This window comes from Mustelus asterias, unplaced genomic scaffold (genome assembly GCF_964213995.1).
Source record: "Mustelus asterias unplaced genomic scaffold, sMusAst1.hap1.1 HAP1_SCAFFOLD_35, whole genome shotgun sequence".
NCBI lineage: Eukaryota > Metazoa > Chordata > Chondrichthyes > Carcharhiniformes > Triakidae > Mustelus > Mustelus asterias.
Genome location: NW_027590117.1, coordinates 3,282,310 through 3,413,422, shown reverse-complemented (window position 1 = coordinate 3,413,422; position 131,113 = coordinate 3,282,310). Strand labels below are relative to the sequence as shown.

General features: G+C 44.9%; 2 protein-coding genes and 4 non-coding genes across 6 annotated transcripts; 2 read left to right on the top strand and 4 right to left on the bottom strand.

The window, feature by feature from the left end:
- Positions 1–1,972: 1,972 nt before the first annotated feature.
- On the bottom strand, positions 1,973–2,054 carry trnas-uga (transfer RNA serine (anticodon UGA)). Its single transcript has one exon. It is a non-coding gene; the product is annotated as a tRNA-Ser (tRNA).
- A 12,944-nt stretch (positions 2,055–14,998) lies between these two features.
- Positions 14,999–105,063, bottom strand: LOC144482211 (NACHT, LRR and PYD domains-containing protein 3-like). The gene is made up of 7 exons (XM_078201412.1): positions 104,931–105,063; positions 104,099–104,226; positions 90,402–91,396; positions 86,920–87,006; positions 18,800–19,082; positions 17,218–17,409; positions 14,999–15,151 (listed from the first exon to the last, which is right to left on the bottom strand). Exons 1-7 carry the CDS (start codon positions 105,061–105,063, stop codon positions 14,999–15,001), a joined length of 1,971 nt encoding a protein of 656 aa, XP_078057538.1.
- A 1,463-nt stretch (positions 105,064–106,526) lies between these two features.
- LOC144482275 (histone H1-like) lies at positions 106,527–107,192 on the top strand. The gene has a single exon (XM_078201454.1). The coding sequence runs from the start codon at positions 106,527–106,529 to the stop codon at positions 107,190–107,192; it is 666 nt and encodes a 221-aa protein (XP_078057580.1).
- A 4,442-nt stretch (positions 107,193–111,634) lies between these two features.
- trnac-gca (transfer RNA cysteine (anticodon GCA)) lies at positions 111,635–111,716 on the bottom strand. The gene has a single exon. It is a non-coding gene; the product is annotated as a tRNA-Cys (tRNA).
- Positions 111,717–112,047: 331 nt separating this feature from the next.
- trnaw-cca (transfer RNA tryptophan (anticodon CCA)) lies at positions 112,048–112,119 on the top strand. Its single transcript has one exon. It is a non-coding gene; the product is annotated as a tRNA-Trp (tRNA).
- A 12,500-nt stretch (positions 112,120–124,619) lies between these two features.
- Positions 124,620–124,691, bottom strand: trnad-guc (transfer RNA aspartic acid (anticodon GUC)). The gene has a single exon. It is a non-coding gene; the product is annotated as a tRNA-Asp (tRNA).
- Positions 124,692–131,113: the final 6,422 nt, after the last annotated feature.

The window sequence follows — 131,113 nt, the reverse complement described above, 5'->3', positions numbered from 1 at the left end:
TTACGCAATCCCCCAATGTCCATAAAATCAAACCCCTTCAGAATCATGTATGTTTTAATGTTTTGCCTCTCATGCTTGTGAATCACAGAGAATACAGACCCAGTTTACGAAGGGTCACATCATATGAAACCCTTTCACCCCCGTGGACCAATTTACTGACCCTTCATTAGTGATTGAAGCATAATGAGAAAACCCTTTCCCGCAGTGAGTAGTTCAGCTCTGGGATGCATTGTCTGACAATGTGGTGATGCAGCTTCAAGTGAGGCATTCAGAAAGGAATTGGATTGTTAAAGTTACACCAGCAGAGTGGCACTGGTTAGCGCTGCTGCTTCACAGCGCCAGAGACCCATGCTCAATTCCTCCATGGCTAACTGTCTGTGTGGAGTTTGCACATTCTCCCTGTATCTGCATGGGTTTCCCCAGGTGCTCCAGTTTCCTCCCATAGACTAAAGATGTGCAGAATAAATGGATTAGACATGATATATTGCCCCTTAGTGGCCCAAGATGTGTAGAGTAAGAGGGTTAGCCATGGGCGAAAGATGTTCTTCCAGAGAGTCAGTGCAGATGCAATGGGCAAATGGCCTCCTTTTACACTGTGGATTATGCGGGATCCAATGGATACTCAGTGCTTCCATTTGTGAAGCCAAAGATCTCATCCACTTTGCAAGCGACTGTCCTAAACTGCCTCACTTTCAAATATCTTCCTGAATCTACTCCCTCTGAGCCTGCACACAGTTTTGAACTGGACCATTCAGTTTATTTTGCCTCTCCCCATCTCTTCTGTCAAAAGGCAGCACTGTTCCTGAGTGTGGGATTAATAACGTGTCTCTTCCACATACTGCAGCTTCTGTTTCTCCAAGAGAATCTTTCTGGCTAAAGCTGGAATTTACAAGGATTTCTGTCACTGAGACATTGTCTGGCCATCTGTTTCTCACCACCCTAACTCACTCTGTCTCTGTCTCTCCCTCCACCCACTCTCATCCACTCTATAAGAAGGCGGGATATTGTTGTTTAATGACTGAGTGCACACAATCTGTATCTTCATCTGATCAAATAGAATTCAGCTTGTGAACAATATCATCATTTCAACCAGTTCTGGGTTAAATCAGGCACAGCTCTGATTGGCTGCAGCCCCCTGAATCTGGGGAGTAGATACTGTGAGCATTGCTGGCCTCAGAGGCTTTTACAGTTACTGAGCTGGGAAACTCCAACTAATCCCTGAGAATCCACAGCACAGAGCGAGAGGAGAGGAAAGCCTGTCCTGGGAGCTGTCAATCTGAGACAGTTTGATCCTGTCAATGTGCAGATGTGAACCTGCTCCTTCCATTCCCAAACTGTTATAACGAGGAATACAGAACGCCCAGTAATGACCAGCTTGTTGCAATGTCTTTGAATGAACATGATGTGATATCACCGAAGCAGCATTTTGAAATATTCATTCAATGTATTCTGATGAAATGTATTTTTATGCTCTGTGTGCATTCTTATGCCATTGCATAAGAATCTTCCTCTGACATGAGACCGTATTTTGCCTTTGTGCCTTGATGCTGCTTTTAAAAGAAAATGTTCATGTTATGAATTTTCTCATCGAACCATAGGAAGAATTATAGAAAAATAACAGCTCAGAAGGAAGCCATTGAACCTATCCTGCCATGCCAGTCCAAGGACACAGCAAGAAATCTCACAACACCAGGTGAAAGTCCAACAGGTTTATTTGGTAACAAAGCTTGCTGCTCCTTCATCAGGTGAGTGGGAGTTCTATTCACAACAGGGCATAGAAAGACACAAATTCAATTTACAAAATAATAAGGACACCCAGGTGTCCTTTCCAAGCCCATCTTCCTGCACCCAGCCCGGAGCCCTGCAGCTGAATGCACGATGGAGATCCAAATACGAAATGCCAAAACTTTGCAAACCTCCTTTGAGCCAGTGGCTGCTCTGAAGCAGTCGAGTTAACATTTCAAATCGCACCCGCTGCGAGCAGGGTTCGAACCTGCGCGGGGAAACCCCATTGGATTTCAAGTCCAACGCCTTAAACACTCGGCCATCGCAGCTGCTTATTTGCTATTGTGATGTAACCGCCTTAGCAACATTCACAGACCTTTATCAGGCACCGGAATGACGCAGAGCACAGCGTGTGAGTTGAAATTTGTTCGTCTCCTTTTAATTTGTATCTTTGTCTCTGATCCAGAACTCATTCACTAGTTCAGAGACTTGTTATTCTTTTTCAATAACCTTTCATTAAAATCAAATTGAACCCGAATTCTGCATCCGAAAAATAAAGTCCACTTCATTTCAGTCAAATGGTGCGTGTAAACCACAAGAGGGCGCCGATAATGTCCAATATACATTACCAATGCGATGGCCGGGAATCGAACCCGGGTCAAGGCAGCTATGCTCACCACGATACCACCATCGCTCACTCTGCGGAAGCAGTTGTTATTTTCGTTAGTTATAATTACAAAACTACCTTAGTTGCTGATTTCAGCAGACACCAGGTGTGTCCTTGGCCCATTTTTTTAACCTAAACTTCGCTTGTCTCGTTTCTCTGGACAGTTTGAGCCACCTTTTTGCTGTTGTTTCTGACTGATAACTCTGATTAAATTTGCAGTTCATTTGAACAAAGTTTCCACTGAACGGAAATTGAAGCTGGATTTTATGTTAGAAACACATGGATGATGAGAATATTTGGTGATTTTTTTTTTAGGAGTGACCCCCTTCTGTTCTGACCAGAGATAGCCAATTAAATAAGTCAAAACTCTGGGTCAGGAACTGACCCTTGGTCAAATGCTCGCACAGTCACCACAACACCACCTGGCTCTGTCACCCCCTCTGTATTTATAGAACGAATACACAAGCAAAGTGGCAGAGAAATCACAGCTTAGAGAATTATATAACCGACATTCCCGTTCTGGGAGTTTTACACTTTCCGATAGATCGGGGTGAGCAGGGTCGCCCAATCAGAAAGCAGGTCCTTGAGACATGGAATTTGATTAATATCATGTTTTGCAATCATGTTAATCGGTCAGAACCATGTTGATGTTATTTCACTCCAATCTCTGAAGGTTTGATTGAATCGTGACCTTGTTGCACAACTTGCGTTCAGCCAGGAGATGGCAGCAGGGAACAATAATTTGGATTTGCTGTGTGTGTCAATAAATCTCGTCATGGAGGTTCACAGCATCGAAAAAGGCCCTTCGGCACAACACGTCCATGCCGCCCAATTTTTGCCATTAAGTTCGTCCCTATTGCCCGTGTTTGGTCCATATCCCTCTATATCCAGCTCACCCATGTAATTGTCTAAATTCTTTTTAAAAGACAAAATGGTACCCGCCTCTACTACCTCTGGCAACTCGTTCCACACACCACTCTGTGTGAAATAAATTACCCTTCTGGACCCTTTTGTATCCCTCCCCTCTCATCGTAAACCTATGTTCTCTAGTTTTAGACTCCCTTATTGTGGGGAAAAGCTGTTGGCTATCTACCTTATCTATTTCCTCATTATGATATAGGCCTCTTTATATCACCTCTAGGTCTCCTGTGCTCCAGGGGAAAAGAAAGTTCCAGTCTATCCAACCCCTCCTTATAACTCAAACCATCAAATCCTGGTAGCATCCTAATAAATCTTTTCTGCACTCTTTCTAGTTTAATATCCTTCTTTCTATAATAGGGTGACCAGAACTGTACACAGTATTCCAAACGTGCCCTTACGAATGTCTTGTACAATTTCAACAAGATGTCCCAACTCCCATGTTCAATGTTCTGACCACTGAAACCAAGCATGTCGAATGTCTTCTTCACCACGCTGTCAACATGTGACTCCACTTTCAAGGAGCTATGAACCTGTACCCCGAGATCTCTTTGTTTTATAACTCACCCCAACGTCTTACCATGAACTGAATAGGTCTTGTCGTGGTTTAATCCACCAAAATACATCACCTTACATTTATCTAAATCAAATTCCATCTGCCATTCATTGGCCCATTGACTCAATTGATCAAGATCCCACTGAATCCGAGGTAACCTTCTTCATTGTCCACTCTGCCACCAATCTTGGTGTAATTTGCCAACGTACTAACCATGCCTTCTAAATTCTCATCCAAATCATTAATATAAATGACGGGGTAGGATGAGTGACTTTGCAGATGGCATAAAGATTGGCTGGGTGGTGAAAGGGAGGCTGAGTTTCTTAGTCTGCAAGAAGATATAGACAGGATAGTCAAACGGGCGGATAAGTGGCAGATGGAATTTAACCCCGAAAGATGTGAGGTAACACACTTTGGAAGGAACAATTTGGCAAGGAAGTATTCAATGAAGGGCATGGCACTTGGAAGTTCTGTGGAATATAGGGACATTGGCGTGTTTGTCCATAATCTCTGAAGGTAGAAGGGTATGTTTGTAGGATGGTGAAAAAAAGAACATATGGGGCACTTGTCTTTAACAATCGGGGCATCGACTGCAATAAAATGTCATGTTGGAGTTGCATAGAACTTTGGTGGGGCCACAGCTAGAGTACTGTGTGCAGTTTTGGTCGCCACAAGGTAGGAAGGATGTGATTGCACTGGAGGGGGTGCAGAGGAAATTCACCATGATGCTGTCTGGGATGGAACATGTAAGTTCTGAAGGGAGATTGGGTCGGCTTGGATTGTTTTCTTGAGAGCAGAGAATACTGATGGGGGACCTGATCGAGGTGTACAAAATTATGAGGGCATCGACAGAGTGGATAGGAAGCAGCTGTTCCCCTTGGTTGAAGGGTCAGTAAAAAGAGGACATAGGTTCAATGTGAGGGACAGGATGTTTAGGGTGGATGTGCGGAAAAACATTTTTACCCAAGGGTAGTGACGGTCGGGAATGCGCTGCCTTGGAAGGTGATGGAGGCAAGTTGCCTCACATCCTTTAAAAGTATGTGTTCAGCAATTGGCATATCATACCATTCAGGCCTATGGGTCAAGTGGTGGTGGATGCGATTTGATTGGAGATCAGATGCTTCTTCGATGTCAGAGCAGACTCGATGGGCTGAAGAGCCTCTTCTGTACTGCATGATTCTATTATTCTATAAACAAATTCACTATGAACCGTATCAATGTCAGCCATATTCCTTGCCAGTTCTCAGATAGGCAATGATTGGTTCGAAGTTTGTTTCATTTTCCAGGATCCAGCTCAATTAAATAAATGTATTTCTTATGTTCTGTGTGTCATTAATAAAAATCTTCCTCTGACGTGAGACCTTGTTTTGTCCTTGTGCCCCTGTTGATGCCTTTGTCATTCTGCTCATGCTTTGATTTTCCTCATGTCACCTTCGAAAGATGTGGAGATGCCGGCGTTGGACTGGGGTAAACACAGTAAGAAGTTTAACAACACCAGGTTAAAGTCCAACAGGTTTATTTGGTAGCAAAGCCACACAAGCTTTCGGAGCTCTTAGCCCCTTCTTCAGGTGAGTGGGAATTCTGTTCACAAACAGAGCTTATAAAGACACAGACTCAAGTTACATGAATAATGGTTGGAATGCGAATACTTACAACTAATCAAGTCTTTAAGATTAGGTTTAAGAGGTTTAAGAGGTTTAAGCACAGGTGAAAGACGTGTGAATTGTCTCAAGGCAGGACAGTTAGTATGATTTTGCAAGCCCTGGCGAATCGTGGGGGTTACAGATAGTGTGACAGGAACCCAAGATCCCGGTTGAGGCCATCATCATGTGGGCAGAAGTTGGCTATCACTTTCCATTCGACGATTCTGCGTTGTCGTGTGTCTTGAAGGCTGCCTTGGAGAATGCTTTACCCGAAGATCGGAAGCTGAGTGTCCTTGATTGCTGAAATGTTCCCCGACAGGAAGGGAACAGTCATGCCTGGTGATTGTCCAGCGGTGTCCATTCATCCATTGTCATAGTGTCTGCATGGTCTCGCCGATGTCCCATGCCTCGGGACATCCTTTTCTGCAGCATATCAGATAGATAGCGTTGGCAGAGTCACACGAGTCTGTACTGTGTACCTGGTGGATGGTGTTCTCACGTGAGATGATGGTCTCCGTGTTGATGATCCGGCACGTCTTGCAGAGGTTGCTGTGTCAGGGATGTGTGGTGTCATGGTCGCTGTTCTCCTGAAGGCTGGGTAGTTTGCGGCAAACAATGGTCTGCTTGAGGTTGTGCGGTTGTTTGACGGCAAGTAGTGGGGGTGTGTAGATGGTCTTGGCGAGAAGTTCGTCTTCATAGATTATATGTTGAAGGCTCCGAAGAAGATGACGTAGCTTCTCCGCTCTGGTGAACTACTGGATGACGAAGGGTACTCTGTCTGCCGTGTCCCATGTTTGCCTTCTGAGGAGGTTGGTGCGGTTTTCACTGTGGCACGTTGGAACTGTCGTTCGATGAGTCGAGAGCCATATCTTGTTCTTACGAGGGTGTATTTCAGAGTCTGTAGTCGTCTGTTGCGTTCATCTTCATCTGAGCAGATCCTATGTGTACGGAGGGCTTCTCCATCGGGGATGGGTTCTTTACCGTGTTTAGACTGATAGCTGGAGTCAGTTGCAGTTTGTTATTGGTGCTAGTTTCTGCAGGAGTTGTTGCTGTTGGAGCTGCTTGCCTCTGTTTCCAACTGGAACTGTTTGCTGCTGTTTGTTGTTGGAGGTGTTTGCTACTGGAGCTGGTTGTTGTTGTTTGCTGCTGGAGCTGGTTGCTGCCGGTTGCTTTTGGAGCTGGTTGTTTTTGTTTGCTGTTGGAGTTGGTTGCTTTTGGAACTGGTTTCTGCTCGAGTTGGTTGCTGCTGTTTGTTTCTCGAGTTGATTGCTGATACAGCTCATTGCTGCAGGAGATTGGTGCTAGTGGAGCTGTTTGCTGCAAGAGCTGTTCGCAACTGGACTGGTTGCTGTTTGCTTTTGGAGCTGGTTGCTTCAGGAGCTGTTTACTGATGGAGCTGGTTGCTGCTGTTTTCATAGAATCATCATAGAAACCCTACAGTGCAGAAGGAGGCCATTCGGCCCATCGAGTCTGCACCGACCACAATCCCACCCAGGCCCTACCCCCACATATTTACCCACTAATCCCTCTAACCTGCGCATTTTAGGATTCTAAGGGGCAATTTTTAACCTGGCCAATCAACCTAACACGCACATCTTTGGACTGTGGGAGGAAACCGGAGCACCCGGAGGAAACCCACGCAGACACGAGGAGACACAGACAGTGACCCGAGCCGGGAATTGAACCCGGGACCCTGGAGCTGTGAAGCAGCAGTGCTAACCACTGTGCTACCGTGCCGCCCCTGATGGAGCTCGCTGCAACTGACTCTTGTGCTGCAGTTTTGGTTGTGGCATTTGACTTATGTTTGGAGCTCGGAAGATAAGAGTTGCATGTTGAAAAGAGTGTGACCTGGTAAAAAGAGGCCTGAGGCATTTGGGCTCGAATGTATGTGCCAGAGGACTTCTGCACGGGAAGAGAGAAATGCGGACCACGTGGGGCATCGTAGGTAGGCTCATACGCCTCAGAGCCTATGAGCTACACGCATTTCATCATGATTATGGAGGAATGTGTAGGACCCTCTGCCTTTGTTGCGGCCTCTAAAATTTTTGCCACAGAAGTTTACTTCCTGAAGACCTAATGGATGGTGCAAGTCGCTATTGAAAAGGGGCTCACGGTGGGCGGGAACAATTTGAAGATGGTCCCTTTAGAGACCACCGCCCACAGATTACTGTGATAAATGCGCTGCCGTTTGTTCCCAATGGGCTCCAAATCACCCACCTCCATCTTCTAGAGGGAGAAGCAAAGGATGGAGCTTGGGTTCGTTGCCCCAGCTTCTCCAGTTGAAAAATGGTGACTGCATTTACCAACTGCAAGTCAGGCTGGGAGGTGAAGCTGCTGGGAGGCTTTGAACAATGAACAAAGAACAATACAGTATAGGATCAGGCCCTTCGGCCCTCCAAGCCTGCACCGATCTGTGTTCCTAACTAGACCATCCGTTTGTATCCCTCTATTCCCAGTCTGTTCATGTGGCTATCTAGATAAGTATTAAATGATACTAGCATGTCTGCGTCAACCACCTTGCTTGGCAGTGCATTCCAGGCCCCCACCGCCCTCAGTGTAAAATACGTGCTCCACATATCTGTATTGAACCTTGCCCCCTTACATTGAACTTGTGACCCCTTGTGTTTGTCATTTCTGACCTGGGAAAAAGGTTCCAACTGTTCACTCGATCTATGCCCTTCATAATTTTATAGACTTCAATTAGGTCGCCCCTCAACCTCCTTTGCTCTTAACCTAGAAAAATATAGATGCACAGAGGATAGGAGCAGGCGGAGGCCATTTGGCCCTTCGAGCCTGCTCCGCCAATTCATTACTATCACGGGTGATTGTCCAACTCAATAGCCGAATCCTGCTTTTTCGCCATAACCTTTTATCCCATTCATCCCAAGTGCATTATCTAGCCGCCTCTTGAATAAATTCAATGTTTTGTCATCAACTACTTCCTGTTGTTAAGAAGGCATATGGTGTCTTGGCGTTTATTGGTAGGGGGATTGAATTTAGGAGTCGTAGCGTTATGTTGCAACTGTACACAACTCTGGTGCGGCCGCACTTGGAGTACTGTGTGCAGTTCTGGTCCCCACATTACAGGAAGGATGTGGAGGCTTTGGAGAGGGTGCAGAGGAGGTTTACCAGGATGTTGCCTGGTATGGAGGGGAGATCCTATGAGGAGAGGCTGAGGGATTTGGGATTGTTTTCGCTGGAAAGGCGGCGGCTAAGAGGGGATCTTATTGAAACATATAAGATGATTAGAGGTTTAGATAGGGTGGATAGTGATAGCCTTTTTCCTCTGATGGAGAAATCCAGCACGAGGGGGCATGGCTTTAAATTGAGGGGGGGTAGTTATAGAACCGATGTCAGGGGTAGGTTCTTTACCCAGAGGGTGGTGAGGGATTGGAATGCCCTGCCAGCATCAGTAGTAAATGCGCCTAGTTTGGGGGCGTTTAAGAGATCCGTAGATAGGTTCATGGACGAAAAGAAATTGGTTTAGGTTGGAGGGTCACAGTTTTTTTTTTAACTGGTCGGTGCAACATCGTGGGCCGAAGGGCCTGTTCTGCGCTGTAATGTTCTATGTTCTATGTAATGAATTCCACAGGTTCACCAGTCTTTGGGTGAAGAAATGTCTCCTCACCTCAGTCCTAAATGGTTTACCCTGAATCCTCAGACTGTGAACCCTGGTTCTGGACTCCCCCACCATCGGGGACATCCTCCCAGCAGCTACCTGTCCAGTCCTGTTCGAAGTTTAGAAATCTCGATGAGATCCCCCCCTCATAAGTCTGAACTCCAGCGAAAACAATCCTAACCAAGTCAATCTCTCCTCAAACATCAGTCCCGCCATCCCGGGAAGCAGGCTGGTAAACTTCTGTTGTACTACCCGGAGAGCAAAAACGTCCTTCCTCAGAAAAGGAGACGAAAAGTGCACACAATACTGCAGGTGTGGCCTCGCCAAGGCCCTGTATAATTGCAAGAACATTTGCCTACTCCTGTACTCAAAACCTCGCAATTAAGGCCAATAAACAATGTGCCTTCTTTACTGCCTGCTGCACCTGCATGCTTACCTTCAGCGACTGGTGCACAAGGACAACCAGGTCCCGCTGCACACTTCCCTTTCCCAATTTGTAGCCATTCAGTTAGTAATCTGCCTTCTTTTGTTTTGCTTCCAAAGTGTAAAACCTCACATTTATTCAAATTATACTGCACTTGCCATTGATTTGCCCACTCCCCACACCTGTCCAGATCATTCTGAAGGATCTCTGTATCCTCGTCACAGTTCACCTTCCCACCCAACTTGGTATCATCTGTAAACTTTGAGATGTTACATTTTGTTCCCTCATCCAAATCATTAAAATATATTGCGAACTGATGAGGTCGCAGCACTAATTGTTGCCTGCCGATTTGAAAAGTACCAATTAATTCCGAGTCTTTGTTTCCTGATTGTCTACCACTTTTCTATCCATCTCAATGTACTTCCCCCAATTCCATGCACTTTAATTTTGCATTACAATCTCTTAAGCAGAAATTTGTCAAACACTTTCTGAAAGTCCAAATGTGCTACATGGACTGGCTCCCACTTGTCAACTCTACGAGATACACATCTTCAAAGAATTCCAACAGATTTGCCAGACATGATTTCCCCTTCATGAATCCATGCTGACTCTGTTTGAACCTGCCACTGCTTTCTGAATGATCTGCTATCAAGTCTTTGATAATGGATTCGAGAAATTCCCCACTTGCGATGTAAAGCTTACTGGTTTGTAATTCCCTGTTTTCTCTCTCCCTCCCTTTTTGAATATTGGAGTGGCATTAGCTACCCTCTAATCTGCAGGGCCTTTTCTCCTGTCTATAGAATCCTTGTAGATGACCACCAATGCATCCATTATTTCTACTTCCACTTCCTTTAGTACACTGGGATGTAGATTATCAGGCCCTAGGATTTATCACCTTCAGTCCCATCAATTTTCCCAGCACCATTTTACTACTAACATTGATCATCTTCAGTTCTGAACTCTCACAAAATCTTGCATTCTCTAACATTTCTGGCATCTGATTTAAGCCCTTTTTGTGAAAACAAAACCAAAGTATGTCTTCAGTTGCTCAGCTACCTCTTTGTCCCCTGTTATATATTCCCCAGTTTCTGTCTGTTGGGGACCTTTCTCTTCACGTATCCAAAGAAAAACTTAATGTCAGTCTTTATGTTCCCTGCAAGATTACTTTCGGACCATATCTTCACTTCTTAATTGGAATCATAGCCAATCTCTCCAGGAGTGAAGAATACCAAGCTCGTCCCACAAGCTGGGCGAGGAACTATTCCTCCAACACCCGGCCACCGCCCCCCCCCCCCCCACTTCCCCCAGCCAGCTCCTGATGCTCTCCTCACCATCTGACCTTGGTAACTTGCATCTCGGTACCGTATTCCTCATTATCCCGGTGTTCTCTCCCTTCCCTCTCGTTCTCGATTCACTAAACATCGGAAAAGGTCTGAGTGCATTCACCCTGTCGACGCCTCTCATAATCTTATAGACCTGAATAAGATCACCCCTCAGTCTATTATGTTTCAAAGAAAAAAGTCGGAACCTGTCCAATCTCTCCCTATAACACAGTCCTTTCTGTCTCTCCTTGTTCCTTTGCTCTCAGCTACTTCCACAACTTAGGGATTTGGTTTCCTTTTCACACGACATCCCCAATGCTGATATATATCGAAATAACAAATATTTCAGGTAGTTGTAGCACTGCCCAGAGAGTAATGCCAGCACCTTCGCCCGTGGTGGAGTCCTGCAGGACAACCTATGCGGGATTAGGGGCTTCCCGAGCCGCTGCTGCTCCCATTACCCCGTCGCATTTACATTGACAATGAAAAACCTCCGAGTGAGGTGCTACACGCACCCCACCATGATTATACAGACATGTGTCACCCCTTCGGCCATTGCTGCGGTTCCTGAAATGTTTGTGCCAGCAATTTACTTCCTGAAGACTGAGCAAGTGGTCCAACTCGCCATTGAAAAGGGTCTCACGGTGGCTGGGAACATAATGGGGATGGACCCTTGAGGGGATTAATGTGGTACAATGCCCCACACTTTGTTCCAAATGGGTTGCTACTCAACCACTTCCACCTTCTGGGGGAGATCCGTTCCGGGATGGTGTCAGTCCCGTTCTGTCTGGGGAGGCCAGCATTCGCAATATGTATTCCAACAGGCGGCAGTTATTTATACCCCTGGCAAAGGAGGAATGCCCAGCAGGAAATTTTCAAATTACCCCATGATGGAATCAGCTCCCAAATCTTTTGGTCACAGGATGACATGTGGTGCCATACCTGTCAGGAGCTGGGCGTCCCTGACAGTGGTCTTAGTTAAAAGGGTCGAGAAAACCGCCCAGTGGTGGATGCAGCATGGAGGGGGGGTGGGATAAGGCAACGGGGGCACCTGACAGCACTCCTGCAATCGCAGCCCCCTGAACAGGATGTGCCGGGGCCTGGTGAGAGACCCAGGGCTCATTCCTCCTGGTGCAATTATGTAACGGGGGGTTTGTATTTTATAACTCCGGTGGGGCTTCAACAGCACTGCAATCTTTGAATACTTGCGGAGGGCCTCCACCCCCCCCCCCCCCACCCCGCCCCCCGCATCCCCTCTTCAGCCGAGCAATGAGCAACCCTGTTTTTGGACCTGACATTTCTCCGATTTTGCTGGGTGTCTCGGTGATCTGGGGAACAGTGGGGGTCTGAGCTGCTGCGACACTCCAGCTCAGAGTCACTGAAGGTACCCGCAGAGGAGCCCTAAGACCATAAGACCATAAGACATAGGAGCGGAAGTAAGGCCATTCGGCCCATCGAGTCCACTCCACCATTCAATCATGGTTGATTTCAACTCCATTTACCCGCTCTCTCCCCATAGCCCTTAATTCCTCGAGAAATCAAGAATTTATCAATTTCTGTCTTGAAGACGCTCAACGTCTCGGCCTCCACAGCCCTCTGTGGCAATGAATTCCACAGACCCACCACTCTCTGGCTGAAGAAATTTCTCCTCATCTCTGTTCTAAAGTGACTCCCTTTTATTCTAAGGCTGTGCCCCCGCGTCCTAGTCTCCCCTGTTAATGGAAACAACTTCCCTACGTCCATCCTATCTAAGCCGTTCATTATCTTGTAAGTTTCTATCAGATCTCCCCTCAACCTCCTAAACTCCAATGAATATAATCCCACGATCCTCAGACCTTTATCCTGGTAGTCGGTTCGATTCTGGTCTAGTTGGCGGGTCCTTGCCTCCTCTCACACTGACTGTGGCAGGGGACTCAGAGCCATAAGGCGCCTGTCCGGAGGAGAATGGCTACTCGATTGTGGATAAAAGAGGTGAGTTAGAGGCCATTACCAGTGAGGCAGTGGACTCCATCATATCTCACACCCAGTCTCCCGTTATTCCCTCTGGCGAACGCCAGGAATTCTTACTGCAACATCACTGTTTCCGGGACATATTCGGGTCTGGTGCTGCTGGGCTGATCCGTGTGCGCCCTCATTGAGGAGCGCAAGATTCGGAATAAAATGAGCAGCACTGTATACAAGGTTTCCTCGCCTCGCTCCAGAGGGCTGCACCATTCGGCATATCATTCATCGGGTTGGGATCTGGTACATCATTCTCATTCCCAGAGGTTTGCTCGGTCGAACGCCTTCCTCTCTCTTGACCAGGAGAAGGCATTCGACAGGATGGATCATGTGTATCTACTCTGGACTCTGTGGGCATTCAGGTTTGGGACACACTTTTTCACCCTCGTCCGCTTACTGTACGCTACCGAACAGTGTCCCGTTAAGGTTAAAGTGTCCCGATGGTGCCCCTTCTCTTTGGGACAGGAGTATTGCAGAGCTGCCAATTGGTGTGGCCAACTGTATTCAGTTTGCGTGGAGTCATTCCTGCACCTCTTGCGGAGGAGGTTGTCGGGTTAGACTCGGCACAGACGAGGTATTGGAGTGGTCCTGTTGGCTTACACTGATGACAGACTCCTCATGATCTTTGACCCGGGGAAGCAATTCCTGTGGTCAGAAGTGTTCCTATGTCCGCAATGGGGTGCATGTGGAAGGAGATCAGTGTGTGGGTAACAGAACAGCTGGTATGCTGCTTTCTGGACGCAAGCGCATTTGAGACCTCCAAGCTAAGCAGCCGGCTTTTGGGCAGGCATAGTCCAGATCCCCTCTTCCCACTGGGAAAAACAGAGCGAGGTTCTTTTCCTGCACAGCGTATCATAAGTTGGGACTCGTGAATGCGCCGAAGAAATGGATCTGAAATGCTCCATTTCGGGACTTAGAATTAATTTTGTAAGATCACACCCTCCGTGAAGCCTCTGCTAAGGATGTTCTGTACATAACAGGGAGTTCAACGAAAGTTAAACTTTAACAACAGCCTACATTTCGGCAGTGTCTTTCAATCCTGACAAATGATAACCTCATCAAAAACCCACAAACATGATAAAACAGGTACCACTACCATGTTCAGGGAAGGCTAAAACAGTGTGGTCAGACTCTCGATCATTTTTACCTTTCCACCCCTCCCTGACCCTCACCATCCCATGCAGCCTTATGGTATATTGCCACATTACAATTCTGGATTGAATGGGGTTAACTGAAGCTGTTTGTTCTGTGGCTGTGAATAATGTCAGTCTACATGGAGCTGGGCGGTGTCACTGGAGGTTTTCCCTCTCCTATTTATAAGGGATTATTTCCCATGTGTTATCGCATAGAGTCAGCAGGAGCGTCAACCCCAGATCTAATAAGGATTAGCGGCTGCAGGGCGATGGGGAGGAGAGATCAGAACCTGAGAACAATGGACTGGAATGTTCCAACAGTGGATCAGAATCTGGGAACAGTGGACTGGAATGTTCCAACAATTGATCAGAATCTGAGAACAATAGACTGTAATGCTCCAACAATGGATCAGAATCTGGGAACAATGCATCGGAATATTCCACCCCCACCACCGCTACCACCTTTGGATTTCAGTATAAGTGGCACTTTTGCCGACGGTCTTTCCTTCCTGTCACATGATGGATTTGATATGCTATTATTGTCAAAGCAGATTCATTATGTACTCTTGTTTATTCAAGGATTTTACTATCCCATCCTGGCTATGATAGGAGTCCCCGGTAAGTCTCCCGGTGCAGTAATTAGTTCTATACACCCTATTTAACTCTATTCCGGATCTTGTGATTTACTCTGCACTGCTACTTTGTTATTATTGCTGTTGTGACTCTATATCTATTAATGAACCGATCACAACATGGAAAACTTTTCCAGTGCTTTTAATAGTTGTGATTATTTGAATTTCTCCCGTTGTTGTATCTGGTATATCTCTGTATTAGAGATTGTATTTGTCAGCCATGTTTCATTGTATTACTGTATTTGTTATTTCCTGCATTAGGGATATGGACATTGAGTTTCGTTCCACCCCTAATCTGTGTTCATTATCCACTAACACCATTCCTGTACCTGAGGCTAGTCCAAACTCACAGCAACCTCTATTCGTGCTTTGACTCTGAGCTGATTACTGACCGAGTATCCATTCCATCATTAACCCTATCTGCAGTCTTCTCTGGAGTACAATCCTCTCGCTTCAACCAGCTGTTGTTGCGAAATCCCGACACAAATATTCCAATTCTTTGCTGATAAGCCTCTCAGATAAAAACCTGCTGAAAAAGAAATCATCCGAAGCTGTGGTGCCCACTCCACAACACTCACCATATCCGATTTACCCATCATATTTGTGCTCGCTGACCTCTGTCACCAGCTGATCAGAAAAATCCTTAATTTTCTCACTTACCTGATCAAATCCCTCCATGATGTTCTCTCTGATTGTCCCACTCTATATCCGTTTTCCAAAATGTCTCTGCTTGTTCACATTTATACAGAGCCTGAAAACAGCCACCCCACACAATTTCCCCATCTCCTGTCCTGCAACATATCTCTCCCTGACAGCAATGTTCACTCTTACAACCCTCTGTTACCCGTGCTATGGAAATCTAGATACATACCCGATACAACCACAGAGCTGGACAGTTGCAGTGTGTCCTGTACATCTCCCCATGCTGAGCAGATATCCAACTTGGGACTGGAATGCGAGGCAGGCTCTGATAGTGTCATCAAAACGTTGTTTCAACCTAACATTACCTGAATGTTGATATTCCCTTCCTTTGGATACAACGTCTCATCCAGTGATTCAATGTCCCTTTTCTCGACAACGTTTGCTTTAAGAACATGTCCGATTCTTTAAAGTGAATGTAATTCGCTCTGTACCTTTTGCCTGTGTTTTATGCTCTATGCAATGATTGCTGACAGTGTGACAGAATTCTGAAAACAGGAAATGCTGCAGATTCTGCTCCTCGTGTCTTCAATGTGGAGCTCCGTGTTGCACAGCGGGTTTCAGCAGCTCTGGCACATGTCTGCGAAACTTGGACTGTGTCTGTCCACTGAAAGCATGTGTTAATTTCAGTCATCTCACAGTGTGTTTACCAACAGCAGGAGCTCATTCAGTGTTATTTAAAACGTTGCAGGCACCACACTTGCAGCTGAGGGGCTATTGACTGACCCCTGTGATTGGAATGTTAGGGGTGGTTTTGTGAATGGGTTTCTGGAGGTTGTGTTGCATACATTCAGGTGGGACAGGGAATTATGTGTCCCACCTCTGGGTGATGTATAGAGACTGTAGTTACAGTGTGTCTGGCTCTGTGACCTGACCACCAAATGGAGGAGAGGCTGCAGAGAGGGGATGCTCTATAATGAGTTAGATGGCCTCTATCCTACCCATCCCAGGATTCCCAAAACTGTGGAATTATCGCTAGCATTTCTTTAACTCGATCATGAGTTTTGGGCATCACTGGCTCGGCAAGCATTTGTCGTCCATCCCTACTTACTCTGCTGGAGTACCTCCAGAGCATTTAAGTGACAACCACATCTATTACGTTGGGATTCGAACCTCAGTCCCACGAACATTGCCCTTGGTAACTGGGTAACTAATCCAGTGACAAGCTCACTGCACTGCATGTCCATTATAATTTTCTGTATTTTATTTATATCTTGTATCCGTAATTTAGTAATCCAGATAAAGAGGATATTTCTCAGAAGTAACAGCTTTGAATCTTAGCACAGCAGCTGGTGTGACTTGCATTCCATCAGAAACATGATTTGCAATTAAAGTCTAATAGTAAGAATCAAAGGAACTAGATGCAGGTGTAGACCATTCAGCTCCTGGAGCCTCCTCCCCGATTCAAAACGACCTTGGCTGATCGCGTCTCGGTCTCAAATCCACTTCCCTGTCCAATAGCCATAACCGTTCAAACCTTGTTTAAAATATTCTGCCCGTTTTCCTAAAACGGTGTCCCCTCAGCCAAGGGGAACAGCTGCTTCCTATTTCCCTATCCATACACCTCAAATTTTAATAAACGTTAATTCTATCCTCCCCCCGCCTCTTATGCTCTAGATAAAACAATCCAAGCCTATCCAGTCTCTCCTGAAATCTCAAATGGTTCATCCCTGAGAGCATCTTCGTAATTCTCATCTGCAACCCCTCTATTGCAATCACATCCATCATATAGTGAGGAGAACCGAACTGCACACCATACTCCAGCCGTGGCCTAACTAACGCTCTGTATTACTCCAATACAACCTTCTTGCGCTTATACTCTATACAACGACTGATAAAAGCAAATGTTCCATGTACTTATTTAATCAGCCTATTCACATGCTCTGCAGTCTTAAGGTGTCTGTGCATGAGCACCCCAAAATCCGTCTGTTCATCTGAATATCCCGTCCTGTCATTCATTAAATAATCCGTTGTGCCCTTACTTCTTCCAAAGCGCATCATCTCACAGTTTTCAGGGTTAAAGACCATCCTCCACTGCTCTGCCCATTTGACCAACCCATCTATATCTTCCTAATTTGTAACATAGGAACAGATGACTTGGAGCAGCAATAGGCAAATTCAACTCTTCTCGCCTGCTCCGCCATTCAATTAGATCATGGCTGATCTCTCCCTTCACTCAAATCCACCTCACCATGTGTTATCCAGATCCCTTTAACATTTTAGACGAAAAATATACCTTTCTCCTTCTTGAAACCATTTAATGATTCATTCTCCACAGCACTATGGGGTAGCGAGTTGCACAATTCACCCCCTTCTGCGAGGAGCAGCTCCTCCTCATGTCAGTTTTAATTCTGCCTCCTCTCATACTAGACCTATAACTACATTCTCTAGATTTCGCCACAAGGGGGGAACATTTGGTCTACAATTACATTATGAATCCATTTAGCTTTTTCTGTATCGCGATGAGAGCCACTCACATCCATCGAAACACCAGTAGATAGAAGCCCAAGCGGTCAAACATCTCCTCATATGTTAAACGTTTTATCCTCGGAAGCAATCCTGTGACCTTGCTCTGAACTGCCTCCAATGTCACCACCTCCTCCCTCAACTAATGACACCGAAACTTGACACAATACACCAGATGTGGTCCCAGCAACACACTGACAATTGCATTTGTCTACTTTAACACTCCAGTCGGTTGCAAAAAAATGTCAGCATTCCATTCGTCTTTTTTATAACATGCTGTACCTGCACACACATTCTCTGAGATTCATGAAAAAAGACAGCTAGACGCATTTTGAATCTGCTTTCCATTGAGATAATAATTTGCCTTGTATCATTCTTGACAAAAGGGACAACCTCACATCGATCCACAATAAACTCCATCACCCAAATTGTAATCCACTCTCCTCGCCTACCTGTAACCATCTGTAAAATGTTTTTATCCTCTTCACTGCCTGCTTTCCGACCTATTTTCGTATCATATTGATTTTTTGCTATGTTACATACTGTCACTTCTTGCAGATCAATGATATACATTGTAAACAATTGAGGTTTTGAGGACTGACCAATGTGGCACTCCACGAAGTACATTTCGCCTGCCAGAGAAGGACATATTTATCCCGATTCTCTGCTTTATATCAAACAGCCAATCCGCAATCCAATCCACTACTCGATCTCCGAACTCACCTTCTGGATCAGTCTTTTGGAGACAGCGTGTCAAACGCCTTTTGGGAGTCCAGATACACCATGTCCAAAGTTTCCTCACGAACCACCTTGCTAATTATGTCCTCAAAGAACTCAAACAAGTTTGTCAAGCATGACTTAACCTTCATAAAACCATGCGGACAATGGTGGATTGAGCATTGTCTTTCCAATGCTGAGTTAACTCCTCCTTAGTAATTGATTCCAGCAACTTCCCCACCACAGAAGTGGAGCTATCCAGCCCTTCGTTTCCTACATTTTGCCTCTCGCCCTTTTTGAATCGGGGCATCACACTAACTTGTTTCCAATCCACCGGTATCTGACTAGAATCCAAGGAAGTTTGAAACATCAAAACCAGTTTATCCACTATCTCTGCTGCCACTTCCATTAATACCATAGACTGCAGGCCATCAGGACCTCGACTGTTAGCTGGCTTTAAACCCATTACTTTATTAAATACCTTGTCCCCAGTGATGGTTATTTTACCAAGTTCCTCTGCAATATTACAGTTTTTGGGATTTTTTTTATTATTCTCCATCCTGAAGACAAAACATTAGGTTAATACTTATGCCATCTCTGTGTTCCCCATTATTACCTCACCAGTATCGTCATCTGAAGGGATAATATTTTCTTTCGCTATTCTTTTCCTCGTTGCATACTGAGACAAACCTTATTTGAACAGTGTTTATGTTTTCTGCTCGTCGTCTTTCGTCGTTCATTATAGCTCTTTTGCTTTTGTTTTTTGAAGCCCTTTGCTGAATCATAAAGTTCCCTCAATCCTCCATCTTGCCACTAGCTTTTGGAGTTTGGTATTCACGAGTTTTTGCATTTATGTCCTCTATGTTTAGCCATGAATCGTCTTTCATCCCTTTATAATTCCTCTTCTTCTCCGGAATATCCTTTAATTGGGAGATATTCAATATCTCCCTGAACATCCCACATTGTTCGTCAACTCCCCATGCACCCACTTTTTTGTGCCCAGCCTGCTTGGGCCAACTCTTTCCTCAGGCCTGTATAATCACCAAAACTCTCCTATGGCACTTTTACTACTCTCGCTAAATCTGAATCAGAAATCCTATCACGTGGTGATCACTCCTGGCAAGAGGATCTTTAACGACAAGACTATTTATCAACCCTTCTACAACACATAATAGTAAACTAAGATAACGTGCTCCTTCATATGTTCCATCGCATATTGCTCTCAGAAACAATCCCTCATACCATCTATGAAATCTCCCTCGAGACGACATTGGCCAATTTCATTAATCAGTTAATATGCGTTTAAAATCGCCCATGATTACCTTTGTGCTGTGTTCCCAAGACCTCATTATTTCTTGATTTAAACTATGCTCCGCTTTGGAGGTATTGCTCGGGTGCCTGCAAGTCAGTCCTACTGGTTTTTTTCTTATTTGATTTTATTTCCACCCACATTGATTCAATGTGTTGGATTTTAGTCATGATGTGGAGATGCGGGCGTTGGACTGGGGTGAACACAGTACGAGTTTTAACAACACCAGGTTAAAGTACAACAGGTTTATTTGGTAGCAAACACCATTAGTGTTTAAAATCAAGTTACAGAATACTGATTAGAATGCGAATCCCTACAGCCAGCCAGAGATTCGCATTCTAATCAGTATTCTGTAACTTGAATTTTGTGTCTCTGTGCCCTGTTTGAGAGCACATTTCCACTCCATCTGACGAAAGAGCAGTGCTCCGAAAGCAAATGGTGTTTGCTACCAAATAAACCTGTTGGACTTTAACCTGGTGTTGTTAAAACTCTTATTGGGCTTTAGTGCCAGTGTCATTTTCTAATACAGTCTTGATGCCATCTTTAAACATTGAAGCATGTATACCTCCTGCTCCATCGATGTATGCAACTGTGGGAGAAGTCTTGATTGTGTCTATATTGTTTCTGTCAACGTGTGTGTGTCTATGTTGTCGCTATCGATGTGCGTGAGAGATTGTGTGTGTGTCTATATTGTCTCTGTCAATATTTATGTGAGAGAGAATGTGCATTTCTGTATTGTTACTATCGATGTGTGTGAGAAAGATTGTGTGCTTCTATATTGTCCTATCAATGTGCGTGAGAAAAACTGCGTGTCTATTTTGTTTCTATCGACGTGTGCGTGTGTGAGCGAGAGAGATCGTGTGTGCCCATATTTTCTGTGTCGGTGTACGGGAGTGTAAGTGAGAGTTCTGTATCAGTGTTTCTGAGTGTGCATAGTTCTGGGGGAGTACCAGAATTCTTGAGTGCTGATGTTATTGAGTGTGTTTGTGTTTGAGTATGTTTGCTTCTATAAGCCAATCCAGCAGAGGCAGGAGAGTAACTGCACTGAGGGGCATTCAGGGAGAAATTCGCGTCGTCACCTCGAATGCATAGTGGGTAGAGAAAGAACTGCTGCCGAGGATTTCTTAGGCCCGAGATGTTACGAGCTTTTTCCCTATGTACCTCCCTCCTCCAACCACAAAAATGGCTCTGTTCAGAGGACAAAAAAGGTAAAAGATAGGAGTGGTCTTGCACTTCTGCAGTAGTAGAGGACACAAGCGAAAGAGTTCATTGGTAAGTAGAAATATGGGGTAAGTGTTTAATCATTTTATCGCTTACTGCCTCAGTGGTAATTTCTGTAGTTTGTTGTTTGTAAATGATATATTGGGTAGTAACGAGGAGCAGGAAAGAAGGGCTCGAGAGAATAAAATATAGTCTGAAGCAAAAGTATTTCAAATGTTTAATTTAAAGGGGTAAGACTTAACAGGAGAGCTCCAACCCATAGTCTGCTGGTCCCTCTCCGTATGTGAGGCCGGCAACATTTGCAGTTACTGGGGCCAGCACATGTGCAGGAAGCTGCACCTCCTGGAAGCCTCAGTGTCGAATGGCGGCTGGGGACAATCTGTCGCATCCGCGAAGCGGAGAGTATCATGTTTAGCAAGTATAGAGAGGTGGTTACACCGCAGGGTAAGAGTCAACAGGCACAAGTCAATGGGGGCCAGCAGGCACAGCAAGAGAACGAGGCAGCAGTGCAGGAATCTGCTGTGGCTATTCCCCTGTAAAACAGATATACCGTTTTGGATACTGTTGAGGGGAATGTCCTTTCATGGGAAAACAGCAACACGCAAATCCATTGCACCACAGTTGACTCAGCTGCAGAGGGGAGGAGTACAAAGTGTGGTAATGCAATAGTTATAGGGAATGCAATTGTAAGAGGAGCAGTTAGGCGTTTCTGTGGCCACAAACGAGACTCCAGGATGGAATTTCACCTGCTCGGTTCAAGTATGTCTCGGTTTGGCTGCAGGAAAATTTGAAGGGAGATAGCGAACAGCCAGTGGCCGTAGTGCACGTTGGTACAAACGACACAAGTGAAACAAGAAAGGATGACGTCCTAAATCAGGATATAGGGATCCAGGAAACAAACTTAATAGTAAGACCTCAAAGTTGGTGATCTCAGGATTACTACCAGTGACAAGTGCTAGTCAGAGTAGATACAACAGGTTACATGGGATGAAGACAGGGTTGAAAATATGATCTGAGGGGAGGGTTTCAGATTCCTAGGACATTGGGACTGGTTCTGGGGAAGGTTAGACCTCTTCAAACAGGACGGGTAACGCATGAGCAGGATCGGGATTGATATCGTTGGGCATGGTGGAGGGGTGGGGAGGAGGGGGGGGGGGCGGTACTTGCCAGTGCGGCGGGGGAGGGTTTAAATAAATATGACAGGATGATGGGAAACTTTGCAAGGATTCAGAGCCACGTCAATTAATAACCAGAGGAAAGGTAATGAGGATAATAAGGAAAGTGATAGGCAGAGAAATAAAGAGCCAGAATGAGATGAACACTATCAAAACAGTTGGAACGGGAAGCAAGTGTCCAAACTGCTCATCTTTGCGCCTCCATGCTCGGGACTTTCAAGGAATGGATAGATTACTTGCACAAATAGATGTAAATGGGTACGATATAGTTGCCAATACGAAAACATGGCTTCAAGTTGACTAAGGATGGGAACTAAACATTGAGGCCTATTCAGTGTTTACGAAGGCCGGACAGAAAGGAAAAGGTGGTGGAGTTGCATTGTTGATCAAATATTATATTGATACGATATTGAGGAAAAATATTAGCGTAGCGGATGTGGAATCTGTATGGGTCCAGTTCAGAAAAAAAAACAAAGTGCAAAGAACATTAGTGGGGACGGTATACAGACCACCAAACTCTCGTGGGAATGTTGGGAAAATCATTAGACAGGAAATGAGAGATGCATCTGTTAAAGGGACATCTGTGATTATGATCGACTTGAATGTGCATATAGATTGGGAGAGTTAAATTAGTCACGGTACAATTTAGGAGGAATTTCTGGACTGCATACGGGATGGTTAACTGGAACAATACTTTGAGGAACCAACAAGGGAGCAGGCCATCTTGGACTGGGTGTTGTGCAATGAGAAAGGATTAGCTGGTAATCTAGTTGTGAGAGAACCCTTGGGGACGACTGACCATAATATGGTTAAATTATTTGTCATGGTGGACAGTGATGAAGTTGATTCTGAGACCAGGAAACCAGAGTCCTGAGTCTCAATGAATGTAATTGATGGCATGAAGCATGAAATGACCATAATTGGCGGGAAACGTCACTGAAAGGAACGAAAGTGGACAGCCATTGGCATGCCCCTAAAGAACGAATAAATTAACTCCAGCTGTTGTTTATTCCTCTTTGGTGTGTGAGTGGGACGACATCTGTGGCCAAAGCCATGTCTGACAACGGAAATTAGAGATAGCATCGGATTCAAAGTAGAAGCATATAAATTGGCAAGAAACGCAAGATGCACGAGGACTGGGAGCAGTTAAAATTTCAGCAAAGATGGACCAAGAGTTTTGATTAAGAGGAAAAAATAGAGTATGAATGTATGCTAACTGGGAACATTAAAAGTGACTGCAAAATTTTCTATAGATATGCAAGAAGAAAATGATTGACAAAAACGCATGCAGGCCTCTTATAATCAGAAACGGGAGAATTCAAAATGGGAATACATTAAAGACAGGAATTAAATTCGTACTTTGCTTTAGTCTTCACAAAGGAAGATGTGAAAAATGTGCCAGGAGATCTGAGAGAAAAAAAAGTTTCAGTGAGGAGCTGAAGGAAATCATCAGTAGTAGAGAAACGTGTTTTGGGGAAATTGGTGGGATTAAAGGTGGATAAACATCCACGTCCTGATAATCTTCATCCAAGGGATCTTAAGGAAGTGGAAATAGTTGATTGATTCATGGTTATTTTCCACAATTCTTTAGGGGCTATGCTGTTACTACAGACTGGACGGGAGATAATGTAAGCCCCCTATTCAAAAAAGGAAGTAGGGCGAAAACGGAATCATAGACCAGTGAGTTTAACATTGGTACTGGTGAATTAGCAGAGTCCATAAACAATGATTTCATAACTCAGTATTTGGAAGGCAGTCGTATAATCAGACAAAGTCAGAATGGAAATTGATGCTCGACGAATTGTTCGGAATTCTTTGCAGATGTAACTAGTGGAGTTGACCTTGAAGAACCATGGGATGAGTATTATTTAAACTTTCAGAAGGCTTTCGACAAGGTCTCACAAAATAGACTACTATATAAAGTTAAAGCACATGGGATTGCAGGTAATGGCTTGAGATGGTTAGAGAGCTGGTTAGCAGGTAGGAAGGAAAAAGTTGGAAAAATTAGTCTTTTTCTGATCAGCAGCCAGTGACTAGTGGGGCTACACAGGGATTGGTGCCCGGACTCCAGTTGTTCACATTATATATAATTGATTCGGAAGAAGGAACTGCATGTAGTACCTCCAAATTGGCGGATGATACAAATTTGTGTGCGAGGTTGAGCTGTGAGAAGGATGCAGAGATGCTTCAGCGTGATTTGGACATGCTGAGTGTGTGGCTATATGTATGACAGATGCAAACTATAATGCAGATAAATGTGAGATCATACAATTTTGTACCAATAATAGGAGGACGGATTATTTCTTGAAACTTCTTATAAATTTAAATAAGCTGATACCTTGCGAGACTTTGGTGCCCTCGTGCACCAGTCGCTGAGATTAAGCACGCAAGTACAGCAGGAAGTAAGGAAGGCAAATGGTGCATTGATCTTAATAGCAACAGGTTTTGATGATCGGAATAAAGATGTTTTACAGGAATTATATAGGGTGTTGATGAGGCCGCGCCTGGAGTATATTGTGCAGTTTTGGTGTCATTTTCCGAGGAAGGATGCCCTTGCCATAGAGGGGGCATAGCTCATTCGTGGGATTGTCGGTCTGCCATTTGAGGAGCTGCTAAGTCTGTTATGACTATAATCATTGGAGTTTAAAAGAGTGAGGGGGGTTTCATAGAAACTTATAAAATTCTCACAGGGTTAGACAAGGTAGATTCAGAAAGAATAATCACAATGGTGGGGGTTTCCAGAACTAGGAGTCATAGATTGAGGATAAGGGGTAACCATCTCACAACAGAGATGAGGAAAGATTTGTTCACCCAGAGGGTGGTCAAAGTCTGGAATTCACTACCAGAATGTAACTGAGGCTAAACGTTTTCTGGGAACTAATAAATTAAATCTAGCTCCAGAGGCTAAAGGATTCAAGGCATATGGGGTTGGTGGGGGGGGGGGGGGGGGCGGGGAGGAGGTGGGGGCTGGGAGCGCTCAAGATACTGAATTCGATGACCAACCATGACCAAAATGAATGTTTGTGTAGGCTCACTGCGCCAAATGTCTTCCTCCTGCTTCTGGTTTCTATGTTTCTAAATGTTAAGAACATAAGAAATAGGAGCAGGAGTAGGCCATCTAGCCCCTCGAGCCTGCCCCGCCATTCAATAAGATCATGGCTGATCTGACGTGGATCAGTACCACTTAACCGCCTGATCCCCATAACCCTTAATTCCCTTACCGATCAGGAATCCATCCATCCGCGCTTTAAAGATATTCAGCGAGGTAGCCTCCACCACCTCAGTGGGCAGAGAATTCCAGAGATTCACCACCCTATGGGAGAAGAAGTTCCTCCTCAACTCTGTCTTAAACCGACCCCCCTTTATTTTGAGGCTGTGTCCTCTAGTTTTAACTTCCTTACTAAGTGGAAAGAATCTCTCCGCCTCCACCCTATCCAGCCCCCGCATTTTCTTATAAGTCTCCATAAGATCCCCCCTCATCCTTCTAAACTCCAACGAGTACAAACCCAATCTCCTCAGCCTCTCCTCATAATCCAAACCCCTCATCTCCGGTATCAACATATCATGTTATGTTTGTGTATGCAAGTGTCTGTCTTTTCGTGTATTAGTGTCTGAGGATATTTTTGATGCATGTGTGTATTTAAACGTTTGCGCTTTTTTATGGGTCTGTGTGTGTCCTTCTGTGCGTTAATATCAGTGTGTGTAACTGAATGTGTTTCAATCTGGGAGAGTGCGCTATTTATGTGCTTTTGCCAGTTCGTGTTTATTTGTGCGTGTGAGTGTGTGTTCCTGTGTCTCTGGGAGAGTTTATGTGTGTGTATATGTCTTGTACCTCCAGAAGAGTTTGCGCCTGTGTCTGTGTTTGTGCTCCTGTGTCTCCAGAAGAATTTCCTGTTCAGGTTCGTGTTCCTTTGTCTCCAGAACATTTTGTGGGTTTGTGTTCCTGTGTCTCGAGGACAATTTGCACGTGTGGGTTTATGTTCATTTGTCCAATGGTGAGTTTGCGTGTATTTTTGTGTTCCTGTGTTTCTGGGAGTGTGTGTGTATGTGTGTGTGTGTATGTGTATTGTATGTATGTGGATGTGTATCAGTGTGTCTTTGTAAACATCACCTCACTGAAATTCGTGACTTCTTCCCCAGCCTGCTGTATGATTTTATTATTTGTTTCTCTTCCTTTCAGTGAACGTAATCACAATTGTGACGCTGAAGAGCAGGAAATGTGGTCTGTCCAAATGTATCATTCAATACCTCGTGGCCATGTCAGTGGGGGATCTACTGGTCATTATTCTCGACCTGATATTGAGACACATTCCCATTGTTTTTGGGGAACAGTTTTTATTCCTGAGGTTCATATCTGTGTGCAATATCCATGCTGTCCTGCTTTTTGCAGCCACTGATTGTTCTGTGTGGTTCACCGTCACTTTCACCTTTGATCGATTTGTGGCCATTTGCTGTCCCAAATTGAAAAGTAATTATTGCAGTGAGAGAACGGCAGCTGTGGTTCTGGGAACAGTGACCGTGCTGAGCTGCTTAAAGAACATTTTCTGGTATTTTTTGTTAACCGGTAAATATTGGCTGGTGAACATCCCCTGGTTTTGTGAAATGACAATCAATGCTGAGATATCTCTGGCCTGGGTAGCAATCGTGTTTGTCCACAACATTCTAAACCCATGTGTCCCGTTTGTCCTGATTCTGCTGCTCAATGTTTTCACCATGAGACATATTTTAGTGAGCAGCAGAGCCCGCAGGAGACTCCGAGCTCAAAGCAGTGGGGAGAATCCCAAAGACCCTGAGATGGAGAGTCGAAGGAAATCCATAATTTTATTGTTTGTTATCTCAGCCAATTTCATCCTGTTATGGTCAATGTTCATGGTTTATTCTACATCTAACCGACTTTCGTGGTTGGGGTATCATACTTTAAATTTGCCTGATTTATTTATGGAACTTGGCTTCATGATGCAGCTCCTGAGTTGCTGCACTAACACGGCAATTTACGCTGTGACACAGACTCAGTTCAGACAGCAGATGAACAATGTGCTGCAATTTCCCTTTACTACAATTCTTCAATTTATTAAACGCTGATAGGAAAACCCACCCAAACGGCCTCTTTCCCTTCCTTATGGACATTCAAACAGTAAAGCACCCGCCACCATCATACTGATTGGACAGATGAAAAACCGCTGTCAACTCTGCTCTGCAACTGGTCGCTCCACCTATCAATCATTGTGGTCTTGTCTCTCACTGGACAGAAATGCGCCACACGCCATTTCTCCTCTTCTGTTGGTCAGCCAAAGTGTCCGTCGTTACAATCCCTTACGGGCCTCCCAGTGTCTCTGTCCTCTCGGTGGCTAGTTATCCTGTTCATCATCTTCATCCTTGACACAGATTGGATGCTAATCCTCCAATCATGAATAGCAAATCAGGGTGGGGCAGGTCCTAGGATGTGAGGTCACAGGGGTTGCACATACAAGTGCAGCAGAGCAGCACCAGCCACCAGGTGAGCGAGGCCAACTGACTGACCGACTGAGCAAGTCCAACTTACCAAACGACTGAGAGCGGCTGACTGAGCTAGTGAAGCCCACTGACTGACTGAATGAGCGAGCCCAACTGACGAACTGACTGACAGAGGTCAACTGACCAATGGACCGAGGAAGGCCGACTGACAAATGGACCAAGCGAATGAGGTTGACTGATCAATTGACTGAGCGACAGAGTGACCGACTGAGTGAGGCCAATTGACCGACGGATTGAGCAACTTAGGCTGACTGAGCGACTGAGCGATTGAGGCGACTAACCAACTGAGCAAGCAAAGCAGACTGACCAACTGAGTAAGCGAAACTGACCAACCGACCGAGGGAGCAAAGCAGACGGACCAACTGAGCAACTAGCAAAGGCAGACGGACTGACTGCACGAGGCCGACTGACCAACAGACAGACTGAGCGAGGCTGATAGTACAACCAACCGAGCGAATGTGGCTGACTCTAATAGTGACTGAGCAAGGCCGACTGACTGAACATTGAGTGAGCCCAAGTCTTCAAATGACGGACCGAGCTAGTCTGACTGAATGGCAGACCGAGCGACGGAGGTCAACAGACCAACTGAGTGAGCGAAGTCTATTGACTGTGCGAGCGAGTGAGGCTGACTGACTAATCGAGTGAATGAGGCAGACTGACAGATTGGGAGAGTGAGGTCAACTGACTAACAGACGAGGCTGAGTGACAGAGCAAGTGATCTAGGCTGATAGAACAAACAATCGAGCAATTGACGCAGACTTTATGACTGATGGAGCAAGGCCTGATGACTGGGAAATAGAGGTCAAAAGTCCAAGTGAGTGAATGAGCCCGAATCTCTGAATAACTGAGTGAGCGAGGCTGACAAAATGACAGACCAATTGACTGGGACAACAGACCGATTGAGCAAATGAGGCTGTCCGATCGAGCAAGGCAGACTAACCGAGAAAGGCCGACTGACCAAGCAAGTGAGGCTATCTGAGTGACTGACTGAGCGGGGCTGACTCACCAACCGAGTGAGGCCGACTGACAAATGGACCAAAAGAGTGAGGCTGATTGGCCGAGGGGTCGAGTAAGGCAGACTAACCGAGCAAGGCTGACTGACCAATGGACCGACTGAGTGCAGCAGACAGACCGGCGGATAGAGCGAGTGAGGCTGACTGACCGACCGAGCGAGCAAAGTAGCCTGACCGACTGACCGAGGCCGACAGGCTGACAGACCGATTGAGCGAGTCTGATAGTACAACCAACAGAGAGAATGCAGTTGACTCGATGACTGACCGAGCAAGTAAGGCTGAACGAACAAGCGAGTGAGTGAGCCCGAGCCGCTAACTGTCCTTCCGAGTGAGGTTAACTGACCGAGCGCGTCTGACTGAATGACAGACCGAGCGATTGAGGAAAACAGACCTATTGAGTGACCAAGCCGACTGACCGTGCGAGCAAGCAAGGCTGACTGACTGATCGAGTGAGCGAGGCCGATTGATTGATCGAGTGAGTGAGGCCGATTGATTGATCGAGTGAGCGAGGCTGACAAACCAACTAACTGACCGACTCACCGACCAACTGAGTGAAGCTGACTCACTGAATGACCAAGCAAGCCAGGCCAACTTACTGACTGAATGAGCGATACTGACGGACCGAGCAAGCAATGGGGTATCAGTGAGTGAGCAAGGCCAACTGACTTTGTAAGCGAGCCCGACTGACCAACGAAACGAGGTTGACTGGCCGTGTGAGTAAGGCTGAATGACCACCGGAGCGAGCGAGGCTGACTGACAGAACCAGTAAGTCAGAATGACTGCGCGAGGCTGATTGACCAGGTGAGTGAGGCCAACTACGCGAGATCGACTCACCGACTCAGTGGATAAGGCAAACTAATGATGAGGGACTCCAACTGACTGAGCGAGCAGGCGAGGCTGACTGAATGCCTGAGCGAGTAATGCAGACTGAATGAGGAGTGAGGCTGACTGACCAACTGACCGAATGAAGCCAACTGACCAAGAGAGTGAGTGAGGCTGAATGACTTACTAACCGAGTGAGGCTGAATGCTGGACTGAGTGAGCGAGACTGACAGATGGGCCGAGTGAGCAAGGCCAACTGACGGAGCGAGCAAGCGAGGCCCACTGTCCGACCGATTGAGTAAGGCAGAGAGGTCGAGTGAGAAATGCAGACTGACTAAGCGCGCAAGACTGACTGGCTGAGCGAGCAAGGCTGACTGACCGAGCCAGCGAGGCTGACTGACTGATTGAGCGAGCAATGCCGACTTACCAACTGTGTGAGTCAGTCAGAATTTCCGAGCGAGTGAGGTCGATTCCTCTCTGCAGCTGTCACAGAATCACAGAATATCACAGTGCAGAAGTGGCCCTTCGGCAAATCGAATCTGCACCGATGCATGAAATGTCCTGACCTACCCACCTGATCCCACCGACGAGCCTTGAATGTTCTGGCGTTCTAATTACTCATCCAGGTACTTTTTAAAGGATGTGAGGCATCCCGCCTCCACCCCCTCCCAGGCAGTGCATTCCAGACCGTCACCACACTCTGAGTAAAACAGTTTTTCCTCAAATTCCCCCCGAAACCTCCCACAATTGAAAGTAAAATGCAATGTGTATTATTATCTTGCACGATATCAAAATAAATACGAACATGGACCCCAGGCAATAACATTATGCCCAATAAAGCAATTAGATGCTCGGACATACTCTTTTCTCTTATTAACCATGCACACAGCAACAATAAACTGAAAGTTTATACAACCGTGTGTGCTTAGAAAGTTCTTCATGTCCTGTTAGCTATCACTTCATTTTGCTTAGAATTTCGTATCTCGATAGGAATACAGATCTCTTCACCACGGTAGCACAGTGGTTAGCACTGCTGCTTCACAGCACCAGGGACCTGGATTCGATTCCCGGCTTGGGTGACTGTTTGTGTAGAGTTTGCACGTTTTTCCCATGTCTGCGTGCACTTCCTCCGGGTGCTCCAGTTTCCTCCCACATTCTGAAAAACGTGCTCGTTCGGTGCATTGATCCGAACACGCGCCGGACTCTGGCGACGAGGGGAATTTCACAGCAAATTCATTACAGTATTAATGTAAGCCTTACTTGTGACTAATAAATTAAATTTCCTTTACTTTATTGGCTATCAAGCTGATTTTAAATTCACTGCAACGAAAGAAGAAAATAACGCAGTGTTACCAGATCCAATGTAAAATGAAAAATAATCTAATACAACCTGCATCTGTTACAATATCCAATGTTACAAATAATTGTGAATTGATTTTAGAATTTGCTGTCACAGAGATACATCAATTAACTGAACCTTATGTCCAGTCCGGAAGACAGCATCATCCTCAGCCACCTGCATTCTGAAGGACTATACCAATGGAGTTTTGATTATGGACTCGCGGCTCCGAGGAAATCTATAACCATTGTATGCTTTGTTCTTTTGGTCTTTCTCTGAACCACTTTCTTTCACTTATCCACCTTCTGTTGCATAAATGCAAGAAATGGCGGCAGTTGTCATAACTCTTGCCTTGTTTACTGTGTATGGAAAATAAACAAACCCTCTTATGTTTCCTGATCTCTTGTTTACTGGAGGGGTTTTCCAAAGAGAATTAGATCACAGCAAACTGATCAGTTGTGGGAAAAAAACATGACCACATATGAAGGGAGAATTCAGAAATCAAAAGCCCGTTTATTTAACGGGCGGGTGTTGGGAGGGGAAATCCGTGCTCTTTAAATTAAACCCGCTCCATGTCCCTCAGACCTGTCATACAATGCACCCATTATCAATTGTAATGTGCAATCTGATTAGCATTTGAATTGGTTCTCACACCCAAAACATACTATTGCATATTTTCGGAGATTGCAGCCGTTACATGCAAGGCTATCCAAACCCCAAAACGAAACTTGAATTAGCTGCCACAAGTTTTCAATCTGCATAAAATGATGAATGATCTAAAATCGCAATAAATAAATTTCAGACCATTTGTAATGATGTTATATATCAAAGGTCTCAGCTTATTAAAAAAAGTAAAATATATAAGAAGTAAAAGAATGAACATCTTTAGACAGTTAACATAACTTTATAAACCTTTCCTGCCGCGTTTTTGATTAAGTAAACTCCTATCATGAGAGGTTAACTAAACCCAACCTGATAGCCTGTTGGTGGGGTACCCGAGGTGACCAGTACTCTCAGGGTATCTCAGACAATATAAGACTCACAAAGCCAGTATTTTTGAACTAAAGGCGCAAATCTATTTAACCAGCAGCTGCTTGCAGATCGTCAGAGGGTTGAGTCAACTCTCAGATGGAGCAGTCGGATCACTCCGAATAGATCTGACCTTTACAAGCCAAAACAGATCAATTCAAGGTATTCTGATCAATCATTCTGACCTTATACCAGCTTAAAATAAATCATCTTTAGTATATACATGTCAGGAATAATCCCTGGCATGACCTCAGCCAATTCAATTTTGCCACCTAGCATAATGAAGTCTCATTCGTCCATTAAATCTGAATGCTAACTCCCATCTTGGCTAAAGTCACTTCCCCATTGGAAGATTATCCTAGACGCTCATTAAAGGGGTTGTAAGAGGGATTTTTGAGGTTTCCCCTCGGGTGCTCTGTACTTGTTGAACCACATTCAACCAATGCATCGACTGCGAAAGACAGTATGAGATTAAAGAGCAAAAATGAATCTATTTGCTAATGCATGCATGAGGCGGGAGACACAGTCAATGAGGGTTGACTGTCCTCTCTGAACTAATATTAAAAGGTAAAATTATTATGTTACTCTGACCATTTCAATATCCCACCCTGTCTCGTCAATCAAAACTGGAGGGCCCAATCACAATATTCAACATTAGTCCCTGAGCCAAAAACGTTCCACCTGTCAACAGGAATAGGAGATTCCTTCACCTTTATCTCGGAAACCTAACCCAGGTCATCAGAAGTAACTAACATATTGGGATTTTCGCTGGATGTTTCGCTGGAACCAGAACCTCCTTTATCAGCTTGAGAGACTTCTCTAGCCTCGCGACCCACGAGCGAATTTACTCCCTTAAATAGCAGGCCTATTAACCTTGGCTTTCGCATATCCAAAACCAGATAACAGAAGCTGCCTTTCTGTGCTCCATTGTATTAAAATAATTCGGCCTGTCTATCACTGCATTTACCATCATGCTGCAATCAGAACGAAGCTGGCCATGGCGCACAATACATATATATTGAAAATGCAATTTAAGCTTCGAATACTTGGTTAATTTGTGGTTGTACAGTTTATAATACCTTTGCAGTTTGCAATACCTTTTGCATATTTTGTCCCAGGCACATTGTGAATATGTGTATAAGACACTTTATAATTACCTTGACCTAGTCTACTTACGTTAGTATAACTGAAATGAAGGGTCACACACTAAGTATTCTATACTACCAACGCCCCCTCCCCCCCACCCCCGCCGCCAAACCACATCAGTCCCTGTTTTTGGCCCTTGGCTATAGCCCAAGATAAGGCCACTCAAATAAAAGTGTCCCAATCCTTGTTCCTGTGTCCTGAAGTATGACTGGTCCCTTCTTATCTTGCTTGCTCAACTTAACTGTCATCATTGGTACCATCCTTTCTCTGGACATCGACAACCTTGCACAAGCACGCTTAATTACATTGACAAGCACCATCAATTCCAAGATCACCATGACGAATATTGCAATCCCTTGTAGGATTGATGTTTCCAAGTATCCCGGCCAGCGTGAGAGCCTAAGGTTAATGGTTCAGGGTATTTGAGTATCTCCACTTCTTTCCTGATATGATTAACCGGATTAAATATGTTTTCTGAACTATCTGGTACGTACGTGCAACATTCTGATTCAATCACTGCACAAGTCCTGCCCCTTGCCGCCAAGACATGATCTAATGCCAATCTGTGTTGAAGCAACACAGTTGGCATGGCTACCATCTCGTCATTAACCTTAGCAATGGCAGTTGCTGCATCACTGGCGACTTGTTCCAAAATGGAGTGGAGAACCAGAATTTCACAGATCGCTTTAGCTACTCCATATTGGGAAAACAATATGCCAAAGAACCGTTGTGTTTCTGTAATAACTCATCGATGTCTTGACAGGGGAGGGAATTTAGGAATGTGATATATGCATGCGAATGCATGTCCAAGGTAACACAATTCCTTCCATCCGACAGGGAGGATATGCCCTATCTCCACAAATCCAATATTTTCCACTGAGAGTTGGATAAGTATTGCCTCCTCGAAAGCAATAAGAAATATTGCAAGACTGATCATTACTAGGTGGATTCAGGCATAGCCAGGTGGTTCGATACATCATGTGGTCACATTCACTTATGCCTACGTTTTCCCCTTGGCCTTCCATGTTTCAAACACAATATATCCCTGTTGGTTTTGGTGTTGGCTGTTTTAAAACTAAACTAGGAGCTGGTTTCCCTATGACCTAACTTCCCTGCACAAGGCTCACTGCTATGAAATTCTTCACTTACCCCTGTACTGATGAATCCTGATATTGGATGTCCACGATGCTGGGAATTCTGGGCTGTTTGATCCTCCTTTACGAATTCAGACCATCTTAGGGGCATTGGCTGCAGTGGTATTCCCCCTCCTGCATGTATGGTGATGTGCGAACATACACAACACTTCGCTTGACTGGTCAATCTAGCATATGTGTGTGCCATATATTAGTAAGTATTAACACGCACCTCCCGAGGGGAACGCTGAAGGTCCTCAGTTGCTGGTCCCACCTGAGTCCAAGTCTGTACTTTCAAACCTAACAACATATAATCAAAAGCATTCATTATAACAATCTCTACAACTTCTGTCTTACAATCAAACACAATTGTTGATCAATTTCAGGTAATACTACAGCTTGTTTACAAAACTTGCACAATTACTGCGCCACAAATTGCATGCACTCACGACTTGACTTGCTTCCGTATTGGGGGATGTCCGGTCGAACTTGATTGGAACTGTGCTTTGATTGCAGCTGCGGCAGGTCAGAGACCTTCTATGCACATAATCTGTAATAGAATTCAGATGGCCTCGCGACCTTAAATTTAACAATCAGAATAAATTTAATCTAATCAGATTTTCGCCACGTCTACTATTATATTAAACCATTCAGTCGCTGGGTCAGGTTTGGTATTTTGGGGTTTACCAACGGCCTTAACTGAGTCCAGTGTCTCCAGCGCGGGTCGCACCTCTCACCAATTAGGGCACATGTCTGCCCTGTAACCAACACATCAATAGGCCCTTCCAAGCGAGCTCCTAGCCCCTTTTTGCCTGTCATGAGCTTCACCATTACCTTATCTCCTGGTGAATGCAATTTAGGAGTACTCTCTCCCACCAATTTAGTCCAATCTCGGTGCTGCTGTTGCGTGATCAACTTCCTACTGAGAAAATGTAGAATGTCTATTAGATCATTCCATATTCAATTCATCCTCTCGACCATCCCTCAACTCTGAGGGTGCTATGGCATGTGAAACCTCTGCTTTATTCCCAACATACGGAAGAGCTCTATCAACGCCGCCCCCCCCCCCCCACCCCACCCCACCCCCGGCCCCTACACATACCGTGAAATGAGTTCCATGATCAGAATCCAGCTGAAGAGGCATTCTCCACCTGAGAATTCTCTCACTTGCTAATATCACAGCTACTGTTGTAGCTCTGGTATCTTTACATGGAAATGCTTCAACCCATCGAGTAAACTAGTCTACAATTTCTAAACACTACGCTTTCCCTGTACCCGTGGGAATGGCCCTGGCACATTCATTCGTAAATTCTCCCAGGGTCCTTTGGGTCTGAGTTGACTTCCCATTTTAATCTTGCAGGGACGTCCTGGCACCACGAGGGTGCACTTCAGACCTTCTGACAATGCTCCCATTTCTTCAAGAAATCAAGCATTCTGTCCCTGCTCATGTGTACTATTCCGTGTATTATTTCAGGAACTATTATTGTCCCTTCTCTCCTCCATAATCCATTATCACCTTTCCATCCTCTATCTTTTTTTCCATTCTCCTTTTCCTCTTCATCTGCTTGTTCCTGCACGTGTTTAACATCAATATCTGGACTGTCCTCAACTGCTATTGCTGCTAACCCTCGAGGCTTTGTCCACTCCCAATCCGGTTTCACCTGGTCAGCAAAATGATTTCCTTGCTGGACTTTAGCAGGTCGAATAGGATGGAAGAAAATAATATTAAGGGTAAGACACTTGGCAGTGTGGAAGATCAGAAGGATCTTGGGGTCCGGGTTCATAGGACGCTCAAAGCCGCGTCGCAGGTAGAGGCTGTGGTTAAGAAGGCACATGGAATACTGGCCTTCATCAACAGAGGAATTGAGTTTAGAAATCGGGAGATAATCCTGCAGCTGTACAGGACCCTGGTCAGACCCCACCTGGAGTTTTGTGCCCAGTTCTGGTCGCCTCATTACAGAAAGGATGTGGAACCATAGAAAGGGTGCAGAGGAGATTTACAAGGATGTTGCCTGGATTAGGTGACATGCCTTATGAGGATAGGTTGAGAAAGCTAGGTCTTTTCTCCTTGGAGAGGCGAAGGATGAGAGGTGACCTGATAGAGGTGTATAAGATGTTGAGAGGTATTGATAGAGTGGATTCTCAGAGGCGTTTACCCAGGGCTGAAATGGTTGCCACAAGAGGACACAGGTTTCGGGTGCTGGGAAGTAGGTACAGAGGAGATTTAGGGGTAACTTTTTCACTCAGAGAGTGGTGGGTGCGTGAAATCGGCTGCCGGTAGTGTTGGTGGAGGCAGATTCCATAGGGTCTTTTAAGAGACTTTTGGATAAGTTCATGGAAGTTAGTAAGATAGAGGGTTATAGGTAAGCTGAGTAGGTAGGGACATGTTCGGCACAAATTGTGGGCTGAAGGACTTGTTTGTGCTGTAGCTTTTCTATGTTCTCTGTTCTATGTTAGTTGTTCTCCAATCCTCTGGCACCTCATCCATGGCTAAATACGATGCAAAGATTTTGGCAAAGGCCTGAGCAATTTCTTCCCTCCCCTCTCTCAGTATACGTGGCTAGCCCCCATCTGCTCCTGGGGACTTGATTACCTTAATGTTTTTTCAAAATCTTAAACTCAAATGCCTTCTACATTTCTCTCTCGCCATGTCCTGAAATGTCAACATCCTCCATTTTGCACTCACCATCGACCACATCTTTCTGCTCCTCTCATAATGTTAGGGGGACTGCATTTTTCATTCGCTGGTCGTAACATAGCCACAATAGACGCTATTACTATCAATTACTGATCCAATACTGACGATTATTCATCTGCTAACCCTGGGACAACTGACAGTACCATACATCAGACTAACATCAAGAAATATCCAAGGTTCGTTTGTCAGGATGAAGGAGCGAGCCTGGCAGACAGTTGACCATGACAAAACGTTTGTGCAGCAAGGAGTCCAACAACACGAGGTTAAAGTCCAACAGGTCTGTTTGGTAGCAAACGCCACTAGCTTTCGGAGCGCTGCTCCTTCATCAGGTGAATGGGAGATCTGCTCACAAGCAGCAAACAGGGCATATAAAGACACAAACTCAATTTACAGAACAATGAATAATGTTTGGAATGCGAGTCTTTACAGCTAATCACGTCTTAAAGGTACAGACAAAGTGAGTGGAGGGAGCATTAAGCACAGGTTAAAGAGATGTGTATTGTCTCCAGACAGGGCAGCCAGTCAGATTTGGCAAGTCCAGGCAAGTTGTGGGGGTTACGGATAGTGTGACATGAACCCAAGATTCCGGTTGAGGCCGTCCTCATGTGTGCGGAACCTGGTTATCAGTCTCTGCTCAGCGACTCTGCGCTGTCGTGAAGGCCGCCTTGGAGAACGCTTACCCGAATATCAGAGGCCGAATGCCGTGACCACTGAAGTGCTCCCCAACAGGAAGAGAACAGTCTTGCCTGGTGATTGTCAAGCGGTGTTCATTCATCCATTGTCGTAGCGTCTGCATGGTTTTCCCAATGTACCATGCCTCGGGACATCCTTTCCTGCAGTGTATCAGGTAGACAACATTGGCCGAGTTGCAAGAGTATGTACCGTGTACCTGGTGGATGTTGTTCTCTCGTGAGATGATGGCATCTGTGTCGATGATCCGGCCCATCTTGCAGCGGTTGCTGTGGCAGGGTTGTGTGGTGTCGTGGTCACTGTTCTCCTGAAGGCTGGGTAATTTGCTGCGGACAATGGTCTGTTTGAAGTTGTGCGGTTGTTTGAAGGCAAGAAGTGGGGGTGTGGGGATGGCCTTGGCGTGAAGTTCGTCCTCATCAATGACATGTTGAAGGCTCCGGTGGAGATGTCGTAGCTTCTCCGCTCCGGGGAAGTACTGGACGATGAAGGGTACTCTGAACATCTCCTCCGCTGAGCAGAGACTGATAGCCAGGTTCCGCACACATGAGGACGGCCTCAACCGGGATCTTGGGTTCATGTCACACTATCTGTAACCCCCACAACTTTATATGCCCTGTTTGCTGCTTATGAGCAGATCTCCCACTCACCCGATGAAGGAGCAGCGCTCCGAAAGCTAGTGGCGTTTGCTACCAAATAAACCTGTTGTACTTTAACCTGGTGTTGTTAGACTCCTTACTGTGTTTACTCCAGTCCAATGCCGGCATCTCCACGTCAAAACGTTTTTGGACAGGGGAGATATTTCCAACTGATTTGACATTTGAATTATTTTTGTTTTATCAGTTGGTAAAACTTGTGCGAAGAAAGAGAGAGAATGCATAGGAAAGGTTTCATTTTTTAGAAAACTTCGAATGAACGTTATAATTAGAGGAATAAAGCATAAATAAACGGGACCTTATACCAAATGATTGTTACCTAATGTTTGTAAAATAATAGTTGGAGCCAATGTCTCTGCCTCCTGCCTCTGAAGTTCATTCCTGGGCATGCAAATATAGTGGTTATTTTCTACATTGGTCACCTAGAATAACGTCATAAGAGGGGTGACTAAGTTGATTAGATTTAGAAGAGGCGGGACTTCATGGAACCTCAGAAAGTTCTATCATGAATAAACAGGGTAGATTCATAAAGAATGTTCCCGAAAATGGGAGATTCATTAATTGGGGTCATGGTTTGAGGATAAGGGGTAAACCTTTTTGAACTGAGCTGAGGATAAATTTCTTCAGCCATAGAGTGGAGAATCTGTGCAATTCCCTACCACAGAAAGTAGTTGAGGTCAAAACGTTGTGTGATTTCGAGAATAAGTTAGGCATCGCTCTTGGGGCTCATTTGATAAAGGGATATGGGGGGATGTTGGGATCAGGATTTTGAATTTCGTGATGAGCCATAATCAAAAGGAATGACGGAGCAGGTGCTAAGGGAGGAATTACCGACTCCTTCTATTTACTATGTTCACATGCTGTGGAGAATCGAGTTCATGCCCCGAAACAGTACTACATGAATTCAAGTAATGAAGTAAATATAGAACAACAAAGCCATCATCAGCAATGCAATCAATGTAACCAATTGAAATTCCTAGAGCCAGAAAAGAGCAAATGAGTATTCCATGTGGCTCTCCGGGCCAACAGAAACGATAGATTCCACTCCATCTTCAAGGTCCAGTATTCTACCATTATCGTCAAGCAAATGATCAATGACTCGCTCAATGAGAAGATGTTCTGATATGCTGCCAGGAGCAGCACAGGCCTATGTGAAAATGTTGTGCAAGCCTGGTGGAGCGACAGCATACAACTGCACACGTGCACAACAGGAGGAGGAGATGCAGCATCGGGCAACCAATGGAGAAGAAAACAAATCCCCACATGATAGCTGAACCATATCAGGAATGGACATGAGCTTGAAGCAACAAATCTACCCCCGCCCCTACCAACAGATGCTCCCTGGCATGCTGAGCATTCCTTGTGTATTTCTTTACTTTTTAATTTCATTCAGCTTCATACTCAGTGTAGGCTCATAGAGTTATAGAGGTTTACATCATGGAAACAGGCCTTTCCACCCCAACTGGCCTATGCTGCCCAGTTGTCACGATTACGCTCGTCCCAATTGCCAGCATTTGGCCCATATGCCTTCGCATCAATCCTGCCCATGCACTTGTCTAAATGCCTTTTAAAATATAAAATTGTACCTGCCTCTACTACTGCATTAGGCAGCTCGTTTCAGAAACTGACCATCCTCTGTGTGAAAGAATTGACCCTCTAGACTCTTTTCGATCTCTCCACTCTCACCTTAAACCTATGCCCTCTAGTTTTAGACTATCCTATCTTTGGGAGAAGATGCTGACTATCTTTCTTATCTATGCCGTCCATTATTTTATATATCTGTATTAGATCAGCCCTCAGCCTCCTGCTCCACGGAAAAAAATCCCAGTCTATCCAGCTTCCCCATTAATCTCAAAACCTCAAGTCCCGGTAGCATCCTAGAAAATCTTTTCTGCACTCTCTCTGGTTGAATATCATTATTTCCATAATAGGCTGACCACAACTGTACACTGTATTCGAAATGTGGGCTCACCAAAACCCTGTACAATTTCAACAAGACGTCCCAACTCCTGTATTCAATGTTCTGACCGATTAAACAAAGCATGCCGAACACTCTCTTCACCATCCTGTCCAGCAGTGTCTCCACTTTCAAAGAACTATGAACCTGCACTCCTCGATCTCTTTGTTCTATAACTCTCCCCTACGCCTAACTTTAACTGAGTAAGTCCTGCCCTGTGTTCAATATACCAAAATTATCACTTCACATTTATCTAAATTAAAATCCAACGCCATTCATCGGCCCACTGTTCCAATTGACCAAGATCCTGTTTCAATCCTCGATAACCGTCTTCACTGTCCACTCTGCCACCAATCTTGGTGTCATCTGCAAACTTATGAACCACGCCTCCTAAATTGTCATCCAATCAATAATATAAATGACAAATAAGAGCGGACACTGCAATGATCCCTGACGCCCACCGCTGGGCACAGGCCTGCAGTATAAAAACAGCCCTGTTTAATCGCCCTCTGTCTTCTGTCATCAAACCAACTTTGCATCCAATTGGCTACCTCACCCTCGATCGCGTGCAATTTAACCTCATACAACAAAATGCATTATGGTGCCTTGGCAAATGCCTCACTAAAGTCTATATTGAGAACGTGGACTGCACTGCATTCATCTACCTTCTTGGTAACCCTTTCAAAAAATTCAATCAGCTTGGTGAGACATGAATTTCCACTCACAAATCCATGCTGATTTTTCCTAATCATTCATGTCATATCTAAATACCTGCAGATCCTGTCTCTCAGAATAATTTCTTAAAACTTAACCAGTCCCGTCGTTAGGCTCACCAGCCTGTAGTTCCCAGGCTTTTCCCTGGAGACCTTCTCAAACAAAGGTACGACATATTCCCGCCGCCAATTTTCATGCAGCTCACGTGGTGCTGTCGATGATACAAAGGCCTCTGCGGGCAGCCGCAATTTTCTCCCTATTCTCCCGTGTTGCTTTTCCACAGGAGTGAATATATTTGTTCATTATGAGACGGTGTTAATTTCTAATCAGATTTCTGAAAATCAAGCAACACATGCAGCAATGTCAGGTGCGAGTTCGCGTATTCCATGTTGCTAACTTGCCTCACGAATGCCACCTCAGTTCCACAGTCTATAAGACACAATTCAAGAACCGGAAGGAATACTCTCCACGTGTCTGGATGAGAGCAGTGGTATCTGCACGCAAGCAGTTTGACACGGAATTGGCTGCGCATTTCGATTATTATATGATAGCCTTGTCACTCACACTCCAGTCTGTAGAATTAGTAGATAGCGAACTACTATAGGCTGCATGAGGAACCTGTGATGCAGTGGCCAGCGTCCTCACCTTTGAGCCGGAATCTACGGATAGAATTCGCACTTCAAAGATTATACATTCGGAGCCGGCCCCACAGTTTTGAGTAACAACATTATATCTTTCCAGGATACACCAGGGGGAGGAAGTAAGAGTTGGAATGATTTTTGGTCAGCCATATCAGACAAAGACATTTGACTTCGAACTATCAGGATCCATAGCTCCAGGCCGCAACAAGCATGTTGAAGTGGATCATACCACAGGAAGACAGAATCCGTTTGTGACGGGTTGTGTCAATTGGCTGGATGGAAGGTGTGGAATATATTAGTGGCAACATAGAAACAAAGAAACTAGAAGCAGGAATAGGCCATTGAGTATCACAGAGTATCCATTGATTGTAAACCGCACATCTCATTCATGGTTCTGTGTAAGGCATTCACAATATGCAGGTGTTTTTGATGGCCTTGTCACTCACTCCCCAGTCTTTAGAATAAGCAGATAACGAACTACGATTGACTGCATGAGTGACCTGTGATGCAGTGGGCAGCGTCCCGGCTTTGAACAAGAATGTACGGAAATAATTCCCACTTCAAAATTATTTCACCACTGAAGCTTGGCATTAACTTTAAACACAGGGATCTTAATGTCCTTCATTCATCTGAATGGGTGAAAAACAGTCAGTATCTGGGCGTTGACATTTTGCAATGTTTCTAATGTTGAACCCGCATCTTTGACCTGAAGAGCGAGTTAAGAAGAGCCAGGAGGGGACATGAGAAGTCTTTGGCAGATAGGATCAAGGAAAACCCTAAAGCTTTCTATAGGTATGTCAGGAGTAAAAGAATGACTGGGGTAAGATTAGGGCCTATCAAGGACAGTAGTGGGAATTTGTGCGTGGAATCTGAAAAGATAGGAGAGGCACTAAATGAATATTTTTCGTCGGTATTTACACAGGAGAGAGACAGTGTCGTCGAGGGGAGTACTGAGATGCAGGCTGTTGGACTGGACGGGACTGAGGTTCATAAGGAGGAGGTGTTAGCAATTCTGGAAAGGGTAAAAATAGATAAGTCCCCTCGGCCGGTTGGGATTTATCCTAGGATTCTCTGGGAGGCGAGAGAGGAGATTGCAGAGCCTTTGGCTTTGATCTTTGTGTCGTCATTGGCTACAGGAACAGTGCCAGAGACTGGGGGACAGCAAATGTTGTCCCTTTGTTCAAGAAGGGGAGTAGGGACAACCCTGGTAATGATAGATCCGTGAGCCTTACTTCTGTTGTGGGCAAAGTTTTGAAAAGGATTATAAGAGATAGGATTTATAATAATCTAGAAAGGAATAATTTGATTAGGGATAGTCAGCACGCTTTAGTGAAGGGTAGGTCGTGCCTCACAAACGTTATTGAGTTCTTTGAGAAGGTGACCAAAGCGGTGGATGAGGGTAAAGCGGTTGACATGGTGTATATGGATTTCAGCAAGCGTTTGATAAGGTTTCCCATGGTAAGCTATTGCAGAAAATACGGACGCATGGAATTGAGGCTGATTTAGTGGTTTGGATCAGGAATTGGCTAGCTGTAAGAAAACAGAGTGTGGTGGTTGATGGGAAATGTTCATCCTGGAGTTCAGTTACTGGTGGTGTACCGCAAGGATCTGTTTTGGGGCCACTGCTGTTTGTCATTTTCATAAATGACCTGGATGAGGGCGTAGAAGTATGGATTAGTAAATTTGCGGATGACACTGAAGTCGGTGGAGTTGAAAACAGTGTGGAGGGAAGTGGCAGGTTACAGAGGGACATAGATAAGCTGCAAAGCTTGGCTGAGAGGTGGCAAATGGAGTTCAATGCAGAAAAGTGTGAGGTGATTCACTTTGGAAGGAGTAACAGGAATACAGAGTACTGGGCTAATGGTAAGATACTTGGTAGTGTGGATGAACAGAGAGATCTGGGTGTCCATGTGCATAGATCCCTGAAAGTTGGCACCCAGGTTGATAGGGTTGTTAAGAAGGCTTACGGTGTGTTAGCTTTTATTGGTAGAGGGATTGAGTTTCGGAAACATGAGGTCATGCTGCAATTGTACAAAACTCTGCTGCGGCTGCACATGGAGTATTGCGTACAGTTCTGGTCACCGCGTTATAGGAAAGATGTGGAAGCTTTGGAAAGGGTGCAGAGGAGATTAACCAGGATGTTGCCTGGTATGGTGGGAAGATCGTATGAGGAAAGACTGAGGGACTTGAGGTTGCTTTCGTTAGAGAGAAGAAGGTAAGGAGGTAACTTAATAGAGGCAGACAAGATGATCAGAGGATTAGATAGGGTGAGTAGTGAGAGCCTTTTTCCTCAGATGGTGATGGCGAACACGAGGGGACATAGCTTTAAATTGTGGGGTGATAGATTTAAGACAGATGTCAGAGGTAGGTTCTTTACTCAGAGAGTAGTAAGGGCGTGCAGCAGTAGTGGACTCGTCAACATTAAGAGCATTCAAATGGTTATTGGATAAACATATGGATGATATTGGAATAGTGTAGATTAGAGGGACTTTAGATTGGTTTCACTGGTCGGCGCAACATCGAAGGCCGAAGGGCCTGTACTGCGCTGTAATGTTCTATGTTCTATACATAGTCCCAGCTCTTTCACTTCCTCCTGCCTTATTTGCATATGTCACTGAATGTGTTCTTCGTTCTGTTTCTGATGTGAACAGCGCATTGTTTCCAGTCAATGAACATTCTCTGACAAACATCAATTCCTCCTCATTTTTTTATTTGAGGGAATAGCCAAAAAATTTGCTGACCTGCTGAATGAACAAATAAGGATTTTCTTCTGTTCGCTTCTCTGATCATTCAGTTTTTCCCATTTCAAAAATGTCAAAGTCAAATATTAGAACTCAAATAATAATAGGTTGGAATATTCTGTGAAAATTATCTTACAAAACTATCTGCACTAAATATATCATTTATAACGATCGTTGCCCGATTCAGGCACTAACGTTTCTCCAGTTCACATTTCCTATGTCGAAAGAGTATTTTTACCTAACAAAAGCCCATCTGATTACCAAGGACACCGGAGATATGCCCACATTTCTGTTTATCGCTGATCCTTTCACTCTTTGTCTCCAATTTGAAGGCATGCTGCAATATTAGAAACCATTGATGGATGACAATGTTTCAGCGAGCGAGCACTGATTGAAGTGCTGTAACTGAGGCTCAGATCTCTCCCGGCTGTACCTCATGATGAGGAGGAAGCAGATGAATTGAGTCACTGTATCTTGCACAGTCATACCCTCTGTGGGAATATGGTAGTCAGTCAAGTGTGAATGGACTTACAAGTCCAACATTAGTCCCTTGATAGGTATAGGGTCAGAACGTGTTGTTATGCGGATTCAATGAATCATCATGCAGTCAAAATGGAAAGATTCAGATAACTAATGTTATTAAGTGTATTAAGTGGCGGCGTTGACTGGCTGAATGCCATTCACTCCTTCACAGTGGAAGGGCGCAAGTAGCTTATTAGTCACCAGGTCATTTATAGGTAAAATAAATTAAGTGCAATAAAGTGCAAATATATATACCAAATCCGTTAAACCTGAACCATGAATCAAGTTTCCTTCTTCATTGAAAACACATGTCACCCATATCCATACGGACATTATTTCAAAACAGAGACAGATAGAATCCCTGGAGAAGGAGGCCATTTGGCCCACCGAATGTGCATCGACCACAATCTTTCCCAGGCCCTCTCCCCATCGAGTCTGCGCCGACTACAATGCCACCCAAACCCTATCCTCATCACAGCACGTGTTTACCCTACTAGTCCTCCTGACACTAAGGGACAGTTTAGCATGGCCAATCAACCTAACCCGCACATTTTTGGACTGTGGGAGAAAACTGGAGCACCCGGAGGAAACCCTTGCAGATATGGGATGAATTTTGAAACTCTACACAGACAGTGACCCAAGCCGGAAATTGAACCCAGATCCTTGGCGCTGTGAGGCAGCACTGTCAACCATTGTACCATCCTGCCGCCCCATCTGACCCATGGTGGACAAAATCCAATATTGAGGCATCCAGATTGCAACAGAGACTGGCAGAGTCTATTAGATGTCATTGTCCAGGTTGAGGAAGAGCTTCTGCGAAGAAAACTCAGGGAGTTAGGTAGGGAGCTGAAAAGCAGAACCTCCAGGATAGTAATCTCAGGATTACTCCCCGTGCCACGTGCTAGTGAGGCTTGGAACTGGGAGATAGCACAGTTGAACGTGACTAAACAGCTGGTGTAGGAGAGACGGTTTTAGATAAATGGATCACTGGGGATGTCTTCTGTGGATGGTGGGACCTGTACAAAAGGACGGGTTGCACCTGATCTGGAGGAGCATCAATATTCTGGGAGGGAGTTTTGCTAGTGCTGTTTGGAACCGTCTAAACTAGTATGGCAGGGACTGGGAGCCAGAATTGGAAGCCTGTAACTGTAGGGACGGGGAAAAAAGTTGGACTGAGATGAACATACACAGAGAAAGAGCAGGCAATGGGAGGCTGTGGGGACTGGATGTCTGGAGTTCGCTTGCTTCAATGCAAGAACAAAACTGGAAACACAGATGAACTGAGAGCCTAAATTAGTGCAAGGAATTACGATGTTATTGCCATGAGGAGACATATTTAAAGGAGGGACTGGACTAGCAGCATAATATTGTGACGTGTCGTTTTTTTTTTGACGGAACTGAAGGGGAATCAAGAGGGGCTGGGGAGTTGCATTGCTGATTAGGGAGTAGATCACAGCTGTGTTGATGGAGGCCACGTTGGAAGGATCATGCAGTGAGGCATTATGGGTAGAGCTCAGGAATACAAAGGGCAAAACCACAATGTGAGCAGTGTACTATTGACCTCCCAACAGCCCGCAGGAGAATGAGTTTCAGACATGTGGCCAGATGTGGAAAGGTGTGAATAAAGCAGGGTGGTTGTGGTGGCTGACTTTAACTTCCTCCATGTTGACTGGGACTCCCTTAGAGCCTAAAGCCTTGGATGGAGATTATTTTTTTAATGTGTCCAGGAGGGTACATTGATAAATTATATTGACATTAAATATTGGGTATAGATAGAGTGAATGCAAGCAGGCTTTTTCCACTGAGGCTAGGGGAGAAAAAAACTAGAGGACATGGGGTAAGGGTGAAGGGGGAAAAGTTTAAAGGGAATATTAGGGGGGACTTCTTCACACAGAGAGTGGTGGGAGCGTAGAATGAGCTGACAGATGAGGTGGTGAATGCGGGCTCACTTTTAACATTTAAGAAAAACTTGGACAGGTACATGGATGAGAGGGGTGTGGAGGGATATGCTCCAGGTGCAGGTCAGTGGCATTAGGCAGAAAAATGGCTCGGCACAGCCATGAAGGGCCAAAAGGCTTGTTTCTGTACTGTAATGTTCTATGGTTCTATGGTTCTAAACCAGGGAAGGAGCCATATTAGATATAACATAGGGGAATGAGCCGGGCCAGGTGTTTGATGATTCAGTGAGGAGCATTTTGGGGTGAGCGACCATAATTCCACAAGATTCCAGGTAATATTGGATAAGGACAAGAATGGCCATCGGGGAAGGATTCTTAAGTGGGCGAGGACCAAATACATCCAAATTAGACTGGAACTTTGGAATATGGATTGGGAGTGGCTATTTGAGAACAACTCAACGTCTGTCATGAGGGAGGTTTTTAAAGGCCAGTTGGTGAAGTGCGTGACATGCAAGTCCTCGAACAAATGAGGGATATAAATGGCAGTATTCGGGACCCATGGATGACAAGGGAAATTCAAAGTTTAGTCGTAAGGAAAAAGGAGGCATACAATAGATCCAGGCATGTAAATATCGACGACACCCTAGAGAAGTGTAGGGAACACAGGACTCCGCTTAAATGTGGAATTAGGAGTGGTAAAAGGGGCCATGAAATATTTTTGCAAACAGGGTCAAGGAGAATCCCAAGGCTTTTTAAGCTTGATTTCCAAGGAAGAGAAAGAGTAGGCCCACTCAAGAAAAATTGAAAGAAGTTATGCGTGGAGACACGGGAATTAGGTGAGATCCATAACGAGTACTTTGTAGCCTTATTCACCAAGGAGAAGGACATGATGGATGTCAAGATCAGTGATGGGCGTGTGAATGTTCCAAAGAATGTCAATATATCGAAGAAGGAAGTGTTGAGTATCCTGAATTGTGTTAAGGTCACAAAGTCCCCGAGGCCAGATGGGATTTATCCCAAGATACTGCGCAAAGCAAAGGAAGAAATAACTGGGGCCTTCATAGATATCTTATCTTCACATCCTTGGGGGCGAATGGCCAGTTGCTTTCCTATACTGTCCCTTGTTCGTTCTTTTTGTCCTTATAATTCAATCAACACTTTATTTATGCCACGGAAATGTGCCATGAGATGGCTAGAATGTTTTTGTCTGGCCATTAATGGAATATCGACTGAATTGAAAGACACTGAAAAGTACCAGCAGAATAATCAAGAAATCCTGCCTGCTGACCGGCAGTTGCTTTAGATTACTTGGGATTTCATTCCTCTCCAAACAGGAAGCTCGACTCAATGCAAAACAGACCTTCCAAGAAAATCTCCACCTCAGAGCAGGAGAAGAATCATACCTTTTTTTTAATCATTGAGCAACAACTGAACAACTAAGTGACTATCGTGTCCAATTGGATACTTGTTTTCAGAACGACAGCTCTCTTATCCAATCAGAGATGTGGAGGTGCCGGCTTTGGACTGGGGTCGGCACAGTGAGAAGTCTCACAACACCAGGTTAAAATCCAACAGGTTCAGTTGGAATCACGAGCTTTTGGAGCGCTGCTCCATCACCAGGTGAGTGGAGTCCTGTTTGATGTCCACAGCATCTACGCCAACGCAGCTTTTGGAACTCAGGACGTTCGAAGCATGTGAGAGGAGATAGGGATATCCTGAAAATGCAGCCAAGCTGAAGCCTTGGCAAATGGTTAATGCTCAGGGTTACCGAGAAGGAATGGCGTGATACTGGGTAAGATTCATAATCTTCGAAGGAGAGAGAGATTCCGTTGCAACATATGGGCTAAGCGAGTTGTACCCTGGAAGACAGTGACACAGTGATATGCTGACTTGAGCAGGAATTCAGAAACACAAACTGATATGCTGTGCATGCAAATTCGAATAACACCAAGGCAGATCATGACATTTGTAAAAAAAAATCCAGAATAAAATGCCTCGTGATGAATAGTCATCTGTTTCCAGAATCTTACATGAACTTTCAGTGGCATTGCTGTCGCTGTGTGGAATGTGTGTGTGTATGAGGGAGTGAGAGAGAGTGTGTGTGTGTGTGCGTGAGAGTGTGCGTGTGTGAGTGAGTGTGTGTGTGAGTGTGTGTTTGAGTGTGAGTGAGAGTCTGTGTTTGTCATTAAGTATTTACATTCGTGTTCACCTGTTGGATCTTTGCATTGTTTTGCTCCCTCTACATCTGAATTGTTTAAGTACCTTCCTGCTCTATTATTTACATTCCTGTTGTAGTTGCACAGGGAGATGTTCCTTGTCTTCCGTTGTAAATGAGTAGTTCTGTTCGTACTGTGTTTTTCTCCTTCTCTTCATTTGTAATTTAATCACAGCATTCATGCTCCATTTGCAAACTTTCCGTAGAGAGAGGAAATATAGCAGAAATGTATTAATAAATTACAAAGCGTGAGAAAGCAAGTAGTTTTCAAATAGAGAAGAAATGAATGAATCAATGGGGCCGGGTGGGTGGAGGGGGAGCAACACCGGGTGAAAACGGAGCAGGAAAACAAGTAATTGATTAAGAGGGTAAGATATATATAGGTTCATCGTCCTCAAAAAGAACAGGCATGCAATTCTGTCATATTAATGGGATATAGATGGACAAAAAAGTGCATAAATAGAGTGTTTTTAGATTTCCAGAAGGCATTCGATAAGGTGCCTCACAAAATGTTGCTGCAGAAGATTGGGGCACACGGAGTTGGGGGTAAGGTGTTGGCGTGGATTGGGAATTGGCTATCTAACAGGAAGCAGAGAGTTGGAATAAATGGGTGATTTTCTGGTTGGCAGTTGGTGACCAGTGGCGTGCCGCAGGGATCGGTGCTGGGGCCTGAACTGTTTACCATTTACATACATGATCTGGAGGAGGGGACTGAGTGTAGGGTATCAAAGTTTGCTGATGACACGAAGATGAGGGGGAAAGCGAATTGCATGGAGGATGCGGAAAGTCTGCAGAGAGATTTGGATAGGCTGAGCGAATGGGCGAGGATCTGGCAGATGGAATATAACGTTGGCAAATGTGAGGTTATCCACTTCGGAAGAAATAAGAGTAAATTGGAATATTATTTAAATGGAGAAAAATTATATCATGCTACTGTGCAGAGGGACCTGGGGGTCCTTGTGCACGAATCGCAAAAACTCAATCTGCAGGTGCAGCAGGTGATTAAGAAGGCAAATGGAATGTTGGCCTTTATCGCGAGGGGGATAGAACATAAAAGCAGGGAGGTCTTGCTGCAACTATACAAGGCACTGGCGAGGCCGCAACAATTTTGTAACCCTGATTTGCGAAAGGATATATTGGCCTTGGAGGGAGTGCAGAGGAGGTTCACCAGGTTGATACCGGAGATGAGTGGTGTAGCTTATGAGGAGAGAACAAGAACAAAGAACAAAGAACAATACAGCACAGGAACAGGCCCTTCGGCCCTCCAAGCCCGCGCCGCTCCCCGGTCCAGGATTGAATCCTGAATCCAGGATCCCCGCCCAATTTTCCAGCCTATCTACATACCAATATCCTATCCACCGAGCTGTCCCTCACAGCTACGATGCTTTGTTCATTACAAGCTATTAACTCACCCCCACCCCCCCATTCCAGACCATGTGATCTCCAGGGAGAGGCGAAAACCCAGAGTGAAAAACCCCAGGGCCAATATGGGGGGAAAAAAATCTGGGAAATTCCTCTCCGACCCCCTGAGGCGATCGAAACGAGTCCAGGAGATCACAATGGCCCCGATCGGAAAATGCTTCCCAACCCTAGTCATTTCCACTTCCACGACACCATATGAATTCCCTGCCCCCGAGACAGGTTCCCAACTATCCGCAGTCTCGCTCTGTACTGGCACCAGCAAGATGATCATAGAATGAAGCCTTGAAACGAGAAACAGGGAACAATTAGCCCGCGCCGCTCCCTGGTCCAAACTTGAACAGATTGGGTCTGTACTCGTTGGAGTTTAGAAGGCTGAGTGGTGATCTTACAGAGACATATAAGATAATGAAGGGGCTGGATAGGGTAGAGGTAGAGAGATTCTTTCCACTTAGAAGGGAAACCAGAACTAGAGGGCATAGCCGCAAAATAAGTGGGGGCCGGTTCAGAACAGAGTTGAGAGGGAACTTCTTCTCTCAGAGGGTAGTGAGTTTCTGGAATTCTCTGCCCATTGAAGTGGTGGAGGCTACCTCGTTGATTTCTGATCGCTAAGGGAATTAAGGGACATGGGGAGCAGGCGGGTAGGTGGAACTGATTCGCCTCAGATCAGCCATGATCTTGTTGAATGGCGGATCAGGCACGAGGGGTTAGATGGCCTACTCCTGCTCCTATTTCTTATGTTCTTATGTTCTTATGTAAATTGCTCAGGATACGATTTATATATTGCAGACAAAGTGGTTAGGAGAGAGAAGCTGGTGGAGGGGGCAAGGGGCAGTGTGACGACATAGTGGGCATACAACTAAAAACAAAAAGAGAAAGAGCAAGTGCGAGGAAGAAAGCGAGGAAGAGCGAGAATTAAGCAGGAACGCAATAATCATAAAATTGAGAAGAAGCAAACGATCAATTGGGCAAACATAGCGGAAATGGCATTAAAAATACAGAGAGAAAGCGACAGCATAATTGAAGTGAGGGTGAGAGAGAGAGTGAGAGCGAGAGAGAGAGCGTAGCGGGAGTGGTGTGGGTGGAGTTGGGGAGCAAGGCAGTGTGCAAATAGAGCAGGAACGCAATTAAATATTAGACTCAGATGGAACAATGCCGTGTACAATCCGCACAGAAATGTAAACAATACATTGCAGAGAAGGTAAGGCAGTGTGCAAGTAAAACTGGAATGCATTGTGTGCGTTATAGAACTAGGGAGAGAACATGGCAGTGTGAAAATTGATCAGGAATCTAATGCATATAATACAAAGAACAGTACTGTGTGCAAATAGAGCTTAAATTCACTCAATTAGTTGGAAACAGAGAGCGAGAGAGAGAAAGTCAGGAAGTGTGCAAATGGAGAAAAAGGTGTATCAATGGTTAAATTTCACAGAGTGGGATACGAGCTTAATGTTCAAGAATAGCAGGAACCGAGTTAATGGTCCACAGATAAATTAAAAACAACAGTGTGAAAGCAAATAAAAGCAGAATTTATTTCATAAATCAGATAGAAAGAAAATGATCGAGTTAGAGAAAGAGACCAAGAGGGAGATAGATGGAGAACGCGAACGAGAGAGACGACGTTGTTGTGGGAGAGAGAAAGAAAGATGAGACAAAGAGAGAGTAAGCGAGAGAAACACTACGTACAAGTAAATGTGGGAAGTAATTAATGTGTTTGTGCGAGTGAGAGCAGAGGCCAGCCTGCCGATGGAGGTGATGGTTGCTGTGCATACAGAAAGAAAGATGAGAACAACCCAATCTTGCAATAGCGGATGAAGGTACTTAATCAAAAGTGTTGAATAGTGAAGTGATGAGCGGGTTTACCAGCAGCGACATCAGACAGAAAATGTTTTTCAAAACCTTGCTTAAGAAAGACCAATCTGGATTCCGCTCACGTCAGCAAGATCCTGACCTCTTTACAGTCTTGGTTCGAAAAAGGACGAAGCAGGTGGATTATGGGTGTAAGCGGGAATTGGGAGGCGAAGAATAACGTACCGCAGCTGTCCCGTTTCACTGTACTGGGGAATTTTGATTCACTGTCCAGATATCATTAGAACGACTAATGTATTTCTGAAAATGCAAACTTCGCAAAGGTAAAATGACTCAGTTTAAAAGCGTAATCACATTGATTTAAAATTAGTATACTAAAACATAGAAAAATCTAACATGATATACAAAAAGACAGTGCAATAACTTCGGCCAAAGGGATACCTCAGATACACCGGGCAGCACAACAGTGCCACAGGGCATCTCAACATATCCCGTCTTTCGTGATAAAACACTTTTTAAATCTTTGGTTCACGCCAGCCCTTAGCTAAATTTATTTTTGATATGGCAATCCAATCATGACAGTATAGTTCCAATCAATTACGATTTGCCACCTTAAATAATGGCTTTTCATTAATTCATAGAAATGATAGAAACCCTACAGTGCAGAAGGAGGCCATTCGGCCCATCGAGTCTGCACCGACCACAATCCCACCCAGGCCCCACCCCCACATATTTTACCTGCTAACCCCTCTAACCTACGCATCCCAGGACTCTAAGCGGCAATTTTTCTTTAACCTGGCCAATCAACCTAACCCGCACATCTTTGGACTGTGGGAGGAAACTGGAGCAACCGGAGGAAACCCATGCAGACACGAGGAGAATGTGCAAACTCCACACAGACAGTGACCCGAGCCAGGAATCGAACCTGGGACCCTGGAGCTGTGAAGCAGCAGTGCTAACCACTGTGCTACCGTGCCGCCCCGTTAGTCATGTTTGACTAACAGAAGTCTACCTCTTAGCATATGTTACTTCCTGGTTGCTAAGGTATATACAAACTATATATTGCTTAACTCAGCGTTGACGATATGCCAGGACTTGGTATAATGCCCAATGTGGGCCCTGCATGACATCTTTCCCCAGCCCAAATCCAGGCGTGATTCGTGCACAATGTATCATGGAATGGTCTTTTTATCAAGATGTATTTTGCATGTATTTGCTTGCATCAATTGTTTCCACAATGCAAGTTACAAAGTTTTAAATCAAAATGTTGTGCAATGCTGTATCCTTTCACCGAAATTCCTGATATCGTTAACCACAGTGCAGACAAACTGCACGTCATAATTAATACAAATCAATTTAATTAATGAGGTTAAAATCATTCAGTTATATAAAGTGCATTGCTCATGAGTCAATTTCAATTTAAATTATTTCACATGTAATCGACTATTTCGAAACCTCTGGTTGGGTAAGATTGGTTTTAAGTCTCTCTCTATCCTATCTGTTAGCTGCTACTGTCTGTAAATCCCTTCTACATGCAGCATTAGTGAGCCCGCACAGGATTTACGTGAAGGGGTATACGCAGGATAATTATTGCTTGTTGGATTTATACATTGCACGGCTGACATGTTTGGAAGCCGTTCATAGTTCTTCCCGGACATTATTGTATACGTTATTCCGAAAATCAACAATCTTCAACGTTCAAGCATTTCCTTCCATCTAATGTCAGAAACGAGGATGTTCACTGATGACTGCCCAAGTTCAATCATATTCATGGAACATCATGTAATAAAGCATTCTATGTCAAAATGCAAGACAGTATAACTTAACCGCCTCTCCTGAAACTCAATGGTGTTGCTACCACCACACCCCCATCCTTGGGGTTACTATTGACCAGAACGTCAACTGGACGCGATGCACACTACCGACGCTCAGTAGCTTTCTACAAATGCTCTGCATAAATTCACCAAAGTGCCTGAGACAACAGCCTGTGGTTTCCTCCCACAATCTGAAAGATGTGCTGGTTCGGTGCATTAACCCGAACAGACGCCGGAATGTGGCGATTCGGGGAATTTCACAATAACTTCATTGCACTGTGAGTGTAAGCCTTGCTTGTGACAAATAAGTATACTTAAACAACGCACGGCCACTTCGATCTAGAAGGACAAAGGAAACAAATGCATGGGAGCGCCACCACTTGCAAGTTCCCCTCCAAGCCGCTCACCGTCCTGATTTGGAAATGTATCGCTGTTCCTTCACAGTCGCTGGGTTAAAATCTGGAATTCCCTCCCTAACGGCATTGTGGGTCAACCCACAGCCCGTGAACTGCAGCGTTCAGAGAAGACAGACCACCACCACTTTCTCGAGGGCAACTAGGAATGGACAATAAATGCTGGCCAGCCAGTGCTGCCCATGTTTCACAGGTGAATAACACAAACATAAACTCTTCGGATAACAGTGATCAAGTTCAAAACAAAATTACTCAGCTATCGAAGTCAGTAATGGAGTATAAGAAAACAATAGATGTGCCTGGAAATTTTGAACTTACGAATTGTTAACCAGAACGGCTGATGTCGCAAAGTGATCATACTGTGTCAGGGAAATTTTTAAATATATATTTGTCAGTGACTACAAACAAGATGTCACAGTTAGAAGATAGTCAAATGATCGTTTTCCCCTTTATTTTGACTAATTTTGATGCTCATAAGCTGCTTTGCTGAGATTTGAACCCACATCAGCACATCAGTTCCCTGGGTCCCATGTTTACTCGTCCAGCCACCGACCCAATGGGCGGGGGTCACCTACTCTCCCCCTCACTACCTCTACCCTATCTACCTCACATTCTCCCCCTCACAATCACTCCCCCCCTCACCCTCTCTACCCCTCACGGTAACTCCCGTTCAATCTCTGCATCTCACTCGTCCCCTAAATCTCTTCCCTCTCACGCTCACTCTCTCCCCCTCTCTCTCTTTCTCCCTCACCCTACCTCTCATTCTCTTCTCCCTCAGCCTCTCATCCCCTCACTCTCTCCACATCACTTTGTTCCTCACTTTCTTCCCCCTCACTCTGTCCTCCTCACTCCAGCTTGCTCTCTCCCCCCGACACTGTCTCCCCATCATGCTCTCAGCCCTCACCCTGTCCCCTTACTCTCTCTCCTCGCACTCTCCCCATCACTCTCTTTCCTTCTCTGTCCCTCACTCGTCTTCACCTATTGCCCCCTCACTCCCTCTCCCCCACACTATCTCCCATTGCACTCTCCCCCTCACACATTCTCCACTCTCCTCACCCACACTCCCCCTCACTCGCTCTTCACCTACTCTCCCCGTCACTCTTTCTGCTCACTCTCTCTCTCATTGTGTATTTAAGACAGAGGTCGTCACTTTCTTAATTGGTCAGGGGATCAAATGTTATGGGGGAACGGTGGGAGAATGGGGTTGGAAACTTATCAGCCGTGATTAAATGGTGGAGTAGACTCGATGAGCAGAATAGCTGAATTCTGCTCGTGTATCTTATGGTATTTTCAGTTTCACGCTCACTGTTAGCTACAGTATTTACACTAGTCCCCCGCTCTTTATTAGCTTGTGTACGTATTAATTTCAGCATTCCAATGATTCACAATTAGCATTTAACTAATTAACCAATAAGCATTTAATTGCAAATACTACAGTTATACAGATGATAAAATTAGGAATATCCATTACAATTACAGAGCAGCAGCATTAACCCTTTCTCTTCCAAGACTCAATAACACAGATCATGTCACATACTGAGCAGTATTCAGTTAAAACTAGCACAGACCAGACAACACAATAAAGTTAGTTCAAATTGAAATAATAGATGATATGAGTAGTTTGTTCTGAAGAAATTATATTAATTTGAAAGTGATTAATTCATAGTCTTTGAAGAATTTCCCCGATCCAATGTGATGCTTTTAATGGTATAGAATATCTACCCACTTTTCAGCGCCGGCATCTGCAACTGTAGATGGATGAAAAGCAACAATCTGACAAACACCATGTAATATCTGTCATGGTAAAATAAACAGTTTGATAAATAATGGCAATATCTGACATCATACATCTGTCCTGAGACCCTTGGGATAAGCCAAAATCAATCATACATTCAGAAATTAAATAAGGCTGAGGTGAGTGTGGAGGAACAGAGTGAAATTGTGAATTCTACCTTTCTATGCTCTTGCTCTGCATCTGCGTAGTGAGATATAAGGAACAAGGAAAGAGGAAACTGCATTTCCGAGGCTCTGATCCTGTGCAATGCTGCGCCAGTGTTCCTTTGTTGCTTTCGTTCGAGGGATGTCGGTTTCAGAGGAAATGTTATCACTTTTGTCCAACTTAAATCATTTGGTTATGGGGTGCTGAGAATTCATTAACCGCTGTAATGCATGGGTTTGTGATGTGTGTTTCTATGGGTGTATGGGTGTGTATTTAAGAGAGATTCTGTGTTTCTCTCTGTGTGTCAGTACGTGGGTAAGAGTGTGGAAGTGTCTGGGTTTGTATGCGTGTGTTTGTGAGTGTGTATCTGTGCCCGTGAGCATGTGTGTGAGTTTGTCAGTGTGTGAATGAGTGTGGGGGTGTCAGTTTGTGTCTTTGTGTGCGTCTGGAGGGATGTGTGTAGGATGCACAGATGTGTGTATGTGTATGATTATGTGTCTGTATGTTGGTTTCCATGATTGTGCCTCTCTGTGTGTCTCTCTCTGTGAGCGTGTGTGTGAGATTGTGCTTATGATTGTTTGTTTTTGTGTGGGAATGTCAGTGTGTCTGTGTGATTCAGATTATAAATCAGAAACACATTCCACCTTTGGATTGGAATCACTTTAAACAACCTGTGCATTCGGGATTTTAACAGTTCCAGAAATAATTGCAGTAACATTTACCGTGTGTGTGTGTTGTAGGTTAAGGAATGGAAACCCTGCTTCACCAGAGTCAACACTGAAACTATCCCAGATAAATATGTGGGAACTTTTGTTGAGGTTGATAATTGGCAGGGTAAACTGGGGGCGAGTGGAACGAGAGCATTTGGATTCCAATGGAGCTGCTCTCTGTATCACCGAAACCTGGAATTGTAAAGCAAGAGCTGCAAAAGGGGAATAGTTTGTTTGGAAATTATTTTCTGTTTGAACACGGACAAAATGTGATTAAAGGTGGTAATTGTGTCTCAAAATGTTTGTGTTTCCAATTTTCAGAGAATCAGCCTGTGAGATTCAGACAATTATCTTGGAAACGTTAAAAGAACCGTGAGCAAGATCCATTGTGTAAGATTAAACACTGACAATGTCTGACACAGGAATTACAGAGTGCAGCACAGTTTACCCACTCCCATTCTGAATGGGATTAGTGTCTGATAACTGCACCAAATGTACACAATACAGTCTGAGATCATCCCCAACTACAATCTCCAGACAATATCTCCCATAGGGAATGAGGGAACAGAGTTCATGTACAGTGTCTGGTGATAAAAGGGTTAATTCACCAGCCGGGGTTCCTGCTGCAAACTCCAATCCCTGTCAATATTGTTCAATATTCACACTGCAGTAACCGGTTCCCAGATGCAGACATGGGACATACTGAACTTGTCTGAGGCTCACAGAGAGCAGCGCCTGCAGTAGCTGTGAGCTGCCAGCAGATGGTGGCATTGTGTCACTTTAATCACCAGATAGTGAAAGAGGTTTTGAGGAGAGGCTGGTGGAGCCTTTAATTCATTCACAGAGACAGAGAGCAAACTCTGACAAGATTGACCAATCTGCCCTCTGCTGGGTACTGTCAGAATCACACACACACTGTTCTCTCTCTGGAGAATTATCTCTGCTGCTCCCTTTTGAAAGGAGGTTGAAGACTCTGTTGCTGAGAACACTGACAACACATTGCTGCTTAAACAATGGTTTGCAGCAATCTTTCCTTCAATGTGGAGACTAAAACTACAACAGTTTTCCAGCTGGGAAACCAGGTAAGCAGGGAAATCAGTGCCAGGCTGGAGGGGCTGATGGAATAGGGAGGGAGAGGGGCAGGAATGAAGGGTTTGGAAGGAGCTGTCGAAGATCTTCACAATTCAGGATTTCACTGTAACCGGTGGAGCAGTAATGTTTATAGATTGAAATGTTCACACGAACACACTCACTCCCCATCTGGATCCCCGCAGCGACCGCAGCTGTCTCTTCCCATTTGGACTGAACTGATTTTGCCGCAGCCTGAAACAGAGTAAAGATGAAACAGGAAATAAACAGATTGAACAACAGAGTGAATAACAGGAGACTGGAGTTAATGGGACAAATCTTCTGGTCTCTGGATCGCCAGAGACCAGACACACATCCGAAGATGAGCATTGGGACCCTGTGGATGTCCTGACGCACTGATCTACCTGGGAATTGTCCCAGAGGTATTAACTACTATTGGGGAACTCCCCTGCTGCAGTTAGAGTCAGATACTTGGGACAGAGCCACAAAGTTTACCTGGATAGTTACTCAGGTAATGTTAGACAGCTCACCACCTGGGCTAGTACCTGAATAGCACAACGGAGTCCTCCAATCACTTCCCACTGATCCCCATACTACACCTCCCACAATCTGACTAGACCCACTCATAGGGTCACAGAGGTTTACAGCATGGAAACAGGCCCTTCGGCCCATCTTGTCCATGCCATCCTTTTTTTTTAAACCCCGAAGCTAATCCCAATTGCCCGCATTTGGCCCATATCCATCTATACCCATCGTACCCATGTAACTAGCTAAATGCTTTTTAAAATATAAAATTGTACCCGCCTCTACTACTACCTCTGGCAGCTTGTTCCAGACACTCACCACCCTCTGTGTGAAAAAATTGCCGCTCTGGACACTTTTGTATCTCTCCCCTCTCACCTTAAACCTGTGCCCTCTAGTTTTAGACTCCCCTACCTTTGGGAAAAGATATTGGCTATCTAGCTGATCTAAGCCCCTCATTATTTTATAGACCTCTGTAAGGTCATCCCTCAGCCCCATACGCTCCAAGGAAAAAAGTCCCAGTCTATTAGCCTCTCCTTATAACACAATCCATCAAGTCCCAGTAGCGTCCGAGTAAATCTTTTCTGTACCTTTCTAGTTTATTAATATCCTTTCTATAATAGGGTGACCAGAACTGTACACAGTATTCCAAGTGTGGCCTTACCAATGTCTTGTACAACTTTAACAAGATGTCCCAACTCCTATATTCAATGTTCTGTCCAATGCAACCAAGCATGCCGAATGCCTTCTTCACCACTCTGTCCACCTGTGACTCCACTTTCAAGGAGCTATGAACCTGTACCCAGAGATCTTTTTATTCTGTAACTCTCCCCAACGCCCTACCATTAACTGAGTAAGTCCTGCCCTGGTTCAATCTACCAAAATGCATTACCTCTCATTTGTCTAAATTAAACTCCATTTGCCATTCGTCAGCCCACTGGCCCAGTTGATCAAGATGCCGCTGCAATTGGAGATAACCTTCCTCACTGTCACTATGCCACCAATCTTGGTGTCATCTGCAAACTTACTAACCATGCCCCTATATTCTCATCCATATCATTAATATAAATGACAAATAACAGTGGGCCCAGCACGGATCCCTGAGGCACACCGCTGGTCACAGGCCTCCAGTTTGAAAAACAATCCTCTACAACCACCCTCTGGCTTCTGTCAAGGAACCAATTTTGTATCCATGTAGATACCTCACCCTGGATGCCGTGAGAATTAACTTTATGCAACAACCTACCATGCAGTACCTTGTCAAAGGCCTTGCTAAAGCCCATGTAGACAACATCAACTGCACTGCCCTCATCGACCTTCTTGGTTACCCCTTCAAAAACCTCAATGAAATTTTTGAGACATGATTTTCCACTCACAAAGCCACACCGACTGTCCCTAATCAGTCCTTGCATCTCTAAAGGCCTGTAGATCCTGTCCCTAAAAATACCTTCCAACAATTTACCCACCACAGATGTGAGGCTCACCGGCCTGTAGTTTCCAGGCTTTTCCCTGCAGCCCTTTTTAAACAAAGGCACAACATTTGCCACCCTCCAATCTTCAGGCACCTCACCCGTGACTATCGATGATTCAAATTTACTCCCTAGCCTCCCACAACGTCCTGGGATATACCTCATCAGGTTCCACAGATTTATCTACCTTGATGCACTTTAAGACTTCCAGCACCTCCTTCTCTGTAATATGTACACTCCTCAAGACATCAATATTTATTTCCCCAAGTTCCCTAACATCCATGCTTTTCTCAACAGTAAATACTGATGAGAAATATTCAATTAGGATCTCACCCATCTCTTGTGGATCCGCAAACCTTGTTGATCTTTCAGAGCCCCTACTCTCCCCTTGTTACTCTTTTGTCCTTTATGTATTTGTAGAAGCTCTTTGGATTCTCCTTTGCCTTATCTGCCAAAACAATCTCATGTCCCCCTATTGCCCTCCTGATTTCTCTCTCAACTCTACTCCTACACCCCCTGTACTCATCAAGAGATTCACTTGATCCCAGCTGCCTATGCACGTCATGTGCCTCTTTCTTCTTCGTGACCAGGGCCTCAATATCCCGAGTCATCCAGGGTTCCTGACTTCTGCCAGCCTTGCCCTTCACTCTCAGAGGAATGTGTTTACCCTGAATCCTGGTTAACACACTTTTGAAAGCGTGCCATTTACCAAACATCCCTCTTCCTTCCCACAGACCCCCCCCCCAATTAACTTTTGAAACTTCCTGCCTGATACCATCAAAATTGGCCTTGCCCCAATTTAGAATAGTAACTTTTGGGACAGACCGATAATTCTCCAGAGTTATCTTAAAACAAATAGAATTATGGTCACTAGTCCGAAAGTAATCCCTCACTCACACTTCTGTCACCTGCCCTTCCTTATTTCCCAAGAGGAGGTCAAGTTTTGCCCCCTCTCTAGTCGGGCCATCCACATACTGAATGAGTAATTCCTCCTGAATACACTCAACAAATTTCTCTCCATCCAACCCTCTAATACTATGGCTGTCCCAGTCAATGTTGGGAAAATTAAAATCTCCGACTATTACCGCCCTATTTTTCTTGGAGGTATCTGTCATCTCCTTACATATTTGCTCCTCAATTTCCCGCGGACTATTTGGGGGCCTATAGTACAACCCTATCAAAGTGATTTCCCCCTTCTTATTTCTCAGTTCTACCCATATAGACTCAGTGGCCGAACCCTCGGATATATCCCCTCTCAGTACGGTCGTGATGTTTTCCCTAATCAAAAGTACAACTCCCCCTCCTCTCTTACCTCCTGTTCCATCTTTCCTATAGCATCTGTACCCTGGAACATTAAGCTGCCAGTCCTGTCCCTCCCTTAGCCATGTTTCAGTAATTGCTCTAATATCCCAGTCCCACGTACCCATCAATGCCCTGAGTTCATCTGCCTTGCCCGTCAGGCCTCTTGCATTGAAATAAATGCAGTTTAATCTGGACTTCCCTTGCTCTCTGTCTTGCTTCTGTCTGATGTGTCTGGTACTAGGATTACTGACACTGCCTTTTCTAATTAATGTGCTCTCTTTAACTTCCGTGCTGTCCTCAAACTTCTCTTCTGTCTCCCTCCTGCTTTGGATCCCACCCCTCTGCCAAACTAGTTTAAACGCTCCCGAGCTGCTCGAGCAAATCTCCTCGCCAGGATGTTAGTCCCCCTCCAGTTCAAATGTAACCCATCCCTCTTGAACAGATCAGCCCTTCCCCAGAAAAGATCCCAATGATCCAAAAATCTAAATCCCTGCCCCCTGCACCAGCTCTCAAGCCAGTCTTTCATCAGCCTAATCCTCCTATTCCTACTCTCACTAGCACATGGTACCGATAGTAGTCCTGAAATTACTACCTTCGAGGTCCTACACGTTAGCTTTCTGCCTAACTCTCTGTATTCACATTTCAGGACCTCATCCCTTTTCCTACCTATGTCGTTGGTACCAATAAGTACAACGACCACTGGCTGTTCACCCTCCCCCTTAAGAATGTCCTGCAATCGCTCAGAGACGTCCTTGGCCCTGGCACCAGGGAGGCAACACACCATCCTGGGGTCTCGATTGCTGCCACAGAAACGCCTGTCTGTGCCTCTAACTAGCGAATCCCCTATTACTACTGCTCGCTTGCTCTTTGCCCGACCCTGTCCCACAGCAGAACCAGCTGTGGTGTCACAGGCCTGGCTACTGCTGGTATCTCCCCCTGACAGGCTGTCACTCCCGTAAATCATCTCTCCCTCCCCTCCAGCCCGACTACCTCCCACTAGCCCTTGAACAAATCTGACTAAACCTCCCAACTTGGCCTCATCCGTCCCAACTTCTCCTGACCTGACATAGAAACATGGAAGATAGGAGCAGGAGGCGGCCATTTGGCCCTTTAAGCCAAATCCACCATCCATCACAATCATGGCTGATCGTCCAACTCAAAAGCCTCATCCTGCTTTCTCCCCATAACCTTTGATCCTGTTCGCCCTAAGTGCTATATGCAGCTGCCTCTTGAATACATTCTTGACTATATCTCTGACTTAAACTGATTATTCAAGAACCAACCCCAACCCACTACTCTCCAAAGCTATTAACCAATCCCAACCCCCGACCACGCAACCAAATCTAACTAGACACCCAACAACATTACCAACTCCCAGCCACCATCCAAACTGCTGAGTAACCCTCCAACCCAACACAATACAACTCGACCACCCTCCCGACACCCAGAACTAATCCTTGAACCTCTCCCCAGCTCCCTGACTAACCATTCATCCAGCGACACACCAACCCATTCACTCCCACAATCAACTAACACTTATGGAGATCCCCGGGGTCACTGTGCTGTAAATAAGGTGTGATCGCTCTATCACGACTCCACTCTGCCCTGATGGAGATCGCCGGGGTCACTGTGCTGTAAATAAGGTGTGCTCACTCTACCGCGACTCCACTCTGCTGTGATGGAGATCGCCGGGGTCACTGTGCTGTAAACAGGGTGTCTGCTCTCTCTCTTCCCCAACTCTGCTCTGGTGGAGCTCCCTGGAGTCACTGCTGTAAATAGGGTGTGTGCTGTCTCTTCCCCGACTCTTGTCTGCTCTGGTGGAGCTCCCTGGAGTCACTGCTGTAAATAGGGTGTGTGCTCTCTCTTCCTCGACTCTTGTCTGCTCTGATGGAGCTCCCCGGGTTCACTGTGCTGTAAATAGGGTGTGTGCTCTCTCTTCCCCGACTCTTGTCTGCTCTGATGGAGCTCCCGGTGTCGCAGTGCTGAAGATTCTGGGAGAAATATGCAGCAGTATCAGGTTGGGAGAATTTTCACACATACCGACAATCTGCTTATCATTGCTGCTGCTTGGAAGATTCAGGCCCATTTATACTTTAAATCCATTTATATTTTAATTGTTACACTAAAAGTTAACACAAACACTTACTCTATCTCCTCCAGGCTCCTGCAGGTCAGTATGAGGCGACGGAGAGCAGGGATAGATTGATCTGTGAAGGAGGTTGTTATCAGGTATAGAATCCTCAGTGACTGGTTTGTACAGAGAGCGGAGGCGAGATCCTCAGCACAAGAAGGGCTATGGGGAGAGAGCGGGTAAATGGAGTTGAAATCAACCATGATTGAATGGTGGAGTGGACTCGATGGGCCGAATGGCCTTACTTCCGCTCCTATGTCTTATGGTCTTATGGAATCTGTGAGAGCGTTATCACCGATACTGGAGACCAGAGAGAGAGATAACAGGAATGAGGCTCAATCCCCAGTGTTTTAAATAATACTGTTAATAACAATAATAATGTATTGTATCATAGAACATAGAACATAGAACATTACAGCGCAGAACAGGCCCTTCGGCCCACGATGTTGCACCGACCAGTTAAAAAAAAACTGTGACCCTCCAACCTAAACCAATTTCTTTTCGTCCATGAACCTATCTACGGATCTCTTAAACGCCCCCAAACTAGGCGCATTTACTACTGATGCTGGCAGGGCATTCCAATCCCTCACCACCCTCTGGGTAAAGAACCTACCCCTGACATCGGTTCTATAACTACCCCCCCTCAATTTAAAGCCATGCCCCCTCGTGCTGGATTTCTCCATCAGAGGAAAAAGGCTATCACTATCCACCCTATCTAAACCTCTAATCATCTTATATGTTTCAATAAGATCCCCTCTTAGCCGCCGCCTTTCCAGCGAAAACAATCCCAAATCCCTCAGCCTCTCCTCATAGGATCTCCCCTCCATACCAGGCAACATCCTGGTAAACCTCCTCTGCACCCTCTCCAAAGCCTCCACATCCTTCCTGTAATGTGGGGACCAGAACTGCACACAGTACTCCAAGTGCGGCCGCACCAGAGTTGTGTACAGTTGCAACATAACGCTACGACTCCTAAATTCAATCCCCCTACCAATAAACGCCAAGACACCATATGCCTTCTTAACAACCTTATCTACTTGATTCCCAACTTTCAGGGATCTATGCACACATACACCTAGATCCCTCTGCTCCTCCACACTATTCAAAGTCCTCCCGTTAGCCCTATACTCAACACAACTGTTATTCCTACCAAAGTGAATTACCTCACACTTCTCCGCATTAAACTCCATCCGCCACCTCTCGGCCCAACTTTGCAACCTGTCTAAGTCTTCCTGCAAACTACGACACCCTTCCTCACTGTCTACCACACCACCGACTTTGGTGTCATCAGCAAATTTGCTAATCCACCCAACTATACCCTCATCCAGATCATTAATAAATATTACAAACAGCAGTGGCCCCAAAACAGATCCCTGAGGTACACCACTTGTAACCGCACTCCATGATGAATATTTACTATCAACCACCACCCTCTGTTTCCTATCCGCTAGCCAATTCCTGATCCAATTTCCTAGATCACCCCCAATCCCATACATCTGCATTTTCTGCAGAAGCCTACCATGGTGAACCTTATCAAACGCCTTACTAAAATCCATATATACCACGTCCACTGCCTTGCCCCCATCCACCTCCTTGGTCACTTTCTCAAAAAACTCAATAAGGTTAGTAAGGCACGACCTACCTGCCACAAAACCATGCTGACTATCACCTATCAATTCATTACTCTCCAAATAACTATAAATCCTATCCCTTATAATTTTTTCCAACATCTTGCCGACAACAGAAGTGAGACTCACCGGTCTATAATTCCCGGGGAAGTCTCTGTTCCCCTTCTTAAACAATGGGACAACATTCGCTAACCTCCAATCTTCTGGTACTATACCAGAGGCCAACAACGACCTGAAGATCAGAGCCAGAGGCGCTGCAATCACTTCTCTTGCCTCCCAGAGAATCCTTGGATAAATCCCATCCGGACCAGGGGATTTATCTATTTTCAGACCCTCCAGAATATCCTGCACATCCTCCTTATCAACTGTAATACTGTCTATTCTACTCCCTTGCAACCCAGTGTCCTCCTCAGCTATATTCATGTCCCCTTGCGTGAACACCGAAGAGAAATATTGGTTCAATGCTTCACCAATCTCCTCCGGTTCCACACATAACTTCCCTCTGCCATCTATAACTGGCCCTAAACTTGCCCTGACCAACCTTCTGTTCTTGACATACCTATAGAACGCCTTAGGATTCTCTTTAACCCTATCCGCCAAAGTCTTCTCATGTCCCCTTTTAGCCCTTCTAAGCTCGCTCTTCAACTCCCTCTTAGCCAATCTAAAGCTTTCTAGTGCACTACCCGAGTGCTCACGTCTCATCCGAACATAAGCCTCCTTTTTCTTTTTAACCAACAAAGAAACTTTTTTGGTGCACCACGGTTCCCTAGCCCTACCAATTCCTCCTTGCCTGACAGGGACATACCTATCACAGACTCGCAGTAGCTGCTCCTTGAAAAAACTCCACATGTCGGACGTTCCCAGTCCCTGTAATCTCCTAGTCCAACCTATGTTTCCTAATTCTCTCCTAATAGCCTCATAATTACCCTTCCCCCAGCTAAACCCACTGGCCCGAGGTTCATGCCTATCCCTTTCCATCACTAAGGTGAACGTAACCGAATTGTGGTCACTATCACCAAAATGCACACCAACTTCCAAGTCTAGCACCTGGTCTGGCTCATTTCCCAGCACCAGATCCAATATAGCCTCACCTCTAGTTGGCCTGTCTACATACTGAGTCAAAAAACCTTCCTGCACGCTTTGAACAAAAACTGACCCCTCTAACGAGCTAGAGCTATAACAATTCCAGTCAATATTAGTCAAGTTAAAATCCCCCATAACAATTGCCCTATTACTTTCACTCCTAAGCAGGATTGACTCCGCAATCCTTTCCTCAACCTCTCTAGAACTTTTAGGAGGTCTATAAAAGACTCCCAACAGGGTGACCTCTCCTCTCCTATTTCTAATCTCCGCCCATACTACCTCAACAGATAAGTCCTCATCAAACCTCCTCTCTGACACTGTGATACAATCTCTGACCAATAATGCTACCCCTCCCCCTCTTCTACCTCCTTCCCTACTTCGACTAAAACATTTGAACCCCGGGACCTGCAGCATCCATTCCTGCCCCTGCTCTATCCATGTCTCTGAAATAGCCACAACATCGAAGTCCCAGGTACTGATCCACGCTGCAAGTTCACCCACTTTATTGCGAATACTCCTGGCATTGAAGTATACACATTTCAAACCCTGCTCCACCCCACCTCTGCAATGCCGTGCATTGCAGTCCCCATCCATGCATCCCTCACTTTCAGCCCCACTACTCAGGATCCCTCCCCCCCCCCGAATCAGTTTAAACCTCCCTGCATGGCCTTAGCAAATTTACCCCCCAGGATATTGGTCCCCTTCTGATTAAGGTGTAGACCATCCTTCTCATAGAGGTCACACCTTCCCCAGTACGAGCCCCAATTGCTTAAGTACCTGAACCCCTCCCTCCTGCACCATCCCCTCAGCCATGAATTCAAACCTTCCCTCTCCCTATTCCTCTCTAAACTATCCCGTGGTACAGGCAAGAGTCCAGAGATAACCACTCTGTCAGTCTTGGCCTTTAGTTTCCACCCCAACTCCATAAATCCCTGCCTAATATCCCCTTCCCCTATCCTCCCTATGTCGTGTGTCCCCACATGTACAATAACTTGTGGTTTATCTCCCTCCCCCCTAAGAGTCCTGAATACCCTGTCAGACACATCCCGGACCCCAGCCCCTGGTAGGCAACACACCAACCCTGAGTCCCTACCTTTAGTTCCAACCCTCCTATCTGTCCCCTTAATTGTGGAGTCCCCAATCACAAGGCCCAGTCTTTTACAGCCCCTAACCACCTGAGCTTTCTCACTCGGCTCACCCCCAGAGATCTGCTCTCTATGCTCAGTTGATTCCTCCTCAACTGTAGCCTCCAGCACCGAAAACCTATTATGGAGGGGAACCGCCCCAGGGGATTGTCTTCCCGATTGCTTCTTACCCCTCCTCCTGGCATTGACCCAAGCCTCATTTCTAGGAGTTACTATTTCTCTATAACTCCTATCAACTTCCACCTCCGCCTCCCGAATTATGCGGAGTTCCTCTACCTCCCCCTCCAGCTCCTTTACACGCTCCTCCAGAAGCTGCAATCTAATGCACTTCTTACAACTAAAATCTCCTGAAACACTACTGGATTTCCTCACCACATACATCCCACAGGAGATGCAGCATACTGCCTGAACTGCCATCCCTGAAGCCATTACCAGCAAGAAAAAAAGAAAACAAAAAACTTCCCCACACTTATAATTAGGTTAGAGGAGGATGGAAGGGTGGGATCCTCTACCAGTGTAGAGGATCGGGTATCTCCTCTGCACCAATTTATAGGGCGAGGGGCCCGAGAGAAAAAAAAAAACTACTACTGAGGGGAAACCTCCCAGGTAACTGACTTTTAAAGTTAAAATAAAAACCCTTCCCAGACTCCTTTGCTGCCCACTTCTAGTTTTCACTTTAAACTTGAAAAACTGCTGTTAAAGTAAAGGCCAAAAAAATACACACACTAGCTGACTAATTAAATAAATAAACAATCAGACATTCCAAAAACACAACCTGCATGTCTGTAGAATGAGGAAATACTCAATGCTGAAAATGAAATATAAATAAACTGGAAATGCTCAGCAGGTTAGCTAAATACATGTGAAGAGAGAAACAGGGGTAAAGTTTGAGCTTCCATTGGAACTGGGAACGGGCAGTGAATTGACAGGTTTGAAGTGACAGCGGTGGGTGGCTGGGGAAGAAACAAAGAAAGGACAAACTGGAATTACAGGAGTGATTAAATGATAAAAGTGATGATGGGACAGGACCATAATTACAGGATCAACATGTCCCCACTCGGAGTGGCTCGGGAGGGACATGGGATGGTCAGTGGTTTGGGAATGCAGTTTGTGGTGAGGTTGAAGATAATGGCTGTGATTTTACCTGAAGCTCTGAAGTCCCAACATGGGGATTGGAAATGGGTGGTGTGTCCGTGTGGGCAGGATAGGCAGAGTTATGAAGGTGATATTGTCAGAGGGGGACAATTAACGGCTGGCAGGCAGGGGGAGCTGCCCACTGAGGCAGCCTGGGCAAGGGGCAGTCCCGGTTCAGGCAATGCTGGCACCATCTCCAAAGGCAGCCAGCAGGACTTTCAAACACAGCAGCTCTGGAGGGGGCAGCGAGGGAGCTCTGCTTATTGAATGAGGGGCTGAAATGTCAGAAAGCAGAGCAAGGCTTGTGCCCCCCCCCTCCCCCCCCCCCCCAGAGGGGCTCCTCCCGGTTGCTCAGGTAGGGATCTGTTCGGCACAACTTGTGGGGCCGAAGGGCCTGTTTGTGCTGTAGTTTTTCTATGTTTCTATTCTATGTTTCTAAGAACAAAATACCTAGGAGCAGCAGAAGGTCATTCAGCCCTTCGAGCATACTCCATCACAGCTGATCTAATTATAGTCTCAACTCTTTTCCCTGTCGCTCCCCCGTAACCCTTGATTCGCTTCTCAATCCAAAATCATTCTTAACTCAGCCTTGAATATATTCAATGACTCTGCCGCCACTAGTCTCCAGCGAAGAGAATTCCACTGACCAGCCACCATCTAAAAAATAAATTTCTCCTCATCTCAGTCTTAAGGGACTGACAATTACATTTTAAAATCTGTCCCCTTGTTCTGGTCTCTCTTACAAGAAGAAACAGCCTCTCAGCAACCACCCTGTCTCATCCCCTCAATGCGATCACCTTTTAATCTTCTGAACTGTCGTAGATATTGCTCCAATCTGCTCAAATTTTCCTCGTAAAATAAACCTCTCCATCCCAGGAATCAGCCGAGTGAACTTTCTCTGAACTGGTTCTGATACAATTCTATCCTTTTTTAAGTAAAGAGCTCAACATTATACACATTACTCCAGTTGTGATCTAATGAAGGTCGTGTAAAGCTGCAGCAAAACCTTCTTACTCTTACCTTCCATTCCTATTGCAATAAGAACATTAAGAAACAGGAGCAGGAGTCATCCATTCTGTCCTTCAAATCCACTCCATCATTCAATGTGACCATGGCTGATCCTCTGCTTCAACACCATTTCCAGAATTATCCCTGCATTCCTTGATTCACCAGCATTCTAATGGGAAACAAATACCCCTCATCTCAGCCTAAATAACTGCCCCTTATTCTCAGACTGTGTCCCAGGTTTCAGACCCTCCAGCAAGGGGGAAACATCCTTTCTACATCTGGCCTATTGAACCCCGTAAAATAGTGTAGGTTTGAAAGTGACCCTTCTTTACATGCCAAGTACATCTTTGCTTCGGGCAGGAGACCAAAACTGTACTCAATAGTCCAGGTTGGTCTCAGCAAGGCTCCATATAATTGCAGGAAGACATCTTTTCCCTCAACTCAAATCTTCTTAGAATAATGGCTAATATACCATTTGTTATCTTAATTGTTCACATCTTAGCTTTCAGTGCCTCATGAACAAGGACATCAAAATATCTTTGGAATTATCTTAATTTCTGTTTTTTCTACAAATTAGATAACCTCACATTTTTCCACCTTGTCATCCAGCTGGCAATCCTTTGGCCGCTCCCTGAGCCTCTCCACATCCCCTTGAAACATCTTTGCATCCTCCTCACAATTCAGATTTTCACCTAGTTTTCCATTATTCGCAAATTTGGAAATATTATATTTGATCCCCACATCCATATCATTCATATAGATTCTGAATAGCTGAGACCCAAACACTGATCGCTGCCGTACTCCAATAGTTAGAGGCTGCCAGCCCAAAAGTAACCCATTTATTCCAACTCCTTGTTTCTGTCCATTGATCAGTTCTCAATCCATGCTGGTATATTCCTCCCAATACCACGTGCTCCAATTTTATTTAATAACCTCTTGTTTGTGAATCATGCAACTATAGAATCCCTAGTGTAGGAATCGTCATTCGGCCCATCGAGACACACTGACAGAGTAACTTACCAAGGTCCGCTCCCCATAAACTCACAAATTTACTCGGGCTAATCCACCTAACCTACATACCTTGGGACACGAAGGGCAATTTTACCATGGCCACTCCATCTACCATCCATATCTTTGGAGTGTGGGAGGAAACCGGAGCACCCAGAGGAAACACACGCAGACACGGGGAGAATGTAGGAACTCCACACAGTCACCCAAGGCTGGAATTGAACCCGGGCCCCTGGCTGGGATGCAACAATGTTAACCACTGTCTCACCGTGCCAGCCTTTCATAAATCCATGTTGGCCCTGTCTAATCCTGCCATTAATTTCGAAGTGTTCTGTTATCTCTTCCTTCATTACAGATTACTATAGGATTTCCATACCATCAATGTCAGACTAATAGATCTGCAGTTGCCCGGTTTCCCGTAACCCCACATATTTACGCCGCTAATCCACCTAACCTACACATCTTGGACACTAACGGGCAATTTAGCATGGCCAATCCACCTAACCTACACAGTTTTTTTGGACTATGGGAGGAAACAGGAGCAGCCGAAGGAAACCCACACAGACACGGGGAGAACGTGAAAACTCCACAGACAGTAGTCCAAAGCTGGAATGAATCCGGGAATCTGACGCTGTGAGGCAGCAGTGCCAACCCCGGTGCCACATCTTCACTTAATCTAATACAGTCCTTGAATTAGCAACGGCTGGAACACTTATGCTGCTGTTTTTCAAATGAAAGGAATGTATTTTTGTTGGAAACGCCACACATTTGCACATCACCATGTCTTAAACAGCTTGTTGTGTGATTGGCACTGGAACATGCTTCTCCAAGAAATTGCTTGAATACATTCTGTGAACGAATCTTCTTTTCAACTTTTGACAATCTGAGCGATTTATACAGTAAATGGAAGAAGCCACAGGAGCATTGACCTACAGAGGGATCTGTGTGTACAAGTCTATAGATCCCTGAAAGTAGCAACACAGGTGGATGAGGTGGTCAAGAAGGCAGACAGCATGCTTGTCTTCATCGACCGGGGCATCGATTATAAAAGTTGTCAAGTTATGTTACAGCTGTATGAAACTTCAGTTGGCCACATTTGAATATTGCTTGCAGTTCGCAACACTACCAGAATGATGTGGATGCTTTGGAGAGGGTACAAGGAAGGGTTACCAGAATGTAGCCTGGTCAAGGACGGTTAGGTTATGAGGAGACGATGTATAAACACAGATTGTTTCACTACAAAAAGGGGAGGCTGAGGGGTGACCTGATGGAGGTATCCACAATTATGAGAAGCATCAATATGGTGGATAGTCAGAGACTTTTCTCCAGGGTGGAATGGTCAACTACAAGAGGGCACAGGTTGAAGGTTAGAGGAGCAAAGTTTGGAGGGAGGTGTGTGAGGTAAGTTTTTACCCAGAGGGTGGTGGGTGCCTCGAAGGCACTGTCAATGGAGGTGGCAGAAGCAGGCATGTTTCCAATGTCCAAGGTGCATCTTGGTAGACACATGAACAAGAGACAAACAGAGGAATAGAAACCGCAAATTGGCAGTATGTTCTGGGTCTGAATAAGGGTTAGGAGTCGCCACAGGCTTGGTGGGCTGAAGGGCCTGTTACTGTGCAGTGCGGTTCTTTGATCTTCTTTGTATATGAAGATTAAAGTCACCCGTGGTTATTGCAATATGTTTTTACAAGACCCCATTATTTTTCCTGTGTATTGTGTCGGAGATTGTGACTGTTGTTAGGAGCCTATCAATGATTGCCAAAAGTGAACTTTTAACTTTGCTAAATCTTATCTCTATCCAAACTGATTCTGCATCTTGATCATTGGAACTAAGTTCACCTCTCGCTACTGTACTGACATCTGTTACTAACAGCGAGACTCCACCACCATGTTCTGTCCTCCATTTACTGTCATCCACTCACTCTCCCCCTTTCACTAATCAATGGATGCTGTGTCCGGGGAAAGCTGTGCACATCTGAGGAGGAGGAGAGGACCTCAGAGGGTGAACCATAACATTATTGCCCCACACCCTCGATATAAGGATCTGTGGGACTGACATCCCATTGCTCAGGGATCACAGAGAGAAGCAACAGGAGTCAGAGGAAAAGCAATTTTCCTTATTCATAACTGACGCCAATAGTAATGGGCAGTGTTTTTTATACAAATACCAGTGGTGAAATTATATTGTTGAATATTCAGTTATTATAAACACAATCTCACACAGTCTGCTACTTACCACAGTTTCTGTATTTTACAGTTCGGATTCCTCAGAGCCACAGACAGCAGTTTCACTCCGGAATCTCCCAGTTTATTGTAACCCAGATACAGATGTATCAGTGAGCGGTTTGTACTGAGAGCAGAGACCAGGTCCTCGGCAGAAGAATCTGTGAGATTGTTACCATAGAGACTGGAGATAAGAGAGAGAAAAATAACAGGAATCAGGGTAAATCCACAGTGTTTTTAAGAGTAAGATCATTAACAATAATAATGTACAGCGCGGGACATTCAAGAAACACAACTTCAGTTGATACAGAAGGCAAAATTATATTGATGCTGTAAGTCTGAAATATGAATAAAATATGTGGAAAATCTCAGCAGGACAGGCAATATCTGTGAAGAGAGAAACAGATTTAGTTTCAGTTCAATTAGCTAAAATTAAAACTTGGGAGTAGCAGTGAATTAAATTGTTTTAAGTGACAGGGAGCTGGGGATGGGCAGGTGACAAGGAAAGAACAAAATGGAAGTGCCGGAGTGATTAAATGACAAAAAGGATGATGATGAAAGGGAAGAGCACAGGATTCCCATGTCCTTACCCTGAGTCACAGGGAGGGACACGGGATGGTCAGTGGCTCAGGAATGGAGTGTGTGGTGGGGTTGAAGATGATGAGAGAGAAACCTTTTTCACGATGCCAGTGGCACGGGTCTGGAATGTACAGTCTGGAAGTGTGGTGGAGGCAGGCTGATTAGAGGCATAACAGAGGACAGTTGATGAACATGCGAATGAAACAATGTGCAAAGATACGAGGAGAAGGCAGTAGAATGAGACAAATTCCTAATCCTAGTTTGGTGAGCCGGTGCAGACACATTTCGCCTCGTGGTGCTCCGCAATAATTCTGTGAAGATAATGGTTGGAAATGTATCAAGATTTTCACTGGAAGCTGCTGATGTTGCAGTGTCAACAGGGTGAGGTAATTTAGCCAGTGTCCACAAAGGGCCATTGGTATCTCTCTCAGGTAGAATCAGAGAATTGTTACAGAGCAGAAGGAGACCATTCGGCCCATGCTGTCTGCACTGACTCTCTGAATGAGCAATTTACTAAGTGTCATTCCCCCAAATTCTCCCCGTAACCCTGCACATTCTTCCTTTTCAGATAATAATCCAATTCCCTTTGGAAATTTTCAACTGAACGTGTCTCCACCACACTCCCAGACAGTGAACTCCAGCCCTTAACCACTCGCTGCAGGGGAAGTCCCGGTTCAGGCAATGCTGGCACCGGCAGCACTTTGATAGGCAGCAGCTCTGGAGAGACCAGTGAGGAAGACCTGGTTAAGAACACAGGGCTGGAATGGGAGGAGAAAGGTTAAGCTCAATTCAATGCTGCACTTGGCAACACTTGGTACTCTTCCCCAAGGCTACCTGAGTTTGGAGCAAATTTCTGTTCTCTCAGCACTGGACAGTATCTGCCACATCAACCCAAGTATATCGGGATGGAGATTACTGGAGACCTGAGTAGGCGTGGGTTATATGGTTGCATGAGGCAAAAGGATGAATAACTTGCCAAGTTCTGACAAGGTGGTGAAGCAACTTATAGCATATAATCTGAGGCATATGGGGTCGAATGAGAATGAAAGTGAAATGGTAGAAAAGCCATCCCCCACACAGACACAGGCAATGCTCAGACAGCAGCATCGACTGTCAGAGACATGTCAGCCTCTCTCTGCAGAGTTCTGGTTAGTCAGATAACTCTAGCACTGGGAGAATGGGATGGTCACCGGCAAGAGGCTTTCCCTGTGTAGACATGATGGTCAGTCAGGTTCTCACCAGCATAGGCTTGTGTCTTTGATGGGAGAGGAACAATGGATGGACACAGGAGACTCTCTGGTGCCTGCAACACATAGAGCTTGTGTGCCCATCACTGGTCACATGGAACCGGCTGAAGGACGTGTTGGAATGTACATTTTGTTACAAACTATGCCTTGAAGAAATATACTGAACATTGAAGGATATTGAATTCGATGATCAGCCATGAACAAAATGAATGGTGGATCAGGCTCGAAGGGCCGAATGGCTAACTCCTGCTTCTAGTTTGTATTTTAATCATGTTTCTCTGCAGGTTATGTTGTCGGCACCGTGCTATCTGTAGCCGGTTTCCTTTATTGTTACTGAAGCAGTATAATTGACATCATGTTGATTTTAATCTGAACTAATGCAGTGTTCTGTTGTTTCAGTGTTCCCCTGGGATGGCAGAGTAGAGCTTGATTGCGGGTGATTGACAGGTTATGTCATGTGACTGAGGAACAGCTATTTTTCACAGAACATTCTAGTTTCAATTCTGCTTTGAGAAGATGCTTGAAGTTAAGACAAACAGCAGTGCTGTTTCCCTCTCTGAAGTTGGAGTGTTTGCTGTTCAAGTGTTGCTGTGTTGGAAGCTGTCAGAGACTGGGGTTACCTCTCTGCGGTCGGACTGTTCGGAGGCGACATCCGTCTCTGAAAACAATTGTCTGTTGGCTCTCCGAAAGTGGTAAAAAGCTGGAAATCGGCATCACGTGAGCTTACTTGTTTTTGTGCTAACTAATGTTGGAGAAGGGTGTATGTCTGTGGGTATTGCTTTATATTGGAACAACAGAGATAGCGAGCTGTTAAGAGTTATACTGTGTCATGTTTAAGTCTTGCAATTGGTGAAGGCTATGCTAATTCTTGTTTTTAGATTCGAACTGCATTCTTAAATAAACTGTGTTTGATAAAAGCATCCTAGTGGGTCACTTGATTCATACCTGGAGTGAAACACCTCATGTTCATCAATGCCAAAATAAAATATAAAACCAAGTGTCCAGGCTAACTTTACAAAACACCTTGGAGTTTCTGGTCTGCATCTTAACAATTGCCTCCATTCACTCTTTACTCTTCCTCACAAATCAAGGACTGTGTGACTGGGTGACGTGTGTCCCCCTGTAAGCATGTGAACGGGTCCTCATAGAGTCACCGTCACATTATTCCCCGACACCCAGGGCACAAAAAATCAACGTGATTGACATTCCACTGCATTGGGATCAGAGAGAGAGAAATGACAGGAATCAGTGAAAATTCAGGTTCTGGTTCGTAACTTCCAACCCCTGGGCCTTTATAGAGTTTTTCAGCACAGAAAGAGGCCCTTCGGCCCATCTTGTCTGTGTCAGCCATCAAGCAGCAATCTATTCTAATCCATTTCCAGCACTTGCTCCATAGCGTTGTCTGCTGCGGCATTTCAAGTGCTTGTCTGAATGCTTCTTAAATGTTGCGAGTGTTCCTGACTCCACCACCCTTTCAGACAGTGAGATCCAGATTCCCACCACCCTCTGGGTGAAAAAGCTTTTCTACAGAACCATAGAATCCCCACTCTGCAGAAGGTGCCCAATTGCCTCATCGACTCTGCACTGACTGTCCGAAAAAGCCAGGCCCACACAACTGCTTATCACTGGACATTTATCATGGCAAATCCACTGAAACTACATATCTTTGGACACGAAATGATAATTTAACATGGTCGATCCACCTAACCTACACATCTTTGGACTGTGGGAGGAAACCAGAGTACCTGACGCAAACACGCACACATTGGGGGGGACATGCAAGCTCCACACAGGCAGTCACCCGAGGCCAGAATTAAACAAAGGGCCCTGACGTTGTGAGGCAGCAATGCTAACCACTGTGCCATCTTCCATTCTCCTCTGAAACTCCTCCCCAATGCCTTAAATCTATGCCCCTGGTTATTGTCTCCTAAAACAAAGGGGAAAGGTTTATTTCTATAATTTGATACAACTCCACATGGTCGTCCCCCAGACTTCCCTGTCTGAAAAAAACAACAGGAGCATTGACATACAGATGGATCTGTGCGTACTTGTCCACTGATCCCTGAAAGTGGTAACACAGGTGGATAACTTGGTCAACAAGGCATGCAGCATGCTTGCTTCATTGGCCAGGGCATCAAGTATAAAAGTTGGCAAGTTATGTTACAGCTGTATTAAACTTTAGTTAGGCCCAACATGGAATATTGCGTGCAGTGCTGATCGCCAGACAACGAGAAGGATGTGGCTGCTTTGGAGAAGGTGCAAAGAAGGTTTACAAGGATGTTGCCTGGTCTGGTTAAGGTATGAAGAGAAGTTGAATAAACTCTGATTGTTTTCACTGGAAAGACGGAGGCTGAGGGGTGACCTGACAGAGGCAGATATATGGTTGATAGTTGGAGTCTTTTCCCCAGGGTGGAAAGGTCAACTACAAGACGGGACAGTTTGAAGGCAAGAGGGGGAAAGTTTAGAGGAGACTTACGGGGAAAGGTTTCACTTGGAGAGTGGTGGGTGCCTCGAATGCACAGCCAGTGAAGTTGACGGAAGCAGGCACGTTCCCAATGTTCAAGGTTTGTCTTGATAGAAACATGAACGGGAGACAAACAGAGGAATAGAAACCACGTATGAGCAATAAGTACTGGGTCTGAATAAGAATGAGGAGTCGCTGCAGGCTTGGTGGGCCGAAGGGCCTGTAACTGTGCTGCATGGCTCTTTGTTCTTCTTTGTACATGAATGTTAAAATCACCTGTGATTATTGCAGTATGTTTTTACAAGACCCTTATTTTTCCTGTGTATGGAGTCGGACAGTCTGAATATTGTTAGGGGTCTATAAATGATTCCCACAAGTGATCTTTTAACTTTGTTAATTCTCATCTCTACCCAAACTGATTCTGCATCTTGATCATTTGAACTAAGTTCACCTCTCGCTACTGTACTGACATCTGTTACTAACAGTGAGACTCCACCACCATGTCCTGTCCTCCATTTACTGTCATCCACTCACTCTCCCTCTTTCACTAATCAATGGATGCTGTGTCCGGGGAGAGCTGTGAGCATCTGAGGAGGAGGAGAGGACCTCAGAGGGTGCACTGTAATATTATTCCCCCACTCCCTCAACATAAGGATTTGTGGGACTGACATCCCATTGCTCAGGGATCAGAGAGAGAAGCAACAGGAGTCAGAGGAAAAGCAATTTTCCTTATTCATAACTGACGCCAATAGTAATGGGCAGTGTTTTTTATACAAATACCAGTGGTGAAATTATATTGTTCAATATTCAGTTATTATAAACACAATCTCACACAGTCTGCTACTTACTCCAGTTTCTGTATTTTACAGTCCGGATTCTTCAGAGCCACAGACAGCAGTTTCACTCCGGAATCTCCCTGTTTATTGCAACCCAGATGCAGATCCATCAGTGAGCGGTTTGTACTGAGAGCAGAGAACAGGTCCTTGGCACAAGAATCTGAGAGATTGTTCCCAAACAGACTGGAGATCAGAGAGTCAAAAATAACAGGAATCAGGGTAAATCCACAGTGTTTTTAAAAATATGATCATGAACAATAATAATGTACAGCGCGGGACATTCAAGAAACACAACTTCAGTTGATACAGAAGGCAAAATTATATTGATGCTGTAAATCTGAAATATGAATAAAATATGTTGGAAACTCTCATCAGGTCAGGCAATATCTGTGAAGATAGAAACATATTTAGTTTCAGTTCAATTCGCTAAAATTAGAAATTGGAAATAGCAGTGAATTAAATTGTTTTAAGTGACGGGAGCTGGGGATGGGCGGGTGACAAAGAAAGAACAAAATGGAAGTGCCGGAGTGATTAAATGACAAAAAGGATGATGGTGAAAGGGAAGAGCACAGGATTCGCATGTCCTTTCCCTGAGTCACAGGGAGGGACATGGGATGGTCAGTGGCTCAGGAATGGAGTGTGTGGTGGGGTTGAAGATGATGAGGGAGAAACCTTTTTCACGATGCCAGTGGTTCGGGTATGGAATGTACAGTCTGGAAGTGTGGTGGAGGTAGGCTGCATCGAAGCAGTCAAAAAGGAATTAGATGATTATTTGAATATAAACAATGAACGGGGATACGAGAAAAAGGCTGGAAAATGACACAAATTCCAAATGCTAATTTGGTGAGCTGGTGCAGACATGATGGGCCAAATGGCCTCATTGTGCACCGTAAGAATTCTGTGAAGATAATGGTTGGAAATGTATCGACATTTCAACTGGAAGTTGGTGATGTTGCAGTGTGGACAGTGTTAGTAGCCATAGTCCTCGGTGAAATATTAATATTTCTCTCCAATCGAGACAATTAGTTACATGTAGCTTCAGGGACACAACTTAGTAAATGTGAGGCAAAGGGAGGAGATGGGACTCCATGAACCCCACAGCCGGTACGAAGACCAAACCCTCAACATTAGCGTCATTCTACATCACACTCGAGACATGAACCAACTGAACTAACCAACTCCACACTATTGCCAGAACGGGCACATAAATATCTGACAGGTTCGGGAAATCCGTCCACTCGGGCAGCACAGGCAGAATCACTGAATTGTTACAGAGCAGGAGGAGGCCATTCGGCCCACAGTGTCTGCACTGACTCTCCGATTGAGAAAAGCACTAAGTGTCATTCCCCCACCTTCCCCCAAAACCCTGTGCATTCCAGAGCTTAACCACTGGCTGCAGGGGAAGACCCCATTCAGGCAATGCTGGCACCAGATTAAAAGATACGAGAAAAAGGCTGGAAAATGACACTAATTCCAAATGCTAATTTGGTGAGCTGGTGCAGACACGATGGGCCAAATGGCCTCATTGTGCTCCGTAAGAATTCTGTGAAGATAATGGAGATGTGACTCCATGAACCCCACAGCCGGTACGAAGACCAAACCCTCAACATTAGCATCATTCTACATCACACTCGAGACATGAACCAACTGAACTAACCAACTCCACACTATTGCCAGAACGGGCACATAAATATCTGACAGGTTCGGGAAATCCGTCCACTCGGGACCCCAGCTGTTGTCGCGACACTACGGACTTCCTACAAAAACTCAACACACATTGAGCAGTTGAACCAGGAGCACTCCTCGTCACAATGGATGTCTCGGCACTCTACACCAGCATCCCCCACGATGATGGCATTGCTGCAACGGCCTCAGTACTCAATGCCGTCAACTGCCAGTTTCCAGATGCAGTTTTACAACTCATCCGCTTCATCCTGGACCACAATATCTTCACCTTCAACAACCAGTTCTTCATCCAGACACACGGAACAGCCATGGGGACAAAATTCGCACCTCAATATGCCAACATCTTCATGCACAGGTTCGAACAAGACTTCTTCACCGCACAGGGCCTTCAACCGATGCTATACACTAGATACACAGATGACATTTTCTTCCTTTGGAGTCATGGTGAGCAATCACTGAAACAACTACATGATGACATCAACAAGTTCCATCCCACCATCAGACTCACCATGGACTACTCTCCGGAATCGGTTGCATTCTTGGACACACGCATCTCCATTAAGGACGGTCACCTCAGCACCTCACTGTACCGCAAGCCCACGGATAACCTCACGATGCTCCACTTCTCCAGCTTCCACCCTAAACACGCAAAAGAAGCCATCCCCTACGGACAAGCCCTCCGTATACACAGGATCTGCTCAGATGAGGAGGATCGCAACAGACACCTTCAGACGCTGAAAGATGCCCTCATAAGAACAGGATATGGCGCTCGACTCATTGATCAACAGTTCCGACGCGCCACAGCGAAAAACCGCACCGACCTCCTCAGAAGACAAACACGGGACACGGTGGACAGAGTACCCTTCGTTGTCCAGTACTTCCCCGGAGCGGAGAAGCTACGGCATCTCCTACGGAGCCTTCAACATGTCATTGATGAAGACGAACATCTCGCCAAGGCCATCCCCACACCCCCACTTCTTGCCTTCAAACAACCACGCAACCTCAAACAGATCATTGTCCGCAGCAAACTACCCAGCCTTCAGGAGAACAGTGACCATGACACCACACAACCCTGCCACAACAACCTCTGCAAGACGTGCCGGATCATCGACACGGATGCCATCATCTCACGTGAGAACACCATCTACCAGGTACACAGTACATACTCTTGCAACTCGGCCAACGTTGTCTACCTGATACGCTGCAGGAAAGGATGTCCCGAGGCATGGTACATTGGGGAAACCATGCAGACGCTACGACAACGGATGAATGAACACCGCTCGACAATCACCAGGCAAGACTGTTCTCTTCCTGTGGGGGAGCACTTCAGCAGTCACAGGTATTCAGCCTTGGATCTTCAGGTAAGCGTTCTCCAAGACGGCCTTCACGACACACGACAGCGCAGAGTCGCTGAGCAGAAACTGATAGCCAAGTTACGCACACATGAGGACGGCCTAAACCGGGATGTTGGATTTATGTCACATTATCAGTAACCCCCACAGCTTTCCCCCTGATCTTACTAGCTGTTCTGTCTGGAGACAATACACATCTCTTTAACCTGTGTTTAATGTTCCCTCCACCCACATTATCTGTACCTTTAAGACCTGGCTGGCTGTAGAGATTTGCATTCTAATTAGTATTCTGTAACTTGATGTTGTGTCTCTGTGCACTGTTGGAGAACAGATTTTCACTCCATCTGACGAAGGGGCAGCGCTCCGAAAGCTTATGGTATTTGCTACCAAATAAACCTGTTGGACTTTAACCTGGTGTTGTGAGACTTCTTACCAGATTAAAAGGCAGCCAGCAGCACTTTCAAAGGCTCTGAAGGGAGCAGTGAGGGAGCCCTGGTTAATGAACAAAGAGCTGAAATGGCAGAAGGCAGATTAAACCCAATTCGCTGAGACTTCCCTGGAAATTCTCAAGGCTATATCGGTTTGGAGGGAGGTTTTGTTCCGTCAGGACTGGAGGACGAGACCTGTCACATCAACCGAAACAAGGCTGGATAGAAACTGCCGAGGGCCAGAGCAGGCAGCACGTGGCTGCAGTGAGGCAAAAGGATCAATAACCTGATATGTTCTGACAAGGTGAGCGTTAAACTTACAGGCTGATATGTGAATAAGGATGAAAGAGGAATTGTGGAAAGAACATCTCCACCCAGACACTGGCAATGTCCAGACAGCAGCATCAATCTTCAGGAACATGTCAGCCTCTCTGTGAAGGGTTCCGGTCAGTCAGAGATGACTGCTGCACTGCCGACACTGAGTGACCATCCTGGTGGTCCCATGATGGTCAGTCTGGCAGCACCATAGGCTTGTGTGTGTCTTTGATGGGTGAGTAACAATGGAAATTTATGTGCTTGTAGAAGAGGGCACACAGCGTCAGAGAAGGAGCCAAGAGTGACAGTGTCTGGATTGTGTCATCCTTATGCCAATGGGAGATGCAGTGCTGGAGCTGGGAGACCTGGAGGCTGGGTGGGCAATCGCTGATGGTGAGATGGGTTGTGGATCCAGAGAGAGTGAGTGAGTGAATGGATGGGCACAGGAGAGACTCTGCTGCTGAGTCCAAAACCTGGTGCTTGTGTGTCTTCCATTGGTCACATGGAGCTCTGGATTAGGAACAGTCTCCAGGACATGTTGGAATGTGCATTACCCTCTAACATTCTTCATTCTCTCACAAATCAACAGCTGCTGCGAGAGGGAGACAAGTGTCCACCTCAGAAGAAGAGGAGGGGTTCACAGAGGGTGCTCTGTCACATTATTCCCCACAACCTCCACCAGGCAGATACTGTCTCACACGAGTAGCAAAGGGGTTACAATCTGGCAGCACAGGAGAGCACACACAAACCCGAGCAGCTGATGGAGGCAGGAATAGCTGAGTTCACTCACACTCTCGAGAAGAAAGGTCATTGTCAGCTTCAGGAAGATGAAATGTGACTGGAGTCTTTAACAAGGCAGCAGATACTGGAGCTGCAGCGTAAGGTATTTTAACATCCGGTGGAGTTTCCAAAGGCTCTGTGTATCCACACACAAAGGATGCAGGAGTCAATCCAGGCCAGCAGTGTTACCATGTCTCAGGTATGAGCACAAATAGCACCCTCCACAGAGAGATTGGTGACCTTCATGGAGAGTCACATCCAGCCTATCACCCACAGGAAATACACATGAACCTGCATGTTCTCACCATCTCCATGAGCTCTGTGGAACACGGGTTATGTGAGGGGTGGGAAAATGTGCCTGGAGTAACTGTCAGGAGCTCCCCAGCTGAGCAGGGAGGGTCCAGTTTGCCCTGAATGGATAGAGGAGCGTCTGCCTGCAGCATTTGGGAGCTCCTCTCAGGATGCCCCTGGTGTGGACAGTGGGTCCCCTTCTGCTCCGACTGTGACACAAGCACCTCACGAAGCTAGGGTGACAGAGACAACTCCAGCATCTGTGCAGAGGATCCGGTTGGCCGGATCCTTCCAGGACTCAGGAAATACGAGGACAAAGGCCACAGTCATCGAAATTCTCAGAGGAGAGGTAAAGATCCTGCCTGCAGCTCAGCGGAAAGTGCGGGGATGGGGGCGGTTGTCACGGTGGGGTTGCTTCCTTGGGTTTCACAGGGTTATACTTTGTTGTTACTGGGCACTTTGTTATGTATGTATTTTCAGTAAATTCAGAGATGGAGCACTACCAGAAAAATCCTTCACCATATTACTGGGTATCTAACAGTTCACCGGGAATGAGAGATAGGAAATACAGCACTGAATGGGGTCAGTACAATTCCAATACCTTTGTTTCATGTAGTGACGGCTCCAGGGAAATTATAAAACATTCACAGAAACAGCCACAGGGCTGGAGATGGTGAAGATTTATTACACTGAATGGCTGCGAGAGCTCAGGTTCATGGAAAACATGTCTGCATTACTGAATCTCGATCCTCCCTGACACATATCCCATGTCCCTGGCCTGTGGTCCATGGGGTTCCTCATCATGAAGCATCTGGTCAACATTGTATTGCATCACACTTTCTTCAAAGCTTCTCCACTCTAGATCCAGGTTGTATCGCACACAGCACAACACCAGGACATTTGAGACCCTCGCCGAGTATATTGAATAGTTCCACCAGATCTATCTTTAGAATTCCTCTGGCCTGTGCAATGGTCACACTATTTGTCCTGTCGCAGCTGTTTTTTCTCTCTTCTGTGACTGCGTTTGGGTTACACACAGGCACAATTCCCCATCCCTACAGTGGGTAGCGCTTGTCTTTATTAATTCTTTCATGGGATGATGGTATCACTGGCAATGCCAACACTTGCAGCCCATCCCCAATTGCCCTTGAGAAGGAGGTGGTGAGCCATCTTCTTAAATTCTGCAGAGCATCTGGTACAAAACCGTTAGGAAGGGTCATCCGGGATTATGATCCCGTATCAGTGATGGAAAAGCAATATATTCCAAGTCAGAATGGTGTGTGGTTTGGAAAGAAATCTGAAGCTGGTTGGTGTTCCATCCTTCTGATATCCTTGGCCATCTCGGTGATGGATAGTGCCTGTTTGGATGATGCTGGCTCAGGAACCTTGGTGAGCTGCTACATTCTACCTTGTATGTGGCAAAATACTGCCACTGTGCGTCAGTGGGAGAGACAGTCAATGTTTAATTTGGTGAATGGCCAGCTGATCCAGTGGGCTTCTTTTCCATGGATGAGCTTCTTCAGTGTTTTTGAAGCTGCAGTCAATCCAGCAAGATGAGCGGATTCCATCACACTGCTGACTTGTGCCTTGAAGATGGTGGGAAAAATTTGGGAGGCAGGAGGCGAGTTCCTCATTTCCGAATTCCCAGATTGTGATCTACCCTTGGAGCCATAGTGTTTACAGTTCAGTGTCTGTTCAATGGTCCCAGTGCGCCCCCACCACTCAGGATGTTGATGGGCGAGGATTCAGCGGTGGTGCTGCCATTCAAACGAAAACTAAAAAGGGAATATGGTTAGGTTCCCTTCTGTTGGAGATGGTCCTTGCCTAGCACTTGTGTAGTGAAACATTACTTGACGACATTTATCAGGTTAAGCCTGAACGATCTTCAGACCTTAAGATGTTAGCTCTGTTGAAGAGTCATCTAGACTCAAAGGGTTAGCTGTTCTCTCTCCACAGAAGCTGTCAGACATGCTGAGCCTTTCCAGCATTTTCTGTTTTGTTCAGGTCTGCTGTTTATGGACATGGACTGCTTCAGTCTCTGAGGAATTGTGAACAGTACTGAGCATTGTGCAATCATTCGTGAGCATCCTCACTTCTGACATTATAATGGAAGGCAGGACATTGATAAAGCAATTGAAGGTGGTTGGCCTTCGGCCATCACCCTCAGGAACTCCTGCAGTGATGTTCATGAGGCACTGGAAGGATGACACTTTTCTGATGATCAAGAGCAGACTGATGGAGCAGCAATTCATCAGATTGGATTTGCCCTGTTTTATTCCACATTGTCCGGTAGATCCACTGTTGTAGCTGTACTGGAACAGCTTGGCTCGGGGAATGGTTAGTTATGGAGCACAATTCTTCAGTACCATTGCTGGGGTACTGCCAGGCTGACAGAGTTTGCAGTATGCAGTGCCTTCAGTCATTTCTTTACCTCACATGCAGTGAATCAAATTGTCATCTGTAATGTTGGGGACCTCAGGAGGAGGCCGAGATTAATCATTCTACTCAGCACTTCTGGCTGGAGATGGCACTGATGCTCTGGGTTCCCTCATCGGTAATGATGGAATTCTTGTGGCATGTTTATAGAATCATAGAATTCCCACAGTGTAGAAGGAGGCCCTTTGGCCCATCGAGTCTTCACCAATTCTTTGAAAGAATATCATATCCAGGCCCTATCTCCATAACTCCACATATATGGCCCACTAATCCCCGTAACCTACACACCCTGAGACACCTCGGGACAACTTAGTATAGCCAATCAACCGAACCTGCACATCTTTGGATTGTGGGAGAAAATTGGAGTACCCAGAGGAAACCCACACAGACACTGGGAGAACGTGCAAACTCTACACATAAAGTCACCCAAGGCCGGAATTGAACCCTGGTCCCTGGCGCTGTGAGGCAGCAGTGCTAACCACTGTGCCACCTTGTCGCCTAATGTAACCGGCATGTCCAATATTTTGTGGCATGTCTAACACTATTTATGACTGGATATGGCAAGACAGCAGATCTCTGATCTGATCCATTGGTTTTGGTGTGATTGAGCTCGGTCTATCATATGCTGCGTCCGCTCTGTGTTCTGGTGGCCGTGTGCTGGAGCTTCACATCTCATCTTTAGATAAACCCAAGTCTCATTTGGTAGTACATGTAAAGAAAATTAGTCGTAGAAACACAATACTGGTTGCTGGGGAAAGCCACTGTCAGCTTCCTATAAATGAAAAGGTACAGTTCACCTTTCCTGCCTGTTTCCTGTCACTCAGATAACTTCATATCCAGGCTGCCTTTGTCTCTTTTATTTCATGGTCGACAACTTTGCTCCCAAGCTTATTTTGTGTCTTCTAATAGCGGGTAGTGTTTTTAATAACAGGAATACTGATAGCAATGGTATATTTAGTATCATTATTTGTGTTCTTAAAAACAATGTCCATTATTAATAGGGACATCATTCAGATTATTCTGCACTGTGATTATTGCCATTGCCAGCTGAGCTGTGCCTTGAACTGCTGGGCTGCGAGCTCTGGAATTCTCTTCATAACCCTCCCCACCTCCATCTCTGCATTCTCTTTTCAGATGCTCCTTAAGCTCCGTTTAACATAAATTTGAGAGTGGATCCCTCAGGATAAAACTCATCAGAATTCAATGTAGTTTGTAATCTGCCTCACCGATACACAGCAGTTTTCTATGTTTAATCAAACTGAGAATCCGACAGACATAAACATCTATAATCTGAATGACAAATTAAACTAAATTGAACATATGACCAGCCATATCTGGTAATTCTATAAACATTTCATTGTTTTGTCCATCTTTTTTATTCTCATGAATGGTTTTGAGAATAATTATAAATGATTAGTTAATTCTTTCACTCCTGAATCTCGCAGTTTATTGTAACTCAGGTTCAGACACATCACTGACTGGTTTGTACTGAGAGCAGAGGTGAGAATATCTGAGGCTGTTACTCTCCAAACTGGAGATCAGAGAGAGAAAGATTTCAGGAATCAGAGTAAATCCGTGGTGTTTAACACGAATACTGACAGGAATAATGTGGAATGGTTATTAATGACACGATTACTGACACTGATAATAATTTACAGTGTCAGACATCCACTGATTATTAACACAATCTCACAGTCTGATACTTACTCCAGTTTCCGTGTTTTACACTCTGGATTCCTCAGAGCCGCAGACAATAGTTTCACTCCTGAATCTCCCACTTCATTGCGATCCAGACTAAATGGAGAAAGTGAGAAACACATTAAATTCAGATTAAGGATCAGCAGGAAAAATAGCTGGATCTATTTTTGTGTCAGAAACTTATCACCAGTGGTGAACGGATTCAAGTTACGATACGATACCTCACCCAGTTTGATCTTTCTCCACATCCTAGCTGTGACTGTAACACTGCATTCTGGACTCTTTCCTTTCCTTCCCTATGTACGGTATGCTTTGGCACTAATAAATGTGACAATATTAAATCAGATAATATCAAACCCTTTCTGTTGAATGGAAAAGGCAATAATCAGCATTGAAACAACTGAACAATTAACTCCCACTGGTTTGCCTACTGGGGGAAACCACTTTTACACCTCTCAAAATGTATATTTTGTTTAATTGTCCATGGGATATGGGTGTCGCTGGTTGGACCAACATTCATTTCCCACTGCTAATGGCCCCCAGAGGAAGTGATGCCCACATCCTGTGAACAAGCAAGTAATTTTTAAACATGTCCCACATTCTGGTCTCATTTCCTGATCAAAAGAATTACCCTCCTGAATCTCACTGACCCTGCTACGTTTCCGGAAATTCAAATCATTTCTGCTGTTACATAAATCCAGGATTTTATGAGAATTGTACATTTTACTGAGGGTTAAATGATAAAGCTGCGAGAGTGGATCCCTCTGGATTCCCTGTGCTTCTTAACTATTGACATTATATCATCTGTATTCTATCTCAGGGCGAGTTAAAGTGTGAAACTGTGCTAACTGTTGCTTTAAGATCCATCCCCTAGATTTGACACAACCAGGAAAGATTATTCTCCCATTAGAAAGTTGAAATATTTCTGTTTGACTAGTTTATAGGGGAGGGGTGTCTCCCGCTACATTCCACAGTAAACAGGCTCTACATTTTCTGCAGGTATGGCTAGTGTTCTATCTCCGGGAATTACCGGGAGTTCCCTCTTCCCGGTAGATCCTCACATAGGAAAAGGATTATCCAAAAACCCTGTTTCATATCACTGACAGTTTAACTGAAGATTTTCCAGCAGCAGGTTTCCTCATTCAGGAAATTCTGGTTTCCTCGGCTCAGATTTAAGTTCTGCAGTCCTGCCACATTTAGTTGTGAATGATTGTGGATGATGAAACAACAGAAGGAGGAGGCTCCACAAATATCCCATCCTCATGACGGAGGAGACTCGCACATCAGTGCAAAAGATATGGTTCAAATATTAGTGACTAACTTCAGTGGCTGAACCATCCAGAGGGCCCCAAAATCACAGGTAACAGCTCATTCCATTCACTCCACATGATGTCAAGAAACGGCAAAGACCACAGATCTTGACAATATTCCAGTAACTGTACTGAAGATTACTGCTCCAGAAGTTGTTCTGTTCCTCGCCAAGCTGTTCCAGTAGAGCTACAATACTGATGTTTACCCAAAATAGTGGGAAATTGTCCAGATCTGACCGTACACAAAAAGGAGAGAACAAATCCAATCTGTCCATTTACCACCCCATCAGCCTACTCTCGATCATCAGTAGAGTAATGGAAGGCTAACGAGACTAACAAGTGACACTTAATTAGCAATGACCTGCTATCTGACTTGAAGCTTGTTTTTACTCAGGGACACTCAGCCCCCTACCTCATTACAGCCTTGATGCAAACACGGACAACAGAGCTGAACTCAAGATGAGAGGGGAGAGTGTCTGCCCTTGACATCAAGGCAGCATATGGCTACATGTAGCAAAAAGGAGCCAGAGAAAAACTGAAGTCAATGGAAATGAGAAATGGGCAGCACGGTAGCACAGTGGTTAGCACTGCTGCTTCACAGCTCCAGGGACCTGGGTTCGATTCTCGGCTTGGGTCACTGTGTGGAGTTTGCACATTCTCCTCGTGTCTGCGTGGGTTTCCTCCGGGTGCTCCGGTTTCCTCCCAGTCTAAAGATGTGCGGGTTAGGTTGATTGGCCATGCTAAAATTGCTCCTTAGTGTCCTGAGATGTGTAGGTTACAGGGATTAGAGGGTAAAATATGTAGGGATATGGGGGTCGGGCCTGGGTGGGATTGTGGGCGGTGCAGACTCGATGGGCCGAATGGCTTCTTCCTGCACTGTAGAGTTTCTATGGTTTGCAGTCTCGTGGAAAATTTCAAAGTTTGTTGATCACAGAACAGTTTGAGGCATTGTAAACTGTGAGGAGAAGAGCTTGGGACTGAAAAACAGACTATAGTGGAGTGTACAGATAGGTGGCAGATTAAGTTCAATGCAGAGGCAGGTGAGGTGATACTTTCAGGAAACATGCACACGAGGAAGGAATATAAAATAATCGGTAGAATTGTTAACGGATTGCAGGAGCAGAGGGACTGAACACATATGTGCATCGATCATTGCCGTTGGCAGGGCAAGTGTAGGTAGCAATTAATAAAGAATACAGCATCTTGGGCTTCACTGTTATGTAATAATTTGTGTTTGTGGGCATTACACAGTAATTCATGAGTTTAAGTTTAATTTGTGTTTCTGTGCTTGTGAGCTCAGAAAGGGCCAAAACTTTAATTTCACTTCATGTTAAACAAAGCTGCCTGCCTGCGGGTTTTTGGTTTCAATTTAAACTGTCCCTGCATTTTAATTTAAGGTTTACGACGTTGTAAGAGTTATGGTGGTTTAAAAAAATGGTTGCTTCTATTCAGAGGCCCACAATGAATGATAGAAGCACTGAGTTTCAGTGACAACCAGTTAATCCAAGAAGCAAGACTGAGTTCACAGAGGCTGCCAGTAGAGGCAGCGCAATGCAGGCATTCAGAAAGCAACCCGAACTGATGATGTCACCAGTGATCACGTGACTTATAAAGGGACATTGTCCCAATATAACACACACCGACTGTAATACATATGAGGTAGAGCGCAGTAAAATAATCCTGATCATAATTAAACACAAACTGTAAGCTGTACCGAACAAGAGAAACTAATTTCTGTATAGCATCACACAGAATCAGATGGCTTCTGTTGGGAGAGGGAAAGATCCTTTTTCACATTTTGGAGGGTGGCCTTTACAGCTCTAACTATTTGAAATTCATCCCAATAATGTTTTTATTCATTCAAGGAATGTGGGCATCGCTGGTTATGCCAACATTTATTATCCACGCCTATTCCACGAGAATCTGCCTTCTTGAAACGATGTAGTTTTATCAGAGAATCTAGATTTATTACAGGTTCAGAAGGAGGCCAATCGGCCCATCATATCTGCACCTGCTCTCAAATGAGCACTATTACTTTGTGCCATTCTCCCACACTTTCTCTGTGACCATTGGACATTGTTTCTCTCTTGACGTCCTCGAATGAACATGCCTCTGTTTTATTAGAACAAAGGAAATGGCTTCTCAACAATGAAAATATCCGCTATGAGACCAAACAGTTACCTCAACTCCTGACATTTGTGCAGAACGGGTCCCAGCCGCTGGAGCCCTTCACACTGAATGTAGCATTGCTGTAGATCGAGGTGTTTTATTGTATCACAGAGTCCAATGACATGAGACAGGACCACACAGTCAGTCAGGGTCAGTCGCAATTCACGAAATGAAAGTGTTTCCACCGATCCCACTGTGTTCCGAGCCAGTGCTTTGTTCTGAGACTCAAACAGGTAGTGGAATGTGTTCAGGAGCTTCCTCTTCCCAGTTTTAGTCTCTGTGTCTCCAATCTGCCCTTCAACCTTCTCCTTCACCCAGTCAATCACTCGGCAGGTTGTTTGATGAAGAAATGGACCCAGAAACTCCTCCAGGGGCCGAGCTGACTGTGGGGAGGAGAGACCAGCAACAAAACGGAGAAATATCTCAAATCGCCCATCTTCCTTGCTGTGGGCTTCACTGAGGAGTTTCCCGATCTCCCCGGGATCTGGAGTCAGGAACTGTGTGAGTGCAGCTACAAACTCTTGGATGGTGAGGTGTGGGAATGTGTAAACCACACTCTGGGCAGAATCATCTCTCTCCAAAAGTTCCATCAGGAATCCAGACAGGAACTGGGAAGGATGTAGATTGTACTCAATCAAATCTCTATTCCTAAACACAATCTTCTTCTTGGAGATTCCTGTGTAGGCCATCCCACCAAGCTTCAGTAACACATCACAGGGGTTTTCAGTCTCTCGGCCATGGTTTTTCAGAATGTTGTAAATATAGTAGGAATATAGTTGGGTGATGGTCTTGGGAACTTGCTGCTGTTTCCTGTCTCTTTGTGTAAAGAAGGGACCCAGTGACAGACCGAGAATCCAGGAGTCGGAAGGGTTGTAACACATGGTGTACAGGATCTCGTTCTCCTCCACGTGTTTGAAAACAGCTGCTGCCACCGTCTGATCTCCAAAAAACTTGTTGAAATATTTCTTCCATTCATCACCAACAAATCCCAGGATTTCAGCCGGACACTGACGTCAGCCTTTTCCAATAAACGTAATGCAGTGGGGCGGCTGGTCACTAACACTGAACATCCTGGGAGCAGCTTGCGCTGTATTAAACTGTACACAATGTCAGACACTTCACACCAGCATTCAGGATCTCTGCACATGGACTGAGGTTCTGTATTTCTCCAATTGTCGGCAAAATCAATACTGTCCTTGAATTCACCCAAACCATCGAATATAAACAGCAATCCCTCTGGGTTCTTCCAGAGCTCTCCCAGAATATTCCCAAAGTAGGGATACTGATCCAATATCAGATTCTTCAGGTTTATTCTACAGTTAATAGTGTTCAAATCCCGGAATTTAAAACTGAAAACAAATTGAAAGTGTGGGTATATTTTCCCAGTGGCCCAGTCATAAACAATCTTTTGTACCATTGTTGTTTTTCCAATTCCCGGCACTCCGCTCACTGCTGCTGAGCTCCCAGATTTGAATTTTCTCTGGGAAAAGCTGCTCTGGAACAATTGATCAGTTCGGATTTTTTCCAGTTCTTTCCGGAGATCTTTCTCTCTCCATTCTTCATGGTCTCGGCCTCTTGCCAGCAGTTCATGTTCGACAAGTGTCCGATCTTGAACAGTAGAAATAACCGTTAGCTCAGCGTATCGACCAACCAGCTGGAAAATCGTAACCTTCTCCTTTATGAGGATAGTGTTCACTCTCAGTGTTTCAGTTTGTACCCGGAGTGTCTCCTTGTGTTTCTGTTGGAGATCTTCAATAAGAACGGAGAGAAAGTTAGTTCTATTGGCATTTTACAAACATCCCAGTAAAATTGACCAATCCATAAAATATTGCAGGCAATAGTTCAGTTCCAAGATAGATTTTTGTACAACTGGCTTTTACAACTAATGGTCCATGGGCCAAATTCAGCCACTGAACTCTTTGCATTCAGCCGAATAAATATGGCTGGACAGCTCAGCTCTGCAGAAGTCAAATCTGATCCAAACACCGATTTCCCTTTCTGCCTCTGCAGATCTGCAGAGTTTTTCCGCAATTTTCCCTTTTTATGTCATTTGTCCTGCAACAGAATTAGACCACAAATAAAGAAAATATGGGGAGAAAGGAGGCTGTGATTGGACAAGCAACAAAGTGTTGAAAACTCCACTTTTCTATTTTAATTTGAACCTTACAGAGCTCGTATCACGACAGCAAATAGCAGGATTCAGGTCAGGGCAGAGAAAGGGCGAGAATCGTGAGGAACAATTACCGCACGTGAGTGGGGTGTTTGTGTGTGCATAGATATGTGTGAGTGAGTGCACAGAGAGAGAGAGAGATAGAGATGGAGAAAGACAGAAGCAGAGTGTGTGCGAGAGAGTGTGTGTGAGATTATGAGAGAGTGACAGAGAAGGAGAACAACTGACAGAGAGCGTGTGGGAGGGAACATGAGTGAAAACTTCCCTGAGACTGTGGGTGTTAAACAGAATGCGATAATAACAGAGGAAAGGTTGAGGGATAAAGGTTGTGAGACTGTGTTAGGGAGAATGACAGAGGAAGCGATGAAGAGGGAGATAGTGAGTGAGAAAAGGCGAGAGGATAATATTGTGAGTCTGAGTAGGTGAGAGTGAGGATGTCGATGTATGCAAGATAAAGAGAGAAAATGTGAGAGCAAAACAGAGTTATCGATGTGTGTTTGAGAAACACACAGCGTGTATGGAAGAGAGTGCGTGTGAGAGGAAGAATGAGGGTGTTGTGGGTGTACATAAGAAAGAGATTGTGAGAGTATGTGAGAAATATGTGAGAGGAAGACCATGCGAGAGATTATGTGACAGAGAATCTGTGTGTGACTGAGCGACGATGAGTCTGAGAATGTGTGTATGAGTGCATGTGTGTGAGTCTCTGTGAGGGATAGAGTGTGAGAGTGTGTGCGCAAGTGAGTGAGAGTGAGTATGACAATGTGTATGTGAGAACATGCGTATAACTGTGTATGTGGGACAGCGTGTGTGTGTGAGAGAGAGAGAGAGAGTGTGTACTGTGACAGAAATTGTGCAAGAGAGTTTGTGCGAGAGGGTCCGTTGGAGAGGTTTTTTTAAATCATTTACTGGATCCAGATGTCACTGGCTAGGGTAGCATATATTTCCCGTCGCCGATTGCCTTTGCGATAGTGGCGATGAGCTGCCTTCTTGAAGTCAAGGAACCGAACAGCACGTCTTTCGGGCTGTGGGAGAGAAACGGAGCACCCGGAGGAAAACCATGCAGGCGCAGGGAAAACGTGCAAACTCCACATAGACAGTAACCCAAACGAGGAAAAGAACCCGTGTCCCTCGCCTGTGAGGCAGCATAGAGGGAGCAGCTGGAAAATGCAAGGTTAAAACAGAAGTTTAGTGAAGCAAAACTTGAAACTGACATGTGGCCTTAGAAGTTGAACAATATAATGATATGCAAATGTCACGGGTGAGTCACTTTCATACACACTGTGAGAAGGACGATAATGAGAACGAGAGCTGTGATAGAGAGGGATGCAGCTAACAAGAATTTGGGGAGATAGTGCAGAAATATAGTAAATTCGAGGCAACTGTGAATTGAAACACAGAACACAATCAAAAATTGTCTAACAACACAACGCGTCAGAAGGAGATAGAGACTGACATAGAGAGTGATAAATTGACGTCTCTATTCTCAGCTCAAATGGTGTGATGTGCAGTTTTAAGAACCATGGGGTGGATGGAATCAGTGATAAATTGAATTATTGAATTTGCTACTGTCGCCTATGGTGGGTTGTTTTACACATTTGGGAACATAGATCTGGATGAAGACAGCGACAGGGACGGAGATATGGTGTGCATTTGGTGAAACCATCAGGTCCACTTGCACCCATAATCACGACCCTCACATAGACCGCAAATAAACCCAAGGGGCCATTTGCACCAAAACAAATAAGTGAGCAAGTGATTGCGCGATGTTACAGAACTGGGAGAGGAAGGAACTATGTCCCTACACATCACCTGGAAATGTTGTAAACAAATTGGCAAGAGGCAAATGCAAGGGTGGGTTCATACCGATCCACTGCTGTGCTGTAAATTGGTGGGAGGCTCAAGTCATAGATAAAACAGATCACGCCTGTATGGCTAAGCAAACTAACAATCTGGGAAAATGCTTTGAATCACAGCATTCTGAATGCACATTTAAAACACAATATGCTTTGATAAGGAAACTTGTGTTTGAGTAAGTTTCTGTGTTGTGTGACAGGTCCGTGTGATTTTTCTTGCCAGCGAATCTGTGCCTCCTGTCTGCGGCATTGAATTGTGCTGGTTAACCCTCTGTGATTTGGTTCCATTAGCTGGTTTCAAGTTTCTTGGTAAATGCATGCAGTTATATGGTGAAATAGGTTGAGTCAGGAGAGGATAATTGTGATAAAATGATACAGGAGTTTTTGAAGCACCTGCTTTGTTTTGGCGGGAGAGTGGTGATGATGGGACAATAAATATAATTATTTACACTTTGGTTTAACTTCAAAGACTATCTATGGCTTAGAGAGATTGACTATTAAACCAGAAAGGCATTGTTTATAATTTCTTCAGAATTTACGTTTAGCTTGGAGGATAATTGCAGTTTTTGTAGAAAGAAGAATGATGACTTCTGTCTGAACCTATTCCCTTATTTTATTTTAATATTCTATTTTCAGTGATAAATCGTTAACAATGAATGAAAGCAAACTTTAATGCTGTGCAGAGGATATGTGAATGCGAAGCATCCATGCTCGATGAGTCTGTGTGTCTAATAAAACACTGGTATGGATCTTTCTTTGCTGTCTTGGTAGCTTTAATGTTTTGTTTCCCTTAATTACGATTTTGTAATAAAAGTTTCAATAAACAGTTTATAATCAAATGTGGGTCATGAGCAGAATGAAAAATGAAATTTAATACCAGGCAAAACTTTGAAATTCCTTAATCCTGGGCACAGTTGCTGATAACTTATTTGTATTTTTTTTTAAAACGGGCAGTGATGATGTAACTACTTTTGAAAACTTTTGTTCTTTTTTCATTTCCAACTAGCAAAAACTTAACATAGAACATTAGAACATAGAACATTACAGCGCAGAACAGGCCCTTCGGCCCACGATGTTGCACCGACCAGTTAAAAAAAAAACTGTGACCCTCCAACCTAAACCAATTTCTTTTCGTCCATGAACCTATCTACGGATCTCTTAAACGCCCCCAAACTAGGCGCATTTACTACTGATGCTGGCAGGGCATTCCAATCCCTCACCACCCTCTGGGTAAAGAACCTACCCCTGACATCGGTTCTATAACTACCCCCCCTCAATTTAAAGCCATGCCCCCTCGTGCTGGATTTCTCCATCAGAGGAAAAAGGCTATCACTATCCACCCTATCTAAACCTCTAATCATCTTATATGTTTCAATAAGATCCCCTCTTAGCCGCCGCCTTTCCAGCGAAAACAATCCCAAATCCCTCAGCCTCTCCTCATAGGATCTCCCCTCCATACCAGGCAACATCCTGGTAAACCTCCTCTGCACCCTCTCCAAAGCCTCCACATCCTTCCTGTAATGTGGGGACCAGAACTGCACACAGTACTCCAAGTGCGGCCGCACCAGAGTTGTGTACAGTTGCAACATAACGCTACGACTCCTAAATTCAATCCCCCTACCAATAAACGCCAAGACACCATATGCCTTCTTAACAACCTTATCTACTTGATTCCCAACTTTCAGGGATCTATGCACACATACACCTAGATCCCTCTGCTCCTCCACACTATGCAAAGTCCTCCCGTTAGCCCTATACTCAACACATCTGTTATTCCTACCAAAGTGAATTACCTCACACTTCTCCGCATTAAACTCCATCCGCCACCTCTCGGCCCAACTTTGCAACCTGTCTAAGTCTTCCTGCAAACTACGACACCCTTCCTCACTGTCTACCACACCACCGACTTTGGTGTCATCAGCAAATTTGCTAATCCACCCAACTATACCCTCATCCAGATCATTAATAAATATTACAAACAGCAGTGGCCCCAAAACAGATCCCTGAGGTACACCACTTGTAACCGCACTCCATGATGAATATTTACTATCAACCACCACCCTCTGTTTCCTATCCGCTAGCCAATTCCTGATCCAATTTCCTAGATCACCCCCAATCCCATACATCTGCATTTTCTGCAGAAGCCTACCATGGTGAACCTTATCAAACGCCTTACTAAAATCCATATATACCACGTCCACTGCCTTGCCCCCATCCACCTCCTTGGTCACTTTCTCAAAAAACTCAATAAGGTTAGTAAGGCACGACCTACCTGCCACAAAACCATGCTGACTATTACCTATCAATTCATTACTCTCCAAATAACTATAAATCCTATCCCTTATAATTTTTTCCAACATCTTGCCGACAACAGAAGTGAGACTCACCGGTCTATAATTCCCGGGGAAGTCTCTGTTCCCCTTCTTAAACAATGGGACAACATTCGCTAACCTCCAATCTTCTGGTACTATACCAGAGGCCAACGACGACCTGAAGATCAGAGCCAGAGGCTCTGCAATCACTTCTCTTGCCTCCCAGAGAATCCTTGGATAAATCCCATCCGGACCAGGGGATTTATCTATTTTCAGACCCTCCAGAATATCCTGCACATCCTCCTTATCAACTGTAATACTGTCTATTCTACTCCCTTGCAACCCAGTGTCCTCCTCAGCTATATTCATGCCCCCTTGCGTGAACACCGAAGAGAAATATTGGTTCAATGCTTCACCAATCTCCTCCGGTTCCACACATAACTTAACAATTCTCTGTTTAAATTTATTGCACATCTCATATACGGATTGCGATTTTTTATTTAGAGCAGATTTTAGCTTTCAGTTTTTCTCAAATAGACAGATATATCTGGACTGAATTAACTAACTTGGCTCCAAGCCAAATGTATATTTTGTGTTTTCTTTAAATATATAGCTCATGAAGCACAAGACAATCAGGAAGTCGACCAGCTTCAAGACTTCAAGATTGTTTATCACAACATAATGATAATTGGGGATGTAAAGGCTTTGTCTTTTTGTAGAAAAGGTGAACACATTTAAACTAATTTGTTTCCCTTTGAATTAAAGTATTTGTGATTAAATTCACTTAACTTCCATTTCAACTCAGGCACTGCGGCAACTGATAATTTAACCCTTCTCTTAAACCTGCCATGCCTGTATATTTAACTGTTTAAATAAATTGATTGTATGAATATTAGCAACTCGTATTTAAGAAGTTACATACTGTTTAAGAGGATAATAAGCATTTTTTAAAATTGTTATTAAGAAACAAGGAGTAATATGATTTAGTCTATATGTTTTTTTTGAGTTTCAAGACCTTTTTGTTGTTTGAAAAGTGATGAGTTAAACATATTCTCAGCTTCTGGTCAATTTGAATCTTGGCCTCAATTTCTAAAGGTAATATGAAGTTTTTTGTATGTTATGCATGAGGAGTAATGTTAATGTAAACTCAGCTAACGTATAAAGAGGCATGAAAAATATGTTGCTGAATTTATACTTAATTAAATGCTAATATGTCAGAAATTAATGACTGTAAAGTAATTTTACAATAACACTTTAGGGCTGTTATGTGTAGAGGAACGAGGTGATCTGCAGATAGGAAGATAAAGTTAAATATTGGGAATGACAATGAAGTTGCAACAGATGATAAGATTTTTCCATCATTTAATTGTCTGCAGTTATGGAATGGAATTCAAAACCTTAAAAGAATAAAATACAGAGTTTGCGCCAATCACGCTATTCACGAACTAAAGGAAAAATAGTTAAGGACAGTAGAAGGGAAAGCTGGTGGGTACCACATTAGCTGAATTCTATCAAAGAGACAAGATAATTGCCTGCTCCTTCCCCATATGCCAATATGCCACCCCTATTCAAAAAGGGATGGAGGCAAAAAGCAGGTAACTATCGGCCGAATAGCCTAACATCTATTGTGGAAAAAGATTGGAATCAATTATGATGGAAGCAATAGCAGCAGATTTGTAAAATTATAATCTAATTAAACAGCATCACCATGGCTTCATGAAAGGGAAATATGTCTGACTAATTTATTAGACTTTTTCGAGGAACTCTCAACCAGAGTGGAGAAAGGGGAGGCAGTAGATGTGATGTATTAGGACTTCCAGAAGGCGTTTTACAAGGTACGTCAAAAAAGTTCAAGATATTAGATATGAGCCCATGATGTTTGAGGCAGTGTATTGGCATGGATCGAGGACTGGCTAATGGGCAGGAAACCGCGAGTGGCATAAAGCGTTCCCTTTCAGGTTGGTGACCTATAAACAGTGGGGTTACACAGGGATCAGTGCGGGACTGCAAATCTTTACAATATATAATAATGACTTGGATGAAGGAAATTAATGTTTTGTAGCCAAATTTACAGACAATACAAAAATAGGTGGAAAGGCAAGTTGCAAGATGGATTCAAATAACCTATAAATATTTTATTGTAAGCTAAGTAAGTGGGCAAAAAGTTGGCAAATGGAGCATAATTTGAGAAAATGTGAAGTCAGAACAGAGAACAGTACAGCACAGAACAGGCCCTTCGGCCCACGATGTTGTACCGAGCTTTACCTGAAATCAAGATCAAGCTATCCCACTCCCTATCATCCTGGTGTGCTCCATGTGCCTATCCAATAACCGCTTAAATGTTCCTAATGTGCCTGACTCCACTATCACTGCAGGCAGTCCATTCCACACCCCAACCACTCTCTGTGTAAAGAACCTACCTCGGACATCCTTCCTATATCTCCCACCATTAACACTATAGTTATGCCCCCTGTAATAGCTCCATCCACCCGAGGAAATAGTCTTTGAACGTTCACTCGATCTATCCCCTTCATCATTTTATAAACCTCTATTAAGTCTCCCCTCAACCTCCTCCGCTCCAGAGAGAACAGCCCGAGCTCTGTCAACCTTTCCTCATGAGACCTACCCTCCAGACCAGGCAGCATCCTGGTAAATCTCCTTTGCACTCTTTCCAGCGTTTCCACATCCTTCTTATAGTGAGGTGACCAGAACTGCACACAATATTCCAAATGTAGTCTCACCAAGGTCCTGTACAGTTGCAGCATAACCCCATGGCTCTTAAACTCCAAAGCCCTGTTCATAAAAGCTAACACATTATAGGCCTTCTTCACAGCTCTATCCACTTGAGAGGCAACCTTTAGAGATCTGTGGATATGGACCCCAAGATCTCTCTGTTCCTCCACAGTCTTCAGAACCCTACCTTTGACCCTCTAATCCACATTTAAATTAGTCCTACCAAAATGAATCACCTCACATTTATCAGGGTTGAACTCCATTTGCCATGTTTCAGCCCAGCTTTGCATCCTATCTATGTCTCTTTGCAGCCTACAACAGCCCTCCACCTCATCCACGACTCCACCAATCTTGGTGTCATCAGCAAATTTACTTATCCACCCTTCAGTCCCTTCCTCTAAGTCATTAATAAAAATCACAAATAGCAGAGGACGAAGCACTGATCCCTGTGGCACTCCGCTAGCAACCTGCCTCCAGTCCGAAAATTTTCCATCCACCACCACCCTCTGTCTTTGATCAGATAGCCGGTTACCTATCCAATCGGCCAACTTTCACTCTATCCCATACAAGTCGTTCATTTTGGAAGGGAGAACAAAAGAAAAGCGTATTATTTCAATGGAGAAAAACTGCAGTAAGTCACAAGACAAAGTACCTTGGTGGTACTTGAGCACGAAGCACAGACATCTGGCACATAGGTGCAGCAGGTAATCAGGAAATCTACTGGAATGTTGGCCGTTATTTCAATGGTGTTGGAGTACGAGTAGGGAAGTCGTGTTGCAAGTGTTGGTGAGACCACATCTGGAGTACTGTGAACATTTTTGGTCCCCTTATTTAAGGAATATATGATTTCATTCACGGCATTTCACAGAACTCATGGAGGAATTGTCTTATGAAGAAACGTTAAGCAGGTTGGGACTCTACTCATTGGAATTTAGAAGAATGAGAACTCATTTCATTGAGACAGACAGGATTCTTAAGGTTCTTGTCAGGCTAAATGCTGAGGGAATGTTTCCAGTCATGGGAGACTCTAGGCCCAGAATGCATAGACTTTGAATAAAGGGACGCTAATTAAAGACTCTTCTTCCATAGGGCTGAGAGTCTTTGGAACTCTTTTCCAAAGAGAGCTGTGGCGGAAGAATTATTGCGTATTTTTAAGGCTGAGAACCATATTTTTGATCAGCAAGGGAATCAAGGGTCAGGCCCATGGAGCTGAACAACCTACGTCTGTATGTTTTTCTTATGGTCTCATTATCTTATGAGGGGCAGCACGGTGGCACAGTAGTTAGCACTGCTGCCTCACAGCACCAGGGATCCGGGTTCGATTCCCGGCTTGGGTCACTGTGTGCGTGGAGTTTGCACATTCTCCCTGTGTCTGCGTGAGTTTCCTCTGGGTGCTCCAGTTTCCTTTCACAGTCCAAATATGCGGGTGAAGTGGATTGGCCTTGCTAAATTGCCAATTAGTGTCAGGGAGCGTAACTAGTGTAAGTGCATGGGGAAATGGGGAGAGGACCTGGGTGGGATTGAGGTCGGTGCAGACTCGATGGGCCGAATGGCCTCCTTCTGCACTGTAGGATTCTATGATCTATGATCTTGTATATCCCAGCGTAAAAGCCTTGTGTGGATTTAAAACAGACAAACATCTGAATTGTACAATGGAAATCCGAAGCCTCGATATTGACAGTGTCCAAGTTCCTTATAAGGGAAACGGGGAATATTGTATTACCACCTAATTGAAAGAATAGGAATATGGCTGTGAGAGTTTTTCCCATTGCTAACACCATCCTTTGCTTTAAAGCCCAGATCCCATCACGCTGAGGCCACCTCAAGCTGGTCGACAGAGATAAACTGGAAGAAAACATTCATAATGTCACTGAAGAATCAAACAGTACTTTGGGCAATTACGTTGATAAGTGTGAAACTAACATTGTAATTTTACAAAAAGACTGGCAATGGATCAAGAAACAAATACAATTCACCAAACGATTGCCCAAGTCATTCAAGAAAGAGGGGAAACCAGGCAAGTGATTGCAGCAACAAACGGAACCAACTGGTGAGAGGAATTTTGGAATTGGGGTGCGAAAGTACACATACAACTCTGGATAAGAATTACTTTCCATGTTGCAATTATTGTTGTAGTTTCGACGGTAAAGTAACAAATGCAAACTTTGATCATTTGAATTCCGGAGAGATGAAATGGAAAATAAGTTAGAAACGTAATTGTACAGAAGAAAGCCCGAACGACTGATCGATATACTTCGAATGTAACATGACATGGATTTGAGTATCTGCTTAAACAGGGTGTGGACGGAGAAAGAACGGCTACAACAATGACTTAACAAGAATAATGGCAACAGTGACTGGAAAAAGGGTATTCTCGCTGGGAGAGAAGCATGCTGGGATTTTTATTCAACATGTAGATTAAAACCAGGTACCGGTCGGAAAGAGACTGTGGTCTGGGAGCTGTGTTCTGAAATTCCTGTATTGGCCCAGATAAGGGAAGTTGTTTCCATTAACAGAAACACTGCGTCTCTGATTTATATAGCTGTAATGTATGGGATATATAAAATGAACTAAGCGTAAAGGCGTCTTTCAAAAGTAATTTCAGTGGATGTTCGAGCCATGCGATCGGTTTCTGGTTACACAATTAGCTGGATGACAGATAATCTTCCGGAGGCGAGTGAAGAATTGTGGATAAAAAGCCACGTGAGTCCTTTGTTTGGCAGCGATAACTCAAAGAGACCGACCATCGCAAGTAGACTTGTACCCTGAAGGATGCTTCAGAGAAGGGGAAAATAGATTCTACATCGAGGATATTTAATGGCCAATGCTCTCCTCAACTGGGTAGTATCTATTTTCAGTTAAATAGTTAAAGTTGATGTTCAGTTAAAGTTAAAGTGCAGTTTAAGTGTTAAAGTTCAATTGAAAGTTGATGTTCAGTTAGTTCAAGTAGAGTGAAGATTTAATGAGTTGCAACTGTTTGTTTGAATTGGTACGAGAAGTGTAAAATGAAGCAATAATTGAATTGCTGTTCTTGTTTGTCTCATTAAATGAAATGCTTGGAATGCGTTTCTATTAAAGCTGCATGACAAGAGTGAGGTTTGATGAGGCTCAATTGTGCTCCAATTCGCTAATGCTCAAAGGGGAACTAACAGCGAAATGCAGAGCATGATGGGAAAAAGGTCAACTTTGCACAAACAGGAGAACTGCTGCAGTTAAGGAACACGAGCAATAAACAGAGGCCGTCAGAATCTATAATTGGGTAATAGCGGCAAGGCAAGAGCATTTTACGGGACAAGTGGATCCTTATTACCTTAATGAGAGAGAGTGTGCGAGCGAGAGCGAGTGAGCAGAATGTGTGGGTGTGAATTAGAAGTGGTGAGAAACATAGTATGAAAAACGGTGTGAGAGAATGAACATGAGAAAGTAAGTTTGAGAGAGAGAGATAATCTGTGAGAGAGGTTATGAAGGTGTGAGGGAAAGTGTGAAAGAGTGAGTGAGAGAGTTTGAAAGTGTGTGAATGGGTGTGAGATGGAGGATGTGATCGAGAGAGTGACTGAATGAGTTATGGAGTGAGAGAGTGTGAGAGAAAGTGATGGAGACTGTGAAGGAATCAACAGAAGAATGTATGTGCGCAAGAGAGGATCTGTGTGCCAGAAAGTACGTGATTGCCAGAGTGGAAGTATGTACCAGTGAAGGTGTGTGTGCAGACAGGATGTGTGCCAGAGGGAAGGTGTGTGCCGGAAAGAGGATTCATGTAATAGAAAGGATGTGTGTGCCAGAAGATCTGAGAGGGGGGGAGCGCGCGCGCGCGCGCGCCGGAGGGGAAGCGCGCGCGCCGGAGGGGAAGCGCGCGCGCCGGAGGGGAAGCGCGCGCGCGCCGGAGGGGAAGCGCGCGCGCCGGAGGGGAAGCGCGCGCGCGCCGGAGGGGAAGCGCGCGCGCCGAAGGGGAAGCGCACGCGCGCCGGAGGAGAAGCGCGCGCGCGCCGGAGGGGAAGCGCGCGCGCGCCGGAGGGGAAGCGCGCGCGCCGGAGGGGAAGCGCACGCGCGCCGGAGGGGAAGCGCGCGCACGCGCGCGCCGGAGGGGAAGCGCGCGCGCCGGAGGGGAAGCGCGCGCACGCGCGCGTCGGAGGGGAAGCGCGCGCGCGTCGGAGGGGAAGCGCGCGCGCGTCGGAGGGGAAGCGCGCGCGACGGCCTCAACCGGGATATTGGGTTCATGTCACACTATTTGTAACTCCCACAGTTGCGTGGACCTGCAGAGTTTCACTGGCTGTCTTGTCTAGAGACAATACACATCTTTTTAGCCTGTCTTGATGCTCTCTCCACTCACATTGTTTCGTTTCTTAAAGACTTGATTAGTTGTAAGTATTCGCATTCCAACCATTATTCATGTAATTTGAGTCTGTGTCTTTATAAGCTCTGTTTGTGAACAGAATTCCCACTCACCTGAAGAAGGGGCTAAGAGCTCCGAAAGCTTGTGTGGCTTTTGCTACCAAATAAACCTGTTGGACTTTAACCTGGTGTTGTTAAACTTCTTACTGACCTTCGAAAGAACCAGAGAAATGTAACAGCAAAGAAGGAATCCATTCGGCCTATCTTGTCCTTGCCAGACTGAGGACACTTAGGTGTCCTTTCCAAGCTCACCTTCTTGTTATGTAGCTGAAAGCATGCTGGAGATCCAAATAATTCTTTCCAAAAAAATAGGATTTGCAACTCTGTGGCTGTCGAAAGCATACATTTCCAATCACACTCGTTGGCAGCGGGGCTCGAATCTGCACGGAAAAACCCCATCGGGTTTCAAATCCAACGCCTTAACCACGGGGCAACAGCAGCTGCTTACTGAACAAATTAAAGCAAATCACTGCGGATGCTGGAATCTGAAACCAAAAGAGAAAATGCTGGAAAATCTCAGCAAGTTTGGCAGCATCTGTAAGGAGAGAAACGAGCTGACGTTTCGAGTCCAGACGACCCGTTGTCAAAGCTTTGACAAAGAGTCATCTGGACTCGAAACGTCAGCTCTTTTCTTTCTTTACAGATGCTGTCAGACCTGCTGAGATTTTCCAGTATTTTATCTTTTGGCAGATCTTATTTGTCAGAATAATGTAACCACCTCAGTAAAGTTCACATTAACTTCATCAGGCACCAGGATTGCTCAACACACAGTGTGGGAGCTGAAATTTGTTCCTCTACTTTTACTTTGAGTCTTTGTGTCTGGCTGAAAATTCATTTATTCGGTCAGAGACTTGATTTTCTCTTCCAATATTTTTCATTAAAAAAGAATTATGTCCGAACAAAAAATGAAAAAGGTATCTGCATTTTATTTCATTCCTGTCAAATGTTTCGTTCGCCCTGTTTTTGTCCACTCAGTTTAAAACACAAGAGGCCGTGGATAAGGTTCAAAATAAATGACCAATGCATTGGCCAGGAATCAAAGCTGGGTCATCTGCTTGGAAGGCAGTTATGCTCACCCCTATACCACCATCGCTCACTCTGCTTAAACAACCGTTATTTTCATTCGTTATAATTACTGAACTTCCTGAGTTGCTGATTTCATCAGATACCAGATGTGTCCATAGCACAGTTTGTAAACTGAACTTGGCTTGTCTCATAGTTCTGGACAGTTTAGGCCACCTTTCTTTTTACTATTGTTTCTGACTGAGAACTCATTGATTAGTTTTGAGGTCTTTAATTTCATTTAAACAACATTTCAGCTGAAAGCAAATTGAATGTGGATTTTCCATTAGAAACACAGCGATGATGAGAATTTTTAGTCAATTTTATTTTAGGAGTGCCCACCTACTGTTCTGACCTGCGATAGATAATTAAATGAATTACCACTGTGATGGCCAGGAACTGACCCTTGGTCAAATGTTCGCACAGTCACCATCATCACTCACCTGGCTCTGCCACCCCCTCAGTCTGAAAGTCCAGCTCTGACAGTGGATCTGGTCACCTTCGGGCCCAATCGGAGGATGGTCAGAACATGTCTGCCACTGTCAGAAACTCCATTATCAGCGAGTGGGGGATGAATATTTAACAGGCTGTCACTGGTTGTTGAGGTTGTGATTTACTGTTACCTGTCAGTGCAGGAAAAACAAATAAAACAGGAAAATTGAGAGACTCCGAGAGCAGTTAATTTGTATCTTCACCCTAAAGAAACACAATGATGTTTGCAACCGCTATAATAACTGAAAAAAACAGATATAACTGTCTGTTGCCGCGGAATCTGGTTTACAGATGTGGCCGTACACCCCATGGACTGCAGCGGTTCACCACCTACCCAAGGGCAATTAGGGATGGGCAACTAATGCTGACCCAGACAGCGACACTCACATTCCATGAATGAATTCAAAGACAATCTGCGGGGAGCGGGCTTCAGAGTGTTTAACAGTTACTGAGGCGAAAAACTATAACGACGCCCCCGGGATACAGAGCAAAGGCTAAAAGGAGGAGAAATTCCGTCCTGGGACCTTACAGTTGGTAAAAGTTTTGTCCTGTGAATGTGTAGGTGTGAATATTGTGTAAGAGAGAGTGTATGAAAGGGACGGGGGAGTCAGACTAATCCAACTGTGTTTGTGTGTCTGTTCTGATCATGAGATCACCGAGTCTCTCTTGTGTAAAATAAAACAATTTTCCAATCAAAGATTCCCTTAATCCCCCTGCTGAGCCCCAAAGTGAGATTTCAAGGCAAATGGTTCGCTAAATTCAAGATTTCAGTGGAAAAGTAGAGAACATGTCAGCTATCGCGTGTGAGAGCGCGATCAGTGCAGCAGTAAAACGGGTTTCAGTGGAAAATGGAGTTCTCAGTTCGAGTGAAACCTTTTCAACAGCAAACATTCGTGTGTCAGAGACATGAAGGATGTGAGCTGGATCTCTGGAGAGGCGGAAATTTCATTGCAATGGGAGAGTTTGTGAGGAGAGAGAAACACAGAGAGGTTGGAGGAGCCGGGTGCTGACAGCAGCTTGTCTCTGCTCCGTCCGCTCTCTGCCTTTAAGTTGCTCTGTGCCGCCGCCACTGGGTTCATTTCGGATCCAGTTCTGACTCACACAGATTTTCCACACACTCTCGGATATGACTGAAACTGCAGCCGCCGAAACGGCTCCTCCAGCCGCTCCCGCTCAAGTGAAGTCTCCCAGGAAGAAGAAGGCGGCTCCCCGACCTGCGGCAGCCGGTCCCAAGTTAGGCGAGCAGATCCTCAATGTTGTGGCGGGTTGCAGCGATCGCAAGGGGAAGTCCCTGGCCGCGATAAAGAAAGCTTTGGCTGGCAGTGGAGTGGATGTGGGGAAGCGCGGCTCCCAGATCAGGTTAACTATCAAGAGGAAGGTGGAGAAAGGCTCTCTGGTGCAGACAAAGGGACAGGGCGCCTCCGGCTCCTTCAAACTCGCTCAGAAGGAAAGCCCGGGGAAAATGGGAAAGAAGGTGAAGAAACCAACAGCCAAGAAATCTTTAGTAAAGAAAACAGCGGCCAAGAAGGTGACAACAAAGAAAGCAGCAGCCAAGAAACCCGTAGCCAAGAAACCCGCAGCAAAGAAAACTCCAGTGAAGAAATCAACAGTGAAGAAAACAAGCAGCAAGAAGGCGGCAACTCCAAAAAAGGCGGTGAAGAAAGCAGCCCTGAAGAAAAAGTCTCCTGTGAAGAAGGTGACGGGCGGAAAGTCTGTCAAAAAAGTGACTAAATCGAAGGCCAAACCCAAAGTGAAAGCAGCAAAAGCGAAGAAAGCGTCAGGAAAGAAGTGAAACAACCCGAGCAAATTGTAAACCTCTGAACCCAAAGGCTCTTCTCAGAGCCACCCACATCTCTCAGGAAAGAGCTGATCCCGCAAGAAAATGATTCCTGTCCCGCGGCCCGGCTCATTCTCAATAGAGATCATTTCAAATTCAGACTAAAGCGAAACAGAGTCGAGGCTGAATTTCATTTGCTCAATCGCCACTTTCTCTCATAATAAAGATGTCTGGTAGATTCAGTAACACTGGCGGCTAAACACCGCATTCGCGCCTCATTTTTAACCGAATCCCTGCAGTGCAGAAGGAGGCCAATCGTCCCATCGAGTCTGCACCGACCACAATCTCACCCAGTCCGGATCCCCATGACCCTATTTACTCCCCGACACTCCGGTGCAATTTTGCATGGCCAGTCAACCTAACACGCACTTTGGTGTGCGGGAGGAAACCGGAGAAAGCCGAGGGAGAATGTTCAAACTTCACACAGACAGTGCCCTCAGCCGGGAATCGAACCCAGGTGCCTGGCGCTGTGAGACGGCAATTCTTAGCCAAACATCAATGTCAGGAGTGGGATTTGAACCCACGCCTCCAGAGGAGACTGCGGCCTTAGACCGCTCGGCCATCCTGACTCCCTTCATTTTAACACAGGAGATTGCCCCAAGCAGCTTCATTAAAGTGTTTGCAAACAGCGAGAAGGAGATGTGTGTGAGAATGTTGCGGAGGAAGATTCTTGCTATAGAATCGACTGTGTTTAGGTCGGAATATGACTGACTGGGAATTATTACGGACCAGGTTTAAAAACACAAAAGAACAAAGTCACGACCCGAAACGTTAACTCTGTCTCTCTCTCTCTCTTCACAAAAGCTGCCGGAGCTGCTGATTATTTGCAGCATTTTCTGTTTGATTCCATATTTCAAAGTTGCGGGTTTGTGGAAACACTTGTTTGTGACGGGTTTGTTTGGGGAGCTGTGTTTCGCTTCCATTGTTAATAAACGGGTTGAAATTGGCGGTTGCAGAAACTGGAGGTGGAGCTGAAAGATCAGGGGCCGTTCTGTGTGTGTGTGTCAGTCCGGCTCTCTCCTCCCTCCCGCTCTGTGTTTATTCTTCACTCTGTCTCCTCCCCTCTCTGCTCTCTCACTCCGCCTTCCTCAATCAGGTCGGGGCGGGCTGTATAAAAGGAGCCTGAAAGATTTCCTCTCATATTGTGCAGAGATCTGAGTGAACAATCATCATGTCTGGCAGAGGGAAAGGACAGTAAGAAGTCTCACAACACCAGGTTAATGTCCAACAGGTTTATTTGGTAGCAAATACCATAAGCTTTCGGAGCGCTGCCCCTTCGTCAGATGGAGTGAAAATCTGTTCTCCAACAGTGCACAGAGACACAGAAATCAAGTTACAGAATACTAATTAGAATGCAAATCTCTACAGCCAGCCAGGTCTTAAAGGTACAGATAATGTGGGTGGAGGGAACAGTAAACACAGGCTAAAGAGATGTGTATTGTCTCCAGACAGAACAGCGAGTAAGATTCTGCAAGATCAGGGGGAAAGCTGTGGGGGTTACTGATAATGTGACATAAATCCAACATCCCGGTTTAGGCCGTCCTCATGTGTGCGGAACTTGGCTATCAGTTTCTGCTCAGCGACTCTGCGCTGTCGTGTGTCGTGAAGGCCGCCTTGGAGAACGCTTACCTGAAGATCCATGGCTGAATGCCCGTGACTGCTGAAGTGCTCCCCCACAGGAAGAGAACAGTCTTGCCTGGTGATTGTCGAGCGGTGTTCATTCATCCGTTGTCGTAGCGTCTTCAGGTACCTGATACGCTGCAGGAAAGGATGTCCCGAGGCATGGCACATTGGGGAAACCATGCAGACGCTACGACAACGGATATCAGTGGTATAATTACTTCTTAGGAATTCGCAAGGGCAAGGGGATCACAGTGTCCGTGTATGAATATAAGGGGTTAATTCACATTCACTGAAAATGAGTGAATCTCCATCACTCTCTCTCTCACACACACCCACACACACACCCACACAAGCTCTCACAGACCAACACTCACACATCTCCCACCACGACAGATGGCGAAATTCAAAATCAATAAAAATATCTGGAATCAATGGCCTTGAATCAACTTTCGTAAAAAAAGACAACTAAAGCACTAATGCTCTTCAGGGAAGGAATTCTTACCTGGACTGGCTTACATACAACTCCCGACCCACAACAATGTTGTAGGCCCTCGGAGGTGGCCTACCAAGCCACTCAGTTCAAAGGAAATTTGGAGACCTTGGCCTTGTGGTATCATCGCTGAAATCTGAAACTTAGCTCGTATTCTGGGGGCCCGGGTTCAAATCCTGACAAGGTAGTGGAATTTGAATTCAATAAAAAATATGTGGAATTAAAGATCTCCTGATGACTATGAAACCTTTGTCGATTGTTGTATTAATCTATCTGGTCCTCTCGGGACCAAAATCTGCCGTCTTTACACAGTCTGGCCGACATGTGATTCCAGAGCCACAGCAATGTGGTTGACGTTCAATTGCCCGCAGGCAACGAGAGTTGGGCAATAAATACTGGTCAGCCAGTGGCACCCATGTCCCATGAATTAATTTTTTAAAAAATGCAAGCCCAGTCAGCGACGCTGAAAAAATGCATTGAAGATTCAGAATGAGGAGATCCATCAACTCTTTTACAATCCCAGAGTTTGCAAATACAGAATGGATTCCAAACTAGTTTACTGTTCCGGGAGCTGACCGCCAGAACAAATTGCTTGTACACGCACAGTTCTACCAACAGAATCAGAAAGATCCCAATCCTCGAAAATCAGCAGATAATGCAAAACATATTCTGAATATGGCACAGATATAAAGGTAAAGTCACCATAATCCCAAATGACCATCCGCTGTTCCCCATCTCAACAGGGAGTGCTTAATGGTGTTGATTTAGCCTCAGGATTACTACACCTCAGGCGAGGGGCACGGCTGAAAATATCTAACAGCACATCTGCATTTTCTTTGCCGTAAATTTGTATAAACTTCTTGTTTTCAGTTATAAACTGGAGGATACAGTATGTTTTATTAACGGCTCTTAAAAACTGTCCTGCCACCTTGAATGACATATACACGTGTCCAAATATGTCCTGCTGTTCTTGCACCCCCTTTTGGAATTAAATCCTTTATTTTATATTGTCGCTTTGTGTTATTCCCACCAAAATGAATCACTTCATTCATCATCTGCCACATGTCCTCCCATTCCACCAACCTGTCTGTGTCCTTTCAGAGTTCGACTGGAATATCTGTATATCTTTTCACAACCATAGGACGTCCCAAAATATTTTAATGATGATAAAGTATTTTTGAAATGTAATCGCTGCCCAATTGCTGAACTGTTCAACTGTCTGTTCGACGACATCAGAAATTGCCAGATGGGAACGGGGAATAGTTGCTGCAGCAATGTCTCTGTGGCACAAAGAATGGCATTTTTGATTTGATTTCATTTGATTTATTATTGTCACATATGTTAACATACAGTGAAAAAGTATTGTTAAAGTATTGTTTCTTGTGCACTATATAGACAAGGCATACCATTCATAGAGAAGGAAACAAGAGAGTGCAGAATGTAGTGTTACAGTCATAGCTCGGGTGGGGAGAAAGATCAACTTCATGCAAAGTAAGCCCATTCGAGGTAAGTCTGTGAGTTCGGAAGTTCAGGATCCAGTCGCAGAGGGAGGTGCCGAGGCCCAGGCCACAGAGTTTGGAGATGAGTTTCCTGGGAATAATGGTGTTGAAGGCTGAGCTGTAGTCAATAAATAGGAGTCTGACAGAGGTATCCTTGTTACCTAGGTGTTCCAGGGTTGAGTGCAGGGCCAGGGAAATGGCGTCTGCTGTGGACCTGTTTGCTGCAGTGGGTACCAGCATGTTAGACTGCTAGTCATTGTCTTGTGAAATGTTCAAAGGTTGTGGGTCCGAATCTCATCGGAGTCAGCTTTCTGGGTAAAATTTGAAGAAATTAGGAACTGGTGTGTCAATCTTCTCAGAGAAGCGAAACTGCCGCCTCGAACTTGGAGGACATTCGGCCCATCAAGCCTACACCGACAACAATCCCACCCAGAATGAATCCCCGAGACCCCATATGTTTACCATGCTAATCCCCCTGACACTAAGGAGCTATTTAGCATGGCCAAACCAGCTAATATAGCATTAATTTTCATGGCTGACCTGCCGATTCTGGAAAGACAAAATCTGCCACTGGCGTCTGCTTTGGAGCTTCCGAAACCACATGTTGACATGGTGGCAAACTCGTGCCCAAAGCGGGTGCCCTGATTTGAATTGACTGTCAAATCGAGTTTCTCAGAGGATGAGAATTATGGGAATATGGAATTGTCCTGGACTGTTCTCTCAAGCCTGTGTGTTCAAACTTCATCTTGGTTCCGTGAACCTCAAAACAATGAACGAACCATCACCAACGAAGATGGGATTCGAACCCACGCGTGCAGAGCACAATGGATTTGCAGTGCATCGCCTTAACCACTCGGCCACCTCGTCACGCAATAACTTCTCACCAAGCTTTGACAAAGGGCTCGAAATGTCAGCTCTTTTCTCTCCTTGCGGATGCTGCCAGACCTGCTGAGATTTTCTAGCGTTTTCTCTTTTGACTTCTCACCAAACCAGGGTGTTTTAACACCCGTAACAAAGAACATATTTCTCCCACAGGATAATGCTGTGTTGCTGCTTTCTTGCTAATCCGGTTCGCTGCCAATCTTCCATTCGGTGTGTAACCACAGAAAGTAAAGAGGGAGACAGTTCCATTCCCTGGTCCCAGTTTGATTTTGAATTCACCGAACATAACCCGGATGTAAAATGCAGCAAGCAGTCTGAGCTTGTGGCGCAACGGTAGCGCGTCTGACTCCAGATCAGAAGGTTGCGTGTTCAAATCACGTCAGGCTCATGAAGCTTTTCTGCGTCGGATTTTGTGTCTGGGCAAAATTGGTATCTTGGTAAAGTTAATTGTTTGCAATTGTTCCCGAAATGACAAATTTCAAAACGATGGTAGAAATGACAAATTTCAAAACGATGGTAGAAATGATATTTTAGGGATGCTTCCGGTTCGCATGCTCAGTTTTGTTTTTGCACAGTTTTATATCTGAAACAATGTGTCAGAGTTGTGAGGTGTTCGTTGCTTGCAAAATTAAAGCAAGGTCCACAGACTCAGATGTTCCTTTGGGTCATCAAAGGAGACAGCTGACTGTGGCGATTTAACAGGATGATTCACACGTCAAGAGAGGAGCAAGGCTTCGAAGCCGGGCCTTCATGAACAATCTCAACCGATACAGGAATTAATCCCGTGCTTTTGGCTGAATAAGCTGTCCAACCATTTAATGAAAGGGCAACTCTCCGAAAGCCCATGCTACCAAATAAACCTGTTGGACTTTCACCTGGTGTTGTGAGACTACTTTCTGTGAACCTGGGACATATGCGCTGTGTTCCCAGTTAATGAAAATCAAGATGATGAAACAAATTTACTGTCGAGAAAACCCAGATTTACCTTTGGGCAGCAGCCGAATGTTACGATTTGATGTTCGTGAGAACATGATAGCACATGATGGTTTCGATCCATCGACCTCTGGGTTATGGGTCCAGCCACTCTGTCCCGAAACGTTGCCGCTTCCTGCCTATTCCTGTTGCGTGGGTGAGAAGAAACTATTCATTGTATTTGTATTTCAAACAAGACCCACGTGTTGGGAAGCGCACCCTGGCTGGACAATAACACTTAACATCAGCCCGAATCAAACAGACAGAGAAAGACACACAGAGAAGCAGTAAGAGATGATCAGGACACACACAGAGCGATAGACAGAGAAGGTACCGAACAAACCAACAAGATACTGAGATGGAACAACTGATTATGTTTGAAAAGGGATCTTCTGTTACATAAAGATAGACCTTGTTTTAAAATTAATTTCATGTAAGTGTAACTGCACTCTCTGCTGTGTAACTGTTCTCTCTGTTGTGAAACTGTGTCTCTGCCGTTGACAGATCTTTGCTGTGGTTGTGTCAAATTCATCCCTGTTGTGTAAATATATTCATAAGACATGGGAGCAGAATTATGCCACTTGGACATTTGAGTCTGCTCCACCATTCAATCATATATTTCCCTCATCCTCATTATCCTGCCTTTTCCCCATAACCCATGATCCCCTTATTAATCAAGAATCTATCTATTTCTGTCTTAAAGACACGCAATGACCCGGCCTCCACAACCTTCTGCAGCAAAGAGTTCCACAGATTCACCACTCTCTGGCTGAATAAATTCATCCACATCTCTGTTTTAAAGAATCGTCCCTTTTGCCTGAGGTTGTGCCCTCTGTTTCTAATTTTTCCTACGAGTGGAAACATCCTCTCCATGCCCACTCTATCCGGGCCTCGCAGTATCCTGTAAGTTTCAATAAGATGCCCCCTCATTCTTCTAAACTCCAAGGAATACAGATCCAGAGTCCTCAACTGTCCCTTATACGACAAGCTCTTCATTCCAGGGACCATTCTTGTGAACCTCTTCTGGACCCTTTCCAAGGCCAGCACATCCTTCCTTAGATATGGGGCCCAAAACTGCTCACAATATTCCAAATGGGGTCTGACCAGATTCCCGGTTATGTAAATATGAGCCACCTTGAGCAGAATTTTTATTTTCTGTTCTGCAAAGGTGTTTCCTGTTGTGTGAAATGTTCTCTGTTGTTCAGTGAAAATGTTTCCTGTGGGAAACCAATCAACAGGAATTTCAAGGCCGCCATTTCTGAGGCTTGGTTTCAAGTCCAGACTTATTTCGGCTGAATGGCCTACTCCTGTTTCTGTTTTGATCAATAATTCTGTGTATCAAATCAGTTAATTTAAATTTCACCAGCTGCCATGGTGGGACTTACTCCATGCCTCCAAAGATCAGTGCGGGCCTCTGGTTTACCAGCCCAGTGACATAACCTTTCATCCCTGTAAAAAAACCACTTCATTCAGCTCATTATTAAACCTCGTCCTGAGGAAATTAGAATTGCCTCCACAGAATTTCAATCACCCAATCAATACAAAGCATTTTGCTCTAGTTGGGAACATCAATAATTTATCCAGATCAAACAGATATTGTGGAATTGTTCAGAGCTAAGATTATTTTAGAATTGAATTAATAAAATAACAAGGACCTACATTCTGAGAAAGCACCCTGCAATGTTTGGAAGAAAATGTGGATTTAATATGATGTGTAAGATCGGTTCCCTGGATGCTCCACCAGAAATGACCGTGACAGAACTCAAACCTGCAATTTTCTGACATCATTACTATAAACACCAAAGTCAGACACTTTAGCCATAAGGCCATGCAATCGGCTCATAACTACTGCAACCTGATGTTAGTACCATGTGAATAAATACTGTGAAAATATTCTTTTCGTTCTATCTCTAGATGATCCACTGATTCCTAGATCCCTGAAAATACAAGGGAAAGCTCCAGCTGCCGTACATTGTATTTTTTGATGATAAAAGAGCCTTTCACTCTGTGAGTTGTGAAGATTCATGAAACATGAGGAATGGAGTATTAATGTATGATTATAAGAGCAGCAAGACAATGTTCGAGCTATACAAAACTTTGGTGAGGCCATAGTTGGAGCACTGAGTGCAGTTCTGGTCAAATCACTGGAGAAAGGATATGATTGTACTGGAGAGGGTGCAGAGGCCATTCACCAGGATGTTGACTGGGATGGAGAATTTGAACTAGGAAGAGAGACTATATAGGCTCGCGTCATTTTCTTTACAGCAGAGAAGGCTGAGGGGAGACCTGATTGAGGTGTATAAGATTATGAGGGTTATGGAAAGGGTGGATAGGAAGCAGCTGTTCCTCCTCGTTGCAGGGTTGATACCAAGGAAGCAGAATTTTAAGGTGAGGGGCAGAAAGTTTAGAGGGGATTTGAGAGAAACATTTTTTCATCCAAAGCATGGTCAGAGTCTGGATTGCAATGCCTGGAGAGGTAGTAGAGGTGGGAAAACTCACTAATTTTACAAAGTATGTGGATGAACACTTGAAATGTCATAACTTTCAATGCTACGAGCCAAGTGCTGGAAGGTAGGAATACTTGTAGATTTAATGTAGGTTTGTTGGTGCAGACGTGATGGGTCAAAATGCCTCTTCTGTACTGTATGACTCTCGCTATTATCGTCAGACTTGGCTTCTCACGGACATGTGTCAGCACCCTCTCCTCATGGTTGCACAGTGGTTAGCACTGCTGCCTCACAGCACCAGTGACCCGGGTTTGCTTCCCGGCTTGGATCACTATCTGTTCAGTGTCTGTACATTTCCCTGTTTCTGCGTGAGTGTTCTCCAGGTGCTCCATTTTCCTCCCACAGTCCGAAAAATGCACTTGTTAGGTGCATTGACCATGTTAAATTCTCCCTCAGTGTATCCGAACGGGCGCTGGAGTGTGGCGACTGGGGAATTTTCACAGTAACTTCATTGCAGTTTTAATGTAAGCCTACTTGCGATGTTAATAAATGAACCTAAAACACTCCACAAATACATGCAGTCAGTGATCCTAACCCAGTGAACCAACACAAACCCCGTTCAGTAAAAACTGCAGCCAAATAAGGTTGTGTCATTGCACCAATTCTCTTTTTCATTTTCCTCACTGCAACACTGCACCTGTTCAGCCTGCACCGTCCTGATGAGAAAGACAAAATCCCACTTCAGTAATTGAGCTCCAGGCTGCAGGTAAAGCTTGTGTGGGTGCTAACTCAGAAACTTAGCCCCAGCTCACTGAGCATTCCTTCTGAGAAGCAGATGAGACTTTCGTCTGCAACATGCAGAAAACTAAAGAGCATTTCCACCATGCCCGACTCGGAAACACCCCCAGAAACAGCATCTCCACATCATCGATTCACTCCACCAGTGATGGCTGTGCTTTCAATTCTCAGCGACTCAGCTCCAGAATTCCCTCTCTCAACCTCACTGCCTCCATCTTCCTTTCCTCTCCTTTCATTTCTATCGCGTTTGCTACATTTATTTCCTCCTTCCTTTCCCCCGAGTTCTACTTCTCTCACGCTCTGACCAATCCCGTTGTTGCTTTCACTATCGTAAGTAAATTAGAGTTGTACAACGGTAATTCTAATAGCGGTTCCGCTTTAAGGATTCTTTACCCGCCTCCAGCTGTCTGATTTCTCATTGGTTTTAGCCGCGGATCGAATTGTATGACGCAATGACGCTGGGCTGGGAGTGACGTTGCTGGAGCCGAACATCAGCGCCGCATTCCGATTGGTGTATGTGTTACAGCGGCGTTCTTCGATTGGTTCAGGCCGATGTCAATCGTGATGTGGGCGAGTGTTGTTTGAAGCATGTCGCTCTATTGGTCAAGATTAAAACGTCATTTCCATTGTTCGCGCACATGTCAGACAGACTGAGCTCACTGATTAGACGAGGCAGCCATCACTCAATCAGCGCAGAGCGTCTATTGGATAACAGAAATGGCTCCATTTCTGATTGGTTTTCTCAGCTGTCGGTCACAGGTCGGTGACTGTGATTGGACAGAGGGCGGGGGTACACACTGGTCCCATCAGACACCGGGCGGCGGTAAATGTCCGGCCAGTGGTTTCAGTCCCCGGGCCCAGATCCTGAGCCGGCGGTGGGGCTTCGGATGGGGGAAGGGTTTTGGCAGCGGGAATCCCGTCTCGCCCGGCTGTCAATCCGCAGCTCAGGGTTTCGAATGGCGGCTTCCTGTGGAAACATGTCACGCTGCAGCTCCCCAGTCTCGGCGCTGCAAACCCCGTCACACCAATCAGCACAGAGACTGGGATCTTCCTGTGTTCTTGTGTGGGGCGCAGTGCCACACCGGGTTAGAGAACCTCACTCTGCATAGGCCAGGGAGAAATACTGGGATCTTCCAGTGCCCTGTGTCTGGGGCCAGGGCTTGGTTACTCTCAGTGGGTCTCCCTCATTGTTTGGTTCTAATTTCAGCCTCTCTCTCTCTTGCAGTCAGTCTGGCTGTTCCTGACTGAGCAGAATGGCCTGATCTCACCACACACATTGAGATGAAGGAGCTGCCGCCCGAGACGAAGATGATTGAGAACTCCAGCTTTCTTTACACTCGTTTCCTGAGGCCCAGCCCTTCATTCATCATTAGTTTCCTCAGGTTGTCAGGTACATTAACATCTTCATCTGCTGTGAACACTGACCTGACAGTGGGAAGGTATTGGAGCAGGATGGTGCAGTCAACTATGTCAATAGTGGGGGACAGGTGGAGAGATTGTTCAGCTGGGTAAGATGGCACTCCCCAGTTCCATTCTTCTCTTTCTGGTCTTAAGCACAACATCACCCGCAATGGTTTCTCTTCCCACTCCTGTGCTGTTACCTCCCGAATCACCCAAGGATCTATCCTTGGCCCCCCACAAGGCGCATTGACTCTTTTCCACCATTCAGTTCGATCATGACTCATTTATTTATCTTGATTGCCACACAGTCACAGTATTAAAAACAAAAATGGCAACAACATCAAACAATACATAAATAGAAATCACACTATGTTTCTGACAGGTTTTCCAAAAGTCACTGCATTTTCAGCATTCACCACAGAATCAGGCAACGCTTTTGAAATATCAACAATTCTATGTGGGATAAACAAATTGACTATTGAGACATGAACCAAATTTCTGTCGTTTATTATGACACACAAAATACAGTAACTGTGAGTAAAGAACTTTTCACGCTTGGGTAGTAAGGCCATGTATCACAGAATATTACAGTGCAGAAGAGGCCCTTCAGCTCATCAAGTCTGCACCGATGCAGGAAATGCCCTGACCTGGGCACCTAATCCCACTTGCCAGCACTTGGCCCATAGCCTTGAATGTTATGGCATGCAAAGTACTCATCCAGATACTTTTTAAAGGATGTGAGGCACCCCGCCTCCACCACTTTCCCAGGCAGTGCATTCCTGACTGTCACCACCCTCTGGGTAAAAACATTTTTCCTTAACTCCCCCCTAAACCTCACACCCCTCAATTTTAACTTGTGTCCCCTCGTAACTGACCCTTCAACTAAGGGGAACAGCTGCTCCCTATCCACCTTGTCCATTCCCCTCAATCTTAAACACCTCAATCAGGTTGCCCCGTCAGTCTTCTCTGCTTCAACAAAAACAACCCAAGTGTATCCAACCTCTCTTCATAACTTAAATGTTCCATCCCAAGCAGCACCCTGGTAAATCTCCTCTGCATCCCCTCCAAAGCAGTCACATCCTTTCTATAATGTGACAACCAGAACTGCACACTCAATTCCAGCTGTGGCCTCACCAAAGCTCTATACATCATTGATGCACTATCAATTACAACGCGGTGACTTCTGAGAGTGAGGGAAAACTAATAGGCTTTTATTCACTGAGAACAGGAGCACACCCTTTTAGCTGACCTCGTCTGAACTGAGGCAAGAAGGAGGGACCATCACCTTTATACCCCACTCTGGGTGGAAAGGGAGGGGTCCCAGGTGGAAAGGGAGGAGTCTCGGGCCAGGTGCAGCATGGGTGTGTCCAGGTACATACATGTAGTAACAGTGGTTCACCACAATCATGACCTCTCTGCTTTTGTAATCTATACCCCGATTGATAAAGGTGAATGTGCCATACGCCTTTTTCACCACACTATTAACCTGCCTTTCTGCCTTCAGAGATCTATGAACAAACACGCCAAGGTCCCTTTGTTGTTCGGAACTTCCCCGTACCAGACCTTTCATCGAGTACTTCCATGTCAAATTAAAATGTATCAATTTATAAACTTGAACTGAACCATAAATCAGCCTTCTCTAAAGATTGCAATCCAAAATCTCTTAATCCCTCATAAAATATTCCCCACATTCCTTCCATTTTCCTGGTAACATGTCTTTGCAATCTATGAGCTGTATTTCTCTTTGAAAATGTGGATTCCAAACTGTGGATTCAGGCTCCAGATGTGGGCGTAGTAGCAGCTTATAGTGTTTCAGATCTTCAGCTTCAACCCCATTTTTCTCCTTGATTTTTTGAGAAACCAAAGTTTGTCTATTTCGGCCTTAACTGTCATAGAATCCTTACAGTGCAGATGAAGGCCATTTGGCCCATCGAGTCTTCACAGACTCTGACACAGCATCTCACCCAGAACCTATCCTGGTAACCCCACATATTTATCCTGCTAATCCCCCTAACCAATATATTTGGGACACTTAAGGGGCAATCTCGCATGGTCAATCCACTTAACATTTGGAGCATGGGAGGAAACGCAAACAAGGGGAGGATGTGCAAACTTTACACAGACAATCACCCAAGGTGGAATTGAACCTGGGTCCCTGGAACTTTGATACAGTATCCGAGTGTGGGATTTACTCACTCTGGTACAGTGCGAGAGTGAGGGATTTACTCACTGGATGATGCAGTGTGAGAGTGTGGGATTTACTCTCTGTCTGATACAGTGTGTGAAGTGTGGGATTTACTCACTCGCTGATACAGTGCGAGAGCGTGGGATTTACTCTCTGTTCGGGTGTGAAGGTGAGGATCATTCTGTATCTTTTAGTCACGGGGACTATGCGACTGATGGAGTCATTCTGTCTGTGGTAGTGTTGGAGACTCATTGTGTATTTGCCAGTTAGTGGGGGCTGAGAGTGAGTGCAGGATTCATTCACTCCCTGGGATGATATGCCAGTTTGGGATTAATGTTGTAGCTGTCCTTCTCGGCCACTTTGAGGGGGCTGGGTTTATTCTGGACCTATCAGTCTTTGTAACCATCTGTGAGATTCATCCTGTATTTGTCAGTCTCTGGCAGTGTGAATCAGTGTGATATTGATTGAATATCTTTCAGTCTGTGGCATTGAGTGTGCTCCGCTGCTCAATGTGATAGTGGAATTCAGTCTGTATCTGTCAGCTACTCGCATTGAATGGGAATGTGGAGATCATTCTCAAAATCTGGGAATCTTTGACACCAATTCTGCATCTTTTTATCTTCAGTGCTGTTTGTGAGAGTGGGATTAATTCTGTCAGTCGGTGGTACTGTCTGTGAGATTGGGATCAATTGTCAGGGCCCTGCATATAATTATATGCTGCCTCTGGCCTGTGTAAGTGAGACACATTGTGAAATATGAGGAACTTCAGTTATTGAGATAAACTGGTGAAGTTGGGACCACGTTCCTTGGAGCCGAGAAGATTGAGAGGAGATTTGATAACAGTATTCAGAATCATGAGGAGTCTGGACAGAGTTCACAGAGAACAACTGTCCCCATTGTTGGATGGGTTGAGAAGCAGAGGGAACAGATTTAAGGGAATTGGGAAAGGAAGGAATGGATACATGAGGAGAAACTTCTTCCTACAGCGAGTGGTTATGGTGTGGGATGTGGGGACTGACAGTGCATGAGAGGCAGCTTCAATCGAGGCCTTCAAGAAAGAATTGGATTATTGCCTGAAAATGAAGAATGTGCAGAGATGTGGGGAGAAGGTGGATGAATGGCCGGAGGTGTGTTACTCACTTGGAGAGCCAGAACTTGACAGGCCAAAAATCCTCTTTCAGTCGTGTAACAAGTGTGTCTCTCTGTGAGTTTGACTATGTTGATTACGCACATCAGATTCTGGTGCTGTATGTGAATGTGGAATTCATGCTGTGTCTGTCAGCATCTGGTGCTGGATGTGAGTGTGGGATTATTTTAGTATAATTCAGTGATCCTCCGTGGGAATGTGGTCAACCGGTTTGAAAATGTGGGCCTGTAACTCCCACTCTTTAATGGGTGTGTGTTGTTAGAATGTAACCGGTGACAACTTTGATTGGATGTAATGAGACAAAAGGGAACAAGATGTAAGGGTCAGCTGACCCAGTGAACCATGGAACCAATTAAAGTGATGTAATAGTCAGCTGACCAGCTGATTCCCTATAAATAAGGAACTGTGCAGAATTTTGGAGAGCTTGGATTGGCCCAGGCGAGACCCCGAGTTTGGAGTAATGATGCTTCTTTATCAAACCCTTTCTTTGATTTATAAGTTGGAGTAAGTTTTCATTAGCTGCATTTTGAAGAGTTCCTTCTGAAGAAACATGTGCTGTTTGTGCACATTCGGCAGTCTATGTGGGTTTGTGATGATTTCTGACCATGTCAGTGGTACCATATATGTGTGTCAGATTGATTAGTGTCATTCAGGATCAGGTTCTGTCAGTGAGATCAGTCACAGTCTGTCTCTGTCAGTGTCTGGTAATGAACATGTGCTCGAGAATGATGCTGAATCTGTCGCCTCTGCTGCTCTGACAGTGCGGGATTCATTACATAACCTCAGGCTCTGTGACTGTTTAACAATCTGAGTTCATTCCACGTTGAAATTTCAGCACAGAAACAGACCATTAATGCTGTGGGTTTTAATGGAATTATTGAGAATTTGGCCGAGTATTAAATCACTTTCTATTTGAACACAATTGGGAAGGACCATGGATCTTTTCATCTCACAATCGTTGCAAAGTCAAAGAAAGTGTTATTCAAATTTTATTAATCAAATTGATGCTTTCATCATTCACTCTGGTTGTAAGAACTTTATACTTGAATGTTGAGCTTAGCTTTCACTGTTAGAATACAATATCTGCCATACACTCTATGAGGCATCAGGTTGGGTATGTGATCTGTATCTCAATCTGTACTCATCAAATTTATATGTATTCTTATTTTAATGATCACAGTTGGTGTCTCAGGTTATCCTATCATTCAGTTGTATCTGGCATTTAATTTAATTGCAGCCAATGCTGCAATATTTTAGGACTGACACATTGAAAATCTGATAGTGGGTGAGAATTTGGACTGGGATTTATCTATCTCTCTGTCAGTGGTACTGAGTTGGGGTGACATGGGAACAATGTCTGTCTCTCCTGCTCTGACTGATTGTGGATTAAAAATATATCTCTGGAACCACATCCAGTCCATGCTGGTTCTCCATGCAACAATCCAGTCAGTCTCACTCCCGTGCTCTATCCCCAGAGCCCTATCAGTTTATTTCCCTCAAATGTCCATCCCAATTCATCTTTCAAACTATTCATCATCTCTGCCTCCACCCTCAGAGGCAGCGACTTCCAGGTTGTTACTCGCTGCATGAGAAGTTCTTCCACACACATCCCCTCTCTGTCTCATCCCAAAACCTTCAACTTGTGCACCCTAGTCCTTGCATTCTCAGCGAATGGGATCAGCATTTCTTTGTCGACTTGATCTACACCTGGCATAATCCTGTCCACCTCTATTAGATCTCCCCCTCAATCTGCTTTGCTCCAAAAAGATCAACCCCAGCTTCTCCAACCAAACCTTGTGGCTAAAAGCCTCATTGCTGAAACCATTCTGGTTAATCTCCTTTGCACCAGCTGAATGATCCTCACGTGTTTCCTCAAGGGTGCTGAGCAGAACTGGACTCAATACTGCAGCTGTGGTACAATCAAAACTTTCTAAAGGCTCAGCATAACTTGCATGATTCTATACTCAATGCCTGTGTCCTCATGGGGAGGTCACTCGTGTGGATGGGGAGGGTCTGAACTAAACTGGCAGTGTAGAGAAGTAGAAAGGAGGAATATCTCGAGGAAGAAGTAGGGCCATATAAGATCAGAGTAGATGAAGAAGGAATCTAAGAGGAATACAAGGACAGGTTTAGAATGCATGTGTGTAATCACACAGTGTGGTGTATCAGGTTGGTGAGTTAGAAGCACAAATAGCCATTTGGGAATACAATACACTGGCAATGATGACAATGTGGCTTAGAAATGGAGTGAACCGGGCGATTGCTATTCAATACAATGTGAAGAGAAAAGACAGAGAAGGGAAAAAGGTCGGTGTGGTGACAAAGAAATAGAGCAGCAAATCTGGAGGCAGATCAGGCATTGCAGATACAGAATTAATTCCATTCTCATACAGACTGACAGGAAGGTTGACTGCATGATCCAAGTGTCTGTGGGAAGTCACTTGGGTAACAGTGATCATTGTATCACAAGCTTGATATTAGCAACGAACAATCTAAAGTAGCACTTCTGAATGGGAAGAGGACTAACTTCAACGGGAGGAGCTGGGATTGAGCGAGAGTAAAATGGAGCCAAAATCTGACAGGAAAAACTGTAACAGGACAATGGGTGATTTTTCAGGAGATGTTTCAGGTACAGACTCGGTACATTCCAATCAGGTTGAAAGGGAGGGGAACCAAAGCCAGAGCTGAATGATGAGGAAGATAGAAAATATAACGAAACAATGAAGAAGCCGCATGATGCATGTCAGAAGAATTATTCAAATGAGAACCACTATACAAAGAGAACAGGAAGCAAATCTCGCAGGCTTGATAGTCGGGAGACACATTCTACTCTATCTGTCACAGGGCTGATCAGAACCTGTTCCCTGTTCCAGTGAAACATCTGCACAGAACACAACGCAAAGCTGGAAGCTGGAAATCTGAAACAAAAACAGAAAATGCTGGAAATGCTCAGCGGATGAGGCAGCATTTTCGATTAATGGAGATTTCTGGAAAACAAGCTCCTGAAGCACAGCACAGCTGCGCAGTTTAAAGTTTCCCTTCATCCACAATGGAGGCTCCATTCTATGGTTCTGAACAATCCAAATTTGAGAATGTGCATTGTTATTCTCGTCGCCACTGCCTGAAAACCACTTCAGGCATTGATGTCGCCCTTGGATTTTAAATTTGTAAATCCATTCTCTACCTTTTAAAGCTACTATTGAAACTGTATCTGTCACCCATTCAGTTCTTTGTGAGTGAGAAGCAGAATTGAAGATATATTTGGGTAATTTTTCTTTGACTGAATTTGTACAGAAGCATAAAGGCGGGAATCACACACAGCACTTCATGAAAATGACCCCCGAAAAGCTGACAGTGTTTAATCAAGGGATGGTTCTATTTATTCATTTATTATTAATGGAGAATAGAAAAGTTGGAACTGTGTGCAATCTGGGCAATAAAACTGAGCAAAGTGAAACACAATGGGGACTGGGCACGATAAGCCTCCCATGGGCAAAAGACAAAGTGGAGGTGCGACGTTGGCTGCCTTGTGAGACGGAGCAGGGAGATGTTGTCGGGTGAAGGCACATAGGAAAGTGGGAGTGCTAAGCGTTTAATGCTCACTGTACAAACAAAAGGTGCAATGCAGACTGCAGGCTAGATATTCAATTCTTACTATCCTAAACAACAGTGATTCAAAATGCCACTTGGTTCAAAATAAAATGCCAACCGGCACTAATACATTCACTTAAAAAACATAGCCTTGCTGATTTATCATAATTTAAATGATTTAATTTAGTTACAGGGTACGGCTAGATTTCAAAATGATATGGCCAACAGATGTAGTATTTCGAAATTCCACCGTCCCAGGTTCAATATAATGTGAACAATTTTTGTCTGTTGTGTCCCTCTCTGATGTCCAAACTTCAGTCGACCAGACATAATAAAAATGCAACAAGCTCCCCGTCGGGGAATTGAACCCCGGTCTCCCGCGTGACAGGCGGGGATACTAACCACTATACTAACGAGGAAGCGATGCTTTACGTACTGTACACATGCCACTTACACTTTCAGAGCGACAACTGAGTTCGGACGAGATCAGTTCGTTTCTCCAATACGGAGTCCCATTTAATGCAGCAAACAGCGGCTTTCACCAACCGACTTTTGGATTAGCAAGAAAGAGAATGAGATGGATGCATGAAAAAAACAAGAATCAAGCGGAGACAGAAAGGTGCGTTTGCCGTTCATTTCAAACTGCATGTTCTTATTAATTCTGGAGGAAAGACGGCCTGTGTTGAAATCTGAACAATCTGGACAATCTCAGCTCGTCTCTCTCCACAGATGATGTCAGACATGCTGAGATGTTCCAGCATTTTCATTTGTTGTTTCAGATTCCAGCAGCGGCAGTATTTTGCTTTTATCTTGTCTAGAAATGCGTTTTTTTTCTCCAAACTGCTGGAACCTCCAAAGTGCTTTACAGCTCAGATGCTTTTCTTTAATTCTATTGTCTTTTGTATTGCCCGAGGTAGGTGCGGATTGAGCAAAAACAGAAAATATCATCCCCAATCTCACAGGATCATGGAAATATTATTTATGTGGCTTTGACCATCTCATCAGTTGTCTGATATAGATACATTTGCTCAAAGCTGCCTCAGTTAAAATCTTATTGGTGCATAATTCTGTGAGCCACTGGAAAATGAGCGAAGTTTCCAACCCGTTTCTGAACTCATGAAGTTGAAGTTAATTATTCTCTGTCTCCGATGATAATTTTAAGAAGCTCAATTAAAGCTCTACTGTCCATGGTTCGGCCACGGATTCGAAAACCAAACAGATTTCCAAGCAGTGTCTGCAACATAGAACCACGTAATCCCTGCAGCGCAAAAACACGCCTTTCGCCAGAGTCTGATGTGATCTGATCAGTTGTTTCATTTCACTTGATTTCATTTGATTTATTTTTGTCACATGTTTTCGCCTTCAGTGAAAATTATTGCTTCTTGCGCGCTCGACAGATGAAACATTCCGTTCACAGGGAAGGAAAGGAGAGAGTGCAGAATGTAGTGTTACAGTCATAGATAGAGTGGAGAGAAAGATCAAATTAATGCAAGATAAGTCCATTCAGAAGTCTGATAGCCGCAGGGAAGAAGCTGTTCTTGAGTCGGTTGGTACGTGACCTCTGGCTTTGGTATCTTTTTCCCGACGGAAGAAGGTGGAAGAGAGCATGTCCGTGGTGCGTAGGGTCCTTAATTATGCTGGCTGTTTTGCCGAGGCAGCGGGGAGTGTCGACAGAGTCAATTGATGGGAGGCTGGTTTGCGTGATGGATTGGGCTACATTTATAACATTTTGTAGTTCCTTGCGGTATGAGGCAGAGCAGGATCCATACCAAACTGTGATAGACTCAGGAAGAATGCTTCTTTGGTGCATCTGTAAACGCTGGTGAGAATCATAGCTGACATACCAAATTTCTTTTGGGAATGAAATTCCTTTGTTTTGGGCATGGAAAGTAGCTTGCCTGGCTGGGAATCGAACACAGGCCACGGCGGTGAAAAGCGCCGAATCCTTATCACTCGACCATCGGAAAGTGCGTGCGGCCTCACCAGGCTGCAGTATTGCCTTCCAATCGGGCAACACTTCCGTAGTCAAGGGCACTTAGCCTCCGATCTTCGGGTATCTTCATGGCACACGACAAAGCAGAATCGCCGAGCAGAAACTGACAGGCAACTTCCACATGCATGAGGAAAGCCTCAACCGGGATCCTGGGTTCAAGCCACAGGACACACAACCCTCACCATACTCTCGGAGTTTGCAAAATCCTTCTAACTCTCCTGATTTGAGAGAATTCACACCTCTTTAACCAGTGATTATCCCTCTCTCCACCCTTGCTGTCTATATCTTTACCTGAAAAGACTCGCATTCTAACCATTGTCCACACTCCAATCTGTAATTATCGTACTATTGTATTTGTGTCTATCGATGCCGTGTTTGGCAACCTCCCTCAACTCATCTGATGAAAGAGCACATCTCCGAAAGCTTGTGATTCCAACTTTACCTTGTGTTGTGAGAATTCTTATTGTGCCCACCTCAGTTCAACGCCGGCACCTCCACATCAGCACTCGTGCGAGCAGATCATCTGTTGAGGAAATAGGAAAATGGATCAGAAGTGTTGGTGTGATGTGTTCCATTATCCGTCCTCACTATTCAGAGCCCTAACCACGCGGTCCAGGTACATACCAACTATCAACGACATGTATGAAAGGGTAAGGTACATTCTTATCTGCCCTTCTCTGGTCCATTTTATCGAAATGATTTTTAAATAATCTTTCACTAATTTAAAGCCCAGCATCAGGCCACACCTCAGCCTTGTGATTACAAGAAAAGAAAGATGCAAGCAGTCAAAACTTTACCAGGTCTTTCCTTTGTTCTCAATGACACTACTTTTTATGGGCTGTGGGTGTCACCTGCAGGACCAACATTTGTTGCCCTTCCCTAATTGCCCTTCAACTGAGAGTGGCTCACTCGGCCATTTCAGAGGGCAGGTAAGAGTCACCCACATTGCTCTGTGTCTGGAGACACATGTAGGCCAGACCAGGTAAGGCGGGCAGACTTCTTTATCTAAAGTGCACTGGTGAACCAGATGAGGTTTTACAACAATCGACGGTAGTTTCGAGGCGGCCATTACTGAAACCAGTTTTCAATTCCACTTTGATCAAATCAGTGAATTTAAATTTCACCAGCTGCCATGGTAGAATTCACTCCATATCCGCAAATATTAGTGCGGGCCCCTGGATTACCAGCGCAGTCTTTCATCCCTGTAAACAAAAACAGTTCGTTCCGGTCCTTATTAAACCTCTTCCTGAGGAGATTAGAATTCCCCCCACAGAGTTCGACTAAACCGATTGCTGCAAAGCCTGTTGCTCTATTCTGGAGCATCAGTAATATATTAGGATCACACAGGTAAGATTGATTTTTCGGAACTCAAAAAATTAATAATCTGAGAAAATTGAATGAACAGAACAACAAGACAGTACTTTCTGAAAAGGCGCCCTGCAATGCAGGCAATAAATGCAGAACTTTCAGCTGACGAGGCATATCACGGTTTTCCGGAAATACCACCAGAAAATTTCTGCATAAAGCGACGGCGGCAGGACACAAACCGGCAATCTTCTGATATTATCGTCATCATGATCGCCGAAGTCAAACACCTTATCCATTAGCCCACGGCGTTAGCACACGCATGAAAGCGGCGGGTGCTAGCGCCATGTGAATAACTACTGTGGTGATATTAATTGTCAGTTCTATTTTTGGATGCTCCGCTGGTTTCCGGATAGCACAAAATTGAAGGGAAATCTCCAGCTGCTGTAACCAGCGAAAACTAAAGTCCACTTCTTACATTCTTGGGTGCCTGCCTTTGTGGAGTTTGAAAGCAAAAGAGAAAATGCTGGAAAATCTCAGCTCGTCTGGCAGCGTCTGTAAGGAGAGAAGGAGCTGATGTTTCGAATCCAGGTGACCCTCTATGTGGAGTTTGCTTGTTCTCCCCGTGTCTGCCTGTGTTTCCTTCGGGTGCTCCGGTTTCCTCCCAGCTTCAACAATGCAGGTTAGATGGATAGGCCAGAATAAATTGACCCTTAGTGTCAGGGGGATTAGTAGGGTAATTACTTGTGGCGACACGGTTGGAGAGGGATTCTCTGACGGAGAGTCGGTGCAGAATCACTGGGCAGAATGGCCTCATACAGCACTATAGGGATCCTATATCTCCTACACATCCTGTTTTAAACATTCACTACTGATCCCCAGAATCCCTCTGCTCGCAGCTGATGCAGCAACATCCCCTGTGTACCTTAGTTCAATATGTTGTACTCTTTTACACGTCACTTACTGCACCACTCAATCTTCTTTGTTGCAAAGAGAGAAACTTCGAAATCTTCAACCAAACCTTGTATCTAAAATCCCTCATCGCTGGATCTAAAATGGTAAATCTCCTTTTCTCCCTCCCATGGACCCTCACACTCTTTCGAGAATGTGGTTCCCGGGTCTGGGTGCAATCCTAAAACAGCTGCAGTTGATCAGAGCTTTATAAAGATTGAGCATAACTTCCCTGTTTTTATACTCAGTTTCTCGATTGATGAAGCCAAGGATTCAGTGCACTTTCCGATCGAATCTCTCAAAATCTCCTCTCACGTTCAAAGATCTCACTGACCCTCAGGTCCCTCTGATCCTGCACACTGTTTAGAACTGGACCATTCAGAATGCCACTGCGGCAAAGTGATTGACACAGTGGTTAGCGCTGCTGCCTCACAGTACCAGAGTCCCAGGTTCCATTCCGACCCCGGATCACTGTCTGTGTGGAGTTTGCATTTTCTCCCGCGTTGCGTGGCTTTCCTCCGGGTGCACTGGTTTCCTCCCACACCCCAAATATGAGTGGGTTAGGTTGATTGACCACGCTAAATGTCAGAGGGATTGAATGCATAGTGTCAGGGGGATGATCCGGGTAAATGTGTGGGGTTGTGGGAATAGGGCCTGGGTGGGATTGCAGTCAGACCAGACTCAGTGGGCTAAATTTCCTCCTTCGGAACTACAGCGTTTCTATGTTCTGTCGCCGCTCCCCATCCCTTCTGGCAGAAAGCAGCACTGTTCCTGATTGTGGGATGAATAATGTGTCTCTGCTACAATATCAGTGAGAGCTAAGACTGCAGCTTCTGTTTGTCCAAGCCGGAATTTACAAGGATTTTTGACACTGATGCATTATCTGGCCGAGCAGACTTTGTCTCTGTCTATCCCTCCAACAGAAACCGATAGCCAAGTTCCGAACACATGAGGATGGCCTCAACCGGGATGTTGGGTTCATGTCACATTATCTGTGACCCCCACAACTTGCCTGGACTTGCAAAATCTCACTAGCTGTCCTGTCTGGAGACAATGCACATCTCTTTAACCTGTGCTTAATGCCCTCTCCACTCGCATTGTCTGTACCTTTAAGACTTGATTAGTAGGGATATGGGAGTAGGGCCTGGGTGGGATTGTGGTCGGTGCCGACTCGATGGGCCAAATGGCCTCTTTCTGCACTGTAGGGTTTCTATCGATGAAGCTGTATTAGCATTGATTAGCTTGATTAGCATTCCAATCATTATTCTGTAAATTGAGTTTGTGTCTCTGTATTCCCTGTTTGTGAGCACATCTCCCACTCCACCTGACGAAGGAGCAGCACGCTCCGAAAGCTAGTGGCATTTGCTACCAAATAAACCTGTTGGACTTGAACCTGGTGTTGTGAAACTTCTTACTCAACTTCGGTCTACCAGTGTGTGCTGCCATCTACTGGCCGCAACCCGGAACTGCAACAGAGAGGAAGATATTTACATGAACTGTCCCTGTTGCAGAGGCAGATCAAACAGGAATTAATGATTGGATGTCAGCATAAAATCCCATAAAGAATTCAATATTAATGTACTTTCCCATGTAGTCGGTTTAATTTGGAACTTGTTATAGGCTGGAGCAGTTGACTCGATTCGTTCAGCTGTATTGAAGGAAAATCTCGGTAATGAGACGATGGAGAATGAAATTCAGAGATAAGCAGATGATGTTACATTAAAGATTTGAGCAGAGGATCGTGTGGAATCATGTACTAAGTGCACCAAAAGGTCCAATTTCAATTCGATATTTTCCGGGGAGAATGAGTACAGATTTGCAAAGTGTCTCAGATGGATTTATAATGAATATCACACACTTATTTTGTATCGGAGACAGAATGCGTCCAGCACCTGTAGAATCTTAGAATAGATACAAAAGAGAGGGAGAGAGACCATTACACCCTTTGTCTGTGTGCTGTCCTGTCCAAGAACAACTCATCTCGAACCTTTCCCAGTCATTGTATCAAAAACCTGCAAATCCTTTCTCTTCAGGTGCTAATTCCTTTCCCCTTTGACAATCCTGATTTGATGCTGTCTCTGCCACACGCTCAGGCAGTGCATTCCAGGTCCTAAACTCTCAGCATATTAAAAACGATCCTTCTCCAATCTGCCAATGGGAACAGTTTTTCTTCATCTACTCTCCTTGAACAGCACAATCAAACCCACGACTGCTACCGTCTAGAAGGTCAGTGGCAGCAGATACATGGGAACACCTGCACCTAGAAATTGTCCTGCAAGGCACTCACCATCCTGGCTTGGAAAAATGTCACTACCTTCGCTGTCGCAAAATCCTGGAACAACCTCCCGAAAACTATTAGGTTACGAGCACTGTGGCGGTACCTACACCTCAGGGACTGCAGCAGTCATTCTCAAGGTCAACAATGGACGATACACTGGTGTTGGGTTAAATAACAATACAGCAATGAATATTTCTCTCGCTACATTAATAGGCAGCAAAAGGTCAGAGTGCTTTAGCAGAGTGGCACAGCAGAAGTGTGCTGGGCCCATAGCCCAGAGGTCGATGGATCTAAATCATTTTCTGCTAATTTCT

Coding starts and splice junctions, on each gene's coding strand:
- LOC144482211 (XM_078201412.1), bottom strand. CDS start 105,063: ATGAGACAAGCCAAGTTCAGTTTACAAACTGTGCTATGGACACATCTG. Junction 104,227..104,930: donor AAGCAGAGTGAGCGATGGTG/GTATAGGGGTGA, acceptor TTTTCCGTGCAG/ATTCGAGCCCCGCTGCCAAC. Junction 87,007..90,401: donor CACAAATGTCAGGAGTTGAG/GTAACTGTTTGG, acceptor TTCTCCATTTAG/TCTGGATCGCAATGAAGTGG.
- LOC144482275 (XM_078201454.1), top strand. CDS start 106,527: ATGACTGAAACTGCAGCCGCCGAAACGGCTCCTCCAGCCGCTCCCGCT.